At 38.8% G+C, this 121,807-nt stretch overlaps 1 protein-coding gene across 3 annotated transcripts; it reads right to left on the bottom strand.

Moving 5' to 3' along the window:
* Positions 1 to 13,770: 13,770 nt before the first annotated feature.
* Positions 13,771 to 100,761, bottom strand: ATG5 (autophagy related 5). Of its 3 annotated transcripts, none has more exons than XM_067293913.1 (8): positions 100,610 to 100,761; positions 99,772 to 99,932; positions 94,712 to 94,839; positions 81,521 to 81,599; positions 74,606 to 74,768; positions 61,033 to 61,127; positions 42,063 to 42,180; positions 13,771 to 16,135 (listed from the first exon to the last, which is right to left on the bottom strand). In XM_067293913.1, the coding sequence occupies exons 2-8, from the start codon at positions 99,877 to 99,879 to the stop codon at positions 15,999 to 16,001; spliced, it is 828 nt and encodes a 275-aa protein (XP_067150014.1). In that variant the 5' UTR covers positions 99,880 to 99,932; positions 100,610 to 100,761; the 3' UTR covers positions 13,771 to 15,998. The 3 variants fall into 3 exon arrangements, with proteins under 3 accessions (XP_067150014.1, XP_013804397.1, XP_067150015.1); XM_013948943.2 differs by lacking the exon at positions 100,610 to 100,761 and adding an exon at positions 100,207 to 100,227; XM_067293914.1 differs by lacking the exon at positions 100,610 to 100,761 and having other exon boundaries at positions 94,712 to 94,825; positions 99,772 to 99,843.
* Between the last annotated feature and the right edge of the window lie 21,046 nt (positions 100,762 to 121,807).

The following is a 121,807-nucleotide window of genomic DNA, read 5'->3' as shown; positions in this document are numbered from 1 at the left end:
TGCAAATCATATTCTGCTGATCTTACAGGAGCAGGAAGCCCAGCTAGACCAAATCTTTTCATTCATTCATTCATTGCTGCAGAAAAGTTTCTGCTTCTAACCAATGCTCTTTTCAGTATAGGTGAGTGCCTTTGCTCCACTGGTGAGATTGCTTAAGAGTTTTGATTGGAAAGGGCCTTTCCTAGACGCTTGAACCATGATTTTTTCATGCTGCAAGGCATTAGAAAACTGCAAAATTCAGAATCTGTTGAATTCTACCTGTAGAGATAAGGAGGCATTTTCCTATTCCAGAATTGGAATTTGCAACATTATTTACAAAGATGACAAAACCCTCAGCTTTCATTTACTAAATGCTCCACAAATGCAGGCTAAAGCCATAAAGGACACTCAGTGGTCACTGCTGTATCTTAAGCAGGTTGGCCAAATGAGAATAAATAGCTTGTTGATTTAAAGGAAAACCATGAGAGCCCCTCTGCAGTTGCACAATGCATTTTACCTTCTGGAAAACTGCACAAAATGAGCAAACCACTTGTTTAATGATGGATTTCTGTACCTAAATATCTGCTGGTTCCCGTTTCCCAGAAGCATAGGGTAACAGTGAATTAGTCAAATTTCACTCTGCCATAGTAACAAAAACCAGCAGTCAAAATAGGGCAGCACAGAGGGATACTATAACCAGCAGTAGTCTTCTGAGGTTAGCATATCTAATCGTTTCCTCGTGTGTTAATTGATTTTTTCCCCTCCTGACATCCCGTTACTTCCATGGAGGTGGCAGATCCAAAGAGCTGGAGAGGGATAAACCAAACCCAAATAATTTCTCACATAAAGATTTCTGAGGACCCTGTAATCCTAGGATGTGTTTAGGAAACTCAGAAGTTGGGGAATGTTTCTGCTGCAAAGGGGTTGTGCCTGGTATATGCACTGAGGTATAACCTTTGGAAAGGAAATTGCCGAAAAGGCACAAATCAATGCTGTTCCCAAGAAGAGTAAATGGCAGAGAGGGACCTCACGGGTCTGGACAAACCCTGAATTGTCACAGTCCATGCAAAATCCAAGCCAAGGAGATCAAGAAGTAACAGCACTCTGAATTCATCCTGAACAACTGCCACCATAAAATGGGTTCTCACCTTTCCCTTAAAAGCTCTAGCCTTGGAATTTTTCCCTCAAATGCTTCTGTGGAAATAATGGAAAACATCAAAATATAACCCAAGAATCGATTCAGCTCCTCTGGACATCCCATCTAGGCATTCTTTATGATTTGGGGGGCAGGAGAGAGGAAGCCATGCTGTCTTTTTCTTGCTTCAGATATCAATACCTCAGAGCATACTGAAAGCAATAATTTCCATCTGCCACATAACCTAGAAACCTGAAAATTGCTCTGCTAGTAGAAATCTAATATACTAGTGAGTAACCAGAAGCAACCTACTGCTTTCTTTCATGAATGGTCACAATATTCTGAAGATGCTGCTACTGCAATTTACAGTTCTGATATGTCTAGGAGGGTGGATTTCTGCTACTTGTCTCCAGACTGGTTAGTATATCAAGGGACAGGTGGGAAGAGAACAGAAGAACACAAAATACTGACTACTGCATAAATTAATTTTTCCTTTTGGTCTGCATTTAAAAAAATACTAGACCAGTCAATTTTGTCCCCTTCTTTTGAGGGAAAGCTGCTAACGGCCCCCAATAACTACTTGCAGAAAGATAAGTGCTTTGAGATGATGAGATTGTTTGTACACACAGCCACCATATGTAGTAAAAAGTAATTTGAGGATGTACTTGTAGGACTTCAGCAGGTACAAACAACAGTTAAAGTCTGCAGTTGCCATAGTTCAGCCCATATGGGTAGTGAAATTGGTCACCGATGTAGTGACTACCGGTCACTATCAGTGAGAGGAGAAGTGTCACTCCACCAATGCACCGCCACTGCCCCTCATGTCATTACCCCTAACTTCTAAGCTGGTGCATCCGTATGTCTGTGCCATGTAACTGCATGTCTGCAGTTACTAAACTTGTCACAGTATTCACCATATATTTCTCAATAAATGAGAAGTGGATGGCTACAAGCAGACAGGCCAAGCAACCATTCTCCTATTGTTACAATAATTGGGATGCCCCAAGATTCTCAGTTATGATAATGAAGTAATTATTGTGGTCTGATCTTGTTGAGATCTTTTGGATATTATCCGTTTCTGATGGTCCAGGGAATTCTGTTATTTTGCTTGACAAAAGAGGCAGAAGCAGTAGGTCTGCGTGATGAATCCTTACATAATCGGCCTCTTTGAGTCATATCAAAGAAGAGGAGCTCTGTCTCAGACTGCAATATTCATTCTACTCTTCTTATTTGTTGGGAGCTGCATTTGCCAGACACAGTATTTTCCAGCAGGGAAAGTTAGATCCAGAATCTCCCTAACCAGAATGCCACCTCCCCCTAACTATATATACTAAACCCAGCCATATCAAGGCAGTCAAGAAAATGGTGCTGCATTGCATTGGTTCAAATTAAACAAGCCAACTGAAAGATTTTTTTTAATTTTATTTACGAGATGTGAAAAAGTTGCCTTCTACTCTCCAAACCATAGTGCTAAATACCAAAAACACTGTGAAAGGGGTGCCTCTATTATTCAAAAATTTTTTGCATTCTTTTGGTAGATTAATTGCATTTAACATTTTGGTTAAACACACAAACAGGCACAGCTTTTTGTTGTTGCTTCAAATGAAGCCAAAAGAGAACAAAGGCATTCAACTGAACCAATTTTGTTTATAAACATATTAATTTTAAGAGTGCTATGTGTACACTTAAAATGAATTTAAAGCAGTCAACCTTTGCAGTATCATGCCAATTTTCACTGTATCCAAATAATCCATAAATCCAGATGCAAGTTGTCACAGACACTTCTCTGGAGAGCCTGGAAAGTTAAAAGTCAATGTTTCCTATTAATTAATAATTGTTTTCAGCTGTTCTGGCAAGTGATTAAAACAAAGTGTCTGTCTTTAATGTTACAATATAAAAGTTTTCTTTAGAGGCCTAAGCGCCAAGTGGGAATTGCCTCATTTGCAGGAAGGTGTCTTACTTGATTGCTTGGAACATCTGTAAGCAAACAAGACGTGCAGATATCATACCTGCCCTTGCAATGATTTTCCATAGAGTGTCCATTAAAATTACCTATTGAGCCATTCGAGAGGAACATCAGTTGAGATAATTAAAACTATACTTAATCAAGTATCCTGCTATATGAAAGAGTTTTTCTAAGCTCTCCCATAAATAAACTGTACAGGTTGTGCATCATTTACCAAAATGCCATCTTGTCAACTTAATATCAAATATCCTTTAAACTACAGTGTTTTAACTTTTACAGTGCAAAACATTATAGCACCTTCTTTCCTTCCAAACTCTAAACCATTATCAAGATATTACCAACACATTGCATGATATACGAGCAGATGATAGTTAAACATTACAGCGATTCCGTTAGTTCCTCCTCCACAGCAGGATTCAACGCTGCTTCACTTGCCAAGGCCCCTTGTGGCTTGCAGGGATCCACATTATTCCTGTTTCTCTCCAGTGGCTACATCTGACCACCGAAGGAGAGAGCAGCTGGTGCCTGATATCAGAGGAGGTAGGTCATCCTTAACTGACTTCCATCACTTTTAAAGTGTGGCAACAAGCAAAATAATGCAGCTCTGGAAGAGTGGGCCAGGACACTGTTTTCATGAAAGTGGTGTGAGGTTTTGGGGTTCCTTTTCAATTTCCATAATAACCCTGCCAAACTGGGTTGGACCAGTCTATTGAAATACTCCTCTTGCTTCCAGCTTATTTGAAACTTCTGCCCAGGCTATTGCAACTCACTGTATCCAAAGCATGCACGTTGCATAAGCAGTTGGGCCTGTGCTTAAGTCCCTCCCTTGGCTTCCAACCTGTTTTTAAATGCCAGTTCAAGGATTTGATTCCAGTTTTCCAAGAAAATATTGCTTATAATCAAAGACTGAAATTCCACCTACCCACCATCAGATCTACTAGGCTTCTCTAGGACAATACTGATCTCCAAAAGTTGAGCGGAGGATAAAGTATTCTCCTTATAGTCACATCATCTTTTATCAATCAAAGTCTTTCAAATGAATCAAGACCAATCGAAACCAATCAAGATTAATCAATCCTTTTGGGGGGGGGGGGGGACCCAAAGGCTTCTATTAGCAGTGTCAGACCATCTTTAGTAAACACAGCAAATGCTTCAGCTTTGAGAAAGACCTTCCACCGTAAGCAGTGCTTATGGGCAAAATCCTTTATTCCTAAGCTTCTACCAATTGATTCTCCCAGTAAAATTGAAATAAAAGTTCTCATGGAAGCAGAACTTTCACATCCCTGCAAACGGAGGACAACAGATCCCATGGCACAAACTGAAGAACTCTGCTTGCAAAGTGGAAGGTGTTCACATTAAGATAAACAACAGTAAAACCCCTAGTTATCTTCCCACCTTCCCAAACACCGGACAATTACAACTGAGAAATCTTTCTTTTCTGCTGCATCAAGAAACTTGTGGAACTATTGAAAGTACAGGATTTGAGCTCCTCCCATTCTGGTACATCACAAGAGTTGTTGCTAGCTCCTTCTAGCTTTTGGCTTCTGGTTCTAGTTCTAAGAACTCTTGAGATATTCTTCATATGTTGATGCAGGATTTTTTTTGGACTAAATAGCAAACTTTATATCCATCTCTGCAAGGCAATGAACCCAGATAAAGCTGCAGACTTGTTCTGAGCAAGCAGCAACGTGGATGTTTTCAGGGAACTAAAAGGCTGGGGAATGCTTTACTGACAGAAATCAAAAGACCAGGATGAGAATGATAGTCAGTTATTTTTCTGAAGAAGAAGATCCTTCCACCAGTACACCCTTTCTACATGATGCAAATGCTGTTTGATATAAATAGGTCCCTAAGAAGAAAACTAAAGGTAAGGATGGGTACTCAAGTTCATTACTCTAGGATAAAATAATTAATCATTTTCACACTCTCACTCCCATGTCAATGCTAGAGAAAGCACCCTATTCTTACTGAGACATAAGCAACCTGTTTACCTTGGGACACCGGGAGGTAAAAGTTAGCTATCTCTGGGTAACTCTGAAAAGCAAACACCCTTGTTTATTATGTGGCAACTGTGGCACATGCCCATACCTTAAGATGTTAAGGATCTTCTCTCTTATTTGATGGTATCCACATCCACTTCAATGTAGTGTCTTCACAAAACATTAGGATCAAAGTAGAACACCTAAACATATTACAGTTCATGCTAAACAAGTATTATATTCAAGATTAAGAATGCATTTTTATCCTATGCAGGCAGCATCTCGCAGAAAAGAGTCACCTGCTGATGCTGCAAACTGGATGTCTTTGATTATTTCAGCATCTTCTAGTGATGAATAAACTCCCTTTAAAAAATACACATATTTTTTCTTGAACTCTCAAGCCTCCTGATAGCATCAAATGTTTGGGAACAGAAGCTGTATGTGGTTTTGAAGCACTGTTAATTGCACACAGTAACACAAGCAAGGACTGATGAGGGTGCCGGGAGAGGGAGGGGAACTGTGTAATGCTATTATGGGCCTCCTCGATATGCCATCACATGATCTTGATTAGTCTTTCTTTTTGAAAGTTTACAGAAAGTTGATTGCACAAAGACAGCAAAAGAAGTGTGAATGAAGGTAGGTAAAAGACTTTGTAGATACTTCAATTTACTTCAGTGCCAATTTTTAAAGTGAATTTAATTTACACCTCCTGTTATCTAGCTAGCACCTTGTGTGATTACCCAGACCAAGTCTCTGTCAGAGAAACTTGAAAGACCTAAATTTCAGAAAACCCTGAAATGATAGCTTAAGACTTAGTCTTCACACCCAGTAGCTATACTTCACTTTTTCATCAATCAAAGTATGCAACAAAAAAAGAAAGGGCTATATTATGAAAAACGGTGACATCTAGATGGGGGAGGGGTGCAAGTAGGTAGGCCTCAGGTATAGAAATGTTTTTTTTCCCCTGACCTCATTTCAAGAGACATCAAACTCAGAACGCTTCACAGAGGCCAGAGGGGATCTGATTTCCTGCTGCATCTCCCAGAGGAAGCCAACCTCAGCAGAACCTATGAATGCATTCACGTTTCAGCAAGCGATAAAAGAACAAGGAATTCCTCTTACTGACATACAAAGAAACACCCACAACATATTTCAAGGAAATTGTAAGAAGACACATTAGGATCTTGCCCTCTTACCATTTAAATAATTGAATGCATGACCAGAAGTAGGACACCACTAATTTCACTGAAAACAGACATTATGATTTCTTAGTAAAGGACATTTGAGCAATACATTAAGCTGATTTTTTTTTTACTGCCACAATGGCTATTGTCCCGGTGATTTCCTCAACAGCTGATAAGTGCACTTACGTTTTACATGCAGTAAAACAAAACTGGATAGTTTCAGTAAGGGAGCAGATGCCCCAAATTGGCTGAGAATCTGCCTGAATGGTTCAGCAAAAACCTATCACAGCAGAAAGGTAAAAGTCCTTGTGCAATTTCTTATTTAAAGGTGGCAAACTGTAGAGAGCAGAAATGCTAGTGATTCAAAACAACATGTCCTCTTCCTACAGTCTGATTATGAGTATTTACATCTTTTTCTACAACTAAGCCCAATAAAATGTCACCTTATTCTGATTGGCAGATGAAATAGAAGTAGCTTGTGATCAAAACTGGTTTTGATATTTATTATACATTGAAACTTTATTCTGCTATTATGTATGAAATATTCATAAAAGTATAAAAGATACTTCAAAACCGTAAAGCAATTAACTTCCATGACACAACGTTCCCCAAATGAATCCATCATCTGCTCCATGAGCAAAAAAGAAATGCCAGTAATTCAGTTTTACACAACACAACACATCAGGAAACAGTAACAAAAAATGGTTATGCAAACCTTGTCTAAATTCTGTGCAGTATCTCCTGATTCTTAGCAGTTGAATATTCAAGGCTCAGATCTAGGATCTGCTGCAGAGGAAGAAGTCCTGAAACGATCTTTTTTTTTTAAATAAAGGCCTTCTTAAGCAACATGCTAAAATAACTAGGTAAAATATACCCTCTTAATTATATTGTTCGCTCCAAGGAACAGCAGGACTGTGAAAGACTAGAGGTGTCAGACACTGCACTTAGCACGTGAAAGCCAGCACACCAGGTTCGTGGAAAGGAAGGAAAGGAAAACACACGGTGGAAGCTCTAAGATTATGAGTGAACACGAAATCGTGGCGAGATAAAGAATCCAACCCTGTCATTTCCCTCCCCACTAATTGCTTTTCTCTCAAGCCCCACCTTCACTGTTTTTTTCTTCTTGTTGCCCTATTCCCTCCTCTGCACGTCTCTCTCACCGCTTTCCTACAGGGCTACCCAGTTTGTGGTAACAGCCAGGAAAAACTAACTTGCGCTTCAGATGTAGAAGGAGAAGCTTAAAAGAAGAGTCAGAGAGTGCTCTGAAGATCAGGGTTTTAGTCATGTTCACTTTTACAGTTATTGCTATCACACGTGCAAGAAGAAAAGACAACTTCAGAGCAAGAGGCAGGGCTCAAGCTGATCTCTACTCACCTGAAGTCATGGATTAAAAAAAGAGAGGAAGCAAATTTAGAAAATAATGAGTTTGCAAGTAAGGGACAAAACTGGTATAATAAAATTGTCACAGTGGAAATAATGAACAACCCATACAACTTCCTGGGGCAGAGCAGCACTTCAGAGCCCTTGGGCCACCCCCACTGTCTGATCTCTGCCTCTGATTTGCCTTGAACACACTGGGATAAACTTTAAAATGAAGGAACATTAGCTTATTTTGCTAATTTTGAACTGTGGAAAAAAATCCAGTGAGGGTGTGTATACATACGACTGATGGAAATCAAACCTCTGAAGTGCAGATTATGTTAATTAAAGCTAGAATAGCATGTAAGATGTATGTTTCTGACTGACAGTTTCCATTCTGATCTTTAATTCTGTAGTGATGAAAATACACACGAGTGCCTCTGTTTGGCTCCCGTGTTGAAAGAATTGTGTTTCTTTAAACGGCAGCTGGGACACTACTGACCCTAAGCAGCAAAATCCCAATATAAGCAAGCAGAATGTAACGCAAAAGAGCACTTGGCTTCTCTATATTGTTTTTCATTTGCAGAACCCTCAAGAGTGTCCACAAAGTATCTCCACTTGGAAAAAAAGTGAAGAGCAGCTTCAGAGCTGAGGATCCCATCCACATCCCCTGCTCTCGCTCCAGGATCCTATTTGCTGAACCACACTGCACCCACCGTTTTCTGTGACACACGTGCAATGAAATATGGCATCATCAGTTTTGTGTTAGGTTTGTGAGCACCCTCACTGGTGCCTCTCACTTTCAGGCACCAACTGAAGGCTTCACAAGTAAAAGCAGGTGAAGCTTTGTCAGGCAGCTAACAGGAAAAAAAAAAAGAAGCCCTGTAAGCAGGTTTTCATTTCCATAATTAATTACACAGTAAACATAAATGCACTGTTTCTCATAAAACCATCTCATGCATATGACAAGGGCAATTAAAAGGGATGGGGGTGAGGATTTAGATAACAAAGCTATTGACTGTTTTTTTTCCAGCACAGCCTAGTTTTCTTTGAAGGAAGACCTAACTTCTAGTAGCTTTTAAGATGCACATGTGAACTTGCAAAACATATTTCACAAAATCTAGTGAACAATCCTCCAAATTCTAGGAGATGCAAAACGTCACACTTCAGCTTTACCCCTTCCACTGTATAAACTCAGAATTATCACAAATACTAAGATGGGAATATAATGTGTCTTAGTAACTAGATCATACATTTGTTCCCACAGCTGATTCATTTTATTGCACCTGTTGACCTGCATTAGTGAAACGATGCAAGGATTAAGGCTTTTGAATGTCTTCAAAGGCAGGCGCTGTTTTAAAATCTGATGCATTTTGGCAGTTTTGAGTGCAGTGAAGTCAAGCCCCTCCAACCTCCAGGTTTAGCCTGGCATTTGACTGCCTGTCATTCTGCCCTGAGTGCTTTTTATCCAATATAAATACTATTTAAACAACGTGGAAAACCGTACCTTTAAACTTCATATAATTGCTAGCTATTTATGTATATATATAAAAAACAGAACTACATAAAACTAATCTTCATTTACCTGTTTGCATAGCTGTATTTGAAAGAACTTATTCTTTTGTGTTCTTTAATCTACTGCTTAAAAAAATTGGTGTTTCATTTCACAGTTAAAATAGCTGAATTACCTGAATCTTGCAGGCATGAAAGGGGAAGGAAGGAAAGAAAACATACATCTCGTGATCACTTTAAACTCTTCTTTCACAGACTAACATGATAGTATGACTTAAAACTACAAAAATCTGAAATCTACTTCTGAGCATTTGAAACTTCACATCTTTTTACATCTCTAAAGAGATATTACTCAGGTTTAGTATGACATTTTGAAATGTCACCAACACTGTCTCAAAACCAGAAGTTTTAACACAGAACAGACACCTACCTGCTTTAATTTGGAAATCCATTCTGTATGTGATATGAGATTCTAAAAACCACTGTACATATCCTTTCCCATCCTTAGTTAGAGAGAGAAAAAAAAAAAGGCAGTTCACTTCAGGAACCCCCTTCCTGTCCAAATAATCAGGGACTGCTAAAATCAATGGCTTAAGCCACTTTCTGAAATCCTTTTTATCATCCTGATACAGCCACAAACTTTGAATCATACATATTTTTAAATCAGCAAATATTTTCCCCTGAAATAAACTTTCTTCATGTCAAGAAAATAACATTGTTTTCTCCATAACGGCCTTTCAGAGTAATTTTGTTTTTGCTGGAAGGCAGAAGTTGGAAAATGTGGTAGTACATGCCAGAGAGTCACTCAAACTCCACATTTCATCCATTCGCAATACCAAAAGCATGGCACTCGCAGGAGACCTCCCAGTCACGAATTTGGTTCTCCTTCTAGCACAGTTTGATAATCAATATCAATATTAGGCTTATGCAAGTATGCAATCAATCTTAACTTCTACATATACAGGCATACCTCGCTTTATTGCGCTTTGCTTTATTGCGCTTAGCAGATACTGCATTTTTTACAAATTGAAGGTTTGTGGCAACCCTGCGTCGAGCAAGTCTATCGGCACCATTTTTCCAACAGCATGTGCTCACTTCATGCCTATGTGACACATTTTGGTAATTCTTGCAATATTTCAAATGTTTTCATTATTATTATTTCTGTTATGGTGACCTGTGATCAGTGATCTTTGATGTTACTATTGTAATTGTGTTGGGGCGCCACGAAACACGCCCATATGAGACAGCGAACTTTATTGATAAATGTTGTGTGTGTTCTGACTGCTCCACCGACCGGCCGTTCCCCCGTCTCTCCCCCTCTACTCGGGCCTCCCTGTTCCTTGAGATACAACAATATTGAAATTAGGCCAATTAGTAACCCTACAATGGCCTCTCAGTGTTCAAGTGAAAGGAAGAGTTGCACGTCTCTCACTTGAAATCCAAAGCTAGAAACAATGAAGCTTAGTGAGGAAGGCATGTCGAAAGCTGAGAGAGGCTGAAAGCTCGGCCTCTTGCGCCAAACAGCGAGCCACGTTGTGAATGCAAAGGAAAAGGTCTTGAAGGAAATTCAAAGTGCTACTCCGGGGCACACACAAACAATAAGAAAGCAAAACAGCCTTACTGCTGATATGGAGAACATTTTAGTGGTCTGGATAGAAGATCAAACTAGCCACAACATTCCCTTAAACCAAAGACTAATCCAGGGCAAGGCCCTAACTCTCTTCAACTCTGTGAAGGCTGAGAGAGGTGAGGAAGCTGCAGAAGAAAAGTTTGAAGCTAGCAGAGGTTGGTTCCTGAGGTTTAAGGAAAGAAGCCGTCTCCATAACATAAAAGTGCAAGGTGAAGCAGCAAGTGCTGATGTAGAAGCTGCAGCAAGCTATCCAGAAGATCTAGCTAAGAGAATTGATGAAGGTGGCTACACTAAACAACAGATTTTCAGTGTAGATGAAACAGCCTTATTCCAACAGCCTGGAAGAAGATGCCATCTAGGACTTTCATAGCTAGATAGGAGAAGTCAATGCCTAGCTTCAAAGGACAGACTGACTCTCTTGTTAGGGGCTAATGCAGCTGGTGACTTTAAGTTGAAGCCAATGCTCGTTTACCATGCCGAAAATCCTAGGGCCCTTAAGAATTATGCTGAATCTACTCTGCCTGTGCTCTATAAACAGAACAACAAAGCCTGGATGACAGCACATCTGTTTACAACATGTAAACTGAATTACAACTGAATGTTTTAAGCCCACCATTGAGACCTACTGCTCAGAAAAAAAGGTTCCTTTCAAAATATTACTGCTCATTGACAATGCACCTGGTCACCCAAGAGCATGGAGGTGTACAATGAGATTAATGTTGTTTTCATGCCTGCTAACACAACATCCATTCTGCAGTCCATGGATCAAGGAGTAATTTCAACATTCAAGTCTTATTAAGAAATACATTTCGTAAAGCTATAGCTGCAGGAGATAATGATTCTTCTGATGGATCTGGGCAAAGTAAATTGAAAACCTTCTGGAAAGGATTCACCATTGTAGATGCCATTAAGAACATTCATGATTCATGGGAGGAGGTCAAAATATCAACATTAACAGGAGTTTGGAAGAAGTTGATTCCAACCCTCATGGATGACTTGGAGGGGCTCAAGACTTCAGGGAGGAAATAACTGCAGATGTGGTGGAAATAGCAAGAGAACTAGAATTAGAAGTGGAGCCTAAAGGTGTGACTGAATTGCTGCAATCTCATGATAAAACTTTGATGGATGAGGAGTTGCTTCTTATAGATGAGCAAAGAAAGTGGTTTCTTGAGATGGAAGCTACTCCTGGTGAAGATGCTGTGAACACTGTTGAAATGACAACAAAGGATTTAGAATATTACATAAACTTAGTTGATAAAGCAGCGGCAGGGTTGGAGAGGACTGACTCCAATTTTGAAAGAAGTTTTATTGTGGGTAAAACGCTATCGAACAGCATCACATGCTACAGCGAAACCTTCATGAAAGGAAGAGTCAATCGATGCGGCAAACTTCACTGCTGTCTTATTTTAAGAAATTGCCACAGTCAACCCAGCCTTCAGCAATCACCACCCTGATCAGCCAGCAGCCATCAACATTGAGGCAAGACCCTCCATCAGCAAAAATATTACGACTCGCTGAAGGCTCAGATGATGGTTAGCATTTTTTAGCAATAAAGTATTTTTTAATTAAGGTATGTACATTCTTTTTTAGACTTAATGCTATTGCACACTTATTATAGTGTAAACATAACTTCTATATGCACTGAAAAACCAAAAAATTTGTGTGACTCACTTTATTGCGAAATTTGCTTTATTGTGGTGGTCTGGAATCGAACCCGCAAAATCTCTGAGGTATGCCTGTAGTAGTATATGAATAAACACATTTTCTACATTACTACTATATTTTTAAGTAAAATGACACCTAGATTGTTTGGAGAGTTTAAAGTGACTGTTGTACATAATGTTCAATTTGGAAAGTACCTATGAAAAGGATTCATCTGTCTTCTTTGTTAAGCCTCTTGATTTGCTAAATTATCACTGACAAACATGTTACACATTTGTTTAAAACACTCTAAAGCGAAGAGTCACTTTCTAGGCCTAAGAGTGTGCCAATACACTTGTACATCTGAGATGCAGATTTTCCTAAATACCAAAATCAGAAAACCATCAAAATGGAAGTCATCATCAGTGCCATAAACAAGGATTTGTCGCTCAGATGTCATTCACCATAGAAGGAAGTGAAAAATGCCATAATTATTATACTGCAAATAAACAATACTGGAAGTGATGATCACAACTGCTCATCAGCTGATAGCTATCTGGCTGTCAGGGCAAAACACACAGGGACACAGAACCGAAAGGACTTCCCCAGTCCCCGACCCCAGCGACAGCTGGCACAGGCAACCAGCTCTTACTCTTTTCATACATCAATCTTCATATTCACTTATTCCACAGCTTCTAAAACTCTTAGCAGAGGAGTAGTTTTCCTTGACATAGGTTTATTAATAGCTAGTTTACACTGCATGTTTCTCTCTGCCTGAGTTGTCCTTAAAATTTAATATTTCTTCACGTTCACAAGTTCTTCCAATCATACCAATACATATTCCCAAAAGGGACAGTGAATGCAGCAACAAGCCATTTTTTGCCTTTTTTTAAAGCTATGCTTTACCTTGTTCATTGGCTACACTTCAATTCTAAACTTACAGGAATGTGTGTTTATTTGGCACTTTTCATTAGCATTGAAATTAATTTAGTGAGTGAAATTAATTTAGTGAGTACACTGAAATTAATTTAGTGAGAAATCTAGTGAGAAATTGATTTAGTGAGACTTTGACCAATTTTGATTAAATCTGTTTTCTTCAGAAGTTATAGAAAATATGTAATTATGCCACAGTGCACCTTCTGTTACTATTATTATTCACACAGTAAGACAGTAAAAATAAAATAGAAAAATATCATATGATTAAAATCAGATAAAGCAAAGACATCACTTCATTTTTGTAATGTTATGCTTTTGTTCAGACACATCCTTCTACCAGTTCTACATAAACACAAAATTTATTTACTTTAGTACTAGTAAATGTTTTCCTTCTGTCACTCCATCACACAAAGATCCTTATTTAGCTGGAAATAAAGACAGACTCAAACTTTATTTCATTTTTTAATAAAGTTTAAATAGTTAAAATAAGAGGAAAGAGTACGTTTTAAAGCCAAGCTTTTTGTTGTTTGTTTCATGCCAGGCCTTAAAAGTTGGATTTACTAGCAAACACAGGCCATGAGAAGAGAGCTGTACAGTTAAAATGCTGGTGTAGAATATGTTAAAGGAGGCAGTGACTTACTCCAGTTTACCTTAAAACAAAAGAAAGCCTTTAGAGTTATTTTGTTTGTTTGTTTTTGTTTTTTTTAAATGCACTACCTCTTATAATTATTCTGAATAATGGAAAATTATCCCTACAAAAGGCTTTTTTTTTTTAAATATGAATACTCTACAAAATATTTGCTTTATCCATTGGCAGTACGTTGAAATTCTCCAGAATATTGAGATGTGGCTGCCTACAAAAGTTTATAAATGCCAATCCAACACTGTAACAAAAATTCCAAACAGAGCTGAATATTAGAATAATTCAACCAAATCATCCCACTATAAGAATATTATATTTCAGTTCTTCAAGAACAGAGATCAACATGTTTTGTTTCGTTTTAAAAATTCTTCATGACCCGCAGAATACAGCATGTGTTTGTTTCACTTTTCTCCTTCCATTGCCTTAATGCTATTTCCTCATTTACATTTAAAACACTATTTGTTCTATCGAGGTGTTTGTGCCCTTGGGGTTTTTCTAGCCTCAGTTTTACCCTTGCCCAAAGAAATCCTCTCCTCTTCTCCTTAAAGAGGTTTTTGATTGATTTGCTTTGATTTTCATTTCTTTTTCATTTTTCATTTCATTTCTTTTTCAGATACAGGTAAGTGTCCTACCATAAAGGCAGCGTGGAAACAAAACAGAATGGCAGCAGCAGTGGGAGCTGCCAGAACATTTGCGAGCCAAGATTCACTAAGAACTTCAACAGCTACTCTTTTTCAAAGAAAAATGTCATATTTTCTTTAGAAAATGTACTTGATATGTTTATAGTAAACATACTCTTGTGCCACAAACAACCAAAAACTGTAGACAAAGCAATATGGCACACAGTTTGATGAATTTAACACAACGTGAAAAAAATAGCAGAATCCTAGTAGCAGCTGTAATGGTAACAAACATTTAAAAACCAAAGCAATCCAATAACCTAAAAATACATCTGCTAAATTGAGGAAAAATCTATGCAATGAGATTATAAGCTTTTAAGTTTCAGACTGATTACCCAGGGACCACAGCAGAAAAATAAACTCAGATGTAAAGAAGTATTAGTTTGGAAAAGCCTCAGCTTCCCAAAATTCAAAATTATTAAAAAGCAATACATCTGTTCATCATACTATGATTTAACTGTTTTCTAGTCTATGAGAATAAAGAGCAGGATACAATAGTTTGCAACATCCATTTACTTTTTTTTTTTTTAAACTGATTTAAGAAAATATTCTCACAAAAAAATTTAGATGAGCACAAAGAAATGCCATGACAAATCCTGAGACAAATTATCCTACATCATTGCTATTCTATGAAAACTGGTTTGAATAATAAACATACTGGAGTACATTAAGTGACTGCATACAAATCAAAAGTATTTGTAAATTATTAAGTCGTGCATGTTTTTAAATGACAAAACACACTCATGAGTTTACTTTAAAATCTCTCACTGCTTGTTATCAAAGTTAAAAGATCATTTGCATACCAATACACATACTGTAAACATGAAATTCTCATTAAGGAAAGATGGGTTTACAGTAATTTGATCTTTTACAAAAAGCTATTGGTAACTGAATCTCTCAGTGTCTAACTTTCTAGAAAATTAAACCAATGTTTCCACTCTCCAAGCTGAAACACAACCGCTTTAGGAAATACCCCTGTTTATTTGTTAATCAGAAATACAATCAAGTGGCATATTTCCATTTGCTCTTCAGGCTGACAGTTTCAGCTTCATTCTATTTTACAAGAAAACAGCAGACTTGCAGAAGTTCTGTAAAGTCTTTCATATCGCAACTGAAGTTTAATTACAGCAGTGAAGAAAAGCAGTGGTGATGCAAAGTAAGATCAGCCCCATTGCCCCTATCTGCTGATAGGATCTCTCTTCCTGTTTGGCTCGCAGCAGTGAGGACTCTTGTTTTGTTTCGTTTTTTGTTTTTTCTGGTCGGACTGCCTCCATCAAGACTGACAGAAGCAAAAAGTTGACATGCCCTTATAATTCGAGCTTCAGAATGATCCTTATGCCAATATAGCTGACCGTCAATCAGTAGGCTGGGGAATGATACTAATGTGAAGAAAATTATCTGGATAGCTCATATGTTCACTTAGCCACTGTATTGGTGTTTCCAGCATTGGCTCAATTCCATGAATCATCACTTGAGTCTTCATTTCTCCATCTAATTCAAAGAAAAAGAGAACCACTAAGGCACCATTCAAAATTCACAGAAAGATTAAACATATAGTTAACTTACAGTAGACATAATTGGTGTTACAGTTTAACATTTAACAGAATGAAAAGCAGGAAACATTGGTATGGAGAAAGCTGAGAATTGTATCATCTAAAACAGAAACCTTGAGCTAAAATTAATTCCAAGAAATATTTGGTTAAAATGAAAGTGCCACTCTTCTTTAATACTTGCAACTTTTTCCAACAGCTTCCTGTTAACCCAGTTAAGGCACATCCATCTCTCCCAGTTATAGCCATATGAGATTTGCACAGCTCCTGCTTCAGACATTGAGCTTCCTAAAAATACAACTTTAGGAGCAAGATTTAATACTTTACATGTAATAGAGCTTTTTCAGCAGAACACATGTAGTATGCCATGATATCTACCACCAAAAATGTGTTTCTTCCTGAAGTGATCTTATTTTGCTATGAATTACATACTTAAATATCTAGCAACATTACTGAGAATTACTCAAAGGCTAAGTTGGCACCAACTTTTTCTCACTTAGTTTCATCTCGTGGAAAAGCTATGTTAGTAAATGATTCCCAGTATGACAAGAATATATTCAAAGAATATTTCAATTCTTTTTATTTATACTTGTCCCAAAGGATGCAAATACTTTGATCCTTTGGTTCAAATGATGGGAACCAGCTAAATCAACTGAAGTAACTATCACAAAATGTACTAAAAAAAACAAAAAATGAAAATTTATTTCAAAGTCTCAAGAGGAGAACAGCATTTGAAATATGCTCCAAATAATGGTTAGGAAAAAAAGAAGAGACAGTGACCTTTTACTGTTTTTATACTACACTCTGGCATTCTCACATGGACCTACCACAGTGAAATCCACAGCCAGTGCTCAGAAATATCACTGCCTTCCCTAATTGCCATCTTATCTCCCCTCTCCCTGAGAAGCAGGGACAGCACACACCAGACAGCTGTGCTGCTCAGGAGCTGCACAGAAGGGAGCAGGACTGAGGAGTGACCGGACCATTATTGGCTCTTTCATTCTGTTTCCCCAGTTTCAAAATAATTCCTATTTTACAACACACAATCTTACTTGCATTCGGTAAGCAAAATGAGGAAGTTTGTATTGTAAATGTGTATCTATGCCAGCACAAGCTAAATCATACTAGAAACAGTAATCTTTGAATCCTCTGTTGACTTTATGCTAGCAGTAACACGTCCTGAAGGTGCAAACAGCTATGTTTGTCTGAATTATAGCATTATACACTAGTTACATGCTATCTACATACGGTATCTTATTCTGTACAAATCCTCAATTAAACATATACAGCTTGATTCTATAAATAACATAGTATGCATGCTATCACACTGAATTAAGCATAAACATTTTACTGCAGACAGATCAGAAAATGGGCCACTGTTATTTGAAAACAAACTAATGGTATTTCAAACCAACACAGGTTTTATTGGGCTGAAACATTACTAGTCAGGTTGCCAAGAATATAAAATCCAAAAGAAAGATATACTTTTCAGTAACCAAATTTGTCAAAATAGTTGGGCCACAGCTAAATATTTTTTCTAAATAAAGCAACTAACTCTCCCAAAATTATTATATATATGAAAGCATATATTTTAACACTTTTCAAAATAAAGCCCATCCACAGTATTCCACAAATTGGCCAAAGTTGATGATAGTCATTTACATTTCATGTTATCAGTTAATTTTTGGAAACAACAAATTTGCATACACAGGCAGAAAAGACAGTATTAGTCTCTGAATTCCTTCTAGAATGACTTCGCCACTGCATAACCTGCTGGAAGAAACCTGCATAGTTCAAGGAAAAAATAACTTGAACAAGAGTTAAATACAATCCCAGGAGCACAGAATTTCATTCTACACGCCAATGTAAAGGATACACTACTGCAAAATTATTTGATCACACATCAAACAATTTATACAATAATTTAGACATACTAACATACCTCAAATTCTTTTCTGAAGAAATTATATTTTTCCACTTCCTCCAGATTTTATATTCTAATCCTGTCCTTAAATATATCTTGTGGTTGTTCCTACAGCTGTATGATTTGTGAATTTAATAAGAACATTCTTATCAATAGGCAGAATGATAGATAAGTGTCTGGTCAGGACAGATTCTTCAATTCTTTTTTTCCTTTTCAACAGGGATTCACTGGTAACCAACTCTCTAGACAGAAGCTACCTGGGGAATTTTGTACCTCTAGAATTCAAAAAAAGAAGAAAAAACAGGCTTCTTATCCAAGCATTCAAGTATGTGATGTATGGTAGTGCCAGATATTTTACTAAATTCAAGAAACACCTACTACTTTTCTTTTATCTTCAACCCACCAAAGACACAAATGAGATTAATTTGAAACCAGTCTGTTCATGTCAAATGCATGTTGGCTATTACTCATGTCCTTGTTAACTAACCAGTGTTTATGAACAGTCTAGTCTAGGTTCAGATTACACCATGTGGCATTAGTACTGTGCTAACTACCTATACACAGCTGACTGTTCTCAGTGGAAACTTATGCAAAAATAGATGAAACACTTTAGAACTTCAGTATCAGCTTTTTGTTATTGGAGGAAGAGCTTATAAATACTTTCCTTGATTTTTCTTGTACTATGTGACAATGATTTTTAGGGGTGGGTGGGTAGGTGTGTACACACACACTAATTTGATGCCTGTTGCTTAAAAATGAAATGCAGTTTATCTGGGTGTTCCCATCCCCCAGTTCCTCACCCAATTTTGTCCCCACTTTCTCATACAAATCTTTTATTCTGTTCCTCAGCAACCTGAGTAAGTCCCAGAAGCCAATGAAGAGTTTATGGTTTAATTAAAGTCTACGTCTCTGCATTAGCATTGTTTGTGCCTTCATATTATCTCTGACAAGGCACCACTTCTTAATTCCTTTTCCCCTTGAGGTTTGACTAGTGAGATCTTATCTACCAATACTGTAGCCTTCTTTCATAAAACCCATTGTTTTTACCTTAGTCTTTTCCCCTCCTTTTGTTACTAAGGACCATAAACTCTCACTCTTAAAGTCACATTTACCCAAGCTTTCTTCAAATTTCATGTTTTCAATAATTTCCCCATTTTGAATCACATCCAGAGATCCTCTCTGAGAGCTGGCTCTTCCACTTTATAGAAGGAACCTGTCAACAGCCACATGTTATAAGAATTTGTTGGAAAATATTCTTGTTTTCTCAACAGGTGCCTGCCTAATTAGCATCCACCATTACCACTGTCATCTGGGTTCTAGATGATTTGCTAGCTGTTCATGAAACTTCATCCACCTGGTTTACATCTATATTTACATCATATTTTTCATTCTTGTTTGTAGGCTTTTAGGAGTCGTAGCTCACTTTGTATGCATCTTGACACACCAAGGGGTGTCCTCTCTCTCCCCACCCCATATTCTATGATAACACAAACTGTAAAAAAGTTGACAAAATGCTTCTATAAATTAAAAGTGTACAAATTGCTAAACAAAGTATATTTATATGAGCGGTGTAAGATTTAAATGACAGCTACTATGAAGATTAATGCCATATCATTGAACCAGGCCTGTAAAAATTGGGGCAAATAACTATCTGTAGTGCATGGGGTTCAAACCTCAGAAGATCATAACTGTCAGTACTCATTTTACAATATTCAGCAATGTAGTAAGACCCAGGATTTTCCTGAAATCAAGGAGTTTATATTTTCCAGTCACCCCACTGATTTTTTTCTTTTTAAAAATCAAGATAGAACTGAATTACCTATTGGCTATCATATAACCTAAAGATGGTTTCTTCTACTCTGTTGCAAATTAAGGAAGAGGATAATGAAAATATCAGAAAAATAAAAGCATAGCAATAAATGTTCTGTAGAAAAATTTATAATATATGTACATAGTAATTACTGATTAAGATCAAAGCATTTTTATATTACCAAAGTGATGCACAAGTAATAAAAACTCTTTTAGCACTTACAAGAAAGCCTCAAGACCTATTATGTCATCTATCAGGGCGGATGTCCCAGGCTTCAATAATTTTCCTTTGCTTTCCTTGTGAAAATGCACAAACTCAGAAGCCACTAAAATCACTCGTGGCCTAGGATGAGCAGAGATTATAAGACTTGTTGCCAAAACTTCATGGCATTCCATCTGCAGGAGGTATAAAACTATGCTTACATGTTGCATATTAACACATTTTGGGGACATTTCAGATGACCTAATTTAGACACCCAAACTTAAAGGCTGCAACAGTTAAAGTAGGCACCTGAATTTGGCTAATAAATCATACCATGTCAAGTCAGAAGCCTACCAACTTTCTGTACGGAAAATGGAGAGAACCAGGCAGCTCTGAAGCACAGGGTTTAAGAACACGTGTTTCTCTGTCATCTATAAAGATGCCTCAGTGTTCCTGATCAGGAAACTATCTTGATCCAGGCAATAGAAAGTACTGGCACAGGAGGACCTTTTCCCAATGGGCATCTGCTGGAAGAAAAGAGATGGTAGCTGTGGTGTCTCAAAAGAGTACTTTGAACAGTGGCTCAAAGCCTTCTTCATCCTGAGCAGCTTGAGTCCACTTTCCTATCTCTAAGGAGAATGCCCTAACCACTACAAAATTTGCTCTTGCAAATCCCAACCTTCCTTGAAAAACTCTCAAGATTTAAGAATCATCACACAAGATGGAAAGAAAGAACACAGAAGAGAAAAACCAGAGTCTTCTGAGAAGGTGGGAAGATGTGCAATGTCACACTATCATATGATAATTTTTTTCCTAATTTTTAGCTATATAAATTATTGTTTGCAAAGTAAACCACCCAAAATTAAGAAAGAACATAATTAAATTAGCTTATTCAGCATCAATTCAGATTGTTATACATACCCATGATGCAATCTGTTTACATTTTTTCTACCGAACTATGTTTTTACTCAGAATAAAAGAATTAAAGATGACGGAAGAAAGAGAAAAAATATTTTTCTGAGACAGATGCAAGAGCCTAGGAGCAGAGTGGTGGGGAAGAACTACTTCTGGCAAAGGTGCATATTTCAGCCATTTTTTTGTCCCCAGATTAGCACCACAAGGCTCACCAATGTTGCAGCTATATGCTCCCTTTCACCTACCCAGATCAGCTTCTCTAGCCAGCCTAGGTCCCCTGCGACGCACCACTGTACAATCCTGTTGTCCTTGGAGGGGATGCCTCCCTCCTGCTCTGTGGCCTCCAGCAAGCACCCATCAGGGCAATTTAGCTCACTCACATTCTTTCACTGATGGACACTGCAACATATTCAGGATTTTGCAAAAATTCCCCTGGAATGCTTCAGTTAGACTTCTCAGTATGCAAGTCCTCTGCACAACTAGTGCCAGAACCTCTCTGCAGTCATCCAAACGGGTGATGCAGAAACCACAGCTCCTCATTCAGGAATACTAAGGACATGTGAGAGGGCAGACTCATTCTCTGCTTGAAACTCCTCCTCAAAATTGGGAACTGTGTATTTAGTGGGTCCACACCAATTACTACATTGGCTTTAAAAACCTTAAAAAAGGAAAATAAGACCTGTGCTCCAAACTAGAAAATCAAATAATGTGCTTCTTGCATGATATATGGCCACAGGTCTATACTGGACAAAGTTATTAAAAAGTAGGAGGATGGAGCATAACCAAGGAAAATGCCATGCAACAGAAGCGCTATGAATAATGTAACAAGACTAGCCTCCAGCTCCTTCAACTGTGAAATGGGCCATAAATATCTGCTTGCTTGTATTCAGAGCACTTAATTGTTTCTGGATCAGATGATACTAAAGGTATTCCTGACAACACGTTATACCACACAGTAAGAAAACTCATTTTGAGGCAGAGTGACAAGGAAGTGAGTTTTCCTCCTTCTGTGGATATGGTTTGCCTGCTTGCCTTTCCCCCATTCCTGCTCCTCAGGTTGCCAGATGGAAAAACAGATATTTAGGAGCCGCTACTTTGAAGTGGCCAGCACACTCTTTGACAGTACATGCTCAGCATCCAGAGAGACATGCTGACATTTTTACCAAGAAGATTTTCATCTAGCTCTTTGGGATCTCTCTTTTTTTTTTTTTTTTTTTTAAACCAATAGATTACTTTTAGTAACATGCTTCACATGAAGATGCAACTACCAAGTTCATCACTGACAGATATTACTGCCCTATTTTTTAAAGTCTAAAGCCAAAACTGGGACTAAGTTCCTGGCAAACAAAGATGAAAATTTCCTTCTGAAAGCTAGACTTTTAGTCTAACACAAATGATTGCATACAAAACTATCTACAATCATTTACAAAAGACTATACTGCATAGCAAGCAAAGAAATTCAAATCCTGTACATTCAAACTTATCACAGGTGGTAAAAAAGTAACTGAAAAGTGGTTGCAGTTATCCCCCCCTCCTCTATACACCCCAGGTTGGATATTCTAGGATATACAGAGAAGAGACAGCCCCAGACAAACCTTATGATCTGAAGAACTGAAGTGCACAAGAATATGAATGAACAAGCACTTGAAGAACCTATTTCATTCCATGTACTTTTAAGTAGGCAACATCTCTAAAAAGCAAAATAAATTAAAAAAGATTTCCAAAGAAGAACAAGTCATAATGTCTTGCTGCATTAAAAAAAACCCCTAAACCTCAATTGCATCAGAAACAGTTCAACTTGATATAGGGATGTTTCAACTACTAGCACAGACACTGATGAAGAGCATTAACCCTTTAACAGAAACCTGTTCAAAATTGACAACCCCCCCAATGCCTGGAATTAAAACTGACAACAATCAGATACTATTTATAGCAAAATTTGCTTCACAATTATTTTCACTGCATATGCTACAAAAATAGCTTGTGCTCAGAAAATAACCATAAGTTTCAGAAGATTAAGCTAATAGGCGATTATGAACATTTTCACACTACTTCTGCATATTCACTATAGCCAGATACCATATCTTTTTAAATTTACGGCAAAATACTTCTTAGCTCAGTCAGCAAACCCAGTTACAGAATGACTTCAATCCATTTATAAATGAAATATTCATGCTTTACTTAAATACCTTTCTCTCTCTCTCTCTCTCTCTAAATATAAAAATATATATAAGTTAATTAGAAATTAAAACATTATTTCAGCTGTCTCCATTTATAAACTCAAATCATTTTGGTACATTTCTGCAATGAAATTTCCAGCATGACATGCAACAGCAACCAAAGCACAGAAATATGGCAGAATGTTCAGATTCCACAATAATGATGACCTCAATATAAATATCTCAAATAGAAAAAGAAACTTTTCTTTCGAACAAATCTTACCTACTTATTCTGGGACATGCAATTTTATGGGAATCAGACAAAAAGGTTGAGCTTGGTTTGATCTCAGGGCCAAATGATCATTTACTCTTTGTTTGAATAAATTCAGTACAAGAATTTCCAACAGCTAATATTTAAGTTTCTCTTTATTGAATATAAATATTTTACATTTAAAAATTGATAACTTCACAGTCTAAGGTCACTACACAGTCACAGGTTCCATTGCAAGAAGCGACTAATTTCCCATAACAATCTTAACATACTTTCTACCTCACTTTAATCTCACCTAAACTAACATAAACCTTACTCCCTACCCCAATTTGAAATAATTGCCAGTTGAAACAGAAATAGAGATGGATCACAACCAGCAAGGTTATGCTGTTCAGTATTCTCTGCCCAGGAGTGACAAAATGCCAAAATTTTCACAAAGCCCACTGTAGAATAGCCTAGCTACAAGGGATGGTTCCTTCTGACCTCAAGAACTCAGAAGCTGATGTGCAACACGACGGCATAAGAATTGACTGTTCATTCCTGCCTACGCATCTTGCCGGACCCGGGGAAAGCCACTGATGCCGCTTCAGCTGAAGAACTCACACACAGAAATATACCTTAAGTACACTATTCCAACAAAGTCCTTTTCCTCAAAATTATAGTATATGTGGAATAAACATTGTTCCAAACACACTGTAAGATGTGGCTTGGAAGAGCAGAACTTCACTTCTTTGATATAATCTAACTGCCGAATAATAATGGTAAAAATGAACGATCAGATAGATCTGGTTAACTGGCATGGCAGCAATGTGAGAACGTGTCTCATTTTAACAACTGGCAGTAATATGAGAACAATTGCTCAAATGAAACTTCAAAGTTTTGTTTAAATATATGTTCTCAGCTCCGGATATTCTTGATATGTACACGAATATCCCAGACTGCTTTGAACTATGTTAAGCTCCTGGCCTCAAAGTCAACTCATGGTAAAGAGATCTACAACTTTGCATTTTCTTTAGAAGTTTTCCTTTTAAAGGAATGTCAAAATTTTAGTGGTTTACCAAATGACCCTTTGTAGGATAACAGAACAAGACTGTTTAACTAATCTTTTTAAGTCATTATTTTGAATTTTAAATTCTTCTCCAAAATAAACAGTTGAGAACATCAGTCTCTCTCCACCCTGGAGTGTCTGGTCATTCGTGTCTTTTTTTCCTCAATTTCACCCTCATAGCACCCTGATATCATCTTACCAGAGCCCCTCATAAGAGCTGCTGCTTTTTAGTCCAAAAGGCTATGATAGGACTAGATCTGTGTCAACCTCAGTGAAGTCTGTTTTTGCAAAGAGCTTGACTACAAAAGCATGACTCCAGGCAAAATATTGAGTGTACCTCAACTGCACCACTGTCATGAAGTCTATATTCATTGATTTGATGCCATGCTTTAACTAGTGCTGTATTTCTCTACACACTGACACAGGTCAGTTGGCTGATCCCTACATAATCTTCTGGTGTTGAAGGTCCCTAGCATAAACATGTCCGCCTTTATTTTAGATATTTGTGACCTAAAGGAGAGGAAAAGAAGTTTCTCCATCATAGCTTTTAGCATAAATAGATTCCTGGATTGTACTGTAGCAGGGTCCTAGCTTTCTTGGTCTGCAAAATGAAACTGGATGAATGTACAGCATTATCATCCACATTAATTAAGATGAAATATTGAGAACAAATCAAATACTTGTCAACACCCCCCATTCATCATCTCCTTCTCCATACAATTTTTCTTCTTGTAATTTCCTGTCATCATCTACCTCAAGTCCACCCTGATGTTAGATGTCCACATTATTGAAAAATAACAGAAAATGTAGATTAAACCAGTCACCACACACAAAAGTTTATTACATTTTGGATCAGCTTATGAGATCTTGGGTTATGCTTATAATCTCATAACAGCCAGACAGTATGTAAACAAATTAGAAAAATTTATCTCATTGAAAAAGTTTTTAGAGAAAGTAAATTTGGCCTCAAACAGCAGTAAGTCCAGGTTGTATGAACAGACTTTTTCCTTTAACTATTCTCCATGCAGTCCCAAAAAGTTAATATTGACAGTAATACCATCTAAGGCAACTAAGAGGATTTTTCTTCCATAGAAGAGTCCATGCAACTCAATGGAAAAGCAGTTAGAGCATTAAAACGAAAGCTTTACTTAACTATGCTTAAAGTGTTTTATTTTCTTTTATTCCTGTGTGTTTATTAAAAGCTTTTTAATGGGGTTGTTGCAATATAAATAATCCCAAAGTAATTTATGATAGAACTTTGAAATACTTTTCTTAAACAACTAACATTTTAGCAGTTAACAAGGTTTTAGAAGACCTTACAGTTGCTGGGCCCGAGATGCTACCCAAACATCTAACTAAATTTCAGACAGAACCTTCCCCTTCCCCCCCCAATCTTTTATAAAGGAAAATTTCCCACAGAAAATAATCTTATACCCCCTCTTCTGCTTAGGAATGAAATTCCTCCCTTTGCCTCAGTGGCTTAGCCTCAGCCCTGAACCAGCAACAGACCTGCATAAAATACTGGAGTTAAAAATTGAAACTTTTATTAAAAAAAGTTAAATTTAAGTTTGGCTCTGTGCATGTGAAAAAAGGCAAAGTTCAAGGCAAATCATGCTAATGTTTGTTTAACAAGCAAGCACACAATATATTTAAATATACAAGGAATGGCAAGGTGTGTACTGAAAGATAAGCGCCTGAATGCGTGACAAATTGAGCCCAATTCATCCATGATACCTTTTCCATTGTTGAGGGAGAGCTAAATCACTTTTAGGAGTCGTGGAGCTTTTCAAACTGCAGACAAGTTGACTCGCAATGAGTTAACCCTTTCATGTACCGTGCCCTTAATTAAATTTGAAGTTTCCCTTCCCTCTAAACTTTGTACAGCTGATCTCCAGAAATTAAGGCTATCTTTGTAGACAGCTGGGGAGCTACAATGTAATCAATATGGTTCTTGAAAAATTGAAGTATTTGATAAAGATTTTTCTCTATAGAGATTCATATAAATCAAATCAATTTGCTGTAACAGACTTACTGCTAACAGTTTGTAAGGACTTTTTAAATGTCATTGTTCTCAATAATATAGTTATCCCAAACAATTGAATAACACACTCTATATACAATCATATTATATATTCCCAATGCATCTATGTAAACATACACATTTTTTAAAAGGTTTTTACTGGCATTCTTGAACTTTCAACCTCTATTTTGCTTCATTTTCAAGTTACTATAATTCACATGCCTGCAAAATATTCTTAATTCTAATGGGCATCCATATTTCATAATGAATTTTTTGAGCTAATCACATGATGATTTCAGCAGACAAAATTAAGTAGGATTACTGTTGCAGCAAAATAATTACAATACAGAAAAGCAAGTTTACTTGTTTTCATCAAGCCATAATGATAAATGTTAGTTTATCTGCTCAGTTTAATAAATCAAACTCAGAAAAGGACATTCAGACATAATTACAGTTTAAAACCTTTTGCCTTAAAAGGGATAGGGAAATATATACAGATCAAAGGCCTAATGGTTGCTATTTTATGTTTTGCACCTTTTCCTATTTAACTGAAGAACAAACTGGTTTGTCTTTTTTATGTTACTTCTAGCAACATTATTATGATATTTAACAAACTAAACAACTTTACAAGCAAAGTAAACACGCAAATAGAGATGAGCTATCCAATTAACCTAGAAGTCTGGACAGTTTTCTTCCATGTCTGACAAATTCTTTAACCTCTGCATGGTTGATCAGTAAAAACCCAGCTAATTGAATCCATTGACGTGAAAAACCACAGGCTCAAGTCTGTACTGCATACATCATGCTGGAGGATTTCTGCTTCAGCCATGGTGGTAATAGTCAGTGGGGTCAGGTCAAAGAGGGTTAAAGCGAGTCAGGATATAGCCAAAGGAATACATCAAACACTGATTTTAAAAGGGCAATTAATCTTAGACAGAAATGCTTCCTGGGGAATGAGATCTCAATCTTAAGAGCACACTACATGATGTAGCAGTAAAAATGTACATATACAAGCTTAGAGAGCTTTCATCCTGTGATCACAAACAGAAGGGGAGTGCTGTTTATCAGAGAAATACAAACCCTTGCTAAAATACTTACATTAGCTTCTTCTGGGCCCTTACTCATTGAAAAATAAATTCTTTAATGAGTAGGCAATACAGTTTGCACACATGAAATACCTTCTTCTGTATATGCACTGTAAGTTCTTTTGAACAGCTAGCAGATTAAAGTACCTAGGGATCTCTTCCATAGCAAAATCACAGAATTTAGTCTTGAAAAGTTTAGGAAATGGTCAATGAAGGAGTAATGGAATATCTGAAGGGCTCTTTACATTGAATTTTTTTTTTTGTTTTTTGTTTTTTTAAAAATCACAGAATGACTACCTGTTCACAGCTAAGATTGCAAATACATTTTCATTAAAAGTTCATTTTACTTTTTTCATTCCAAAATATCAGAAAAGTTAACTTCAGAGTTGATATATTTAGGTTATGATTCACCCTTTAAACTAAAGAGAATCTGATAATCTATTTTTTTCTTTACAGCTCAGACAGGTTTTTTTCCACTTTACAACAAAAAAGTATAAACTCATAACATGCATATAGCATTTGCCATCAGAATTTAAGTTAATAATTAGTTAGGAATATCACTAGGAATCATTAGCTATGTGCACAAAACATTGCAGGCCCACAAGTCTGAAATGAGTTACAGCTAATTCTGCTGCACTAGTTTACGATTTTAAAGAGAACTGGCTCTGCAAACCACCCTTCCATTGGAGGACACTGATCCCCCAGCAGGGGCAGCAGAATGGGATCTATTTATGTCTCTGGTACACATCATCTGGCTTCTTTGCTTAAACTGACATGAAATAACAGTTTGCACTAAGATACTGGATTTACTGAAGTTTCCCAAAGCATTTTGCCATTTTAAGTGGGGTCATGATATTATCAGGGAAAAGGGCAAGGCACGCAAGGGATACTGACATCTTCAGCGACTACACCACCTCTGTCAGTATGCCAAGCCACTGCAGAAGACTTTTCCTTATATCAAAGCTAAAGTTTTACATTTTCTTACAAATATATGCTCCAAATCACTACAGATGCCTGTTGAAATAGGACAATTGATCCATTGAATGTGAAGTTACTAATATCTCTGACTAAAATGAGGCATTTAAAAAGGGGGGCAGTTACTATTAACAAGTGCTATTGAACCTAATAGAGGAGAGTAAGACATAGTAAATGCAGTGTTTATTCTTGGGTTAGTCTATTTCACATTTTTGGTGACACTGCTACTTTTCTGCTAATTACTTTTCCTAGGACCTTTAGTTTTGCAGGTTCTCTTCTTGTTAGCCATGTAAAATGCTTATTTCCTGTGAAAATCAGGTTGTACCTATACGCACAGAGGCAGAATAGAAATAGACTGCAAGAGGGGAGAAAGAAAGGACAAGAATAATTTTATTCAGTCCCCATAAGGGTACAGCACATATATTCCGTTTAAAGGTATAGATGTAGCTCATAAATGGACCAGGACCCATTCTCTGGACCTCAGGGCAAGCGCCACAGAACAGCTCATGCCTATTCAGCTGAATTATTTCCCTCTCCACAACAGGAAGGTCTCATCTGTACTGCTTACTGAGAGCAGTCCCCAGACCACGTTAACCCATGAACACTGCTCAGCAATTTTCTGGGAGAGTATTAATTGATCTAGACCAAAATCACACCAAAGAACTACTAATAATCACACAGCATGGACAAAGCATGTTCTAGCCCTCCTCCGTTTACTAATTTAAATAAAACTACTGAAACCATATTGTCAAAATCCTGTTGCACACTGTAGTATCTTGGTTGAGAAATTCGCACTGCAAGCCTTAAGAGGCTTACTACTGTCTCCTGAAAGCTTTGCTAGGCCCACTAAAGTCCCTTCCAGTTACACTTTTCACCAATTATAGCATGAAAGGTAGCATGAATAATATAGTGTATCAACCTTATCGGAGTGATGACCCCTACTGAAAAAATGTTTTGGAACATTCTTCCATTTACTGTGGAAGTAAATGTAAAAAATATCATGCAAGTCCATATACTTTGTGTACAACTTTAGATGTTGCTGACATACTTGTTTGAGAACAATCAAGAAAGTTTTTTTTTCCTGTAAAGCTTTTGTTGTCTCAGTCATACTGAGCAACTTCTATGATCCCCTTGGGGTGAGACAGACTAATTTGGATCAGTATTAAAAAAACCCAAAACCCTATCCTTAACTCTTTCCTACTGACCTCAGTGTGATCAGCTGCAAGCCACATCACCTACCTGTTCCTCTAATTTCTCTCCCTCCTTTTTGTCTCTCTCCACTCATCTTTTGTCCAAGTCAAATTCTGTGGGAACGTACTGAAATGTTTGTACAGTGCATAAAAAAACCTGAGGCCTCACCCTAAAACACAAAAAATAGTCCTTTTAAAACCAACAATTCACCACAATCAAAACATTTTGTCGAGATGATTTGATTCCAAAGGATTCCCTGCTGAAAGTCATATGCATAGTGGACTACTGACAGACAACTTGCCTAGCTTCCTAGTAATGTTCCCAACCTTTCCTTGACTGCCTAGGTTCTCAGAGCTGCAGGACTTCATGAGGGATTTGGGGCTAGGACCCCGATGCTTCCAGGAAGCACGCCTCTACTGCAGCCCACAAAGCAGACTGCTCACAGATGAGAATTCCACCCCTTTTTCCAGAGGATTTCAAAACTTCCAGCTTGCAATTTCCAAACAGACTAAGCTAAATTTTGAAAAAGTTACTTTGCTCTGTGGAAGATTTTACTTTCTCCATTTCATTCCACTACTGTTAGCAATAGACTTAAGAAACCTTGTTGTGTCTGAATAAAGTCATTGGCCTTCTGACAAATTTAAATGGAATAGTCTGGAGTCTGATACTAATAAAACTTATTGGGTGGCTGACAGAATAAATTTAGCTGAAGTTGAACAAGTTTCCAAAGGCTTGTCTGAGAAACATTTCCCTAGTTGCTCTTCCTACACTCTACCCTTCAGAATGTGCCTGCATGTGCATACCCAAAAGCCCCTTTTAAGTCACACAGAAAACACACATTACTCTTGTGATACAAGGAAACCCAATAGATAATCCTAGTGCAGTCGGTTGAGGTAAAGGTGGAGCAAAAGTTACACTTAGCTGTTTCGTGAGATCACAAACAAAGATCACAACCACCACCACTTTTTTTTTTTTTTTTTTTTTTTGAGAGAGAGAGAGAGCACACTACAAAGGAACAACTTCCTGCAGATCTCTGAGTATTCAAAGACCTTGGCTAGAAGAAGCGAAGATGGCTAATAAGATGCTACATAAATACCACACAAGCAGATAGCCTGGTTGGGAAAAGATAACAGGCGCAAATAATGACTCACACCGGAAAGTAGACATACATGATGACCCTTCCCTAACATGGAGAGCACCATTGAGTCAAGGACACAAGGAGGGTGGAATGGTTCAAGTAGTGGTCTGAAGTTCAGTTCTGACCTGCAAAGTGACTTTCACAGTAGAAGAGACAGTGGATTGGAATTTACACCACTGGTGACGAGAAAATGGGTTTTATTAGCAGTAATCAAATTTTAAGAACTTTTAAAGATCTTTTAGTATGCCTGCACACTACAAAGCCTCTAACCCTTCAAGGTACTGTCATACCCACGTGGGAGGAAAGCATGGCCATTGAACTGCTTAAGATTGACCTGGTTATACTTCTAAATTTAGGTGGCCTGGAAAAGTATTCCAACATTGCCACCTCTACTACCATAGCACTGAAAAGCACAGACCAGCCTACAAAGAGCACAAGCAGCTAAGACTTACTGGATAAGGGGAGCAAAAGGTTCCTAACCTGGTTCACTGCAGGAGCAGCAAGGACTGGGATGGTGCTATTGTGTTCTTCTTGCTGTGCAGGACCCAGGGTAAACCCAAGATCCAGCTAATTCTGTGCTCAGACAAAGCAAAGGCAGCTATATTTCCTTTTCATCCAAAGGCATGCACACAGCATATATTTAATTCCTCTATTGCTCATTTGTCACTTGTGTCAAAATTAAGAGCTTACAAGGCAAATATAATCTAAATTCAATTTTCTGTTTGAATAATTTACTGGAAGTCAGTGCTTAGAAAACTGAAAGAGAACAAAAACAATTAATATGTAGTCTCTCATACAATATACATTAAAAAAAGCTGAGAGTTAATTGAAAACAGTCGATCACTAATTTTACAATATCATTCAGTACAGCAAGTCTTAAGAGAAAAATCCTGGAAGTCTTTTTGATCCTTGCTTTATTTCTAAAAGAACTAATGACATTGTTGTAGAAAGAGGTCAGTTCACACAGCTTTTCTGAATGAACAACAATGCTGTGAAAACTGGAATTGATGGATAGCCTACTGTTTGCGTCACTATGTCCAAGTGTTTACCATTTGAGTCTTCAAGGAAGCACGAGAGAAAAATCAAAACAAGTTTTATGAAGACTTCAACAACACTGGCAAATTAAAATTGTATCCAGAATTGTTTAGACATGATAGTAGCGGAAGAAAACAGTTTCCTTCTGCATTATGCGATTATCTTTGTATTATGCACAATGCCTTAAACTTCTGGTGTGGAATAGGGAAATAGTCTTTCCCTCCCCAAGATTAATTCTATATTTTCCATCATTTTAACCCTCTATCTTCAAAGCATTCTATTGAACTCAGTGCTGTTTCCACTTGCATTCACTGCTCTGTAGTTAAGTAAAATTATACTGGGTATATATCCTTCTCCTAGTAAGATGAATCACCATTTCTAAATGAACTGTTTCCAGCGTCAGAAGATTAGGATGTTCTATAACAGGAACCTCATAAATGTGTATTAAACTTTTTTTTTTTGATTGCTGTGAATTATTCACATGCGCTTTTTCAAATTTGCTAAACCCTGAAGTTCAGCACTCATATCATTACTTCTGAAAACAAAGGCCCCTTAATTGGCAACAGGAACATCTATCATGAGGTGCATAAAACCATGAGAAAATGCAGCAAGACCTCTCTGCCAACAACACAATACTATTTATCTTTCACATATGACAGTGTGGCTGTAAGCAAGGTAGCCTGGCCTACCTAATTTCAATAAGAAAGATTATTAGCTGGTAGAGGAACAAAGACTCATTAGCAGTGGTGCTATCTCCCTTCAGTTGCAGTCGATTCATTTTGTCATTTGGTGGTTTTGGACAGAACACCCACAAGTAACGTGTCCTACCATATCTGCTGTGTGATCATATACTATATTTGCAGGCAACAACATGGTCTTTAACATCTCTTCTTCACCTGCAAATCAAACTATAAGCATGCAGTCTAAGAGAACACAGGCAATATCAAACCTCATCTCAGCCTGCTCCTCCATAATATACCAAATCTTCTTACACAGTAGTAACTTTCAAGACATCTGTCAATGTCAGATCCAAAAAGATATTGTGCACAGTGTATCAGGAGTAAAACTAGTAAATTCTGACTGAAGGCTGAAAAGGATCTTTATACAGGAGTGGAGAAGGGTTGATTAAAGCGGAACACCGGCCACAATCTTATTCTGGACTCCGCTGAGTAACCAGGACATTAGTCTGTTGGGAAGCCTAACAAACTAAGAGGTCTAAACTAGGAATGCGGAAGAATGCTGATAGAGATTCACAGTCCCTAGATAGGCAAATGTTTAAGTATTTCTGATGTTAGATTTTCATACCTAATGTTACAAAAATTGTTAGAAAACTCAAAGAAACTGAAGTGTAAGTATAGATCATGGAACACCCAAGGATGAAAGGATTGAGAGGAAGAAGAAAGTACTAAAGCAGCAGTGACAAAGACTAGCTACATCACTAAAGATCTAGACCAATTTCTCTTAGGAAATCATCTAGAGTTTGAAAAGCTATGGAAATAGTTATACACATCATGGTGAGAGCTTGGTCAACAATGTAGAAGAACCAAAGGTAAAGGATGAAAAAGCAGATATTAAAAGAACAAGAAACTACAGCAAGATAGTTATGTATGACTGGAATAGAGGCATTAAAGGAACATGATGCAAAAAAAAAAAGGGGGGGCCCTTAGAACCACTGACATGAAAAAATAAGGATTAGCATCAGCTGAAAAGAAGAACTAAAAAAAAAAGTGCCACTCTTCCAAGAAGACGGGATCAAGATTTGAAATAATTAAACAAAGCTCACACCCTAAGTGACCGGCTTGCCTCAGTTTTCAGTATGAATAACTACTTGGAAACATAGGTTAAAAAAAAAGCAATTACCAAAACTGAGAACAAAACAGTTTAATATGCTCAAATTGCAAGACTTGCAAAATTTTACCTCACAAGACTGAAACCTGAAATGAAACTGCACACCTTAGAGGAAGGATTCCTAATAACTCCAGGAGGTCAGGAATAGTACTGCATGAATAGCAAGTTACTACCTTAATTTAAGTATTTTCTCCACAACTACAGAACTGACAAGTTTGACCTCAAGAGAATGCAAGGTTTAGATGAATTTAAGAAAAGAATATTTAAGGAAATTTAGTAAATCAAAAATGGAATAATACATAGCATGAGGATACCTGAAGTAAAATTTCAGGCTGAGGAGGTATCTTTCTTTAACTTCATTTATGAATCATTAAGTAACTCAAATTACTATTTACTATTGCAAGAACTAAAAAACAGATAAGGAAACATCTTAAAGGGAGATTACAGTAGGCTGTAACAGAGAAAGAAGTGGTTAGTGGTTTAGTTTGGGGTATGAGAATATTAACTTTAAAAATTATTAGACATGACAAGTAAGACTTTGCTGTTTCCCAAACTTTTGTCTACACAGAAAAGTATCAGAGTGACAAAGAAAAAAATAATGTTATTTTGAAACAAACTGAATTAAATGCATTGATATAAAATGCAAGATGATACGCTTTGTGCTGAAAGTCAATATTTTTGTATAGACAGAATTTAAACAGCTGGCAACAGCAGAAAGAGACAGCCAACCTTATTAGTTATCAGATGTCTGAGAGCCAAACAACGTGGACATCAAAAAATACAAGCTGCAATCCTAGGATGCCTCAAGCCATATGTTTTCAGAAGCAACAGAACGTTAATGCCATTGCACAGAGGTATGAGTGAGAACTGATGAACCATTTTGATAATACATGTTTAAGAAAGGTAAATGCTAACTAGAACAGTAATAGAGAAAGGGTCTCAGAGAATACATCTTGCTAGAAGAAGGTTAGGGTGTGGCGTGACACAATGCCGAATCCAATGCAACCCAGGGCCTGCCACTCCCAAACCTCCAGCTACCTGACTGACTTGGTCTTACTATTTCTGCTGCCACACAACCACAGCTGCTGCCTATGAATCAGCTAAACATACACCAAGGAAGGAGGAAAACTACTCAGCTAATGAGAAAATTGCTGATTTAACACATTTACTATCTAAATACTCATTTAGACAGAAAATTAGAGAGGGTTATGCTAGATCTGTTCTAAACTAGTCTTCCAGTAGGAAATATTGTAAGGTGAAAGGAGAAGAATATCTTTTCCAAAGGTTTTTTCAACACTGTATTACTTTTCAAGATGGTTGCTATCAACAAAGGTAGCAGTTCTGCTTGTTTTCCTAGAGGAAAGGGGTGTCCTTTAAGGCAATCCCCTAACATGCAGCCCATGTCCTAGGTGTTCAGAATTCTTTGCTCATCTGAAAATCTCTGTGGAAACAGCCTGTAAAGAAATATTTGGGCAGATTTCACAGAGAAGGGTAAGCAGAAGAACAGAACATAGTATTTTTCTATTTTACTCTAAACAGAGTGGAAATTGTTCATACTGATAGTTGTCATTAAATTGCTAAAATTTATGTTCTCAAAAGCATACTATTAGGAGACTGATTTCAATGCTTGCGCAATATAATTTCTTATGTCTTAGGCACACTGCCTATACATTTCATGAAAATTACTCAGATGATGTAAAATGTCATTTTTGACATGATAAATTGCACTTGATTTGCCTCACAAGATCTATGTTGAAATAAGTGGTTTAATTACACCCCCAGATAAAATTCTGAAGATGACTGAAGGTTGGGAGAAGGTATATTAATCTGCTTGGGGATGTAAATACATTCTGGCTTCCCAAGTTGTGAGTTAAAATAAATCCATGCTTGATCCAGTATGCTCAGATGGAAAAAAAATAAGGCCAAGCTATGTACCCTGTGCTCTACCTGCTAGAGATAAGTGATGCGAGTTTGCTGTGCACCTCAAAAATGTGCATCTCTAATCTCATGATTTCACTGTTCCAGCATTCAGAGCATAGAGAAACTGCAGGTAACAGAAGAATGAGAGAAGCCTACAAACAAGAGTATTCATGTAATTCCCAAAGGTTCCAAGAATTGCACTGGCTTCTTAGTGTTTGTTCTAATTCAAAGTATTGCTTTTCTTCACACTTTTTCATCCTTACTGAAAATGTGTCAGTTGCTTGAATTTATGCATTTTGACAAATTGCTTCCAAAGAGCTATATTCTCTGTGATACCTCCCCTGCAGTGATTAAGGGGGGGAGGGGGGTAAGGAGCAGACTAACACCCCTTGTATTCTGAAGACCTAAAGGATCAAGTCGGGGGGGGGGGGGGAATAAAAAAATCTTTCCTTTGGTCTAACAATGTCCATGACAAAAAGCCCTTAACTTTTACCCATCGTTTTTCTCTGAGGAACAGTTTTAAGGAGAAGAAACTACTGTGCAACTGAGACAGGTGTTTGCTGTACAACATTCATTAAGTAGGGGCACTACATACATAGTTGAATAAAGGATTGGTTTGAGGAGAGACAAGGAAGTATGGGTTGGGAATAATAATTCAAGTATTTCTATTTTAGAGCACTTCAACATACAGTGAAAGCCTTGAATAAATAATTTTGTAAGTTAATTTAAATAAAATGTAGTATCTAAACAGTTACCCACAGTTTGTAATAGCCCAGAGTAATATTGACACAACATTTTACAAGGCATATTTTGACTATGAGTGTTTTAATGTAACCAGAAGGGAAATCTGTGCAACCTGTTCTACTTCTGACAACATTCTTAATAGAACATTGTGTTTTTCAACAGTTGATAATCAGTGTATATATTCAATCAACATATATATATACATTTTTTTTCATTGAAACATTTTCTTCTCAGCACAATTAAGCAAGAGACTTAATTACATCCATGCTTCCTAAAGCAAAGGCATACACACACTGTGGGTGGTTCTTGAAACCCTTCTCTCTCTCTTCTTGTGGTGGTCCCTAAGTATCTGGCAGCAGGAACAGCTCACATATATGGCTACAAATGCTGAGTCTGAAAAACATCTATTCTCTGTGTTCCCACAGCACAAAGTTCGGTTATGGATGTCACCAAAGACAGGCAATCACAATTAGCATGAAGCTTCTAGTTGAAAAGTCATTGGAAAAGAGAAAACTAACCATACACAAGGCAAAAAAGAAAAGAAAAAAAGTGCAACAGATGGAAGAAAATGGAAAGAAAAAGAGCTCATACGGATTGTGTTGCACTGACAAAAAGATGCAGCTAATATCACCAATCAATACACTAATTCATGGAGAAGGTGATTTAAAACAGTCTTAGAAAAATATCCAGATTAACTTCTGAAATATGAGTGAAAAAAGTTGAAAAATTCCTTCACCAATACTTATTATGTCTTTAAGCATACCTTTGATGAGCTACCGTATTTTCTCTGTTCAGAAAAATCAAGTAAATCTGAACTTCGATAACACTGAATAAAGTCTAAAAATCCAGATGTGGAAAAGAATCTGTTGTCACTTTCTGACATATCTTTTGGAAATGTATGTTATTTTGTCACAACATAATTTTAACATTCTGACCAGAATAAATTAAAATTGCAGATTAAGACAAAGCATGCAGTTCACAAGAATAAAAATTAGAAAATAGAAAAAATAGGTCCATGGGACACAAGGACAAATTTTTATACCATGAAATTCAAAAAATCTTGACCACAAGCTATTTCGCCTTCAGAAACTCTGCTTCATCTAGATTTTCCTGTGGAAAGATGATAATGTCACCATTTTACAGACTACATAATAACTCCAAAGAGTGGATTTATTGCTATAGCCAGATACATCCATTTTTTCAGGGGTTGGGGAGAATAGTAACGAGATGCCTAGAACTTGACTTCAGAGAGTACCTGGCATTTTATATATTCAAAGCTCCAGAGCTCTCACTGATTCCAGGTACAAGTAATCAAGCTGTTTCACAGAACACTCAGGTCAAAAGCACCAGAAAAAACATGGCGACCATCTTCATAAAATGGGTGGTTTTGTAGTACTCAGCTTGCCTAGTATCACATATGAACTCTCTAGGGAAGAAAAAAATGAATCCAATTCCCAAGAGCTGTATAAAGCTGCCTTGATCATAATGTGTGCTGAAGTACACTCATTCATCATCTATCATTTCAACAATTAGGACAATGTTCTTTCCCTGTACAACCCTAACACTAAAACATGCCTAGCCTGTGCTGGAAAAGAAAAGTGTCATGGCGGGGTGGGGTGGGGCCCCCCTGTCTGGATGCTCAGACACATGGAAATTAAGATTGTACAGGCAGTCTCAAATTCTGATACCTCCTAAATTTCAAGTGTTCAACTTCAAATAAATAACTGCATTAAAAGAAAAACATCTGTGCCTAGTTTCCCAGGTTCACAAAAATGCTAACAAATTAAATTCTCATATGCCCATAAACTGGGTAGATACACTTAGCTCTGCACTCTCCTCTGCATGTTGAGCTAATAGAGCACCTGTTGACAGCAGTAGCTTGTTAATCTCTCAGTGGACCAGCATCAGAGAGGAAATGGGTTGATTGAGTGGGTTTCATGGAGACTTTAGCAGCACAAAAATGCTGAGGTTCTGCAGTCTCAGGAGTCCATTCCAGCTGCTGGAAAAGGGAGAAGTATGTCCTAGTTATGGTTGCTAACATTTCTAATAGCAGACCTCAAAAATGGCACTACTGCAGTCTGGTGAGTTAGTGGTTTTTTGAGGGTTTTTTTTTTTTGTACCTCAAAGATGTATTACAGCATGAACACATAATATAGTGCATTTGTTACATTCAAATAGTGAGTGAATGAGAGAGTGGATTAAGCCAAGCAAGAGAGTAATCAAAGCTTGTTCTTCATGCACTCTGAGAATGGGAAGACACTTAAGGTGACTGATATGGTATTGGGAGAAAATCCCTAGAAAGTGGGAAGATACTGCATGAAGGAGGGCACTATGACAATTTTTTTTTTTTTACCAGCCCTAATTTTAAGATGAACAGACCGAATGGGATATACTAAAAGAAGATGTGGTGATTAGCCTTGAGGGTATAGGAGAAGGGCACGGACAGGTTGGAGAGAAGCAATGCCAAGGCCGAAAACACTTAAAGGAAGATGAAAGATTTATGTTACTGAGGATGAATGGCACTTGGGGCTGACAGTCATTGGAGAACGTGTATTACTGGAATGAAATAGAAGTTGAAGAAAGTTACAGGGACGACCATCAGAAGTCAGAGGCACAGAGATGACACTGAATTGAAGCACACATGAGAAAAAGTATCTGCTGATTGGACAGAAAAGATCACTCAAATGAATTAGTCTCTTCTGCTCTTCCCCCCCTTTTGACTTCCCCCAGCCACCCTTTCTGAATGGGCTAGGATGAGCAGATTGCTCTTTACTTCTTAGGTCCCCTCCATCACTAACTGGCTATCTTGCATCTCCACTGAACAGAGTAGGATGGAGTGAAGTAGTCAGGCCTAAACCACTGCTGCCCTTCACACCTGTTCTGTGCATTGACTTTACCTGTGCACATTCCTCAGCACCAGGAATCACTGCTCTCATTGCACCTACTTTTTCGGATCATTTTCCATAAGGTTGACCCCTTTTTCCTCATCCCTCTGTTTTGTCCTACTTCTGTTTCTTCATAAGCTGTCTCCTAGGTGTTTTCTTCTTTCCATGTTGCCACACTTGATTCTCCACTTTGTATCTCTGTCGGAGATGCAGTCTCCTTGTACAGCAAGCCCTGAATGGATTTTCCCCAGTCCCACCTCTGACTATCTGCAGCTCCATCTGACCATCTATGCACCCTCATCTCCTTGTTCCACAAGCACAAACTGCTCTTCTGAACCTTTGGTTCAATTTGTTTCTCAAAACTGGTCTCTAGACCACCTCAATCACTTCACCAGCCGAACTTCAAGTCCCATTCTTTCTTGGATGCCTTTCAGTATAGATCCACTTGCCATATGCTTCTCTCCCCCTTCAGCCTTTTATTGACTCCTATCCCACCTTCTCTGTCCAGGTGTTCACAGCTATTATGTCACTTTTTGACTTTTGCCCCAACCTCTTTCATCCTTCCCCATTGTTTATAGTCACTCTCCCTATCACATTTAATAACTCTCAGATCTGTCGTTTTCTTCCAAATTACTTGTCTAGTCAGTCTTCCCCCCTGCCTCCACAGGGTCCTTGTATCATACTCCCCATACCTCCTCAAGAATTCATATGGTATGTTCTGCATTTAGCTCACACAAGACATTTAGCTTCCTGTTACCTACTATACGAGAAGAATACTGAGAACGTAAATACAATAATCCAAAGCTGCACTGCAGGAAAAATTCTGCTGAATCCCAGATAGATAGCTCACACCTGTGCAAGAAATCAAGTTTACTAAATTCTAAGTTTGTAGTTTGCTCAGTAGAACCCTAAGGATCAAAACTAAGGCAAATTTAAGCAGATTTATATAGGTATGTTTCAACACAAACAAACTCTTCAGCCAAATTTCAAATTTCTCCTCCTAAGTGTAGGAATAGTAACTATTTAGGCTTCTTTTCCTTCAAGTAATCACCAGTTTTTGCCCCAAAAGACTGAACAGTATAGGTTTTTTTAAGCCTTTAACAAAAATAAAACAAACAATTGGCACAGAAAATTTCTATCCTGCTATTAAAGTTTGGTACATTTGTCAACAACTGAAAAGATGAGCTACTAGTGGGAGTTGTCATGTAACTGGTACTCATAAAAATCATATTACAATCACACTTAAAAAATCACTAATTTGTACTCCATGATACAGTATTTATGCTTTACAATTATACATTCCCCACCTGCAGCTTTAGTAAATCCATGTAAAAACTGTGATCTGTTGTATCCTGGAATAATTTCTGCCTTAATGGTTTTTAAGTTTCTTTCATTCAACTTGTGTTCTTGACTGCCTTCCAAGTCAAAATGCATCATTGTTTCTAATCCATATTCTTAAATTCCCTTTTCACTGGTGTTTGTGGGATTCTGAAACTTAAACACTTAAATATGGTTAAGAAATTGTTAAATCTCCTTGTGCTAACATTCAAATCTCTATTTGCAACATTATACTCCAAAATTTTGAGTTGTTCTAGGAAAAAGGAACACATTCCATTTTCCCCTTACTTTTCTGTTATTTTTTGGAAATTATTGTTTCCATGTGTTAACAAGTATTCAACAGGGTTTAAAAAATAGCAAGAAAAATATTTTGAGATACAAGTCAGTTTAAGGTAGCCATTCTTCTTAAAGAAATCAATAACCTCCTGATTTTGAACTATGCAACTGTCGTGTAAAACCACATTTTATAGATTTTTTTACATCAATTTCAAATTTACTGCTCTATTATCAAGAGGTGATGATACTAAACCCATAAATTCTGTGCCAAGACATCCTCTAGAATATCTTTTCTCAAAATAACATTTATTTACTGAAAAAAACAGTCATTTACAGGTACTGGTAAGACACAATAGCAAGAACAAGATGAAAAACATTTCACATTAAATGATTTTGACCTCAGTTTGCCAGAGTATGTAACTCACATTTATCCCACCAAAAAAGTAAATCAAAGGAGAGTTCCAACAGCTGTAATCTTTGAGGCTAAGATAAAACCCAGAAAGGCTTACCCATACAAATAAGTGTTGATCAATAAATGCTGTTATATGAAATGATATGATGCTACATGAGCAAATTGGTACTTTATCATACAATGCTTCTTAGTAACTGTACATAAACTATTACATACTTGTAACAACCTCTTTCCTTTTTGGCATATTCTTAAAGGTTTGACATATACAGGAAAAAAATCTTCTGAAAACATCTCAATTTCAATCCATTTTAGCGTTTTACATATTTAATTTTATATTACACAAAACTTTAATATAATTTAAGGGTTTTTTGACTTTTCCTCCAAACTACCTGTTAAAACTGCAGAAAAAATGTGAATATTTTCATTAATAACTGTGTGATGGCAATGGAGTACATGAGTTTTAAAATAAAACTTTCAGAGATTAATTTTTAGGAGTGCCTAAGGACTCAATCTTGTCCTCTCTGAACTCTGCAATGATATATAAGCACAACGAAGGGCCAGAAAGGAGTGAACTCTGAACCTCTGGTACTGAGGCATAGTTCTGCCTCCACAAAGCCCCATATAAAAGAACATGAAAAATTATTTTATTGGACAAAAGTTATCTTTACAGTACCTTCAGGGGTAATAGCACTAGGACACACATCTTTTAGGAGATCTCCCAAAGTATGCAGCTGTCCTCCTGAAGCAATTGGTCGAAATAGCTTCTGTATAAAAGGTCTCTCTGTTGCTGCCTGTTAAATTAACAAAATTAGCGGTTTAAAGACCAAGCAAATATCTAGTATCATTATTTGCGACACACTAGTCAGTCTAGCGTGGAGACAGGGCAGAACAAGAGGTGCAGCAGAAGCAGTGCCAGGCATCTCCATTTCTTACTTTTTCTTGCTCTTTTTTATGCAAGTTTAAACAATAAAAGCGATAGTTAAAGAGGAAGTATACAGAAAAGGAAAGTGACAGTGAAAAAAAATTACATAGACATTGAGGCTTAGGGGATGCCTCTCAATAGCTGCATTTGTTTATTTTGCATTTGCTTTTGTTAGAGACAAGTTTAAGAAACTCTAAAGAGTAAGGTAAGAAAGGACAGTTCACTAACAGTAGCTTGCAAGATGGTTTCATCTGGCCAGATATCCTGCGAGAAAGTCATTTAGTCTCCCATCTGTCTCTATACCCCATCTTTAAAACTGACAACAGTACTTCTATATCATGCATGCTGCAATGAGAAGAAATAGATTAAAATAAGGTATTCAGGTATAACAGCACTGAAAAGAGTAATAAGTGAGCTAGAGTTATAGGAGGACCTTTAAGGCACTATAAAGTCTCAGAAGATCAGAGACGAGCTATATAGTTACATATTGTGTTAGCAATTAGAACTCTCGCTCTTCACAATCATCCTGCCAAAAAGAGTACTCTGCTTGCCTGGTCCTTTTCAGGATCAGCACAACATCAAACACTGCATGAAATCCACAATTTGTCAGACATTTTATACAGGATGCATCTTCAAATGAAAAACATAACCCAAGGACTGCGGGGTTTTAATCTGGAAAAAATCACAGTTACCGGTATTTCCAACTAAAGGGAGGGATTTGGGCTTTTCTGACTAAATATTCTGCTGCTACCCTAACTGTATTTAAACAAATAAAAGTTGCCATATATATTGAACCCACACAAATAAAAAACCCTATAATTCTCACACATCCGTAAGCTGGCAATCTAGAACCATAAAACTTTAGCCTTTCCGACATATTTCATAATATTTTCATAAACTTGCCAAGTTCATATTCTGCAGTGCTTTGCAATGAAACGCTTTAAACTAAACAATCTGATATAATCAAATTTGAATTTGTTTAGACAAAATGATGAACTCAACCAAGAAGTCTTAAAAGTAAAAGCAAGAGCTTATATAATGCTTTAGGTAGTTTTTTTTTTTTATATATATATCTGGGAAAAAACACAGGAACATCAACTAATCCCTGAAAATGAAAATTTTATAAATTGTATTTAAATATTCAGTCAAAAATCCATTTTCCATACCTTTTTTAAAAAGGTCTTCTGCTTTGTAAAAATATTTTCAGTTAAAAAATCTTAATGCATAATGAAAAAGTGACTAATTAAAAGGTGATAAATTACTTAACATATTTAGTCACAGAACCATCACAATACTGTGCGCGCGCCTGTCCGAAAGCAAGATACAGCAAAGCCACATCTGAAATACTTTTCTTTCACTAGTGCTGAAACTCAAGTTTTTCTCCTGGTTTTCCCAGGCATATCTCTTAGGCTTCTTTTTGTTTAGTATTAAACCCAAATGACTAATTATTGTGGAAAAGGCATAAAGGCATGTGTTTGTTTTTTGTAGTCTGCTTACTTGAAACTAGTCAGGTTAGCAGACTGAAGGATTAAATGAAAATTGCAGATAATCATCAATAAGCTCAGGTAAGAAAGAATTTCAGTCAGAACAGGAAAGAATTATTTCTGAGTGTGTAGGGAAAAAAAAAGCAAGTTCTGAGGAGCTAGCCCAAGGTATCTTCCTGAACTGAACCTACCTTTTGTCATCTAAAGTTTTATGATTTTAATAAAGTTATCTACAGTTGCTTCACCTTCTGTGTATTTTGATTTTTCATTCAGAAATTAGTCACATACTAAGAAAGATTACTTGGCTCTTAAGCTCCTATCATACATCCTGATACCTGTATAATTAGGCCAATAGAAACATCTGCTAGGCTTCTTGAAAAAAACACTAATAAATAAAAATACTGCGTCACAAAGATAGCTTTTACATGTATAAACAGCTAACAGTAGATAGCCAAAACAAACCAGAAAGGCAGTATATGCAACAAATAGCACCAGTGACATAGAAGGGGTAGAACATTTAAACAGCAAGGCAAACATTGACTAGCAGCATCCAGAAAACACAAATAGGTGACTGTGCAGTAAACAAATCTCAGACAGATTTAATCCAACTCATGTTTATTGTTCTGCATTGCTGGGATGCCTGTAGGCAGCGTAAGCTGGTGATCTTAGCAGAAAATGATGATTTATATGCAAAATTGTTTGCATGAACTTAGACCTTTGGTTCTTCCCCACCTCCATTCAGTGTTGCTGTACTAAGTTTCCTATCTCCAGTCAAGCTGCTGCTTAAACAAACAAAAGCTAAACCAAGAAACAACCAAATACCTTTACAATGGCCAGTGTAGCTTAGATTAAATCACTTTTAAGAACTAAATTAAATGCTCCAAATATTTATGTATAAACAATAGGCCACAAGTCTATAGCAGTCTTTTTTGCACTTTGCTGCATATTTCATATGTTTACATGACATATTTAATATTTTGAAGCCTTTATATTTTCATGTTCTATCATTTCATTTCAAGCTAGGAAAACAGAAAAATTAAGGTGATGCCCACATCCTAATTTCCTCCACAACAGAATAAAGGTGATCATGTAAACTAGAAATATCAGTAATGCTTAACTGGTACTTGTGAGTGATTCCTATTTTATCACCCAATTAACAGAAGCTTACAAAAAGAGCTAGGCAAGCACATATTGAAGGAAAGATTATTTTAGGCACAAACTTGCTAAACTACAAATTCCCCCTCTGCAATTTCATTTGTAATCTTCTTCAAATTAAAAACAGAGCACACAGTATATTACTTATTAAACTGACTTGTTCTCCTGTGGTCTTATTTTTTCCTGGTGGTTTTAATCTTAAAATATTTCCCTTTTCACAATCCCTGCTATTTTCCAGCATACCTTCTAGTTTATGCTTCTAATTAAACAGATTCTGAAAGACTTGTGTGTCAGCTGGAGTTTCTGTATTTTGCTTCAAAAAGTATTTCCAAAAATGATTATACCCTTACTCCTTCATTAATCGTTTTATAAGCAATCACTCAGTACTTCAGTCAGGACAACCTTGAAACACTTAATTTTCAAAATGTGTTAAGAAATAATACCCTTTATAAATAGGCTACAGATTCAAGTTACATATAACTTGAAATTCAATATTTAAATGCAAGATTAAGGTAACTTCATTTTCACTACTAGATCATAGTATAGTATACCTATGTACAAATACTGTACATTCTAGTAAGCAGCTTTCAAACCTACAGATTGTTTTTTTAATTTTAAGGTAATCCACGCTTGGTACTGGCTAATAAAATTAAAGCTATATCCAATTCCTAAAGAATTCAGTAAAGGGTCATTTATTCATTTCAACACAAAGAAAAAAGCCTTATCTTAATAAGCTGCAGTTGAGCCACTCAGGGAGCAGTTTGAGAAGTAGGAGAGGAAAAAAACAAAAACTAAAAACCACACACACACACACACACACCACCTGTTTTATTCTTACATCTTCATTAACTAGCAATTTGGGGAAAAGGTTTCACTTTCCCTGTCACATCTTTTATGACAGTCTAGAAAACAAGACTCAAAAATAAGTAATTACGCCAGCCAAAACTATAATATTTATTATCACATAAAGAAAACATTTTTGGCTTTAGCTTCTAAAAATCTCAACATAAACAGAAATCTAAATTTCCCCAAACACACCTACTACAGCAATTCAAAGCAAGTTACCTGCTAGAAGCAAGATGCAGGACCATTAAATGAAAATTCTGATACGAATGTTTCTCTAGAACAGTCAGAAGGAAGATTTTTTCATGGACTCTGGAAGTGTTATCACAGAGATTTCCAATGAAGAAAAACTATTTTAATCACCTTACATCTTTGTTAAATTATATGCAAATTTTAATATTTTGTTTTATCAAGTATGAATGAGATGAAGCCAAACATGAAATAAATGTATTAAGTTTCTTCAGACAATAATAATTACAATATGAAAGAGATGAAATACAATGTTTATGTCAACCAATTAAAAAAAGTGGGAATGCTAGTCTAACAATGCCTCATTAAAATGTCCTGGATCAATTTTTCTCATTAATACAATATTTTATCTGTGTGGCAAGAAACTGATCATTGTCCTAAAAATAACTGTATTACTCATCACAGACTTGCTTCAAGGTGTGGTTGTAAAATTTGATCTACAGTTGTTGTGGTAACAGCAACATTGACTTCCAGAAAAACAGAAATTTAAGTAAATAAGCTGTTCAGAATATTCACGTTGTTTTATTTAATCTTACAAAGTTAGCTTAATTTTTGCATAAAAATATTAATTTTTCCCCTGTTAAGTGATTATTTTACTTGAAAATATCAAATCCAACACCCTTTGTAACAGTTCATAGTCGGGGGAAAAGAGGGGATGGAAAATGAAATTCTCTGTTACTAAACCATTTTAATTGACTTATATCTTTGTTCCAAAAATTCTGTATGAGCCAGAACAGTTGCCAGAATACAAGTTGTTCTATCACACTTATCTCCACAGGTTTGCAGTGAAGCAATTCTAGCGTAAACACCAACAGAGACTTTCAGACGAAGACATACCGAAGTCTGGAGCTTTCTTTTTACCGTAGGTTGTGAGAAGAACCAAGAGTAACTACTACATAATTGCTCCAACACCCAAGGCTATGCGATACACACTACTAATGCTTTAAGGCTATCTTTAAAGAAAAGAACACCTTTTCTTTAAAGAACTTGGTCCACTTATTCCCACAATTTCCTTAGAAGCACTAGTTACACTGTTGCCAGCAGCTGTAATTTATTCTTGACGATTTCTTTGAGAGAATGAATAAACCATTCCCTTAGAAAGCATATTAGTCTGGCTAGACTAAAGAAACATTATCAATAGCAGACCTCACTAACTGATTAGTCAGATTTAACTTTCTTTTCTCTGGACAAGCAGAGCAGCTTACACAGACTCAGCTGCACATCAGTCAGTGCTCTCCTCCCTTGCCCTTGGCTGGCCTTTGTTCTAACCAGCAAAACGCAGGCTGTAACCCCGCATCCATGGAACCCGGGTAAAATAAACCAAATGGAAGCGGCAAATCTCTTCCTCTAAATTTAAAACAAAAAATCAAGTACCATCCTAAACAGTCAATGACTACATGAAGGACAACTGGCTAAAGCTAAACTCAGTAAGAAATACAATTATGCTGAAGAAAGCTTCAAAGAACTTGCTCTTCCTGCATCATCTATTAAAAACTTGTAAACTTCATTTCTTTCAGAAGGCAGCAAGCTGTACTCTTGATTTTCAGCTCAACAACCTGAAGTATGCTCTCTGAAAAAAAAAAAGAAATAAAAAAGGAAACAGTGTATTGTTTTATCAATTTGAAATTTGTCATCTTTCAAATCTTATCAGCATCCTTTGATCTTGTATTATGAGAGGCAGAAAACGTGATGACATGATTTGTGTTCATACTGTGATTGTTCATCCTCTTCAGATCTTCCAAGCTATCCAGGACTTTTCCCAGATATCTGATTTTTTTGTTGTACACCTTTGACTATTTTTCTATTTCACTTACAAAATTATTAGGACTGGACCATTCTGAGAAAATTAAGACTATTTCTAGTATTTCCTTAATTAGTCTCTGAAAAAAAAAAAAAGAAGAACTCCAGCTGATAGATGTTATTATGTTTTTTTTTTTTTTTTTTTTGCCTTGAATCAGGCAAGTACTACTTTCAGAATTTTGAACCACTAATCTGTGATGCCACATCATAGTTTAAAGTGTAAGGTATGCCACATTACAAAACAGAACTAATCTAAATTCTCTGAATAAAAGAACAAAGTTATGGTTTTATATATCCAATACGTAACTAAAAACCATATGATGAAAGGAAGTAGTATAAGCATGCTCAACATACCTATCTAGAATTACCAGAAAAATTGACTCACTAACAGGATGTGATGGGTTTTGCAAGGCTAGCTGTAAAGCCAACATACAGAATAAATCAAATGACTGTTTTTTTCCTAATACACTTTTAATTGCTCTAATAAATTACATTTTCAGTCACTGTAAAAGTTACAGTATACAGCTATATTATAATCTACAGAAAAAAATGCACATTTTTATTTTTTCTTGAGTTTGTATTAGGATTTCTGCAGTCAAGGGGTGAGAAGCGCAATTTGGATTCATTGTGAAGTTAAAGCTTTTATGCTGATCATGGATGATCTTTAAACTCCCTAATATTCTTAAGACACATGCAACAAAGATTAAAAAGTTGAACCAAACAGGCTACACTTTGAACATTTAGTTTGCACTAATAGCAGTCACAAATTAGTAGTGCAGAAGTACATCATTAGACTGAAGCTTAAGATAATTCTATGAATGCCTGTATGTACACTCTCATATGGTCATGACAAATGTGTATTTGGAAGCATCTTTAAAACTTCTGACAAATAAAATTCTTACTCTTAAGATCTGATGTGAAATTATAAAAATAATATATATTGTTAAAAGAATATTTCATACCATGTAGGGGACACAAACTTACTCAATGGATCGTTTTTCTCCCGCAGAAAAGATTATATCCCAATTACTACAAGTTTATTCTCTTATCTTTACATACTTTAAATGATCAAGGAAATACAAACTTAAATACAAACCTATATATATATATGTGTGTGTATCACAGTATAGTGTGTGTGTTTATATATACATATATAACTTTTTCCACACACACACACACCCCTACCCCTCATTTAACATGAAAATTCTGATATCCTTTAAAGCACTCTTAAAGATACTACACAAGTTATAAACCCTTTAGACTTTGAACACTAATGTTCATTATTTTAAAAAGCAATAAAAATTATACAATGTGTTCCCTTGGTGGAAGTTTTAACTTGTAACAGCCTGTTATTTGGCAAATGTTTTATCAAAAAATTGTTGCAAGTAAAGTAATACTTATACCAAAAAAAAACCCCCAACCCAAAAAACTGGTGTTTTAGCTGAGCCTCAAATTAAAGCTACAACTAGAATTACAAACATCCGGAATAAAGTTAAAATTTTATTTTTAATGTAGTAGGGCTTACTATGGTTGTGTCTTGACAATAATATCGAATAGCTTTTGGTCACAAATGGTTAAGAACAATTCTCCTAATCATATATGGGCAATGTCTTGCTTGCAACCTTTCATTGTACAGAGCACACTGTATGAAGCAACTGCAATTCTTCCCTAAGTCCCTACACAATTAATGATAATTTAGCATTATTATAAGCCTAAGAAAAAATATGGCAACTATTTAGGTTGATTCTGCCAGATACATTGCTGAGAATCTTTACTTGCACAGCTTTAAAAAAAATTCATTAAAAAAAATCACCCTTTTCTATGCTATTTAAACTGGCAACATACTTCCTTACAATATTACAGAAATAGTTTTATGTAATAGCAACAATATCAGTTATTACAATCATGAAAAACATTTGAAGTTAAACTCCTATCTCATGTTCTACTAATCTGAAAAAGATATGCTTATTTAGAAAACATCTTTTACAGAAGTGATTCAAAATTTAATGGGTTAACTTAATTATATCATCTCAGGATAGAAGACATTGTTTCCCTTTCTATAACTGTTTCTAAAGATGCATCATGCTGTCCACACTGATTTTATGTCCATGCCAAATATGTTCGCATCTCATCATGTTAGGGCATAAGGAGAAAAAAAGGCACAAACCTCTCTCAGATTCTTCAAAGAATCTTAGAATTTAGCTTTATAGCATCCAGTAGGAGCCTGTCACAGAATTCATAAGAACAACGGTTCCTAAGGAACAATTTAATTCTCTGTGGCTTAACAGAACATTGAAATAGCTTTCTGGAATGCAGCATGTTGATTCGGAACTCCCTGTATCTTTGAACTTAAAAGTTTTCTAAGTGAACCTTCACGTTTGTGAGTGGAGACACATTGATACCCTTGTGAGATGTTCAGAGATTATACTCTTTCACATCTGCAGTGGGTTTGTTGTTTTGTAAGTTTATTTTGTAGAATCTCACTTCCACTGGGTACATCTGATGTTTACTTTATGAAAGGGTTGCAGGCCTGGTAAATTAAGTAAAAAGACCACAGAACCACGCTCCCTCAAAACCAAGGCATTTTCACACTGTTGTTTCTGAGCAAGGCTGCAGCTGGTTCATAAGTTCCACTGCTCTTGGGAAATATGGATTCCTGGATAGCAACTCATCTTCTTTGAATATTTTAGGTCCACAGGAAATCTTTCTTCAACAAGCTGCCAAATCATCTATGGAAGGACAGCGTTTGGTGTTTCTTCAGTTGTTCTTAACCAATTTCTTTAAGGTTTCTGGGAGAAAACAGTAGGATGGTGGGTTGAGAATATATTGGCATCTGTTCTTTAAGGTGCGTTAAAGAATACCCCCTAAAGTGCTTGTTCACACTGTGACTCCAATCAGTATTCCCTACAGAACATGATCACTGGGAGGGCGGTCTCCAAGTCCCTTGTTAAATGAAGGCTGAAGCACTACCCTCCACCAAAGTCACATTATTCTGGTTTCAGTAGTATCACAATGCTTAACAGCGTGGAGTAGCTCCCTAAGTCGGCAAGATGGCCACTAATATTTCTAGAGTGGAAGGACATTCATCCCTAATCAATACTTCATTATCTCTTGACCAACTTGGACAAAACTCTTAACTGAATATGCAGTGAAAAATCTTGTGCTGAGATGGCCAGCCCTTTGGACTCTACTGAACAGATGAAGGACCCTCCTAAAGCATCCTCCCCAGTCAATGCCAAAAGACAAAGCACACAATACACCAAAAATATGCAGGAAAGCATTAGTCTGGGATGCATGCAGCTATGAACAAAACTCTGGCAATATAGCATCTTGAATGTCAACCTGAGAAAAGCCTAAGCAAGCATTTAAGATTGTCCAAGATATGTTCCGGTTCTCACAAGGAGTGATATAAGGAGGACCAGCTATAAGAGCTTGTATACTCCAACCCTTTTGGCTGAAAGAATTGCATGGAGCTTTTGTAATAGATAACAACATAACTTTTAAAGAGTTTCCTCATGAAGACACTAGGAACAGACTTCATTCAACAAATTCCCAAAGAGGAAACAGATCTCTGACAGAGGAAAAAAAAATCAAGATCTAAGTAGTCCATCAGTAGCAGAGTAGATGAAAAATCCTGAAAAACCCTTCATCTGCAGATGTATGGCAGATACATCCAACTAGCGAACCTTGCTAGAGAGGACTAAAAACCTCTATAACTATAGCGTACATGCTCTAATCCAAAATACAGAACAGACATCTTCCTTAGAGCCAGTGACTTTGTTCTGTAACAGTACAAAAACCTCAACCTGCTTAGCCAAATAAGTATTTTATTGGATTCCACCTGTGCTACATTTGGCAGGGGAAGAATAAAGCTATAACATTATAAAAACTACCCAGTGTCTGTGTTACAGGAAAAAGGGAACATAGGTTTGAAAGGTGACATTGCCCAACTGCTTTACAAAAAGGGTCCAAGAAAAAGCAATAAGGTTTTGGGCATCCAAATCAAGAGGCAGAATGTCCTCCAAAATCAAAGCTTTTTAGTATAAGTTGGAACAAACAGTATCCAAAGCAACCTGTCCTGTTACATCCTGAGAGTCACTCTTAGCTGGAGTGAATACCAGAAGTATTCATGGTCACATTCATCTCAAGATACCTAAAAAGCATGGTTGGCCCTCACTCTGGTTGTAGGCTGGACTTTCAAATGATCCACAAGATTCGTTTGTGCAGGGAAGGTATAGCTCTATATTCTCCAAACAACTGAGTTTTCACTATTTAGCCTTAAGTGAAACGTACAGCTCCTAGAAGCAGGCCAATGCTCAAGAGAGTCACTGCACATATAGGAAAGATAGGAGACAATGGTTAATAAGGCTGGAAATAATAACGGAAAAGAAACAAAAAGAAGTTACAAGAGATGGCTCTGTTGTGTGATGAAAGGACAAAGACCTCTACAATATAAGTATGACCTTGAAGCATTAACTTTCCTTCCCAGAAAAGGAAAATTAATAAAATAAAGGTATCTGAAAAGTCAGTGACAAAAACTGAACAACACTGCTTTCAACAGTTGCAGTGTTTTATGCACATATGCAGAATTAAGCCTAACATAAAAGCAAGCAATTGAGTACTGATTAGCTGTGAAGCAAACAACCTTAGAAATGGATTTACATCCAAAAAAATGTTATATTGTTTGTTTTCTTAAAAGCATTGTATGAAGTATTGTACTAGACAACACTTTCAATCCACTTAGAGTTAAAACCACGAACTCTCCACAATAAGGATTAACTAGAAGAAATTCCTACAGTCAAGAGCAGCAAAATTTTAGACATTCCTTATGTGTGTTAAGGCATACTGTATTCCTAGAGTATGGTGTCATATCTCACTTCCTCATAGGTTTGTTTCATTCCACAGTTATACATACACAATTTACTTTCAGACTTCTAGAAAGTACAAATAGAAATTTTGGTACTTTCCAAAAAACTAAACACTATTTCCTGATCCTGAATTTTGTGCCAAAGTTAACCTGTTCTATTTACTTATTCTACTTAAGTAAATCAAAAATAAGATGATACACTAACACTGACAAATAAAAACAGGTAGAGTCGTGACTTACATCTTAATCAACTTTAGCTTCTTCCGTCACCATAATAGGCTAGGCTTTGCCTTAAGTTGAATTCCTAAGCAATATATAGTGTGTATACTGCACAGCCACAGAAATAACCCTTTAAGATAATGCATCTCTTCCCCTCTGAAGAAAAAAAACCATACCTGCTTTTCCCCTTATTCTGAATGCACAGCAAATCACCATTTTTTTTGCTATTACTTCATAGTACAAGACACACGATCATAAAGGAATATAGTCACGGACTGCAAGTTTCAGGTAGCAAAAATCCGTCCTGATACAAAATAAGAACCAGACTGCATAACTAAATACAAAGTGAAAGTGGCAAATCAGTTGGTGTTGACTAAACCGAGTGAAACAGAGAAGTAAAATAATCAGATTTAATGATCAAAGGAAAAGGCAGCAATATATTAAAACATAGCACTTAAATGACAAGATCCAATAGTAACTCTATAAATAGTCTTAATTCAACTGAATTACTGCTTCATTTATTGTCTTTATTCCATCTTCAACACATTCATATTCTTGAGAATTAACACTTGATTGAATGCACATATTAACTTTCATAACAAGTTTAGGATGGTATATAAATAAGGGAGAGTACTACTTTAACAAAACAGTTTAGGAAAATACAGCCACAAAAATTTAAACCTCAAGTTTTAAATTCAAATTTGTAGCATGAATATTTACATACACTTATTTCTGATTTTATTAGCATAAGTCAGTTCAGAGCAAATATGAGTCTTATAAAAAAAAATAATTTGTTAAAAAAGCAACCTACAAATTTGTGATTAGGGAGTGCATAAGGAGTACATTTTTAAATTAGGAATAGCCAAATTGTCAATTATTTCACGACAACTCAACACATAATTTGACTGTTTTGCTAACTTAAAAAAAAATCTATGTAACAGTGTACACAAAGTGACTTTATTCACTGAGATGCTACTGTTTAGATTCTGAAAGAACCTAGGTGTATCAAAAGAGTATAAGATAAAAAAGGATTTAAAAATGAAATACTGCACAGTTTTCCCCAATATGCAGTATCCATGATATCCCTAAGCTGTCTAAACCAATTACAACATAATTCAGAACCTCAAACAAACTGCTTTTTCATATAAGCAAAACTACTCTCTGTATACAAACCATGCTTATGTTCAACTCAAAAGTATTACTGTAGTTCATATGGACAAAGCCTGAGCTATCTTAAAACTATCCAGCTTGGTAACAGTGCTACCACAGCTCAGAGTAGCTATCCAAATTATGGCTTTACAGCCTCATCTCTTCTCAGTCTCCTGCCTCGAGCTCTGTGCAACTCATATAACAGCTTTCAACTAGTCAGATTGACAGGTTTCCAGATAACAGCCACATTTACATAAACTTTAGTCACATACCTGACAACAAATACAGCATATAATCTCAGAATTTTTCTTTTAAACTCTGAAGCCCCCATCCTATACTGTGATTCTTAAAGGCACAAGGCTGATCTTGCACATGGTTTCTTTGAAGTCTTTCATAAGGACTGCATGAACACACCTTAACACAAAAACGTGAACTTCAGCAGTGGATAGGTTGAGCTAGCCCATTTCACTTCGTACTTAAGTGAACCAGAAGAGATCACACAATTATGGAACCTCAACCACGATGACAGAGACCTTCAGCTCAAGGTGACAATTTGTTAAATTGATATGAAAAGTAAATACTTAGCACAGAACTGAACATCTATCAAGTTCAAAAACCCAAGTATTCATGGTAATTTATGGATCTTGCTGCCCATACAGAATTCTCCCTGCAAGGTTAAGGCATTAGGAAAAATATCTGCCTACCAAAGCTTTTATACTTATTCATAGAGATTTGATTTTTGAAAGAATTTAAAATGGGTGAAAGTGTGCTATTGTTTCTTCAGTGCTGAACCGTTGGCTATGAGAACCAAGTCATTCCATATACTCTATTTTACTATGAACCACAATTTTTTTGTTTTTTTAAGGACAGAAATTGAGTTGAGCATAGCTCTGTTAGACAAACTAAACATAATTTGGCAAGAGTCTTTCTAATCGCTCAGACTTAATCTTTTTAAAAGAAAGTTTTAAGAAATAAATTGCTCTATTTTTGGCAGGTCCTTTATGAAATTGACATTTTTAATAAGGAAAAAAGTTAAATACAGGATTACATACACGTCTGTTCAAGAGCATTTTGCCTTAGCCAAAAAGAGATAGAAACTTCCTGTGTTATGTTGCCCTCTTCAGGTCGACAGCAGCTATATTTTCTAGCTCTTCTGGTTGACTAGACATTTCAGTTTCAACTTCTGACAAAGATCTTCACAGGCTTGCAGTTTCAAGAAATAGCTAACTCTACCCTACCAATACTTCAAGTATTTTTAATCTAAAATCTTGTATAATCAATTTTTTCTTTTGGCCTCCCAAACTTTAATACTACCTTTGAGGATTATCAAAATATTAGCTAGTGTTTAAAAAGAGGACTACAAAACAACTTCAGCACAGGCAAGCAAGCCTCACTTAAAGAGCTCAGTTGATTCAGTTTGTCAAAGAAAACCGAAGTTGCTGAAATCACCTCTGTATGTGAACTTAAAGGTTAGAAAGTCAGAAGGCTTTAAAGTGGCAGAGGGCAAAACAAAATCTAAGAACTGGAGTTGAAGTCAGAAAAATTCAACCTTGAAATGCACAAAGAGACTTTGTGAAAAAAAAAAAATTGAGCTTACTAGTATAAACTTATCACTTGAAGTCTTTACAGATGGGTCCAACATCTTTCCAAAAGATCTGTTTTGATTTAGCTTTTGAACATTTATCATTACATAGGTCAGCGGTGCTGATCTGCATAATTGTAATGGTCTCTGGAACTGATGATCTGAGCTCTGCCAACTAGCATGGAGATATGAGTAAAGGTTTTCCATTGCTTGGGAAAGGGCCCTGCTTGGGCTTCCAAGTCAGTTATTGAGCCAGAGAATAATAATGTCTTGGAATACTTTGTTGCCTTCTCCCATCTCCCCAGTTTTAGGGGACAAGTCACAGTAGCCACCTCAATACTGCAACTTCAACATGAAGAGCAATGTGTTGGATTTAACCAGTATATTACAAAATATGGCAAATTTGAGTCATGTTACTAAAGCAGATATACATCAAAACAATTTGTAATTGTACAATTTGCCACAAAATGTTGGGGGACTTATGATGCGAAAAATCTTTTCAAAGCCAAGGCCTACTACAAAATTAGGCAATAAAACTAATAACTTAAATCAAAAACCCTTAGAAAATAGAGGCAAAGCCTCATTCCAATACCATGGCATGTCCAATACTCAAATAAAGGAACAAGTAAGCGAACAATCCCAGACCATCCTCTCTTGGGCTGGCAAGAAGACAACTAGCCTACCTCAAGCCAGCGAGACTCTAGAACAGCTCAGAAGACTTCTTATCATGAAGAGTCTTAATTCATTCTCATACTTTTGTAATTTTATTTTCAAGAATGAAACGCTATTCAACTTTAAACCCTATATACTGGTAAGGCAGACTAAATAATCCAGCACACGCAATTCATATTCCCATAAGGATGATAGGCGTGCTGTTTCAGAGACAGCAGATAACTCCCACAATGCCCATCCCCAATATACTGTCCCACAGACTCGCTGGGACCATGCCGTCGCTGAACTGTGAGGACCTGTACCTTCGTGGATTATGCCCATGCAACATGAAAACATCTGTGGCAGAAAGCAACAGAGTGAGACAGAGCCAGCAAGAGACAGACAGAGAGTGAGAGGGCAAGTGGGGGAAAGTGAGAGATGGCAGGGGACGGAGGAAGGGAGGGAAGGGAGAAGGAGAGTGACAGGGAGCAACCGAGAGTGAACAGGAGGGAGGGAGACATATAGGGATGGATAGAGAGAGACACTGGGAGGGAGATAGAGATGGAGAGAGGGGGAGAGAGAGGGGAAAGAGGGGGATGGAGACAAGGAGCCAGCACAACAGAGTAGGGTATCAGAGCTCAGCAATCATCACAAACTATGCGCACAGCAACAAGGGACTGAAAGCGATCCCATCTGCAGTGCAAGACAGCAGACAGCGGTTGATGAGGCCAGTTTCTAACAGTACATAGACTCCTCTCCAGTGTCTGACTAATACACCCTCTTCCAATGCCTGGAGCCAGAGGCTTTAACACAGTCTGATGAAAACCTCCTGTTATCTATCAGCCTACAGTTCATTCAATTAGAAAATGCAAAACCAACTGGTCTGATGAGGAAAAAAAAAAAATTCTCAAGCCAAACTAGCTCTAGTACTGTAAGAGAAAAGCAGCACCTTTTAGATGTATAATATACTTCATACACTACTATTACTTTCTCCTGAACAAATGTAAAATCATTCTATTCATCAGTACTATTAGAGCAAAAAACTTTTCATGCAACTATCAACTGAAGACACAGCCACTTATATGCGTAAAGTGATGGTGTGGGCACTTTTTTCCCCTCCCATAAGCCATGCGTGAATAAGGAAAAGTGTCACAAAAATGTAAACGCTATTTTTAAACTGCTGCTGGTAGAAAAAGTTTCCACCTATCTCAAAGCTTCATCTGGTGTGAGCTCCATAAGAAACAGTTTAGACAATGAGAGTTGGTAATAAAACCTCCAGAACCTCTTAGCTAACCTTTAAAAGCTGAAGCTAGCTAGCTTTTAAAATTGCAATTCAACTGGTCATTAGTGACACTCAATCTTTTTCTTCATTTACTATGGTAGATGCTAAGATTCTAGTCCAATCTTAGCTGCTACACTTAAAAGAAGAGGTGCTGGACAAAGGTTTAAAATTACCTGTGGTTAGTTTAGTTCTGACTTACCCAAGTACTCTGTTCATATTTTTGCCATCTCTCTCCCCCACATACCATCAGATTTGGATACCACATGAGGTATGATTCATATTATTCTTTAGAAATGTATTTTAATAGGCAAGCTTTACAAATGAAAGAGCCTTTGAGTTTTGAAAATATCAGGCCTTCACTGCAAAGCACGCAAGTTTACTTTATTGTATGCATTCTTCTGCAGCAACTTCCCCCAAAGTCAGATTTCACCACTGCTAAGACCGATTTTTCTTAGTTGATTTACATCTAGTGCACTTTTACCACAATCTAGCACACTTCTTTAAAGGAAAAGAAATCAGCTCACCTCATACAGGAACAAAAGCAATCTAGGCAGTTCCCGTCACAGGATTTCCTTCTAATATTTTGGGGTAATGGAAGGTATAGAGAGTAAGAGGAGGAATTCTGCCCACTGAAGGCAATGGTGCTAGAAGTCTGGGAACATCATGGCAAGGAAGCATTATAAAATCCTGACATTCATACACATCCTATGATTCTGCAACAGCCTAGTAAGTTCCTGCTATCCACCCATGTATCTTTAAGTATCTACAAACAGGTCATGCGAAAATAGGTAGGAAATCAATGCCTACTTTAATACAAACCAAGGCTAAACTAGCTTTCAGGTACTTATCTATGGATACACAAGCAATTAGAATACAAAGCCCAATTTTGCCACCAAAAAGGGAACTTAAATGCATTTAAGAGGGTGGGGTATTTAAAGACATCTTAAGAACACTTTTGAGTCAGTTATTTCAGCATATGCAAGTCTGTCACGAGGTACTGTAGATTTATGTTAAGAACAGAAGAATGGACTCCTTGTTTGAAATCAAGGTATAATATAACTATTCTTAACATTTTCTGAAAATTCTTCTAAATACATAAGCTTTTATGACGAGCAGTAATCAGTGCACACAGCAACAAACCAAACAAAAAAGCTAGAAACAACTGCAATCAATCTTCTGAAAGAGAGCAACATCTCTGAAAATATTTACAACTATTAATAAAAGTATTTCTGAAAATAATATTCACCAGCCTTCTAAAGGATTGCCTCAGTATCATCTTCATTTGTGTCTGGCCTTCTAGTCTTAATTAGGTATTTGGTGTTTAAACTACACTCAAGCAAGGGTTTCCAAAGAAAAGGTGATACAAAGATGTTTATCATCAAGTACTACCAACATACATAAAGGGATAGATATTACTGTTTTTTTTTTTTTTTAAACTTTCTTGGCATGAAATCATGTGATAGCACAGAAGCTTTCCCTCATGGCTTAAAGATCCCTACCTTATTCAAACAGCAAAACCTCCACTTAGTGCACCCATTTGTGGTTACTAATAAAAGATTTTTTTTTTAAAAAAAAAAAAGGACTACCAAAGAATAAATAAATAACTTAGTTACCAACCAAATAAAATACTGTGAGTGAACTACTTTCTCTGATATACAGTTTTTGATAGTCACACAAACCTTGCCATCTGCTATGATCTCTGACAAAATAACTGACTTCCGTTCTCAATCTAAGGTTTCATTATGACAGTAAATGTGTCTTATATCTAACATGAAAAATTACTTCAGTCCCATAGCAAGATCATGTAGGTTTATATATTTTAATGAGTCATTAGAATCTGTTAAAAAGTAATATCAGACTATTCATTACTATGAGTAAAAGGCTTTTTCTATAGTGACAGGTGCATAATATAAATGTATATAGATGTAAATACTCCAATCCTGAAAACAGGACAGAGCAGAACTGCTTAATTAATGATAGACTACATGAATTCTGTATAAGCTTCTAACTATGCTTAATTCAAAACTTCATCCCAAGCTTAATGCTATAAAAATTGAGGGGACATGAAAAACTGTACATATATCAAGGAATTTTTCTCCAAATAAAAAGCTGCTGGGAAAAATAGAGGATTGGTGTATTAAATCAGAAAACAATATTCAAAGCTAGTGTGGGATTTGAGGAAGGTTACAACTAATTCTCAATACTTTTTATGATCCTCAAGTGTAGTTCTAATCCCCGAAAAAGGCATGAGAGAAGTGAGCCAAATGGTTAAGGAGTTTGAAATAAAAAGCAACTATTATTGCAAAATTAAATTATTTTCATTAGTCACTTATTAATTTTGGAAGTCTACAAGAACTATCCTGTAAATCCAGTTTGTTTTCAAATGTATTATTTATTATAAAATTTAAGTAGCAAAGAATGAACAAACTATTTTACATTTAAAATAACCAATATAAGCCAGAAAAATGTGCAAGTAATTTGTGCAATTTGTGAGAGTTTTCTAAATCTGTTTAGCATAACTAAATGTAGCCCAATAACTTCAGTTCATACACTACAGGTACTCTTTGAATTCTCAGACAGCCACCATTTATTAATAGATACCCTGAATAAAATGCAACATTTAGGGGTTATTTTTTATTTTTAAACACACTGCAAAACACATTTTATTTCATTGACTAGTTGCTAAGCTTTGACCACTAGACACATTACAGAAGTTATCTTAGCCCCAGTAATGCTAGAAAGATTACTGTAGACAACTAACTTTCACCAGAGCAAAAAAACCTCCACAGATCTGGAAAACAAACACTGTTTCATTTTAACCTTATGTTAGAACTTTTTCCAACATGTAAATGAAAAAACACTCACAATGAGAATATATCATAAAACATATTACAGACGTATATACTTTTTTTTTTTTTACTTGCAACATTTTTAAAAATTTAGAAAATGCAAGTAGATGATTAGAAGACAAAGGTAAGAGTTAGACACAAGACCTAAACCATAACTTTCATGGGGCCTTATAATGCCATCAAGAAAAGAAGCCTACACAGGCGCTGAGGGAAAAAGCGTTTTTCCCAAAATGTTTGACTTTGCCCTTTTATAGGGCATTTTACATTCAAAGCAGTCTTCACATGTAGCAGTTATTTTTAATGAGAGAATTTGCCTTTTTTTTTTTTTAAATCATCTATACCATCCTCTGCACATTCTTGAGTATTACACCCTTACCATACAATGAATGGTAAACACCTATTGGAATAAATACAGTCCATCTTGTCTTTACTAATTCATCCAACTCAAGGGTCCAGCAGAGACGAGCATACAAATTATGCTTTACCATAATGTTAAAAAAAAAAAAAAGGAATGCATAATTCCACATAATTGAGATTATGATATATCACATCTTAGAAGAGGTTGGTACAGTTTATTTCATTTTCTCTTACCTGATAAATTCTAAATGGGATGTATCGAAATCCACTATCCTCTGGAGGATACTCCATGAGTTTTCGATTTATGGCCCAAAATTGCTCAAATTTATCTGTGAAGGTAAAAGTGGATTTTGTTAATATAAATACCATATATTCTTCTTTAGCTAAAAAGAGATCTGCAATCATCTGCATCCTGCTGTGAAAACAGTGATATGGTAACTTATTGAACTGAAAGAGAAAGCAACTTGAATTCATATTGCTTCTTCCATTGCTAGAGAAATACTGTGCTGTGAATTACGGATTGCACCAGCTGAATTAACAGTGCCTGTTTATACACTCTCTCTTGCTACTGGTACACAGTCTCGCACCTAGTTAAAAAGATCTAATTGTTTTTAACTATAGATGAACAATAGGTACAAAGCCTAGAGAAACTAAGAAGCACTAAAAAAAACTTTGGGGGGGGTTAAATTTGAATACATAAGTCTTAGGATTATCTGTTATGATATACAATAAAAATCAGAAAATGTACTGCCAGTTTGATGGCACAATCTGAAAATAAAAGCTTGTTATGTTTGAAACACATTTTTGTTAATATTATCCAGGTAACTCAGTTTAGTAAAACAGCTCGAGACAGCACATAATTCTGTCTTGCTCAGATATTACAAGAATCGAATAATGTATTATGATTAAAAGTCGTAAAACACATTAACAGCAGCATAGGTCTAGAGTGGTACATGCCTTTAGAGATGCAAGTCAATTATTCAAATCAAGCAAGCAAACCATTACCAGGAGTGACAGAAAGAAGTACGAAGAATTAAGATGAATAAAGCTACCACTAACCTCACTGGAGAAAGCAGCTTTAGAATAGGAAGAACAAGTGACAAATCTCCTTATAGGCCCTAACATTTCATGACACAATACGATGGATGGTCCTCCAAAAGGAGCACACAGTCTCTGACTATATCTCCCCTCAGAACAGTGTTCACCTGAGCTGCAAAGAGACTGAACATAACTGTTTTAGAATTCGATCACCGTGAACCAATTCAGAAATCTATCCCACTGAGCAAAGGTTCTTCCAGCCTCCAATATGCTTAATAACAATTAAAGCAATTGCAGAAAACCTGAGATTTGCATCACGCAAGCACACAGCACAGTTGCCAGTCAGTGATTAAGGGCATAAGCTAATACATACTGCAGAGTTTGAAACACGTTGCTTTTTCTGAATGAATATGACACAAAGCAGGAATTTCCAAGAAACAGTAAACAAACTACTGCCAGGCACTCTGTAGAGGCATTTCCTGATGCTTATCTAAAAGTATTTCCACACCCTTGTTCCCTGATTAGCAGCAAGCAGTTCTTGACAAGCACTTATCTGAACCAGAGTGAGCATCACCCCACAGGCCCCTGCCAGAGATCAGGAACTGCCTGGATGCAGGGTGCCAGCCTGCATCTGCCCCTCTGGCAGCCGCAGCAGGCGCCACTGACCCCAAGGGCTCTGCATGATGACTGCACCCAAGCAAGCCCCCATTTGGGAAGCCCAGCCACATATTTGCTTTTACAATGCCTGACAAAAAAAGATGACTGCATGCTCTTCTTGAACTCTGTACTCTGTCAATGGGAAGGTAAAGATCTAGCATACCTCCCTCACATTTGGGGACAGTGTTCAGAGAATGGCTTAGCGCTTTCACAACAAATTGTGTGGACAGGCATCATGCAGTAGGCATTAATTTATTTATAATGCAATTACTACTTCTGCCCCTACTGTAAACTCAGTTGGTAAGACATTTAATTATGGTGATATACAAAATTAAACAATCAAGACCTATTTAAGCTAGTGAGCTTCAGAGGACTCTTGAACAAGGAATCTACATACTTGGAGACACCCTACCTGAACAAAAATAAAACACATGTTCATTTCATTTACTTGTTTAATGCTCAAATTCTAGTACCTAGGAAAGTTGAGTAGACAGCTTACTGTTTTCAAAATCCAACGGAGATGAGCAACACATGTTTTAGATCAGCAGAACAAGAAATTCTGAACAAGTAACAGACTTATGGTAAGAAGTGTATGGTTCCTTACAGCATCTATGCCAAACAAGTGACTCCTTGCAGGACAAAATTAGACTCAGGTCACACACAGCCAGCTCACTTCCATTCTTCATTGCAGCTACCATTCCTCCCTGAAATCATGTGAAAGATGATGCATAAACACAAGAAACATCTGTCTAAAGTTAGGGATGTTAAAAGATCCTAAAAGCTGATCACAGCAGTTCAAGCTCAGTATGTAAATATGGGGGCCAGACATTATTTTGAAGAAAATTATCAAGTTAATCTTTTCTCTACTACCACTACTTAAGGAGAACATCCCAGGAGTGCTCTCTATACTTTCCTATTCTAAGCTTGGGGGGGCGGGGGGGAAATGCAGCTACATTCAATATAAAGATTCAGATTCTCCCTCTTCAGCCTACTCTTTTAAACCTGTATTTGCATTTAACACAACACTGGCATTTTTTTTCCTACAACTTTCTACATTATATTGAGGCTTATCTACTATTTAACCTCCCATCTACTTCCTCTAACATTAAAGTATTAATAGTTAAGACATTCACTAACACTTCTCCCCTCTATTTCCCCAGCCAGTTGCTGTTCACAGAATCCCAGAATCGCTGAGGTTGGAAGGGACCTCTGGAGATCATCTAGTCCAACCCCCCTGCTCAAGCAGGGTCACCTAGAACACGTTGCACAGGATCGCGTCCAGGCGGGTTTTGAATATCTCTAAGGATGGAGACCCCACAACCTCTCTGGGCAACCTGTTCCAGTGCCCTGTCACCCTCACAGTAAAGAAGTTTTTCCTCATGTTCAGAGGGACCTTCCTGTGTTTCAGTTTGTGCCCGTTGCCTCGCGTCCTGTCACTGGGCACCACTGAAAAGAGTCTGGTCCCATCCTCTTGACACCTTCCCTTAAGATATCTGTATACATTGATAAGATCCCCTCTCAGTCTTTTCTTCTCCAGGCTAAACAGGCCCAGCTCTCTCAGCCTTTCCTCATAAAAGAGATGCTCCAGTCCCCTAATCAGCTTTGTAGCCCTTCACTGGACTTGCTCCAGTAGTGCCACATCCCTCTTGTACTGGGGAGCCCAGAACTGGACGCAGTACTCCAGATGGGGCCTCACCAGGGCTGAGTAGAGGGGGAGAATCACCTCCCTCCACCTGCTGGCAACACTCTTCCTGATGCAGCCCAGGTTGCCATTGGCCTTCTTGGCCACAAGGCCACATTGCTGCCTCATGCTTAACTTGGTGTCCACCAGCACTCCCAGGTCCTTCTCGGCAGAGCTGCTTTCCAGCAGGTCAACCCCCAGCCTGTACTGGTGCATGGGGTTATTCCTCCCCAGGTGCAGGACCCTGCACTTGCCTTTGTTGAACTTCATGAGGTTCCTCTCTGCCCACCTCTCCAGCCTGTCCAGGTCTCTCTGAATGGCAGCACAGCCCTCTGGGGTATCCACCACTCCTCCCAGTTTTGTATCGTCAGCAAACTTGCTGAGGGTGCACTCTGTGCCTTCATCCAGGTCATTGATGAATAAGCTGAACTAGAGTGGACCCAGTACTGACCCCTGGGGGACACCGCTAGCTACAGGCCTCCAACTAGACTCTGCACCGCTGATCACAACTCTCTGAGCTCTGCCATTCAGCCAGTTCTCAATGTTAATTTTATTTAAGGCAGATAAATTAAGAGTTTATACTTCTCAAATTCTTCTCTGAACACTTAGACAACACTAAAGACAATCTCTTATTTCACTAAAAATTCTACGCTTCTAATAATTTCTGTAGTTTCTAAATATAACAGCAATAAAAGTGTGACAGTTCAAAGACAACTTGTTACAGTCAAATAGGCTTCGTCAATCCACCTGATATCCAGGAAAGGGAAAAATTTCCTGGTAAATTAGCTAGACAATGGAGTCAGACATCTTAAGACATGCCTACAGTGTATGTATAACACTGTTTGAAGACATCTAAGCTAACTAATTTTCATAACCTTATGTTACTGTGTTCCAATATTTTTACTACAGGAAGATGAGTTGGGTATAAAAAGTTACTCATAATTTTAAAGAAAGCAGCAAGAAAAAGCTACTCAGTTTTCATATTGATACATATGACCTAGCAACTGCTTTTATTAGCACTGGATGCATTGGCTGAATGCCAGCATCCTAAGGATCCAAAATACACAATCCGAAAATAACAGCTTTAGCAGAACCATTTAGACTCAAAGCTACCAAAAAAACAAACAAAAAAACCCCACACACAACTTGAAAATATGAATGAAAGGATTCAACATTCTATTTTCAATTTTTGTATGTCAGTATCTCCTATTTATACAAAACAGACTTAAGGAAGCTACTACTACAAGCAGTAAGAGCTTATCAGCACTTTTGCTAGACAGGACTTAAAGACAGCAAGCTGCTGGCCGGAAGTTTGATGATCAAAACAAAACTCAGTTTTTGGCAAGCCAGTAAACAAGGAAGACTTCTCTACTTATCAGCAAAAACACTTTACACACTCATCTCCCTCCCTCAGAAAAGGTTACGCAGTCTACATGATATCTAGACTCCCGTAATAGTCAAATCTGATTACTTTTGTTTTTCATGATCCAAACTGTTTTTATGAAAGTGCTTGACCAATGCGTTAAAGAGTTTCTATATTAGCAAAACACAGTACTTGCAAAAGGCAGATGTTCACATCTGAATAACAATATTTAAATTAATGGCAATAAGATTTGAACAGAGAAATTAAATTAGTGACAGTATTAAAATGTCAAATGACTCTACTAATCATATTTCTAAAACGAGAGGAAAGCTGCTATCTACCTTTGCCTAAAGTGATATACACAATTTTTCTCTCTGTATTTCATGTCAGAGATTGGAAAGTTAACAGCCAAATAATGGAAAAGAGATCCAGCGGAAAATGCATCAGCTAAACCACTGATAAATATTTTATTTATAAATATTCATTTATTAGGAAGGCAGTCACTGCATGTCTCAACACGAGACACTAGCCTACAGTATTAGAGAACAGAAGATGTAGATGTACAGAATCTAAAAGAAATTTTGAGAATATGTATTTGCATATACAGAAGTGTTAAGAAAGAGGTGGCAAGACTACAAGAACTTAATGCCATCCGTAATAATAATGTTGTATACAAATATACAGTATACAAATTAATTAATCAACAGATTAAACAAACCTCAAACATGAATTTACAAACACAGCAAGCCACATTATGCATCTTCAGAAATCTGTCATTGAAATCTTTCATGCCTTTAATGCCCCCTTTAAAACAGTCTCATAAAGGCTGTTAAAGGACAACACCTTAAGAATGGTAAGACTTAAGATCATTAGGTAGGGCTGGAGATCACTCAATAGTCATTGAAATAAATCCAAATAATAAATTAATAGCAGTTACATTTAAAAGGTGCTAGCAGCTCCAGGTATAGCTAGGAATATCTTTGTTGTTTTTAATAACATTAGAAGTTCAACAGTTAATATCTAAGTAGTTGTAACTACAGATTAGTCCAGACTGAAATTTTCAAGGCTGGGCCTCTTTCTCAGGCTGATATCTCAGGGCAACATTCTTCAGACAATCAGAGTTATTAGTTTCATTTGTGTTAGAGTATTATAGCCATTCACTGAAACACAAGTGTTTCCATGCTTCAGATAAACAACTGAAATTTCACATGGGTCTTGATGGTAAGGATGGGTCTCTTCCATCCACCCAACTCTTCAGAAAAATGGTAACAAGATGGATCACTGACACAGAGTAAAGGGCACTGCTTGAGCGTATGCAAACAACATGCATTTTAAACACAGTGTAGCTTTAAGTCAGCATTAAAAAAAAAAAAAAGAAAAGCAGCAGTTTTCACCGCATGAGAAATTATATTCAGAAGTAACTTGCAAGAAGGCACAGTGGCCATGGTATATACACAGTTAAAATGGAGTTCCCACTGTGAAACAGTGGCCAAAAGAGCTAACAATCTTTAAACTTTATCAACAGAAATATGTTAATAGCAAGGAGTTATTTTGTCTTTGTATTTGATGTTAATGAAACTGCTAACAAAATACTGACTCCAGGACTCGATAAAGTTCAAGAAAGCTGTGGAGAGGGTTTAAAGAACAGCAAGAATTAACACAGGAATGAGGGAAAGATTTTTGTTTAAATTCAAAAAAGAAATGTTAATTCAAGGCTTTTGTCTCCCTATAATTTTTTAAAAACCTCAAAAAAAAAAACCCTGAGGCTACACCTGTTTCTTCAGTAGCATATATTCATGATTTTTTTTTCCCTCTATACAATTCCTGGTTTCTTCTTAAAACCACAGTTAGTTGTACAATTTTTAAAAATGCTTGAAATTGAATTTAGCCTCTCGTTCAATGCAAACTATATCAATTTGCATTTTCCATAAAAATGTGTCCAATTTTTGAGTTAAAAAAAACTTTGTCTATTCTCTGTGGTTCATCACTGTCCAATAACCATACAACCCATAAAAATGGCGCATAGCTAGAACTACTTGGGTAGAACCAACCATAACATTATAACTAGGAGACCAAAGACTCTTCTACTCATATATTAGGATCACAGAAAAAATTAGATTGGAAGGGCCTTTGGAGGTCATCTAGTCAAACCTCCCGCTCAAAACAGAGCTGCCTTAAAGAACTAAATCAGTTTGCTCAAGGCCCTGTCCAGTCAAGTTCAAGTCACCAGGGCTAGAAAGCTCTCTGGACAACCAGCTCACACTTGGCCACTTTCACTGCAGACTTCCCCCCACTTTATATCCCATCAGAATTCCTCTTGTTGCAACTTGTAACCGTTGCCTTTCGTATCTGCCAACCCGCACAGCCAATGGAGGCATGTCTGAGAGTCCATCTGCCCCATAAACCCTCCCTTTAGGTAGCGGAAAGCTGGTATTAGATTCATCTTTAGCCTCTTCAGGCTAACAAACTTAGTTCCCACAGTTTCGTCTCATATATCCAGTGCTCCAACCTCTAACCATCCTGGTAGCCTTCTGCTAGGCTCTTCCTTTTGTCAACCTTCCTTTCATCCTCAGATCCCAAAGCAGACACAGCAGCCCCAATGCAGTTTACCAGTGCTGAGCAGAGGGGAACAGTTACTTCCCTTCACCAGCTGGCTATATTCTGGCAGAGGCAATGGTTAAAGCAGCCCACTGTTTAATCTTCATTTCTGCTTTTCTTCAAAGTTAAGGAACCTTAATATTATTGTGTGCCTGTCACAAAAGTTCAGGAGTTTACTAGCAGAAAGCAACTTAGAGGCATTTCAAAACACAAATAAAAAGAAACCTAAGGAAAGTTCATTTCAAAAATAAAGTTCTGTCTTTTAAACATAGTTTACTTGGACCATATGCCTCCTTCAGTATACCTCAGGAAATGACATGGCTTGGAGGGAGGGAGAGGAAGAAAGCAAAGAGGCAGTAAAAAGTAGAGTTTCTGCACCACTTACATTGAAGCAGTGTAGATTTAGAGAAACACAGGCAAAGATTCTCTCAATTTGTATCCAGGTCTATCAAATATTTGAAAAAAACTGCAGAAGACAGGAGCCATGGAGATAAGGAATCAGCATTATCATTTGCTATTAAAAATGGAAAGGCATTTTCAATCACCTTTTGTTACATTTTTAATTCAAATGATGAAAACGTAAGTATTTAGTTATAATAGAGCATACCACCACTATTTTCATAACTATCTAACAAGGACTGATGAATTAGCTTTGTTGACTTAATTCTTATTTTATTTCTTACTCAGACCATCTAGTTTTTAAAGCATACTGCAAAAATCTTTTCCCTAAAAGTTTGAGCTCTGCACCCTGAAAAAGACCTCATTACATAACAACAACAAATGAAATGAAATGAGAATCATAGCATAGGTGCAAACTATCTAGTTAAAACTTTTCACAAAACACAGCAGTGCTTTACTGATATCAAGTCCTTACCACATTCAGTAAAGAAATGAGAAAGCTTCAGAGCTCACTGGTGCCAAACAGACTGTGATCCATGGGGACAGTCTGTGATTTGCAGCTGGTCCACAGAGCTACATTAAACAACGTTTTCAGTTAAAGGTTTGAAGATGAGAGGTTCACTGGCTCCAATAGGAAGTTTGGAAGGTAGCAGTCTATACCCAGGAACACTGGGAACAAACATGATGCAACAATTCCCATTGGTAGCTCGGCTGTGAGGACTAGAAAAACACTGCACTTCAGCAGCCATGCCCAAATTACTCTGGCAACATACTTAGAGAAACATCTTGCTCCCTTTGAACACTGTTGCAAGGAGCAGGACCAATCAATTAAGTAAAGCAGAGGAATGAGGCAGGAAGAACAGAGGTTGCAGTAAGTAGGCCGCAGATCCAAAAAACATGAAGCAAGTGTATTGGATCATAAATACCAGAATGCTAAATTGATCTAGAGGTGAGGAAAAAGCAGTGGAGATGCAGAGGTGTGTTTCTCCTTTCTGCTAACAGGGACATACTGTTTAAATGCTCAGATGCACATAAATGTGGAAAATAAGGAAAATATAGCCACCAAAATATGAAGTCCTGAAGAAATGATTCAATTCCAAGAGAAAGAGGGTCAAAATGAAGGCAAAATCCAAAGCTCTTGAAACTATAATAGCAATAATTCTCTAATATATGCAAACAGTTTACATAGCTGGCAGATTACCTGTACCAAGGATGCAGAACCTTCCAAGCTTGCTCCTTCCAAGTCTAATGGTTCTCATTAGACAAGAAGTCATTCAACACAAGATGATGAACACATCAGGAGGCACTAGTACCTCATCTCATGGTGGAGACTTCAGTATGAGGTAGCATTGTGAGTACTGCGATGCCTTTTGCTTTTCTCTATTTTCTGCTTAGCACAGTTTGTTCGCTCCTTTTTTGAGGCCCATGGATTCTCACTGGCCTCACACACATAGCAGCTCTGCTCTGGATCCTCACTGAGAGTAGAGCAGAGAAAGCAAAGGAAGGGAATTCGGGCCACCTTCAGTTCTCCATCTTTATAATGTTACAGAGAATGGATATGCAAGTAGTCACCTTGGCAGCACAGAAGAGTAGTAAGGCAAAAGCCAGGGTTTTTTTGTACAGTTTAGAATCATAATATTGCACCAGTATCAATATATGTGTACATCTTTAATTTAATCATTTATGCAGAAAGGGTAAGGAGCCAGTATATGCTGCAGAACTAAGTCAGGAGTCTATGCCATAATCCATTACCAGGGGCGGGGAGGACAAAAAACCTGCAAAGGCCTATTCTGATGCATCTGATTCATTCTGCAGTCCAGCCTGTCTGAGTCTAGTCAGATTGATTAGCCCCAGCTCAGCACCAAATCGGATCTGGGTGGTATTTGTGCAGGACCATTTGAATCTGCCTATACCACATCCACCAGGTTCCATAACATCAGCGACCCCAACATGCCACCCTCCCAACTCCAGAATAAGCAGGTACGGACAATAATTACAAGATGCATTTCCAGAAATTTTTAACCACAAACCAGGAAGATAGCAATATATTTTTTTTAAATCCTTCTTTAACCAATATGCTCATTTTCAAACCTCAAAGGAATTGCTTAGTTTTTCTAGTTAATGAAATCACTACAAATAGAACAAGCCAAGATACTACCATTTTGATAGAGATAAGGAAGGGGAAAAAAAGATGGCTTTGTAATTTAAAAAAGTAATAGCTTGTTCATTCTCTTATTAAATAATAGTTTTCTAAGTACATATTGCCTAATTTAAGTTTCAAATGACATTTAGGTTACAAAACTCCATTTGAGATTACAAAGATTTGTTCACAGTTACCAAAGCATGCTCATCATCCTGGACCAAGATAAAGAGAACAGCAGCACTGCTACTACCACTTCTCTACAAATAGGAGAAACATATGCATATCAAACCTGTCCAGGCTAAACGTACACAACACAAAAGGATGCTGATAATATATGACACTAGAAGTGTTTAAGCTCCCAAAGAGTAACATGCAGGAATATCGTAACCCAGAAGAACATGATTTCTGCCCCTCAAAACCCCAAGATTGTTTCAGATATGGTTCAGGAAGAAATTCAAGAATATACAGGACTGATTCTGACATTAAGATGAAAAGAAAATCACATGAATTAAAAGATTAAATATTGCATATTATGTTTGTGGGATATTTTTCCTTAATAAGGACAATTCAATAGGGCCATTTAACTTTTTGGAAGCTCTACAGTATGAACAAGCATTACATTCTTCCTACATAATACATAACAGTATATATACATAACAGTAAAATATATTATAAAATATAATGAATGCATTATTAAGTCATGAGTTTTTATTGTTTCCCCACTCGTGTATCAGAAATACCAACTCTGGTCTTCACCAATTATAGAGGACACCCGTGAAAATTTCAGGGTATGGTTCCTTATGTCTCCCCACATCTGAAGAAAAGCAGCTGAGCTAAATCTAAAAACCTTCCTTTATCAGAACTATTATTTATTGAAGTTATAAATATTAAGTCTTTGAACCACGAAAAAAAAAATACACCTCCCCTTTTAAAAACTGTTGAGCTTTAATTTGTTTGATCCTAAGTAATCACTACGCCCACAGCATGTCTCAAACCAGAAAGCCCATATTTTTTCCAAACAAAAGGCAAGGAAAATACTACGCACTTAAAAATTCTCTTTATCCATGATAAAAAGAGCCATAACATTACTCTAGCAAGAACAATAGTAAGATTTCCCACCAATTCTGATGAAAGAACTGTTACAAAGGATCAAAGGCTAGTCTAGCTCCAGAACCTGCTGTCGGTGTTTGCACAAAGCTTCTCTTCCCTACCACACTCAAAGATCCACAATGCTGGTCAAAACTAGAGCACAGAGGCACCTATCCGAAAGTAGTGCTCTAGTTAAGAGCCATCAATATTAGAGACTAAAAATTGGCTAACTGAAGCCTGAAGAACAAGAAAAAAAAAATTAAAAAAAAAATCACAGCACAAGCAATAGAAAAGTATGTCTTCCTCCCTGATTTGGTGGTTTATTAACACAAAACCAAAAATGGTGGGAGGAGGGATGTAAAGGCTGTTATCAATACCGATCAGCTGTTCCCAGCACAAGGTTTTGCTGCAAATTCACTACTACAGTTCGTCCCCTAAAACGCATCAGAGCTAGAGAGCAACTGGAAAGTTTCTCATGCTACTTGTTCAAGCGTTTCCTGCTCAGTAGAAACATTTATCCCAAATTATATTTGTACTTGGTAGTTACGTTTCTGAAAAAAATCCAGTTTTGCTTGTTTGGAGAAATTTAAGTTTAATACTACAGTAACATATCCAGTAAGTATTGTTCACAATCATTAAATAAAAAAAACTTGCTCTATTTAAGAACTGAAGAAAATTGCTTGAAGTTTCAAAGAAAAAAAGCAGCCTGCAGATGTATCATTACTTACAAGACAGTTATCACAAATGCTACTTTCTTTTCTTTTTTTGTGGTCATTCATTCTGTTTCACAAAGAGGCTTAAAATTATTATATCTCAAACGAAAGCCTATAAAAACACACTGAAAGATACAACATGCTTAAAAAGTGTTTTCTTGGTTTCACAAGCTTTTCTTGTTTCTCTTTTATGAAGAGCTGAGAAATTAAAATTAGCATTTGAAAGTATTCAAAAGACTGTTTAAACCTCTCATTTAGGTGTCAGATTCCACAGGTGCCATTTCTCATTAAATACAGTGAAACCTTTTAGAAATCAATCTTGCTAGGCAACCTCTGATCTTAACATCATAAAGCAAAACAGTGCAATTCTGTTTTGCCTACAACTGAAGACATGCTTAGATAAATGATCAAGAGCTTAAGATGAGTACAGAAAGAACAGATTGCCTACCTGTTCCCTTACCTCACACAGAAGCTCTCCTTAAGAGTTTCTGTATTTTCTAGTTCAGTAGAGAACCTGTGCTCATACAACTTCTTTGTGTAGTCAACTGTTCTGCCATAAATATCGTTCTCTCATGTTAGAGGTCCTTTCCTATTAACTTTACAAAACATTCATAAAAAGAGCGCATAAAATGCACTGTTGGGAGCATCTGAGTACTGGCATTAGGTGACAGGATTGCATTTCCCAATAAAGCTAATCATTCTCTAAATGGAAAACAAAATTATGTTGGCAGAGCATTCAGCTTCTCTTGAACTAAACTGTCTTTAATACAAATACTATTGCAGCAGAAAAAGGTTCTCACAAAATTATTAAAAATGCAATTTAAATTGACTTGTAGCAATGTAAGCTTTAGGGAGACATCCATTTTTGTAACGATTCTGGCTTCCAGTGGGTCAGAATCTTTACTTACTCATAATTCACAAAAGTGAATATATTATCAGTTTGCTGACTAATATCTATACAAAATAGAATCTCTCAAGCAGTTAAAATAAATATTTTGTAGTAAACCAGAAAAGGAGCTATTTCCTACCAGATAAAGCTTGCATGTATTAGCTGCAGCCTTCAAGATCTTACCACTCAAATGTTAAACTAAGATAACCCTCCAATTTCTTTCTAATCCTAATTTAATTGGAGGAGGGTTAGAAACCTATCAGAGTAAAAAGAGGTTATATCACCTCATAAGCACTCAGCACCTTCAAAATTATTGCAGGAGTATCTTTAATATGGAAGGCAGCACCATTAAGCAATAAACATCCATATGCTCATAAAAAAAATTAAACCCAAACTAATTTGGTGCCTTTCTAATTGTCTAAAGCTAACAAATGTATGACTCAAGTCATCTTTCACTCAAAGCTTCTCTTGCATTTAGTTAATTTTCTTAAACACGTGACAAGATGAAGTGCAGGTGCAAAGCTCTTCATCTTACAGGACAACATTTCTAAAGGCCTGCTCCAAGAACCACGATAAGAAAGAAGAGACACTAAATTCAGAAACATTGCATTTCACATTGCAATACAGATTCAGGCCATCTGTGCAAAGAAAGAAGATTAATTATAGTATGCTGTTCTGAATTATTTTGCTGTCAGCAGCTATTGTAGAAATACCTTTTCAGTCAATACTTTACCTATGCAGAAATCTTTGCAAAAGCCATGGTAATAGCAGTAATAAAGTTTTAAATGTGGGTGAGGGAAGTAAGTTTACCTATGTGGTCTATCTGTGACAATCCTTAAAGCATAAATTAGAGGAGCCAACCTTTTTTCTTATACAGTCCAAGATGATTCATACTCAACACCACTTATACCCCGCAGCTGTCTGCAATATAGCAACCATCAGGTGCACAAAAGCATACTAGACAGTATTTAGTCTTTTTGTTTTGTTGGTTTGGTTTTGTTTTTTTTTACAAGAGAATCACAACCCAATTCAGTTCCTCAAATATCTCAAGCTACAGTTGGATTACTGTGAAACAAATGATTCAAATTTTTCAAGTATGTATTTTCCACTACACTACTTAAACTAAAATTCTGCAGAAAAATTATATTTTACATCCTGTACCATGACTGAATTTGAAGAAATTAGCTATTAACATGCTAGATCTAAATGTAATTAATATTTGATGCACTGTATTTACCATTCTGTAACCCCATCCACAGCTGCTTATGATCCTTTTTTTGCATCTCATTGATGACTTGACTTTTGTGCTTTAAAGCATCTGCTTCTTTTATGCAAGCCATAAAATGAGCTTCAATCACATCCTTAGAATGGCAGTGTAGAAGATCCTTTTCTGGAAAATTCTAGAAAGAAAAGAAACATAGACCAAGGGAAATAAATGCATCACACTCCTTCGAAGATCAAGAATAGATAATAATTTTAATCTGGTTTATAGTTATACAACAGAAGCACAATGGACTCTTCCACTCATGAAAGAAGGTATCACCCTCCATCCTCTCACTGTGTTGAAAATAAAGGTTTTGCATTGAAAAATGCTTTAGAGATAAACATTCAGATAAACATTGAATAACTTTCTGTAAAAAATGAAATTACTCTAAGTCATCCTACCTCACCTCAATAAACACATTTAAATAGGTCAAAGGATGCATTTAGGTCCTTACATCCAAAATTCAGGAAACAGACATAACTTTAGCAAGTTTTCAAGCACATGTTCAGTTCACTGGCAGTGAACTAAGGAAAAGGGAGAGAAATAAGTGATATGTGCCGAACTCCTATTGACCTTCAATGGAAATTTAGTGCCCATTTCTATATATGCCTTTGAAAAATGTTTCCTCCAAATATCATCTTCCACATATACTATGAAATATAGCATATATGCCATTTACAAACATCTTTCCTCAAAAATCCTGGAAATCCTTATCAACCCCCCCCCCCTTTTTTTTTTTAAACCTAATACATATCCTATGGTCACATGGTGTGACCTGATTCCTCCTCCGTTTTATCTCATTAGAGTTGGTGCACTGCATTTAAAGCATTACAGATGCACAGTTCACAACTTCTGAGGGGGAAAAAAAAAGTTACCTCAGTAAATGGCAACTATCTTTGCTAAAACATTTATTAAGGAACCACAGTACTAAACCTTATTCATGTACAAAAAAATTACTTTGGAAATTACATAATCAAAAGATCATCACTGTACAGGCTTACAAGTAGGCTTGTTCTTCCCCTATTTTTTATTTTATCAACTCTTAGTATCATTTGGTATTTTACAATACAAGCATTCAGTTTCACAAAATCATTGAGTTTAGTTTTCAAAGTCTTAAAAAAATGCAAAAATATAAAAGTACATTTTATCCCTTCCTTATTCATGCTGTTTTCACAGCTGCTTATGACTATGCTGAACACCAACAAACTCCTAAAACCAACCCAGAGTGGCATCATTAGTGCTCCCCTCTATAATAAAGACTGACCACTTATTTTCACAGTTTATTTCTCATCTGTTGTTCTGCATAAGGACTTTTCATCTTAACCCATTACAAATCAGCTTTTTAACAAGTTTTTGTAGGGACTGTCAAAACCATCTTGGAAATACAAGTACATCAAACAAACTATATAATGGGGGATTTTTCAAAAACTTTTACAACAGTTGACAGATAATATCCTAATAGGATCATCATAAGTCTGGAGAAACTTATGCCTTCCCTCTTCCTCACAAATCAGGAGGAATAGTGAAGACTGCTTCAAAGTAAGGGAACTCAAAATATCCAACACTAAGAGTCGGCAATATGGAAAAGAGTTGGGGGCAGCCTTACCTGAAGGAAATTCTGAAAGACAAGAACAAAAGTTCCCTCTTCACTCATTTGGCAAAGAGAGCTAGAAATTAAATAATGGAATTCCACAAAGTGATTCCTCTTTAGGACAGTGAACCTAGACTCTGGAAACTGCGGATCAATAACATGAGCATCTTTCAAAGACAGTAGCATAAAGGGAAGAGGATGCCTTCTTTTTGGAAGGATACGTGGTTTGGTATCCGACTTAAAAAAGGAAGTGCTGTTGCTATTTAGGACTAAAGAATGTACAGCTGACTAGAAATCTGAAGCCAGAGATAAAGCCTGCTTCTCATATGAGGATAGCCAAGTATGAAGACATTAAAGAGGAAAGAACAGAAAGAAAAGTTCTGTTACCAGAGCAGAGCTTCCTCGTCCTCTGTCTCCCCTACAAAGCTGAGTGTCCAGCATAATTGCTTCTAAGATGCATAAAACACACTAATGAGGCTGCTGGTTGCCAACTGACATCTGTACAAGCCTGTAAAATACTTTCAGAAGTTTAACTTATTTGCTCAAATAAAAAAAAAGGAAAGTCTGGTAACCAATCTAGAAGAAAAGAACAATCAGAAATAACATAGTTCAAGATTCAAAAGGTTCTTTACATTCAAGAATTCAAAGTGAGACATTGGCATCCTTCAGAAAAGACGAAACAGTGGAGTCCACCTAATGCCAAGTAACAGAGGAACCTAGAAACTGACTTTTACAGTTCAAAGCTGAAGTTTAAGTGAAGTCTAAGAAAATGACAGAATTTCTAGAACTGTTTGTCACAGGTATATTTACATGTTGAACTTCATGGTCTTTTTTTGGACATTGTGCTTTTCTACAGGTAAGCATCTGTATGCTGGTTTTCGTCCTATGAGCTTTCAAGTAACAGGAAACTTCACTCTTTGCGGATGTGTTTGAGAGAACCTGCACAATGTGGTCTGTAGAATAATGTCAAGATATTTAAAATTTTTCAGAGCTAGCTAAGCTAGAGGAAGGAATTCAGCCACAGTAGTACAAAGGCGTGGGATGTTTCATTTTCCCATCTAAGGGAAGACACAGTGGAGGACTCAAAAACATTCCTATGATCTCAATGTTGTCTACTTTCTCTTTACAGGAAAAGACACTGACACATTTCTATTCAGTACCATGAGTAGAAGCTGAAAAAACACAGGCACAAAAGTGATACCTTAAAAAATAACACTGCTATGTCTGCAAGAGGTCTATAAAACAATCTAACCTACAAGAAACTACCAATGAAAAAATACTGCTTTCTGCACTGATTAAACTATATCCCAGAAGAATAGGGTTTACATTTAAATATATCACATGGGCTCTTTGAGTTGCCTATTCAGGAAATAGTGATGAAAAGCAAATAAATTACCTATGATTATATTCCCTAAAGAAAGAGGCAATTGTAAACAAGCTTGTAGCCACCTCTGGTTATACAAACACGAGAGGTGCAGAAAGCTTAAACAGATTCCATAAACAGCTTTAATTCAAATACACTCATTAATTTTGGTGTCTTTCACCCTCCGTGTTCTGCATCTTTAAAAGAGCTATTACAGGTTGCCAGAAAGCTCAAGTAGTGCTGGTTTTGTTTTGCACAGAACAGTAGACATTTGCAATAAAAACTTAGTCATAAAGAGGTAGGTATCACCTGTAGAGACAGGAGCACTAAATGACCTTTCCCATAAGTCTGTTCCAAAAACATAAGGTAATTCCAGTCTGGTTTTATAACTCCATTCCACCCAAATTTATCTATCAGTTCTATTTTACAAAATGCCTGTTTATACTAAGACAATCTAATCGCATTAGGTTACATCTACAGAGAATTACACCAATAATATGGTATTAAAAACTACGCTATCATCAACATAGCCAGCAAAAAGAAATACCATTTCCCACCTAATATTATTCTATGAACTTGCACTTTTACTATCAACACATACAGAATGCAAGTCATCTCAATTTGTGTTATCAGTGTTTAATCAGTGGAGAATTAGAGGCACCTCTAAAAGGCAATTCATGAGCCCATTTTCAGGCAGAAGCCTCTGTCTCTCCCTCAACCCCCCAACTAATTACAAAAAGAGCATACTTGATTATCTCAGATGCCTAACTTCTACACAGCTAAAACAAGGCAAGAAATTTAGATTCCATGGCTGAGGACAAAAGCCGGACCTAGATCTGAAGCTCCCATTCATATGTACGAAAACATCTGAATATAAGCTCTCTAGCAGAACATAACTCAGCTTCTACCAGTTAAACTTTTAGTTCTCAAATTAATATTTCACATTAATTTTTAAATGAGCTATTCTTTCAAAATTTCAAGATAGAGTTCAGAATCATGCATTTTCCTAGTGACAAGGTACATAAACAGAAAAACAATAAAGCTCCAGTTTTGGCAGGTGGAGAGGAATGGAAGCCAAAAAAAGTATTCTACAGCATCTTCCGTGTATTTCACAACCAGAGACATGAAGTCTTAAACAGTTTGTGGAAGATCATATTCTTAATTGTTCAATACTGTAAGAAACATCAGACCACAAAGTTCAGTATTGTGTGCTTGAATGTGCCAGATGGCAGTATAAATATCATTTTCATAATACTCCTTCTCTCCATCCAGTAATTTACCACTTAGGGAGCTCCAAATCCACATATTTGTATTTAGTTACCATCAGTGGTCTTTTCTTTGGAAAAAAAGAAAAAAAATTAAAACTCATTTATACTTCTGGCTTCCACAATGTCTCCTACCAGTGAGTTCCACAATTTATCCATCTGCTGCATGGAAAAGTACTTCCTTTTCTCTCCACCTGACCTTGTATTGGGTTAATAAAACCAAGAAGAGAAGACAGCTGATGTTACACAAAAGCAGATACAGCCCCTCCTCTGCTACATCAGGTGATGTGTGGAGGGGCAGGCCAGGTAAGGGCTTCAGTGGAGGAAGAGCTTTAGCCCTTAATGTGTTATACCCGATTCACTCTCCCCCTATAGCGCTAGCGATCCCAGAGCAGTGCCTCAGCTCCTATCCGCTGCCTAAAATCTGGAAAGCTGGTTAGCATGCTGAGAACATCAGTAGCGCCAAACACACCACAGGGCAGTATAAGACTAATTTCATGGGAAAGGATTAAGTTTCCCCCTTCCCCCTAAAGCTACACCTGGGTTACAAAAGCAACTTCCCAGACTACTGTTTCTCATGATTCTCAGACCTCAGTGCTCTGTTCAAGCTCATCCTTCTATAACTCTTTAAGGCAACTGTATTTTAACTCTGAGTTATCAATGAATGCTGTTTTACCGCATACCACAAGTATAGATGAATACATTGTTTCTTAAATGCAAACACTGTTTTTATTATTTTATTTGCATACTCAACATGAGGAAAATTACAAGTTTTTTTTCAACTCTCAAATCTGTGCTGAACAGGAGTAAAAAATTAGTTTCATATTTTTAGCTTTAGACAAAGAAAATTGATAGGAAAATAAAAAGTAAAACAATGCTCTCTACTAATGTTCTTGAGCTACCTGTTGTTGACAGCATACTTTCATAAAAAAAGGAAAAAGATTTGACAAATGTTGAAGCCCAGAAAAAAAAATCTAATACTGTTCAATTAAACTAAATAAGAATTACTTCCCTTTGAAGAATAGTTACACACAAATGAAAAAAAGAATCTAGGCAGCAATCCTATATCAAAACTATTCAGCTACAAAGAATTACAACACATAAGAGTCTCTCCAACATTTGGACATTCTTCGATAGATTTCAGTTGCATTTTCACTTTAAAAATAAGGGGTTATTTAAATGAACTTTTAAATTATACCAAAAACAGAAGAGATTAAGCAGGATGGAATCCAATATGCTGGATTAACATTTCCAAGGTGTTACGTTTTTGAGATCTAAATTATATCAACCTTTAAAATAACACTGCTTAACCAGTGAATTATTTCTTCTGATCTTTAACGCACACCTTTGAGACAAGCTTAAATCAGCCACTGTCTTGGCAAGCAGCAACATAAGAATGTTAAAGTCAGCATACATTACTACATCACATTGAAAAGCACCATGGTGCTGCAACTTATTTCTCAAGATGGCTCTACCTTGGGATGACAACATTACCAGTCTTCCAGAGCTCTCAGAATGTGCAACAATTAAAATCACAGTCTAAGAAACTAGATGCCCTATACTGTCTTCAAAACAATTTGAAAGTTTCTTCATCCCACCTCTCTTTGAAACCTTTATAATTGCTACACTTCTGTCTGATATATGTCAACGACATCCCTGTATTCGTTCATTAATTTTAAGAAGTCCCAACATGTGGAGGCACATACTGTAAAAAACATTTTAGTACACACTTCCAAAAGGAGTCAGACTACTCCTATTAGCAAGATCTTTTAGAAAATACCTTCAAGAGAGAATTGATTGAATGAGAACACTGAACACAACTGCCTCCCAGGATGCTTTTCATTTCATCTCAGATCTCACACACTAAAGGCCGCCTACTAATCTAGTGTTTTCCTTTGGATCAGTTTTCCAATTGCATTGTTTCCTTTAAACCTCTACAGTACAATGGAGAAATTAAAGTTTCATAAATAAAAACCATGAATTCTACTTATGATTTTGATTTCCAAACATACCTGGGGCTACCTTCTCAAATTATTTCAGAGTATAAAAGAATCCTGCATCAGAGCTAACCCTACACAAATAGTTTTCTGAGCAAAGATCAGTAGCGCTATCAAGTTATACCTAATGGTTTTACAATGCACAAACAAAGTACTGTCTCCCTGTGACTAAACTGTCACAAGACCAAACTCATTTCACTCAGTTCTCTAAAGTGGACCCACGTGAAATGCAACTTCAAAGTACAACAGCATTCTCTGACTTCAGTGTGGAAATAGAGTATCACAGAAACCCCTAACGTGCCCACAGGGACAAGCACTTCTGAATCTTAAGTTGACTGAATGAAGAATACCACAGAAAGTTTTTCAGTTTTACCCACTCAACTGCACTGACATAGTCTCATAACTTATCCTGAAAAACAATTTTGGATTTTTGGATTATAATAAGGTTATTTTGAAAAGGTCATTTGAAAACATATACAATCTCACAAAAAACTGCTATAGATCTACAGAGAATTAAGAGGATTCCTGAAGAATGAACACCCTCCTCTTCAGAAAGGCATACCATCCACCTATTTATGAGGTAAGAATAATTATGAATTTTTTTCCTAGATTCCAAATTTCATACAATCCTATGTTCAATTATTCTTAACCAAAAGGATATTTCAATTTTACCTTGAAATGCACTGTGATGCTCCAAGGAAGAGCCGTATTTGATGCATGGAGATCAAACAGCAAACCGATTGGGTAATGCCTAAAAAAAATGGGGGGAAAAAAATTAAATGAACACAAAAGTTGCATGTTTAATTCTACATATAATAGTTAGCTTAGATGAATTAAAAAAATTGCTTTTTCCTCATACATTTAACATTCATTATTGCATATTCAGAAAAATTATACAGGCAGGTATAACTAACTTACAGTTTTGGGCAGAATCAAGCCCAAAATTCACACGTTCTATACCTAGACCAGTGGTCTCCAAGCTGTGCCCCACAAAACACTGGTAGCTTTGCAAGAATTGTCTACAGCTGTGGAATCCTTCAGAACAGTATTTCCAGTTAAAAAGCTTGATAGTGGTAGGACTGGCTGTTTTGACAGAAAAGTCTATTTGTTCAGAAATTTAAAAGCCACGGGTTTATGTCACATTGACCCTTAATGTCTCTTCCCTATCCCACCTGCCTGATATCAGGGATGGGGAATAAGTAGCTGAACCAAGAAGTGACTTATCTGTAGGAGGGCTGAAAGAGGACAAACTAAGCTGAACTCCTTATCTTTACTGTCAAATTAAACAGAACAGAAGGGGAGAAAAATAGATTAACTGGAATTTTGCATCAGCAGTACTCTGAATTAAGAGTTACACATTCCAAGAAGCTGTTCCCTCTCAATATTCACTTTTATCTTGAAACTTTGTCTCTCAACTTCAGTAGAAAATATGGCCTTCAGCAATATAAGCAATATCTATTACATACACAAAACTCCTACAGGCACTTAAAGATCTTACTGAAATTTTTCCACAAGCAGACAGTGACAATATTTTGATAAAATAAGGGGTGGGGTTTTTTTGTATTTAGCAAACAAAACTCAGTTCTCTTATCTTCTGAAAATTTTAACAAAGTAAAGGAGCCTTATTAGCTCGTCATCCTACAAAGAGATAAGCACACACCACTTAACTGGAAAATGGTCACAGTACACAGAGCCAAGGACATAAGTTTCAAAAGTCCAGAAGAGCAATAACTGTGAGAGGACAGAACACTGCTCTAAAAGCACCTATGTCATCAAGCCAATTTCCTGACCCTCTAAACTTTCATGCAAACTAGTGCTTTAGCACCCTCTCCTGGAGAGCTAACCCAAAAGCTAAGACAAAGACACTTCAAAAAACAGCAGTACAATTCTTGAACTTACCTATTGCAATTATAACTTTTAAAAAGCAAGAACAGGGGAGAATGGCAAGAAAGGGTCTAGAATGGTGCTTTCCTCACAAAGAAGACAAAGAATATATAGAATGTGTATCTGGATTCACTGCTAATGCTGAAGTTTTTACCCTTAAGATTTTTTTTTATTACTAACTGCCAATCATGTCTTGAGTTCTTCAAGAGGGATTCAGCAAGAGTTCCATCAAAGAGTACTTTTTCAGGTGGGCTAAATAACAGAAGGCAGATTTCCTTTGAAAATTAAATTCCTATATCATGAACATGAAACATAACACAGGTGACACAGGTGGTGGAGGAGCCAACAAGGAGAGGTGTGCTGCTGGACCTCGTACTAACAAACAAAGAAGGACTGGTGGAAGATGTGAAGGTCGGGGGCTGCCTTGGCTGCAGTGACCATGAGATGGTGGAGTTCAGGATCCTGCGAGGAGGAAGCAGGGCACCAAGTAGGATCGCAACCCTGGACTTCAGGAGAGCAAACTTTGGCCTCTTCAGGGACCTACTTGGAGGAATCCCATGGGTGAGGGCCCTAGAAGGGAGGGGTGTTCAAGAGAGCTGGTTAATATTCAAACATCACTTCCTCCAGGCTCAAGAACGGTGCATCCCTATGAGTAGGAAGTCAAGCAAAGGAGGCAGGAGACCTGCATGGATGAGCAAGGAGCTCCTGGCAAAACTCAACCAGAAGAAGGAAGTATACAGAAAGTGGAAAGGGGGACAGGCCACTTGGGAGGAATATAGGAATGTTGTCAGATTATGCAGGGATGCAACGAGGAAGGCTAAGGCCCGTTTGGAATTAAATCTGGCAAGGCATGTCAAGGACAGCAAGAAGGGCTTCTTCAAATACATCAGCAGCAAGAGGAAGACTAGGGAAAATGTGGGCCCTTTGCTGAATGGGGTGGGTGCCCTGGTGACGAAGGATACAGAGAAGGCAGAGTTACTGAATGCCTTCTTTGCTTCAGTCTTTACTGCTCAGGCCAGCCCTCAGGAACCCCAGATCCTGGAGGCAAGAGAGAAAGTCTGGAGAGAGGAAGACTTTCCCTTGGTCGAGGAGGATCGGGTTAGAGATCATTTAAGCAAACTTGACACCCACAAATCCATGGGCCCCGATGGGATGCACCCACGAGTGCTGAGGGAGCTGGCGGACATTATTGCTAAGCCACTCTCCATCATCTTTGAAAGGTCATGGAGGACAGGAGAGGTGCCTGAGGACTGGAAGAAAGCCAGTGTCACCCCAGTCTTCAAAAAGGGCAAGAAGGAGGACCCAGGGAACTACAGGCCAGTCAGCCTCACCTCCATCCCTGGAAAGGTGATGGAGCAGCTCATCCTGGAAGCCATCTCCACGCATGTGGAGGAAAAGAAGGTGATCAGGAGTAGTCAGCATGGCTTCACCAAGGGGAAATCATGCCTAACCAATCTGATAGCCTTCTATGATGGAATGACAGGCTGGGTAGATGAGGGGAGAGCAGTGGATGTTGTCTACCTAGACTTTAGCAAGGCTTTCGACACTGTCTCCCATAGCATCCTCATAGACAAGCTCAGGAAGCGTGGGTTAGATGAGTGGACAGTGAGGTGGATTGAGAACTGGCTGAATGGCAGAGCTCAGAGAGTTGTGATCAGTGGCACAGAGTCTAGTTGGAGGCCTGTAGCTAGCGGTGTCCCCCAGGGGTCAGTACTGGGTCCAGTCTTGTTCAACTTCTTCATCAATGACCTGGATGAAGGCACAGAGTGCACCCTCAGCATGTTTGCTGACGATACAAAACTGGGAGGAGTGGCGGATACCCCAGAGGGCTGTGCTGCCATTCAGAGAGACTTGGACAGGCTGGAGAGGTGGGCAGAGAGGAACCTCATGAAGTTCAACAAAGGCAAGTGCAGGGTCCTGCACCTGGGGAGGAATAACCCCATGCACCAGTACAGGCTGGGGGTTGACCTGCTGGAAAGCAGCTCTGCCGAGAAGGACCTGGGAGTGCTGGTGGACACCAAGTTAAGCATGAGGCAGCAATGTGGCCTTGTGGCCAAGAAGGCCAATGGCAACCTGGGCTGCATCAGGAAGAGTGTTGCCAGCAGGTGGAGGGAGGTGATTCTCCCCCTCTACTCAGCCCTGGTGAGGCCACATCTGGAGTACTGCGTCCAGTTCTGGGCTCCCCAGTACAAGAGGGATGTGGCACTACTGGAGAGAGTCCAGCAAAGGGCTACAAAGATGATTAGGGGACTGGAGCATCTCTCTTATGAGGAAAGGCTGAGAGAGCTGGGCCTGTTTAGCTTGGAGAAGAGAAGGCTGAGAGGAGATCTCATCAACGTGTACAAGTATCTGAAGGGAGGGTGCCAAGAGGATGGAGCCAGACTCTTTTCAGTGGTGCCCAGCGACAGAATGTGAGGCAACGGGCACAAACTGAAACACAGACACTTCCATCTGAACATGAGGAAAAACTTCTTCACTGTGAGGGTGACAGAGCACTGGAACAGGTTGCCCAGAGAGGTGGTGGAGTCTCCTTCTCTGGAGATATTCAAAATGTGCCTGGATGCAATCCTGTGCAATGTGCTCTAGGTGACCCTGCTTGAGCAGGGGGGTTGGACTAGATGATCTCCAGAGGTCCCGTCCAACCTCAGCGATTCTGTGATTCTGTGAAATGACTTTCAGTTACTTTCGATTTATGCAGCAATATAGCTACAAAAAATTCAGTTCTTAGGCTACCTCTGCTATATTTCCTACACAATTTAGATTACAAAATTAAGTTCATGTACTTAGGCATTCTTCAGTAAGAATCTTGTGCTTTGTGTTGATATATACTTTTAAAGAGGCCAGCCCTAAATTCACTTTTTGAATTTCCACAGCAAAACATATGTCATTAATGAAGACAGCAGACCACGAGAGAAATAGTTTTCTATTCAGAAGCGTGACCCTCTGTTAAAAGTAAAGTTTACAACAGAAGTAAAGCAATCCTGACAGGTAAGACTCCTGCTTCAAATTCCAGTTTACACACTGGCATTTAATCTAGAGCCAACAGAAGTCAAAAGTAATGATAGTACACAATGTTGTATTTCACTCAATTTTGAGATACAGCTACATGTATTTTTTAGGAGTCTGGAAACAACAGGATTCCACAGAACACTAGCAAAGATATTCTTTGTACTTCTTGCATATAAAAACCTTGTTTCTGAACCAGGATAGGGAAATAAGAGGGGCACAAAGAGGGAAGCTGAGAGGAAAAGAGAACTTGCCAATCTATAGAAGATGGAACGAAGAAAGCAACATTCCCTCACTCCATTCTTAAGAGCATGTGCACCTTGTGCTATAAGTCAGTATTACCTTACTAAAGATCTGACTTTTAGTGGTACTGCAGCAATGCTGTTTCTGAACTCCTAATTGAAATAATATTCATTGCAATTAAACAAATACACAAGCGCCCTGTAGAACCTACAGCAACTAGGAGATTTTTAAGAAGCCAAAAACCCAAGAACCAGCCTTTGAACATTTTCCAGCACTAAATAAAATAGAAAACTAACAGGGCAAAAGTATTAACTAGCTATGGGAAATGTCTGGCCTAAAAAGATAACATTCTGAAAAAACATGGTTTGATTGCCAAAAAATCAAACAGAATTTAACTGGAGTTGGAGCCAAGGACAGACAGATTGTGTAAAACTTCATCCTTAAGGAAAAAAAAAGGGCAAAAATATCAAAGAAAAAAAAGCATCTAAGAGACCGAAGAGACCACAAGTCTTCCCCCCCAAGTTGCTAGGGTAATGATTGGTTCTGGAAAGTCTTCAACCTATAAAAGCATAACAGCACCTTGACTTCCAGCCACTGTTGATTTATACTGCTTTTATTATTACACAGAGTGTGTTTTAAAAGTGCAAGAGAGTTCCTGGAAAACTCAACTTTAAGCACTTAAGTACTTGAAATACTTTTGAAAGTGACATATGGATAGTAAGGAAAATGAATTGTTGCTAGTTTTCTAACAATTTCTTTCTGAACCCAGAACAATACTACAGAAATACAGAAAGCTATTGGTAGACTGTTTCCATACCACAATTATTTCCTGGAGTAATTCAGTAGGATGTGTATCACATGAACTGACAAATCCAGGATGGATAAACTTCTCCTATGTTCCAGAACTTGTTTGGGTACTAAGCGTATAAAGTGTCCAAAATATGCTGTTTAAATATTTCTATGAAAAAGTGTTAATGATGGAAGTTTCAGCTGCATCAAAATATGCTCACCTTTTCCTTTAGAATTCAGTAAGAAATAAATCTTGGCTCTTTCTCATGATCCTTCTAGAAAACTCTAGCAGTTTCAAACAACTTCTGTCAGTTATTCCTGATCAAAGGGTGCTTTGATCTTTTTTCTTCAGCTGACTCCTGATAGGGAGCATCAAGCATCCATTCAGTTGATGCTAGCAAAAGATCTATATAACTGCCAGGCCTAGAGCGCAGTCCCTACAAAGGGGCCAGAACCTCTGCCAAAGGCACTGTGTAAGTGCTCAGCAATGATGGGAACAAGCCACAGGGCACCATCCCCAGCACTGACTGGGAAAACTACCCCTAATATATCAGAGGCCACCACACAGACCAAGCTCCAGAGGCAAGATGCAGTTCTCCAGGTCTCACACTACCAGGAGCGTCTGGTACCTCTCCCTAGGGCTGGAGCAGATAGAGGTGTCCTTGCCTAAAGGAGGTGTGTGCTGCTGTGTCACAAAGTTAAGGAGCTGCAGGAGGAGGTCGGCAGATTGCACAGCATCAGAGAAGATGAAAGGGACTGATGGCATTATCTCTGAGACCGACCTTGCAGAGATGAGATTCTGAACCCCTAACTGCACAGAAGGAGGGGCAGCCAGAGTCTGCACTCACTGGGAGGGGAAAACAGAGACTCACAAGAAGAGGAAGGCTGGAGGCTTTTGACTTCGGGCAACAGGAGGCAGGCTCCTCCTCCACCCACAGATCTGCAACTGCTGAATAGGTCAGTGTGGCAGACAAGGAGCTAGCAGCTCTGAGAAAGCATCAGAACAGCCTGAACCACAAATCCACACGAAGAGGAAGCAGTAATGGTGGTGAGAGACTCCTTCCTACAGGCGATGGGTGTCCCCCCCAGTTGCCAGCCTCTCTTGCTAGACAGAGAGGTTTGCTTCTTGCCAGGGTGTTGCAGAGAGACTGCCAAGGCTCATCTGCCACTCATATTATTACTCCCTACAGCTCAAACACACGGGCACCAATGATACTGCTGGAGGGAATCTTGACCCCATAGCTCTGGGGGCAAAAGGCAAGGGCATGGGGGCTGAGGTGCCATCTCCTCACTCCTGCCAACGAAGAAGAAATCCACTCCTCCCTGAGCCTGGATTCTGCAGGTCAAAAACTGTTTGCACAGCTGGTGTGACAACAGGACAGCCATAGGACCCTCCTTGAGGATCAAGGACTGCTAGGGCAAGGTAGGATCCACCTGACAAAGTGGGGTAAAAGCATCTTTACATTGGCCAACCTGGTGAGGAGAGCTTTAAACTAAGAACAACAGGGGAGGGAATAACAATCCACAGTCAAGTGAGAAAGTGGTGGAATGCATAGAATGCAAGGGTGGAGGGTAACAATTACAAGGAAGACCTCAAAACAATAAAACAGGGCAGAAAATGGCCCACCACAAATGAAAGTACGTAAATGCACACAGTCTGGGAAACAAGCAGGAGGAACTAGAGCTCTGCATGCAGCTACATAACTGCAACATTGGAAATAACAGAGATGTGGTGAGACTGCTTGCACAACTGGAGCACTGTGATGGATGCAAACAAGCGGTTCAGGAAAGACAGGCTGGGAAGATGAGGGGAGGGGCTTTCCCTCTATGCGAAGGAGCAGCTTAGATACATGAAGCTCTTCTATGGGACAGACAACAGGCTGGTTAAGAGCTTGTGGGTCAGGGTCAGAGGAGAGGCAAGCAAGGGTGACATCATGGTGGGAGTTTGTTACCAACCATCTGACCAGGGTGAAGTGGTGGACGAAGTCTTTAAACAGCTCAAGAACTCTCCACATCACAGACCCCGGGTTTTATGGGGGCCTTTAACCTCTGACATCTGTTGGAACAGCAACATGGAGAGACAAGTACTCAAGATTTTTTGATTCATATACTGAATGGGTCAATCCAAGTTGACACACAGCTGGATCTGCTACACACTGACAAGGAAAAACTAGTTGGGGATGTGATAATCAGTGACAGCTTTGGCTGTAGTGACCATGAAATAGCAGAGTTCAAGATCTTGAAGAAAGTGAGAAAGGTGAGAAGCAGAGTACAAACCCTGGACTTCACTTGCCGCTTCCTTCTGGTGTTCGTGTGGTTCAAGCTCAGCGGGCTCAGATGCTTTGTTGAAGAGAGCTTCCAGACCCTTATGTGCAGTCAGGGCACTGAACCAATTCTGTAGTTGCAGATCTGCAGGTGGAACATGAGCCTTCCTCCTGTTGCAAGGAGTCACAAGCTTCCAGCCTTCACCATCTTGTGAGTCTCCATTTCCCAACCCAATAAGCACAGACTCTGCCTCTCCCTGTTTTAGTACACTTCAGGGTTCAGGCTTCTGAAACTGCAGGGTCTCAGAAAATTTGATCAATCTTATTTTCATCATCTCCGATGCTCCACAGTCTGCCGACCTCTTCCTTTGGCTTTTCAACTTGGCAACACAGGTTCTTAATGAGCACACACCTTCTGCAGGCAAGGAGATCACTCTTCCCTGCCACAACCTCATTGAGAGGCCCCCTACCCCAGGTACTCCCTCCAACCCAAGACCTGGAGAGCTGCATCCTCCCTCAGGAGCTTGGTCTGAGTGGAGGCTTCCGATTTGCCAGGGGTAGCTTCTTCAGCGGGTCCCAGGGATCGTACCCTGTGGCACATCACCACCACTTCAGAGCAGGTATATAGTGCCCTCAGTTTTTGTCCCCCTCCTGTGTGCCCTTCTGTACAAACTGCTGTGCAAACTGCTGCATCTGTTGGGTGCACTCTAGGCCTCTTCCTAGCATTTGCAGAAAGGTTGCTTGACCCTCTTAATCAAGAGTCAGCTGGAACAAAAGCTCAAAGCACTGTTTTACCAGGAATAACTGACAGCTCCTTAGAAGCTGCAAGAGCTTGCTAGAAGTCAAAGCTTCCTGTAGCCATCCTTTCCTAGCAGCAGCAGGCACCTGACATTCCTCAAACAGTTCCCAGGAGCCCTCTGACAATCCCAGAAGATCTAGAAGCACAGCCCAGAAACTCCTACCCAAAAATGCTGTATCTGTTGGCTGCTACCATTAGCTGCACTCTATTCCCCTCTATTCAGCGCTGGTGAGACTATATTTGGAGTACTGTGTCCAGTTCCAGGCTCTCCAGTACAAGAGACATGGACATACTGGTGCAAGTGGTCACTAAGACGATTATGTGACTGCAGCATCTGTCATATGATGAGGGGCTGAGAGAACCAGAAGAAGGTTCAGAAAGGGTCTTATCAATGTGTATAAATACCTTATGGGAGGGAGTAAAGATGACAGGGCCAGACTTCAGTGGTGTGCAGTGAAAGGGCAAGAGGCAATGGGCACAAATTGAAATGCAGGAAATTAAATTTAAACATAATTTAAAAAGCTTTACTGTTAAGGTGCTCAAACACAGGAACAAGTTGCCTAGAGAAGCTGCAAGTTCTCCATCTTTGGAGATGTTCAAAACCTGACTGGACACAGTCCTGAGTAACCTGTCCTACTTGGCCCTGCTTTGAGCACAGGAGGCCAGGGGGGTGGGGGAGAGGAGCTGGTGGTATTGGACTAGATCATCTCTAGCATTCCCTTCCAACCTCAACTATTTTGTGATTCTGTGACTTCAGGCAAGGAAACTTCACTTTATTCAGGTAACTTGTAGATGGTATCCTACAGGAGGCAACTCTGCAGGGAAAAGGAGCTCAGGAAAGCCAGCAGGTCTTTAGGAACAGCACCTTCCAAGCAGAAAAAGAGTCCATCTCAATACTCAAAGACAAGTAGACATATCAGGACACCAGCCTAGCTGGGAAACTCATGCACTGGAGCTCCAATGCAAAAAGGAAGCATACAGGGGGTAGTGTGCACAGGGTACAAAGGATGAATTTAGAAACATTGCCTGGACATGTAGAGATAGGGTCAGGAAAACCAAAGCTCAACAGAAGTTAAGACTTGCAAGGAAAGCGAAGGGCAACAAGAACTTCTACTGATACATTAGTAGTAAAAGGCTGAACAAGGAAAAATCTGGGCCTATTGCTGAATGGGGAACATGATCAGCAGACACCGACAGAGCTGAGGTACTCAGTGCCTTCTTTGCCTCAAACTTCACCAAGAAGTTCTCCCAGGTCTCTGTGCTTAGTGAAAGGGCTCAAGGAGAATTACCAGCGGTGCATAAGGTTCAAGTGAGAGATTACCTGAGAGAACTCAACACATACAAGTCCATGGGTTGTACTCTACCTGGAAGCCAGTAACAAGCGGGGTACCGCAAGGGTCTATCCTGGGACCTGTCCTGCTTAACATCTTTATCAATAACCTAGAAGAAGCAACAGAGTATGCTCTCACGAAGTTTGCAGATGACACCAAAGTGGGGAGGACCAGCTAACACAGCCAGAGGCAGCCTGCCATTCAGAGAAACCAGGCAGGCTGGAGGACTGGATCAACAGGAACCTGATGAAATTTAACAAGGACAAATGCCAAGTCCTGCAACTGAGTAGGGAGAACACCCTGCAATGATATGGGCTGGGGACTAGCTCTGCAGAAAGGCTCTGGGGGTTGTGGCAGACAGCAAGCTGTGCGTGAGACAGCTGGGGGCCCTGGCAGCAGGGGCCAACAGCATCCAGGGCTGTATTAACAGGAGCAGAGCCCACAGATTGAGGGAAGTGATTATCCCCCTGCACTCGGCACTCATGAGAGTGCATTTAGGTACTGTGTCATTTTGGTCTCCCCAGTACAAGACAGACATTGCCAAACTGGAGCGAGTTCAGCATAGGGCCACTGGGACAGGCAGGGGCTGGAGCACTTGTGCTGCAAGGAGAGGCTGAGGGAACTAGGCTTGGCCAGCCTGGGAAAGAGGTGGCTTCAGGGGGACTTAACAGCAGCCCCCCAGCGCCTACAGGGAGGTCACCGAGAAGATGGAGTCAGGCTCTTCAGTGGTGCATGGTGGGAGGACAAGGGACAGCAAGCAAAAATTGAAACGAGAGGTTTATACTGGATTTAAGGAAAAACATTTGCATGAGAGAGGTTATGAACTCTTAAGAAGTACTTGGAAGTTTAAGACCCGACTGGATAAAGCCCTGAGCAACCTGGTCTGATCTCATAGCTGACCCTGCTTGAGCAGCAGATTGGACTAGAAACCTCCTGAAGTTTCTTTCAACCTGAATTGTCCTATGATCCTCTTCATAAGATGCATAAAGTTAGAAAGCTGAAGAATTAGGAAAAGTTGGTAAAGCAGCAGTTCGTAACATTGTGATGTCATCAGCTGGAAACAGTATTGGTACACAAAAATAGCAGCGCTCTGCAACATGAAGAATGCTGTACTACTCATAACAGCTTCTTTAAAAGCTGTTCTACAGGAATAAATTGAAAACAATGAATCAGTAGGCAATCGCAAAAGAAAGCTGTGGCTATTAAACTCAAGAAGAATGACCAAAGAACAAAGTTTCACATTTACAAGTCATGCTCAACAGCTGTCTGATATTGTTCAAGTCTCCACTGAAGGCAAACTAGCATAGTACAGCCAAAGCACAAGCAAACAGACAAATTTATAACCCGTTTAACACTGGTCCAATGGGCCTTACTCAACTTCAGGTAAGACAAATGTGCTTACTGTAACAGCATACTTCCAAAACCTACATTATCTTGGATACACGTGAATACTATTTCAGTCTTGTTTATTAAGGCTGTCCTGCAATTGCTTTATGTTTATTCCATTACATTGTGCTTATGGTTCTGGAATGAAGTGACCATTGCTCACTTCAAACCTGCACAGCCCATGGAATTTACAGAAAATTAGTAAGCATTAAAAGCAAAGTTATGTCCATTAATGAAAAAACAGAGGCAGAGTTGGGGGGGGGGGGAGCTTAAAGCATTACATTCTTGAATTACTTAGAGAGCCACAAGACAAATAAAAGAGTCTCCAATAGGTCAAAAGCCTCAGAACAATTTAGGAAACGAGGTATTTTACTGCTGATCTTGAAACCTCATGAATAAAAGCTACAGATTTTGCCAGTCCAAGAACCAATCAACTACTGCTCCAAGAGGTGAAAGCCTGCTGACTAACTTCAAAAACTTTTCAGAACCTATGCTGGCAAAGTAGGCAGTGCCATCCTTTCCAAGAACCTTGGTGTTGCAAAAAGGAGGGATGGGGGGAAACACTTCCCAAACTTAAATCTGGGAAACAGTTTAACACTTAACTGCATGAACAAATGGAACAAGATCATGTGCCTAAAGTTAACTGAAATGCAGAAAAAAAAAGGGGGGGGGAACGGGAAGAGTTAGCTTCTCAGCATTTCCCTGTACCTTTACATTCCCTGGAAGCAGTTATGCCACAGACCATGAGGTTGAAACTGTTTCAGAATTTTTCTAGAGTCTCACTGGAAAATAAAATAGCTGCCACTGAAAAAAGATACACTATATCCCAACCAGACACAAAACAGTACAAATTGTAAGAAATGTAACCATACAGTGTAAACTAAAAAACTAATTAAAATAATCAAAAGCACAATCAAGTTCCATTTGATTCTGAACACAGAAATTACACTTAAGAAGGTTAAGGCTCTGCTCTTCTTTCTCTCTACAAACTAATCAATTTAATTCTCAGTTCTGGTATTTAGGTCTTCCCTGAAACAAGCTTCAGCTATTTAGGGGACTACCATTTTCCTAAAATAAAGGTCTGTAGACAGAGTTTTCCTTAGTAAAGCAATCCCACTGAAATCAGTGGATCTGTTTTCTGGAAGCACATGCTTGGAGTGTTTGAAGGATCAGAGCCTGAACTAACAACTCATGATTCAATGTTCAATTGAGTTTAGTTGTACTAGCTTTTTAATTAGTGTCCAATACTTGGAAAAAATGTTATTCTAGTTTAAATGTCACAGCACCTAAAAACATACAGATAGTACAGATCCATTTTCAGCTGAATTAAAAAGCCTTTCTTGTTGCAACTTAAGTGAAAATTTATGTAATTATCTCCCATTACCTACACAAGATTATGAACCTGCTGGGACAAACCTGGTACATTGCTTTTTATTTAGACAGTATCAGTCATGACCTCAAGGTTACTATGGCATCCCAAGAAACCAAATATTGTTAAATTCCATATAACTGAATTACATGTCTAAAGCTGGTTTAGCCAGCCAGTTGTGAAATTAAGTTGGGGGGGAGGGGGCGCACAGGGATGAGGGGGGCTAGTTTTCATGCTGTTCTGAAAATAAGTCACATATTTTCAAGGATTACACTAGGTTGGTCTCAAAGAAACATAGGACTAGGAGAGACCTCATGGATCACCATACCTCCAGCGTACGGAGATTATGCACATTTTATTATTTGTGAGGAAAAACCCTATTTGCATTCAGACTCCAGAAATAATAATACTTCCTTTTTGTGACATCAAACATCTTTTAAGAATGTCAAACAATAAGCTAAAAGAGTTCTTTGGTGATTGCACTGCCAGGAATGGAAGAGCCGAAATGCAGGCATGCTTTGTGTTACAATAGTGACTAGAATAAAAACAGTAGGTGCAGCACAACTTCTGCCTTATACATATGGCAAGTACAAGAAGAATAATCAAGTGTTCAATATAACTCTTTTCCTGTTTTTCCTAAATAACATGCTTTTCTTACCTTCCTCCTTTTTTGCCATCTTTGAAACTCAGTAGAGTGATTAGTTTAAGAAAAGTACCGACAATGTGCTAAACTTGTTTACTCTTCACATGTTACATTATTCTGAGTAGAGGTACAAACTTAAATTAACTCACCATTTCAGTGGTGTACCTTCATATTCAAACCATATTTCACTAACTTCTTCTTGCCTCATAACCTTCTGAAAGTGTTTCTTCACTTTGTCTGTTACCAGTGTCAAGTAGCTTATCCTAGGCAAAAGTAACTGAAAAAAGTTATACAAAAATTTAATTAAAAATACATAACAAGTATGCATTTTCATAATCAAAAGCTAATGGAAAAAAGAATGCTGACTGTAAAGCAAGACATTTTTAGACAGTCAATGTTTAGACAGTTTACTTATTAAGGGCCAATGAAAGGCTATAAAATTATGCAGTCAGAAGATGCATAACAGTAGTATCCAGTACACTCACTAAAAACCAGTCAGAATATAAGTTCTTGATTCTTTCAGTGAAGTGGAAGACAGAGAAATTAAATTTAATTTCCAACTTCCAGTATTTAAGCAGGTCAAAGAACGAAATTCTTAAACAACTTCTTGTGAACAGATAGGAATATGTTCTAACTTCTTATTGAATATAATGAGTGAACATATAGTAACTATTATTTCAAAAGGAAAATTTCTAAAAAATTATTAACTTAAGACTGAATGAAAGCCCATTGCTTACATGTTCAGTTTCCAAGCACATTTCATACTGCCTATAGCTGGCAGTCTCCATTTTCTTCGCATGGTGTTTGCCAATTCAACCCTTTAGTCAAGGTTACCCTGATTCTTCCAATATTTAAACCTTTGCCAACCTATTGATTTCAACTCCCTCAAAAATCAAGAAGAAAAATCCCAGTATTTTATTCATTGAAACAAGACACCTTCTTACAGCTTTCTGGTATATTATCTTTTTCCTCAAACGTAATGTCATGCACTATATAAAACAGAATGCAATTACAGTGAAAAAACATTACGACTTCTCCCATCAACCAGCTAATTAGCTGTTACACACTCTTGCCAAATAACATTTTTTTCAGCAAACTTGTTAGAAAGTGTTATACATATCATGGTTAAAAACAAACAAAACAAAAAAACCATGTAGTTAAGTGAATCTAGTAATTTTTTCTGCTTGCATGACAACACTGGTTCAGAAAGAATTAAAAAGAAGAACTGCCTAAGAAAAACTCCTCTGAAGCACAAATATGTGAGAATTTTGGGGTCAAAAGATTGAAGTTGCTAGTTTTGATGTGACTTTAAAAAAAATCTGTAAAACATATGCAACAATCAAGGAAAATGTTTAAGTGATAGAAGCTAAACAGTATTTCCACAGGAAACTATGATAACATTCACACTCCTACAGTATTACTTCAAGAATATACTTCCCACCTAAGAAAAAAGGAAAACAAAAATAGCTTAAGTCTCACACCAATAAGAATGGTTAAGCAGACTGCACGAATCAGTAAGCCTATGGTCATACTGCACGTTTACTTTAAAGCTTACAGACTATCTTTTATGAGCAATGCCTTTCAGTATCACAGGAAGAAAACATTAAGCCACCTGTAAAATAAAGTTTAGCTTTGGTGCAAACATTTAAAATTAATTGTATTCATCCTCTAAAATCATTTTCATTTCCTAAATGTTAATAAAATGGGTGAGCCTAAGGAATAAATAGAAATAAATTATTTTTCATATTTAGGGAAAGAGAAACATTTCCTGGTGTTTCTCATAACCATTTTTTGTTGGTGTTTATTATTTTTTATTTAGACTAAGTAAGGACAGATTTTCCCTGACAAAATTATCACTGTGCTACAACATTTTGCTAGAATCCCTCCAACAACTATACCACAGTTTGATGTAAAAGTTAAATAGTATTTTGTCCACAATGTTGGAATTTATTTGAAAAAAAATTTTTTTTTTTAAATCAGATTCACAAACATTAAGTAAGGGGAGTAAATCAAGAGTAACCTCTTATGAAAAAGAATGGATGCATCTTCTGCATAATGCTGTATCGGGTTACTGAATTTGCATATTTCTATGAAACAACTAAATTTTAGTATATAAAATTGCAGAAGATCAAAGCTCACCACTATCATAATCATCAAGTCAGTTAACACTTGACCTTTTGCATACCATACAGTTTTCTTTTTCCATCTGTTGCCCTTATTACCTTCATCATATTATGTTTTCTTTCATAGGAGTCTAACTCAGCAAGGTAATAAAACACAGCTTTCAGTTTTAAAAGGTGGACAATCTAAATTCAATGAAGCAATTTACGCATTCAAGTGCAAGTTCCTTTTGGTACCTCAACTGAGTGACAGTAAAATCTTACACTTTAATAAACTAGAAGAAGCTAGTTCTATACAGTTTCTATTCTTGAGACTACATAGTCCAGGTAACTGCTCAAAAAGAAATATTTTTGTAAAAGTTTATTATTTGTGTGATATTTGCCGTTAAATTAATGTTGACATATTCCAATATGACATCCATTTGGACTGCTACAAATGTCATTTTTCAGCCATGCTACATGTCGCACAGCTATAAGGGAAGCAATAAATCCATTATTAAAGCATTACTGATTGCAACAATATTTGATATACGCCTTTAAACTGCCTAACTTCCTTTGTAAAGTATTTGAATTCAGTTTGTTGTGTGGAAGAAAATTTGGTTTCTATTTCAACATAATCAGAAATCACAGACAGTAGTTAAACAGTATTTCACCGAACAGAATATGGCCAACATTCCCAATGGGCATCTTTAAAGTACAAAGCTCAACAGTTAATTAGGGTAGCAGGGACTGCCTGTTTTTCAGAGATGCTGAGCATTCACAGTTTCTCCTGAATTCTTGGTGCTCCTAAGAGACATTCCATTTGTTTAGACCAGTACTCAAACCCTTCCAACATGATGTCAACATTGAATTTTTGCCCATCTTTTTAAATTGCATGACTAATTTATGTCAACTGAAAGTAATATATTTAGCAATTCTTAGTTTTTGAGAACACTACCAAATCTTACATTGATCAGCACTATAAACATTATCTTGCAGTTTAAGTCTTCAGAACAGTAATTTCTACTTAGGTCTTCCCATCTCTTCTACTTTACTACAATCTTCCCATTCCATGAGAGAAATGAAAGAATCCAATTCTATCACTTTTCTAACTTTAATATAATTATCCTAAAGATATAAAAGTATATTAAATCAGTTGAGTGAGGCTGTTAAAAGCATAGCTTAAAGATGCCTTAATTTTATTACCTATTAGCTTAACATCTATCCTCCACCACCTGTCCACATTCAGTAGAAAATACTAGCTGACATAACATTTTTACTCCAAAATCCTGTAATCTTTGAACACTATTACTGAGTATTTTCAGAGGAGAGGTACTCAAGATACTAAAAAGTATCTAGAGAAGGGGAGGAAAAAAAACAAAACAAAAACAAAACTCGTGTATTTAACTGTATGCTAGACTTTAGGCAATCTTTCTGACAGCAGACTCAAGGTAATTCTTTTACATAGACTTCTGTATTACAGATGAGATTCTATATAACAGTTTACCTTCTAGACTATTAGAAACATACACCATTGTTACAAAACTATTTATGAAACACAAGTTAAGTGCTCTTACACTCTCTAGCCACATGGCAAGGAACCTTCCTTTTACTAGAGTTCACCAGAATGACACCTCTTCCATAAACTCTTCTGCTACTAACTCCTAAAACAGTCCACGCAGGCCAATGAGACTGCATCCTGTTAGCCTTTGGCTACCCTACAGCAATATTTTTAATATGTTGGGCATGAATTGCCATGATTCAGCGATACAGCAAATCTTCCTTTAGGGCTGTAATACCTCCTTTTGCATATTGTGTAATGCTACGGTATTTAATCACAGTAACCAGGACTGTTTTCCATAGGTATTGGGTGTCCTTGCACTTCATTTAACATCTAAGGAGTTGCCTGCAATGCATTCCTTACACAAAAAGAAAACCTCTCCAGCTATCTCTGTTTTTTTTTTCCCCTCCCCCAAATGAAACACCACTCCACACGCAAAACTGATTATAAAATACAAAAACTCTAGACTTAATAGGAACTGGACTCATCTTCAATGCATCCTGGATGAAGAAACAGAGCATCCCAACCTGAAATGGCTTCATATTGCTCATTATTACAGACATCTTTATACAGTAATCCTTTCAATGTTGGGCAAACTCAAAAAGCAGAAATCAGTCCCCTGGGCTGATCATTCTGAGACAGTCTTCTGTTGCAATTCTGTTTTTTTAAACCTAGATGAATCTCAACCAACCATTACTCTACTTGCTACCAATGTTATTTCTAACTGTTCTTTGCACCAACAGATTAGTAGTACACTATTTTTAAATCTAAGTCATAACAGTTTTAGGATTTTGGAAAAAAGCAGATGGTTCAGCAATGAAGGCAGCTCAATCTAGATGTTCCTAATCACAGTTCTACTCCAAATACAAGCATCTGTAGGAAACACCACAGAGAAGCTTGCACGTGTCCATTTCCAATATAACTCCCTGCAGAGACCTACCTGGCCTGACTACAGTAGCAAACAAATAATACCTTTACCTGAGCTGCTTAGTCCCAATGTCATTACTCTTTCAAAAAACACAGACAAGCTCACTTTAAGTGAGCTCTGTTATACCTATGCAATGCTGTATTCTGTTACATACACACACCTATCAGTCCTGTGCTGTGCTAACACATCTACCAGAGAGGGGTGATGTATTTTACTGTTTAACATTGCACAAAGCCCAAACTGAAGCTATTCCTGTAGTTCGGCAATATAAGTTCTCTCTCCTCTCTTTCTGCCACCGTCCAAAAAACACAAAGCTCACAACGTGTATATGCAGAGTCTCCCTCTTTTACCTAATTACTTGTTGACTTTTTTCCATAAAAGTTTTAAGAATTTAATTATCTATGATAAATTTCTTTCACCAGTAAGGTCAAGCTCTAAGTTTTGAAGCTGCTGTAAAGAGAGATAAATCATATAGCATCATCAGGTTTACTTCCAGAAAGTACCAGGAATAAAAAGAAGAAAGTGCGTTTGCATGACAAGTAGCAACGTGCATGATAAGCAGACAGAAAACAAACATAACGATGGGACTGGACTATCCATTGCTACCTCCATTATACTTACATAATAAGGTTCAGCTTCCCTTTCAGTTATCTCGTCCTGATACAGAGTGAAACAGGTTGGTATTCGTCCAAACCACACATCTCGAAGTACGTCTTTGTCATCTGTCATTCTTCCAATGGACAGTGAAGCACATGTAGATCAGCGCGTTTCTTCAACTAGAACTATACCCCATTCCCCCCAAAAAGAAACAAGTCAGCACTATTATGAATAAAATGCAGCAGGTTATAGATTTCCCCTCATAACTATATTCCTGTAAACACAGTCAACACTAACATGGAAATCAAAAGGTATTACCAAGATAGTAAATGCGTTAATTTCTGCAGAAAAACGGGGCAAGTTGGAGAGAGAGGCCTTCAAGTTAACATTCTTCTAACCAGAAACACACAGCAGATGACGAATAAATACGCATTTTCTAAGCCTGCACTGTGCCCTCACCGCAGGGGCGAAAAGGCCTGTTCTTCTTCCTCCTTGCAAAGGCCTCGGCCCCTCCGCAGCTCCCAGGCACCCCCGGGTCCCGGCCGAGACGCGGCCGAGCAACGGCGGGCGCAGAGCGGCCGGCGGCGAGCAGCAGGGCCCGCGAGGCGAGCGGGTCTCCCGCCGCCACCCGGCGCCGCGGGGGCACGGCGGGCCGCAGGGCGGCCCGGCACCGCGGCCCCGGCACCGCCCGCCGCCGCGCCGAGCGTCCCGGCAGCCCCGCGCCCTCCCGCCGCCGCGGTGAGTCAGCAGCCCCGCGCAGCCCGGCCGCCGCGGCCCCCGGCGTGCTCTCCCGGGCAACGGCCAGGCCGGCGCCCGCGGGACGAGGCCCGGCCCCGGCAGCCCCCGCGGCGGCGGCCGTTACCTGCGCCGCCGCCCCACGCCACCTGCCGCGCGCCGGGACGTGCGGGCACGCCAGGCAGGAACCGAGGCACGGCCCGGCCCGGCCCGCGCCTTCCGCCGCGCCGCGCCGCCTCACCGGCGCCCCATCGCACGAGCCAGCCCGACTTCCGCCCGGCGCTCGGCGGGAGGAAACTCACGCTTTTGCCCCGCCCCCGAGCGGCGCCGGAACCCGGAAGCGGCGGGGAGCGGGGCGGAGGGATGACGCCACGGGGGAGTCGGGCGGGGCGAGCGGGGAGCCTCCAGGCGGGAACGAGTCTGGGGGCGGGGCCGGAGTGCAGCCCGGCCCCTGGTTGGTTGCCGCCGGCGTTGCCTAGCAACAGCGCCGGGCCCAGGCCCTACCGGGGGCGCTGCGCGCCCCTCCGCGGGGCCGGGCCGAGGCGGTGGCGCCTGCCGCGTCTCAGCGCGAAACGGTGCAGGGCTGGCGGGGCCCAGCCCCGGGCGCGGAGTGGAGGGGGGTGCCGGGGTCGGGCGTGATGCGTCCGGGAGCCCTCGCACGGCTGTGGCGTTTTGTATTGGCCCTGTCGGCCCCGGCGGTTCGGTCACGCCGGAAAGGCGCCTCGCGGCGCGGGGCAGCGCAGCCGTTCTCGCACGGTGAACCGCGGCAGGGTGATGCTGGTGCCATGCTGACCTGCAGCCGCCAGGTGTCACGCCGTGGCCATTGCTGCCGAAGGCGTCCCAGACATTAAGATTCGAGACGTGCAATTGCCGTTAACGTTTCGTGGGGGTTTAGCCAAGAACTGGCCTTTTTGTGAACGCGCACGTTGCTGATTCGGCTGCGTGGTTTGGAGAGTTTTAGTGTTTTTGTCTCTAGTCTGAACGATTAGAGAAGTCTGAAGAATTTATTTTTTCCAGTTTAAGCAAACGTGGTATGATAACCTGGTTTTGGTAAACATAATATTCTGAATATAAGCCTAAGTAGAGATGATTAGAAAAAATAGGTTTTTCTTTAACAGCCTGCAAGGAAAAGCTTTAGGTATGAACCGTTTCTAGCCTTCTACAATTCAGGACATACACAGTCAAACTTTTCATATCTCTTCTCAAAGGGTTCTTGTGAGCCCCAGGTCTTGGACGTGTAACTGGATTAATTCAAAAAACAGGGCAACTCAAGGTATAAACCTGGAGTAAATTTCATATTTGGTATGGGTTACCCCAGATCATAGGAAAAAGGGGCACATAGTACATGCCTTATTGCAACGGCTTTAGTCTCTTAAGTGACCAGTTACAAAAACAGCTGCCTCCTAGCAGTAGTGAGAAATTCTGACAGAGATACCCTTACGCTTCTAAGTACGGGCAAGTTACACTTGCCCTGGGCATGCGTAATTGGGCAGCACCCCTGAGTGGCGTGCTAAGACTGCGGTGACAAAAGGGGAGGGGTTTCCCCCTTTCTGAGTGCATATTACCCACACACTCATAACAGTTACTCTAACTAACATGCATGGTCTGGAAACATGTTGTAGATCCAGAATGGCAGATATGTCTGGATGCAGAAGGCCACTTCCATGGAGATCTGTGCAGAACTGATATCAGAATTACAAACGCGTCTCACAAACATTGGTCATTGCCGTAGGCTTCTCTACGGATATCTGCAAGGAACCCCCTTTTTGCTGTTACTAGTCCATTGAAAGCAGTTTGATGAGGATGCACTGACTAGTGGAGCTGCCATGAGGTGCTAGTACCACTGCAAAAAATGTATTTTCCCTTGGTTACAAGACTTTCAGATCTTCAGAAAGCTTTGCACACATGGATTTCCCTACAGGAAGTCAAGGAGAACCACATGTTTATTCTTTGTCCATTTCTCCTACCAGTCCTCAGAGTTCATGAGTAAGAAAAGTTTTTAGTAGTAGTGATGAAGGGCCTGACTAATCATTGCAGCAAGATCATTAAGGCTAATACCAACAGGCACTGAAAAGAAAATGGCCCAGAAACATCCACTGGCATAACAGCTCCCACTCATTTTTCCTCCAGAACAGAAAGAAGTTTGCCAGTACTGCTACTAGCAATACTATTGATAGTGTGTATGTACTTGGTATGTGACCCATTCTCCCCACTCCTTGTGATTGTCTGCTGAGATCTTACTTAGCCTCTACTGCTACAACTCTTGAAGCGTACCATTGGCCAGCTACGCTGTGTAATCAGCATTGTGTTGATTGCTAATGACACTTACCAAACAGATTAAGCATTTACTTTGGCATTATTCTCTCATGTATAATATAAGGAACATATGTGCCTCGCTCAGGTATGTGGATTCCACTCCATAGCCTGAAAATCGAATGCCATCATGGTGCACAGGTGTGTTGCTGAATCTAGATGTAAGATACTAGTAGGGAATAAAACACAATAAATCAGTTTAAAGTAAGGTAACTTGCTACTTCAAGTACCTTGCTCTTTAAACTTCCTAGCAAACCACTGTTTACTGTACATACTTGCTTGCTTCCTGTACACTTGCTGTATGTACTTACCAGACATAGACCAACAAGATACATTGTAAAATCTGTATGTGACTGTAAAGACAATAGCTCTATAAGCAAATGATACTCTGCTACTTGAGAGGGAAATTATCTTTGTTATAGGTACATGCATGACATACAGTCTAACTACTGAACAAATAAAGTGAACCTAAAGTGAATGCCAACTTTGATGTTAGTATGACTAAAAATAATGAATCTGAACATTAAAAATAATTGCACAGGATGGAATGCCAAAATAGATACAATTATAAAGGAATTACCTCCCTGGGCATATTATTTTTCACATTGTTATCTAATGCTTCGAGTTGCATCTTCGCTCAGCAGAATGGACTGGTATGAATTGGAAGAGGAAGAGATTCCCATAGCTCAATGTATTTCCAGTTCCAAAGATCTTCAAGCAGTATTCCCCCATTTTACACTTCATCATCAGACAACTCACAGTTAGTCATTACCTAATGGCACCTGAATCAAAACACCTGTTGGTCACTACATATGGAATGTAAAGATGCTTGTAAAGAACAAGATTATAATTAAAGATGGATTAATTCTAACAGAAGTATGAGAAATGGAACAGATGTTATACATATTTGTGGGCAGTTATGTTTTTATATGATGGTAGTGGAGATGACCATCTGCAAACAGAATCACAGTATAATTTAGGTTGGAAGGGACCTTTGGAGTCCCTTCCTGACCTCTGGACCAACATCCCTGCTCAAAGCAGGGCTATCTACAAAATTAGACCATATTGGTGAAGGCAAATAAGCCAACATCTGGTTTCTGGAAAGTTCCTGAAATAAACAATGGAATGGTATTTCCCTGTATATTTTGCTGTAACTGTTGTTCATAAATTTGTTCCATGTGATCAAAGCAAATGCTTCTTTTAGGGAACTGATATTTTATGGCACCTACAAAAACACAAAGTGAGGATCATTCCTACATATTAAAAAAAATGGCAAGTAGACAGGCCAGGCTCCTTTTTGGGTAAAATCCTGACTCCATTAAATCAATGACAAAACTCACATAAATGAGTGAAATTTTACTTTTTTCCAGTGTTGCTTTATTAGGAACTGGTCAGCAATCCATATTAATCTTCTCCCTTCATTTCCCTAACAATTATCAATAGAAAGCAAAAAATACTATGTTTTCATCTTTTAACTATTGTCTTTTGAGAATATAAACAAAACCAGATTGTGAGGATCATTAATGTACGCCTTTTAATGTGCAAGAGTAAGAGTCAAATGAAACTCGTAAAATTGCTATTTATATCTAGCTTAATAGTTCTTTGTTGCCTACTCACAATGAAGAACTAAGCTGATTAATTACATGAGAAGCTGCTTCATTCATCCAAGACCTATTTGGAAATACAACAAGATATAGGTACCATGTCTGATGGCACCTAATGTTTTCCATATAATTTCATTTTGTATGTTTGTAGAAGCAAAAAATTTTCCTTACCTGGGTATATTTCTCCTTTCATGCTCTACTAATATAGTTTTATATTTGTTTTCTATGACAGGTGAATAGGTTTGGAAATATTCTAGGCTTTTTCTCAGTGATTCCAAATTCATTATTATAGTTTCATAATAATAAAGTGCAATACAGACTACAGTTCTGAAGCTCAAATATGTCTTTGTCTCTCTATTAATGATGGATGTAAAGATGTTTACAAAAAAAAAATTAGTGAATTTAAAATCAATACTTCTGTTTTTCTCTTTGCTATATTTACATGACATTTGTTTTATGAGCTAGTTGTTAAATCACTGATTTTTCAGGAAAAAAGTGAACATACAATGCATGCAAAATAGAAGGATGAATGTTAGTGGTGAGGGAGAAAACAGTAAAAATCCTAAAGTCTATCAGGTTCCACAGGCAGTAGAGTCATGAGTGAAGATCTGGGAAGATGAAAGTTCTAAGATGCCCAGGACAGGATATAGTGTGTTTGAGGAGACAGAAAATATATTGATTATGGGATAAGACAGTAGATGTAGTTTATTTCTCTTTCAAGTTTAAGAAGCCCAATCCAGCACTGCAGATTTTTTCCAGGTAATTTTGTCAGTTTTAATTGGTTACTTCTTGGTATTAAGATCCATAGTGATTCAGGGGAAATAAGGGTTTTTCTTGAAACGCTGTTCTTAAAACACTGTCTTTAAACAGCACAAATATCATAATGACCAAATGTAGTAGGTATTCTGGATTGCTCTGAGCTGTTAGGAAAAAGAGCAGAGAAAGTCCATGCAGAATATTACAGATTAGTTTCTGCAACAAATTTAGAATAGAGCAAAATCCTTATCAGTAAGCAGAACAGAGGAGAAAAAGGATCTATCAGGGAGTGAAAGAAACACTGTTAATGGGGACATGCACATAAGTATATGGAACAGTGATCAGCCACATTTACTGTCCACTCCCATATACAACATCTGGCCACAATCTCTCTGCAAGATCTTTCTAAACAAGAATATCTTATTTGGACTGAAGATTTAAATAACACTGCTGAAACATTTTCCTATAGTCATAGTTATTTAATTCAGACTTTCCTTCTACCTCCTAGAAATGTTTACCCTTTTTGATTAAACAATATTTCCAGTTTTCAGTTATCTTCTCAGTTGCTTAATAAATTATGTAGTAAATAATTATAACAGTCTATATCAGCCATGTGTTGACTGATGTCATGTGTAACGAATGACATCATGTTCTCCTGTCCCCCCAACCATCTTAGTGGTCTCCAATGGACTCTGTCCAGTTTGTCAGCATCTCCTTTGTAATTAGGGGCCCAGCACTGGGTCCAGCACTCCAGATGTGGCCTCACCAGGGCTGAGTAGAGGGGAAGGATCACCTCCCTCGACCTGCTGGCTGCACTGTGCCTACTGCAGCCCAGTATGTGCTTGGCCTTCGCTGTTGCAGGAATGCACCACTGACCCATATTCAGCATGCTGACACCCAGGTCCCTGTAGCCAGTCAGTCCCCAGTTGTGTGGAGTTACTCTGTCCCAGGTACAGGAGTTTGCATTTGTCTCTGTTGAACTCTATGAATTCTCTGCTGGCTCATTTGCGCAGTTTTTTGAGATCCCTTAGAATGGCAGCCTGGCCCTCCAGCATGTCAACCACTCCCCGCATTTGATATCATCCAAAAGCTTGCCAAGTGTGCGTTCCACCCCAGCGTCCAGGTCAATGATAAAGATGTTAAATAGTGCTGGCCCTAGTATTGACACTGGAGGAATGCCACTGCTAGCCTGCCCCTAGTTAGACTTTGAACCATTAACCACTACCCTTTGAGCCCAGCAGTCCAGCCAGTTTTTCACCCACCTTGCAGTCTACCCATCCAATCCATACCTCCTCAGTCTGGCTATCAGTAGACTATGAAAGACTGTGTTGAAAGTCCATTGAAGTTCAGACAGACTACATCTACAATCTTCCCTTCACCCACAGAGCCAGTCGTTTCATCATAGAAGGCAATCAGGTTGATCAAGCGTGATTTGACCTTGGTAAATCTGTGTTGGGTGATTCCAGTCGTCCTTTGTCCTTCATGTGCCTGGAATGGGGAGGACTTGCTCCATAATTTTCCCAGGAGCTGAGCTGAGGCTGACTTTCTTGGCTTTTTAAAAGATGGATGTAATATTTGCCCTTTATCAGTAACTAGGGTCCTTCCTCAGTTGCCACAGCCTTTCAAAGAAGATAGAGAGAAGCCTCACAAAGGCTGATGGATGCATTTGATCTGGTCCCATTGACTTGTGTATGTGAATAATTACTTAAATTCTCCCTCACTTGATCCTCCTATGCTGTGGGTAGTACCTCTCTCCCCCAAATCTGATACTAGGCACAGACACTTGGCCATGCCAGTAAAGGACAAAGCAAAGAAGGCATTAAATACCTCAGCTTTTTCCATGTAGTTTGTCACTAGGTCCTTTCTGACTAGGTTGCCTGCCCTATTTAGCAGTGAACTTACATTTTCCTCATCTTTTGAGGCTGCTGTACTGAAGAAGCCCTTCTTGTTGCCCTTCACATTCCCGGTGGTTCTGACTCCAGCCAAGCATGGCTTTGCTAATTCCACCCTTGCATGCCTGGGTGATGCTGCTATATTCTTCCCTGGGTATACCTCCTTTCTGTGCTTGAACTCAGCTTGGAGCTCCCTCTATAGCCAACCTGGCCTGCTGCCATATCTGACCCCACATCAGGATGGACCATTCCTGTGCTTCAAGGACTTTGTCTTTTAAGATTAGCTCTAATAGGCTTCCTTTCATTTCAAGGCAGGCTCTCCAGAAATTCCTGCCTACCAATTCCCCGACCAAGCTGAAGACCACTCTCCTGAAGTCCAGGGTCTTTAATCTGCATTGTACTGTCCTCACTTCCTTAGGATCTTAAGCTCAACCTGTTATTTCACTCTCTTTAGGCTTTGATCTTCATCCCCAAAGAACCTGCTTTAAAGCCCTTTTCAATAGATTAGCAAACCTGTTGAAAAGGTGCTCTTGCCTCTCTTTGTTATGTGGATGCTGTCACTCCCCAGCAGTCCTTGTTCCCAGAAGGTGGTTCACGGTCCTAGAAGCCAAAGACCCTGCCTGTAACACCAGTCACACAGCCAGGTTTTGATCTGTGAGATGCACCCTCTCCTACTGCACCTGTATCCTTGACTGGTAAGATTGAAAAGAACAAACACCACCTTAGCCCCTTCAACACAGCCCCTAGAGCACAGCAGTCATCTTCTACCTGCTCAAGGTCTCTTTTGACAGCAACACTTGTGCTGATAGGGATAAGCAGTAATAGGTAATAGTCCAAGGACCTCATTAGTCCTTCTGCAAGATCTTCTGCACCTGGGCAAAGGGCAAGCAGCTGGCTTCCTGAGACAGCAGGTCTGACCTGCAGGTGAGTGCTCTGGCCCCTAGAGAAGGGAGCCCCAACCCATTACTTCCTCTTTATGGTGCTGGTTTCAGCCCAGCTGGGATTTCTGTTGGAATTCCCCATAATCTTCTCTGATTTTAACTATCCCCCATAATTTTCTGTCCCCTGTAAATTTTACAGTCTTGCTACTTATTGCAGCTCATCAATGAATATTTTAAAAAAGAGAAATCTTATTAGAGATGTTTGAGGAACTCCATTTTTTGTTTGACTTCACATTGATTATTGAGCAATTGTTCTTACTCTTTCTGTTGTTCTGTTTCAGAACTTTTTTCTCTCAATCCATTACTATTAGTTTCCTTGCTAGCTACTGGGAAGGGCATGGTTGTAAAGTCTGAATAAATCTCAGCTTACTCATTCCCCTTCATCTACTTTTTTGTAGACCAGGTAGTAGATAACTCCCTAATTATTGTTTATTGACGGTAGAACTTTGCTGAGCTGCATTCTCACAGTCACTCTCTACACTTCTTTTAAATATTACGTCCTTCTTATTCTCTGGGATCACAACTGATGATCATGGGAAAAGCAAAAGCTGACAAACAGCTCTGCCACTTCATACTTTGCTCCCTAAGACTCCTGATAGCTCGTTTGCTTCATCAGGCTGTTTCAACACATTCTCTTTTTGATAACTTTTAATGGGAGAATGTAAGATTTAGATTGACCTGAGAAGAGTACAGAGCTGATGGCTGATTGATTTCATGGGGTCTTCCACGCAGATGAAAGAGCTTTTCACTATACAAGAAATAGAAGGAAGAAGTGACTGGTAAACACAGCTATGAACAGAAAGACACCAGACAACAGAAAGTTTCAATTTCCTAGTAATTTTCCTGTATTATCTGCAGATATATAGGAACAGTTACACTTTAAATTACCATCTGGTCTGCTTAATATTTAATTGCAGATTCTGCAGCACCTAACTAGGTTACAGAAGACTGGATAACTCTTGGATTTGTCATAGAACACTCATCTCCCTTAACAATTTAATCAGCTATGCTTACACTTCAGTCTTTAGCATTTTGTTTTTAGACTGTAAATTGCTGAAGATAGAGACCTACCTTCCTGCATGCTTGTACGTTTCCCAGCTCATCTATTAGTCATAATAAATAATAATAAATAACTAACAGTTATGTATTTAATTTGCAAGGCTACTAATAAAGTAATATACTTGGAATCTGTATAGAAATAATCTATTTTTAATTTCATGGTAGCTTCTGCCTCACTTCTTAAAAAATAAAAGAGAAGTATCATATTCTAACTCAAGTCATGCTGGTTGGTAGATTTCTGTAAGAATACGATGAAAAATGATAAAACAGCATTGTTGGTTTAGTCAAACTTAAATTAAAAATTATTTTCCAGGTTGAAAAGAATTTGGAAACCTGCCGCCCCAGAAAGTCTTAAAATATTTGGATCGGGATGCAAAATAAGAACACAGTTTATAGCCTAGCTTTTGGGAAGCCATAATACTGTAGCAGTAGTATAAACAATAATTGGTGAAAAAACAGAATGGAAAATAAGAAACAAAACCATAAAATAATAACCTGAAAATGGATGCATTTCAGCAAAGCTATACCTACTCAGGAAAACATGAGCATACCTTGATATTCACAGAATCACAGAAGCACTAAAGTAACAATTTGCCAATATTATACTCTTAATGCCTCATTATTATGTTAATTTTGGTATTTTCTAATTGAATTGATTTACGGTCTTAGTAGCACATCTTTAAATTACATGACTACAGCACCAGTACTTAGAGAGGAAAACAGAATGGTAAAATTAACTTTTTTTTTTTTTAAATCAAACTCGAGAGGAGCCGGGATCGACAAGACACTGCCAATCAATAGCATCCTGCTTCCTTGAGAAGCAGCATCTTCCAGCTCCCATTTTTTTTCTAGCAGAGTATAGAATCACTAAGGTGAGAAATAAATATACAATTTAGGACAACGATGTGAAATGTTCTTTCCTCTGAATAACATCCACGGCATTTGTTTCAGTCTAGTTATAGAGTTTATTTTCTTATACTTAATCTTTCCCCATTATAGTTTCAGGAAGAAAAAAAAAAGATACCAAACAAATACCATAGCAAATCAATGCTGACATTAAGGGGGCTAGTCTGAAAAACATAGCATATATTAGATAGTCTTTCACAGATTTTAGCGTGCAGCCTGAGACCGGGCACAGAATTTTATGTAAACTCTTTATGCAAACTGGCAATCAAAAGATTGAAAGCTTTGAAGAAAGTGGGGGTTGAAAAATGTATAGAGGACAAATTAATCCTTTACGGGGGGGCAGAAGAACACAGTACTTGAATACTTAGAGTAAGACTGAAGTGGGATTTATGTGTCCTCATGGCTTTATACTGACACTCTGCACTTCAATGAAATGTAGTTATCAGTAAGAGAAAAATAACACTGGATCATCATTAACAGAATGAGAGAAGTACCTAGCAGGTGACACAGAAGGAAACTGCCAAAAGAAACTTTTTTGTGGTACATTTTTTTCTGTGAACTGATTGAAGAAGGAATAAAAACTAATACCAAGTTTGTATTAGCAAGAATAAAAGTAATGTACTGTACTGGGAACTCCCGAACATTGCATAACTGAAACCTATTTGGCAACCTGCCTGCACCCATGGACTGCACTTAGTTTACATTAAAATCAAATAGAGTACTCTGTTAGGATAATGATGCAGTGTTATGTGGTGGTAGTAATTAGTGCAGAAGTAGCTAACTTCTACATTAAAAAATCACAATGGCTGTGAATGGCACTGTGAAACTCCATGTTATGCTTAAAGATCTCGTGCTACACCTCATCCACCTTGTAGGGCATTTTTAAGGGTAAGCACTGAAGCTATGCAACTCCATGAACTACATGCTGACTTATTTAGTTTCCTCCCCTTGGGTGGTAGGATTCAAATGTAAAAGTCTCTTTAAAGGCCCAAAGATGGGTTGTAGGGCTCTTGTTTGAATAGCTGGTGGGAGGTGTGTGGGTACTAAGGGGCTACATGATGCCTTCTGTCCATGTGAATATGTGTGCAACTAAAAGGCTCAGATAAACCACTTGCACTTTACAGCACCAAAGTGGAATAAGAAACCATTTGATTATGCTGATTTTGCTTTACAAATTCTATCCACCCCTGTCTGCTATCAACCACATATTTCAAGGAATAAAATTCTTTCTTCCAGTGTCAATGGGTTCAGTAGAACTATCCATAAATAACTAGATTATAAATGAAGCCAAACCTTCTGAAGAATGGATGAATAAAATGGGTGAAAACTTGACCCTGTTGAGGGTGATAGGAGTTTGGGGGTAGATCTAATGAATAATTGGCACCTAAGAGATGAGCATTGTATGCTTACAACTGAGGCACCAGCTCTGAGATGGAATTAAATGCCAAAGGTCCCAAGGTGGACCATGAAAGGTACTGGATGTCTCAAAAGGAGACCCGAAACAACCAGCACAGAAAGCTGAAGGACTGCCTAATATCATCACGTGGTGTGTACAAGTAACAAGAAAATCTGAGCATGAGGTTATGTGAATTCATCCCCACTCCAGAACTTCTGGCAGAGATGGAGGTAGCTCTGTCTGCATCAGACCCAGAGTCTGGAGTGCTCACCAGCATGCCAACCTAGGCCACCCAGGCATGCAACCATCAGACGGACCACGATAAATCATGGAAACTGGCACGTAATAGCACTGACTGAGGATTGCCCTTGGAGCTTGGTTGGTGTTTTGCCCCACCTACCAGGCACGTAAGGCAATCCCGCAAATTCTTCTCAGCTCCCAAATTTACTTCTTGGTTGAAGCTGTAATTCCTGGGTTTTGCTTCCAGATTCCCTAGTCCTTGTCTCATTCAATCCCTGCTAGCAATTTGCCCAAGGCCCTTCCCTGTGATGTGGACTTGCTGACATTTATGGGTTTTGTCCTGTTGTTTGTTTTACAGGTCTGTTGACTTCTGCAGTTCTGGCTTGGTATGTTCCTGAGCTATTCTAGTTCCTAGCCTTGGCTTTCCCTGGTCACAATATTCAGTTGCATTTTCCATTTGATTCCAGGCTTTCTTTAATCACCAGGAATGATCATCCACATCCCGCCATGTCTGAGAATACTAAGGATATGTAACTATGCCTTTTCTTTCAGGGCATGGAGCAGGACTCACTCTTTCTAAGTGTAGCCCCTTAAATCTCTAACCACATTGGGTCAGAAAGAAAACACTAGTGGTAACAGGATTGTGAGGCTGAATGTTCCCTTCTAATGCAGGATATTCCTGAATTAAGGCCACTATTTCTGCCACTGTTTCTATATCAGATGCTAAATAGCCAGTGAACTCTTGGAAAAGAATAGCAGCCATCATTGCATTTTGCACCAACTCTGATTTTACAATGTCTGTTAAACAAGACCTCACGATGCCGACCACATGGATCCCTATGGAGATTTAGGCCAATCTAAATCTAATCCCCATGTTGTTTTTAGCTCCTTGTCAGACTTAGGCACCAAACTCTCAGTCCTGTCAAGACTGAGGCAGTTCTGGGCATGTGAAGAGGTGAATCCCTAAGTACCTGGGGCACTTTCAAGACAAACAGGGAGGCACCTCTGGAATTTAGGTGTCCTTAGGGCTAGGTGTCAAATGAATGTGGGATTTCAGGACCACAGTTTGGGGCTTGTGTGTTTAATGTGGGACACAGGCAGGATTCTGGCCCCTGTGTGCTTTATTGCTCTTTTATCACTGGCTTTGAAGTGTGGGAATTCAAAGGCATTCTTCATATATTCTGACAGTGGATTATCTGAATCTTAAATGTAAGCTTTCATGTACTGATTTTGGAAAAAATTTCAAAGCTCTATCGTACTGGCAGAGAAGATAAAATATTTGGTGACAAAGTTGGTGATAATCCATTCCTATTAGTACCTTAAATATATACTTTACAAACAAACTGGTGCTTTTTTTTATAAATTGCTTATGAGCTCTAGAATGTTTTTCCTCAAGTATAGTGTTATATTGGAACAGTTTTGTGTTAGAAGAGTGTTTCTGTTTTGAACTATTAAAAAGGGAGGAACAACAATTTGAATAAATAATGCTCACTGTGGTGTTATTTAGTTTCTGTAACAATTTTGGAGTTTTTGAGTCTGTGTTTGTCTGAATCTCATCATAATTCCAAAATAATTGTGCTTCTTTTTTTGGAGGGGGGGGTAAATCTCACATATACTGTGCAGACAAGCTAGTTGGATAATACTGAAAATGACTGAGTTTAATCTAGAAATTTGGGAACTTCCAATCATCTTCTTTTTCATCATGCTGGAATGAAACCAAACAGGAGAAGGATCATTTGTTGCATAACATTTTTCTAAGATATGAATTACTATGAACTGTTGCAAAACTAATTTGGTTCAGATAAAAGCTAGACTGACTTGTTCTGTTACATGTGTCAGGACTGCTGACATAAACATGACCATCATTTAAAGTTTCCTAAATGACTGGCTAATGCTAATGAATTTCTGTGTTATCTATGGTCTTAAAAATGCCTTTCTTAAAAGAAAAAGTCCACATCTTCTAAATAAGCCTAGGAATAAGTACAATTACAAGTACTGAGCCTCCTCAAATCTGTTTGGATTGAGATCACATGTTGTTTTGATAATGCTTTATTTAACACCCAGACTTTAATTTTTGCTAAAGTTTGAACAAATATCAACCAAATCCCCTTCACCTATTTTCATGTATTAGGATATTATAGTTTATGTTAGCACTGAAGTGCAAATGCTGGATACCTCAAAGTTAATGTTGCAGGCTTATTTGTTATTTTTAATTGTCACTCCAGAGAGATATTTAACTCTGAGAATTTTCTAGGGTGGGAACAACATGAGCGTAATGCTGATGCAGATCGCTCTGAAATACCTGAAAAATTTTAAAGAGATGCATGCTTTGCATTCCTCTTTTTCCCTGCTCTGTGATTTACACTGTAGGTTTTCAGGCCATATAGATTTTTTTGTCTGTTGTGGGATGAAGTAGTGCAGGACTGCAGAGCATACGCTTGGTGTCCGACCTGCCAAGGACTGAGCGGTCAGCCGCTGCTGCCCATTGTAAGGTGGACACTGCCTGCTCTGGGGGCCAACCAGCTGGACTCCCCCGCTGGCGGGCTGATCGGCACATATACAGGCTGGCTACCAAAGCAGGTCATGATGAGTCTTTCCCTCTCCTAGTGGAGCAGGTTGGAGTACCACAACAGAGAGGACAAATTGGGATTACAGTGGTCCAGATTTTTTTCTCCCTGATGCTTTTTAGCTTAAATGGCTCATCAACACACTTAATTTATACCCCTTTGCTCTGGCACAATAAAGCTCTGATTATAACTGGAGCCTACATGGAAATATGGTATGAATATTAGCAATATTTTTATCTGGCTCATCCAGTGGTGCACAGGAGAATGTCATTAAATGCCATGGTTATGCCAGGTGTGGATCTCTAGTCAAGGAAACAGAAAGAAGGATTATTTTAAGAGGAGGGATGTAGCTATTAGGATCTTTTAGTCAGTCAGTGACCAAAAATCCTATCCGGGTATAGGAAACAGGATCTCCTGCTCTGTTCCTAGCCATCCACCAAGGACAGTATGTTACCTGTCATCAGGTCTGTCTCCATCCTAGGAGATATTCAAAACCCAGCTGGACACTGTCCTGAGCACCCTGCTCTAGCTGACCCTGCTTTGAGCAGGGGAGTTGGACTTGGCAATCCCAGAGGTCCCTTCCTACCTCAACTGCGATCTGTGATCTTCGTGCCGGTATAAATTGCTCCATTGAAATGGATAGTTCTTCTTCTTCCCTCATGTGTTTCCTGAGGGCATAATCATCTACCTTTTCTGTTCTGTCCAATTTTGTCATATGACATGTATTGTATAGCACACATCACCTATTTTAATTTTGGGAAAAATCACTTTATTGTAGGTTAGTCTGTTTAGTTAATCACTAGCCAAATAAATTAAACACAACTCAGGAAAGTAACTGAATTTGAATCTGTAGACCCAAAACAGGTCCACAAATTGCTTTGGGTAAAACAGTAGTATAGGTAAGGTTGAGCTGCTGAGCCAAACCTCTTCTGCATTTTGTCTTCCCATGCCTTGTTTTCACATCCTTGTCCCTCTGCTGTAAAAACCTCAGCATTAATTTATGTCCATCTCAGTTTATGTAGTGTATTTATCGGTTATAGGCTGATTATGGCCATTTCTTAACAGTGAATTTCAAGTTTTTTCCAGCACACAGACTTTCAACATTTTTATTATCTTGTTGTAGAGGTTTTAGCAGAGTTATAACCTCCGTGTCCCATCAGTAGCATGCAAGATCAAATCAAAAAAAATGAAAAAAAAAAAAAATAGAGTGCCCCTGGTTGCACCAGACAAATGTGGGCCTGTTAGACTACAACGCAGGATGGATGATACCCTTCCCCGTAAAACACCCAGTCTCCTCAGCACAGCTGCAGAAGACCTCAGACGTGGGATCATGTGAGGGCAGGTCGCCACAGGCGCTGCAGGGTGCAGGAACCACCAGGTCGGGGCTGTGGCCGCAGGGCCTAACGTGACCTTTCCCGTTAGGTCCCTCCGCGGCCCAAACGCGCGCCGCTCCGCTGGGAACGGGCCGCTCCGCGCTCCTCGGCGGGGCGAAACCCGGCGCCACGAGCAAAGCCACGAGCCAAAACCCTCCTCCGGCAGGGGGGCGGCCAGATAACGACTGGACCGCGACGGACAGCGGCGCTGCCGGGGTCCCGAGCACCCCCGCGGAGCCCCTCGAGGGCCGCCCCGGCGCCCGGCCGAGGCCCGCGGGCGCGGCAGCTCCGCTCCCGCCGTCGGCGGCACTCGCCGTCCCGGTGCGGGCGGGCGCGCTGGCTCGTCCCGCGGCTTGCACAAGCGGCGCGGGGCCCGGGGCGCACCTGAGGGTTAGCAGAAAACAACAACAAGCTAATGGGCCCCTAATTTGCACCCTGGGCACGGCGAGCACGCGAGCCGCTCCCTTCCTGTGCGAGCGGCGGGGGAGCCTGCCCCGGCGCTGCTCCCTGCGCGGGGAGGGACCGACGCGGCCGGCGATGGGCAGGGAGGGAATTGCCTTATTAAACGCATATACCGAGGCGGGAGGCGACCGCCCCCTCATGCCCGCGGAGCCTCCGAGGCCGCCGGCAGCGCCGCGCTGCGAGCAGCTCCCGCCGCGCTGCCCGGGCTGCTGCCGGGCCCCGCCGCCCGCCGCCGCCCGCCGCCGCGGCGCCCAGCCCGGCATGGCCCGGGCGCGGCGCGGCCGCTTCGAGCGGCTCTTCGGCCGCAGCGAGTCGGACGACTCGGGGCCGGAGGGCGCCGCCGCCCCGCCGCCCCGCCGCCGCCCGCCCCCCGCCGCGGTGCCCAAGCGGCGCTCCGCGCTGCCCCGCTGGCGCCCCGGCAAGAAGGAGCAGCAGCCCCGGGGGGGCGGCGGGCCCGCCTGGCCCCCGCCGCCCGCCGCCCCGCTCGGCCCCGCGCTGCGGTAAGCGACAGCCCCGACGGGGGGGTGGCGGGGGGGACGCGGCCGGCCCGCCGCGGAGCAGTGCGCGCATCGCGGTGGCGCTCAGCAGCGGCGGCGCGAAGGGGCGCGAGTAGCAGTCACTGCGCCCGAGCGGGAGGAGGCTGCCGGCCCCCGACGCGCTCATGAAGTGGCGCTGGCGTCTATCAATAGCCTTTACTCTTCCGCGGCAGCGGACTTGCTCCACACTCGCTTTTCCGGGATGTGGGAAAGGAGGGAGAGCAGGGAAAAGGTCTCGGTGCCACTTTGCTGCAGCACCTTCCCTATCTATTGCTCCCCAGTGTGATTCAAAGTTCCCCGTGAGTAATGCCCATCCAATGCGCGCTGGCCTGTAATACGCTTCTTGAGGACGCAGGTGCTCCCGAAGCGCTGCTTACAGCATGGGGAGGCTCAGGGAGGCTGGCTGCAGGTTTCTGGGTAGCAGAGCCTTTCCACGTCAAGGTAGTTCACGGCAGGGTACGGCAAATGTGGGGTTACGGCAAGGACTGGTTCACATAATACTGCTCAGGTCTGAGACCCAGGCAGTGAGGTGTCAGTGCTATCTGGATATAAAAAGACCCATTGTAAATTATTGATCTCTGCATTGTTTGGTTTGGATTGAGAAATCTGTGTGTTTGGTTGGGGTGGGCCTGTATGGCAGTTATACAGGGCATACTTTACTAAACTACGGTCTAATGAAGCTTGTGTTTGGTATCGAAATATATTATTGAAAACCTTTATCAGCAACCTCTTGTATAGAAACCCATGTGAGTTCATGTTTACTCATGAGTAGGAAAAGTAATATGAAATCTACTTTTCAGAACTATTGAACCAGGAAATGGTGTATGAGTAGGCAAATGCTATTGAGTAGGCAAGCCCAGGGTAATGCTGCAGGTGACCTCCACCAGGAACAGAAACTGCTTCCCCTTTCCTGCCTTCCAAAAACCAGATAAAACAGAAAGCACAGTGCTCTGTAATCGTCATAGGATCATAGCATAATTCAGATTGGAAGGGACCCCAGCCGGGCTCTAGTCCAACCTTGTGCTCAAAGCAGGGTCAGCTCTGAGATCTCACCAGGTTGCTCAGGCTTTATTGAATTGGGTTTTGAAAACTTCCAGGAATGGAGACTGCACTGGACATCTTACTCCCTGCCTGACCATCCTCTCGTTTCTCCTTGTATGAAGTCAGACCATCTCTTGTTTCAATTTATGCACTCCTCTCCTCCTGCCATGCACTGCTGAAGAACCCCTTCTTGGTAACCCTCCTGTAGGTGCTGGGGGGCTGCTGTTAGTCCCCCTCAAGCTGTTCCTCCCCCAAACTGACTGAGCCTCAGCCCCTGACTAGCTTGGTCACCCCAGTTTATCAACATCTGTTTTCTGTTGAAGGGGCCCAAAACTGAAAAGAGTATTCCAGATGTGCTCAACGAATGCCGAGAAAAGGGGTATAAGTCCTTCCTCTACTTGCTAGTTCCTTTTTCTTCCAGATACCTTGCTGTGTCTACTGTGCCAAACCAAAGCAGAAACACAGAATAGGATTTGGGACTTGGTTGTTGTACTTGAAATAATTGGAGGATGGTTTTGCTGCATAATGTTATCAAGTTCCATACATAAAATATAAGTGAAATGTAGTAACTGCAATGCTTCTGAAATTGTAGGTATGTAACTGTTGTTTGAAAATACAGGGGTTTTTTGCTTTCTGTTCAGGAGACTTGCTCAGGAAACTAAACTTTCTAATATTGATACAGAACTTTTGCCTTCAACACATAGAAATACACATTTATGTTAACATCATTAACTTCAACTGGTCGTCTTAAGACAGCACAAACGTTTTGTTTGTGTAGCTTTCTACCAACCTTGCTTTTTTTTTTTTTTAATGGAATGAATAAAGCCTTTAGTGCACAGCCTAAAAAAAATCAGTGCAATTTTTATATGTTGAAGGTTATGGTATTGTTTCTCAAAATACATTGTTTGAAGTATTTTATTTTTAGTAGGCTAAATGATCGGCCATTAGGCATGATCAGAAGAATGCTGTATAGACCAAACAAAAGTATACTTTATACAGTGATGATTTTCAAAATTTAAGGTGCTTAATAAATAGCCACATTTTTCTATGAGAGAGACATAGTTTGGCACACAGCTAACATGAAAACTGGCTTTTTGAAGACATCTATTTAAATGATAGTCCAGTTTAAAAACAAAATACCGCTGGAGCTGTTTTGCTGTTCTCATGCTAATTTTTTTAGGTAGGCAATACTTTTCATTGCTGTTGGATTACTGATCTTGAAGAGCAGTGGCCAACAAAGCATAAAAAATGTCTCACCATTATTGTCTAAAATACCAAACAAGCTGCACGACTCCTTTAAACTGGAGGCTGCAAGTGTGCAGTCTTGTCCCTCAGCAAAGTGTTTGTGTTGTACTACCTTTGCTCTTGAGTGTTTGAAGTTAAATCACGAAAGCCAGATGAACTCCACAGGACTCTCTCTCCAGCAAAAGCTCCTAGAGTCTCTTTCCCAGAGATAAGAGATACAAATTGGAGCTCTTAAACAGAAGAAGCTGCAGTGAAAGACAAATATGCAAAAGAATGACAGTGTCATCGTGTCTTAGAAAACTGCACCGTACTAAGATACCAAATTTTACTTGGTCCTTGGAAGTTCCACCCTACAGAGTTGTCAGGTCTTGGACATTGAATAATCTCCACCCATTGGCAGCTTTAAAAATGAAGATGATGACTTTGATTTGAACTTTGAAGCAGGAAGTTGACTACAGGGCAACAAAGGAAATTGTATATCTTTGGGGTGTGAGCATTTAGCAGTTTTTCCCACACTGTGCTACACTATGAGTTGGGAGCTTTGGGTACTTGATGCTCAAGACCGGGCAAGTTACTCCAGTCCAGTTGTGAGCTGGCTAAAGCACAAATCACAGTAGCTAGATTGTTGCCCAAAATGTGTCAATGTAATCAGCATCAAAAAAGAAGACATTTTTGTTGCTTATTAGTTCCTCATTTCGCTGACAATTGTCAGTCTTGATATTGAGAGTGCTAGGACTGCTATCATCAGCAATACCCCTTCTTGTTTGTATTATTTTCCTCTCCCTGATTAAGTTTAGCTGAATTCATCTTTGTCGACATCCTGAATTCTTGAAGGCAAAGGAACCAATATGACTGTTACTCTAAAGTGATCTGGCATGGAGACAAAAATGATTTAGGGTTCAGTAATACCATAAAAATGAGCAAAGAGAAACTTGTTATTAGCCTACATCCAAGGATAGTTAGACTGTAGGATGATTAGACCTTATCTCAGAGAGGAACACACACATTCAGGAGATATATGAAGAAATTTTGTGTTTTGAAAGGAGGAGTGATGAGACAAAATCTGATACCTCTTCCCTACTTCCATATTTTCTCTATCAGAAGAGGTGTGGGAATCATGCTTCACAGCCATTATGTTTTGATGAAAGATTAAGAACAAACATTTCACTGTATTAAAAAAAAAGCTAAAAAAGTAACAGAACATTTGTAGCTTGATTGTTTGACAAGAAAAAAAAAAGGTACAAAACTGTCATACATGCAGCTGCATTAAATAGTAAAATAGGAATCCTCAGTTTGGCATACTGAATCAGTGCACTGAATTGGGTGATCTTACCAATGTTTATAAATATCTGAAGGGAGGGTGTAAAGAGGATGGGGCCAGACTCTTCTCAGAGGTGCCCAGTGACAGGACGAGAGGCAACGAGCACAAGCAGAAACACAGGCAGTTCCACTTGAACACAAGAAAACACTTCTTCCCTGTGAGAGTGGTTAAACATTGTAACAAGTTGTCCAGAGAGACGGTGGAGTCTCCATCCTGGGAGATATTCAAAACCCAACTGGACATGGCCCTGGGCAACCTGCTCTAGGAGACCGCGCCCTGAGCAGGGGGTTGGACCAGAAGATCTCCAGAGGTGCCTTCCAGCCCCAGCTGTTCTGGGATTCTGTACTTTCAGGATGTGTGTAAATTTCTGGCTTCTTTGTAAGCTTAATGCCTTAGGAATATAGATTTGTTAGTTTAATTTTGTTTTATAAAAGAGTGAAGTTCTGTTAAACTGTTATCATGATCAAATAATTACATGCAAAACATTTTTGCTCAGATTTTTTTATCAATACTATTACCTAATGAAGAAATAGGGGCTTATTAAACAAATTGATTTCTAGAAAGAGACTAAGATAAGAGGGATGGCATGCTTAAATATTCATTTGTTTGTTTGCATTCATAAGAAGTGAAAAATACCATCCTGTGAAAACCTGTGTAGTGACATCTGTGCCATGAGAGTAGTAATAAGTCATTCTTGAATGAGTTTGATATAGGCTGCTGTTTCTGTGCTTCAGATTTAGCAGTTTTGGTGGCTCCAAAAACACCAGCGTAAAGAAAAATGCTCTCCTTTCCAGTTTGTCATTAAAAAAGAAATTAAAGAAATTAAAGCGCTGATAGTGCTTTCTTGACTGGCTTGCTTAGTTGTCAGTGAAAGATTAGATCCTGGTAGGGAAGAGTGGGATCTCATTCCTAACTTCTGTGTTTCAAAAGAGTTGCTGACTTTACCTTTTCTTGTGTTTTTCCTTAAATATAGAAAAACTGCTCTTAAAATCGGAAAATAAAATGAGTCAACAGACTCATGCCGTTCACGAATCCAAGAATTCTCTGTAGTTTTGGGGTGCTTCTACCTTCGCTTTGTGTTTATTTTGGGGGGAGGTTGTAGCATACTGTATTCAGGTGAATCTGATTCGTAGGAGTGCTGAGTACCACAGAGGTGGTAGGAGCACTGTCCTGAATAGGTGTAAGGCTATAGAGATGAAGTGTATTCTGAGAAATCAGGTTCTAGTATCTCAAACTAGGTGCTAGTTTTGACACCTCTGGTTTTCATGTGTGTTCCAGATCCACACCTTGAACACTGAGATAAATAAAAATACGAAGTTGTTCTAATTTTAATAAGAGCAAAAATACCATTGTGAAAACTACCCAGGAGAGTACACAGAGCAAATGCCTATACTGAATGCAGATACATACAGCTGGCACTTAATAATGCATGAAACATTAAAAACAATGTTAAATATTGAATGCGTACCTATTCAGTGAGTACCATCTATCTAAAAGTGAAAAAAGTAGGAGATTTCACTCTTTATTCTTTCTCAGCACTACTATCTCATCTCCTCTTTTTCTGTTTGTCATGGTCCCTTGTTCCTACAACCCTCTGTCTCTCTGTCCCTCCCTAGTTGTCTTGTTGAGATTTGCATCAAGCAATTTAGTCTTCATTCTCTAGTGGTTTCCTG

The sequence above is a fragment of the Apteryx mantelli genome, chromosome 3, assembly GCF_036417845.1.
Source record: "Apteryx mantelli isolate bAptMan1 chromosome 3, bAptMan1.hap1, whole genome shotgun sequence".
Classification (NCBI taxonomy): Eukaryota; Metazoa; Chordata; class Aves; order Apterygiformes; family Apterygidae; genus Apteryx; species Apteryx mantelli.
The sequence above is the reverse complement of the archived record's forward strand: the minus strand, read 5'-3'. Positions and strand labels throughout refer to the sequence as shown.

Bases quoted from the DNA above. Each gene is read 5' to 3' on its own strand.
- ATG5 (XM_067293913.1), bottom strand. From the start codon at position 99,879: ATGACAGATGACAAAGACGTACTTCGAGATGTGTGGTTTGGACGAATA. The intron at 94,840-99,771 runs GTAAGTATAATG...AACTTTTTTCAG, and splicing joins GGGAAGCTGAACCTTATTAT to TTACTTTTGCCTAGGATAAG. The intron at 16,136-42,062 runs GTACTGTAAAGA...TCTTTGAATTAG, and splicing joins TAGTGCTATTACCCCTGAAG to ATGGAGAAATGAAGACTCAA.